Source organism: Tasmannia lanceolata, unplaced genomic scaffold (genome assembly GCF_043159265.1).
Source record: "Tasmannia lanceolata isolate RefF3 unplaced genomic scaffold, GAP_Taslan_0.1 ptg000018l, whole genome shotgun sequence".
NCBI lineage: Eukaryota > Viridiplantae > Streptophyta > Magnoliopsida > Canellales > Winteraceae > Tasmannia > Tasmannia lanceolata.
Genome location: NW_027518695.1, coordinates 31,077,630 through 31,221,808, shown reverse-complemented (window position 1 = coordinate 31,221,808; position 144,179 = coordinate 31,077,630). Strand labels below are relative to the sequence as shown.

The window sequence follows — 144,179 nt, the reverse complement described above, 5'->3', positions numbered from 1 at the left end:
CACAAACCAGATCCATATAAACCTCCTCTCAGATATACCAAAACTAGTATAAAACCAAACACTCAAAGAGATTTTTTTTATATATGCAGTGCTGCATAAACCAGCTCCTTATAAATCCAAATTCTTATGGTTCTGCAAAACCCAGATCCATATGAACCCTTCACAGATATTACAAAACTAAAAATCCAAAGATCTCTTTTTCAGAAGTGTGGTGTTGCATAAACCAGCTCCGTGTAATTTTTTTTAAAGTAAATGTGGTGCCGCATAAACCAGCTCCATGTAAACCTTTCACATGTATGCGGTGCTGCATATATGTTTAATACATAAAACCAAACACTCAAAGATTTTAATACCAGGGCGATAGCTATACAGACCATTGCTGAAAATCCATCTGTTTAACTATCAAGGTAACTCTGACTCCTCTCTTTCAAGGTAGCGAATCACCCAGGATTTATATGGTGCCGCATAAATCAGCTCCATGTAAATCCAGATTCGTATGGTTCTGCACAAACCAGCTCCATATGAACCTCTTCGCATATATGCCTGACTCCTAACTTCATTAGGCAGCGACACATTGCGGATCAGCCTTGATTTGTATGGTGCCGCATAAACCAGCTCCATACAAATACAAAACCAAACTCCCAAAGAGGTTTTTTTATCATTGTAAAAAAAACTTCACCAAAACGAGTATAAAACCAAACACTCAAAGAGTCTTATTTCAAAAACTAAAGAAAAAGACCAAACCGCGCAGTACAGACTCCGGTAATTTCCAACTTTATTGGACACTTCTCAAAACGATGAAAGAAAATCAAGACCGTGAAACACGGAGCATTCAATTTCTAATCTTTTTAGAAACTCAAAACAAAGGATAAGACATTATAAACTTTCAAATTGATGAAAGAAAAGGAGCAGGCCATGAGATACAAACCCTGGTAACTTTCTACCTTATTAAAAATCTCAAAACAAATGCAGCAAAAGATCGACTCTTATCGATTTCATTGATGGACCAATCACCTCTCACAAAGAGTGACTAAAAATGCATGATCTTGGTCAAAGACCGGACTCAAATGACTTGAAGAAATTTTAGGGTATCAACCCTTTTTCAAAGATGAAAAATATTCAACGGAGGTTTGAAGATTGCCAGAATGAATTCTAGACTCCGCTGGGGATAAAGAAATTCCAAAAAGCTTGACTCCAAAGAAGAACTGGATTGAGGAGTCTGACTCAAAAGAGCATGTTCAAACTTCTCTAGTCTCTATCTGATGAAAATATCCATCTCGAATATCATTGTTTGATTGACATCTTTTATGACGTAAGTCATAAAAGATGCCCCTAGTATGATTACTTCCATAACAAGATTCATTATAGAGCAACACAAGTAAAACAGGCCAAAGGTTTCATTGATGTAAAGTGGGTTTACAAAATTTTCACAAGTACAAGAACATTGTTCTGCTCAAAATTCTCTTCATCTCTGCCATCTGCTGATATTGCAAAGGAGTGTAAGAGTCTGTCACTTTCTGAACTCTGCTCTACTTTGCATTTGTTCACAAGAGCCACAAATTCTCTGCTTCTCTGAGGTTTTTTTTTTGCTCATCACCCCAGCTTTGGAAGAACTTTAACTAACAAGACCTCGAAACTTAAACTCAACTCGACAAAGGAAGGACTTTGACAAACGATGAACTATGACGTTTATAGACACATGACTTCAACACTCTTAGAGTCTTCTGAAATCTGCTTCTTAGTCTGATAAATATTTTAAAATGGTTAAAAAGTCCACCACTCTTAGAGTCTTTTGAATACTGTGTTTAAAGGTATTTCATTCATCTTTTCGGTATTTCTATCATGGTTATTATCCCTTCAGATTGCATAGTCTCAACCTCTCTAACTCAAAGAGTACCAAAGGAAACATTACTGGTGCTTACTCAGACATTGGAATGATGCCAAAGAAAAATAAAAGTCTAGTTGACTATTTAAAGCTTTGTCCTTTCCTGCATGAAGTCACTGCCATAACCAAATCGCCTTTTTCAGGTTTTCGATTTAGCGGACCGTATGTCTTATATTTTGCCTGGACTGTTTGCCCTTGTAGATTTTTCATCCAGCAGGCTCTGCACCCTAATTTTTGCCTAAGCCGCCCTTTCGGGTTTTCAGCTTAGCAGGTGAATGACCCTAACTTTTGCCTAGACCGCCCTTGCGGGTTTTCAGTCTAGCGGGTCTAAGACTCCATCATTTTTTTTCTTTCTGTTTCTCTATAAACCTGGGCCTAAAATACACAAAAGGACTTTAAGGTAGGCTTAGGTTCAAGAAGGGTAAACATTGGTGTGTTTGAATGTATTTAAACCGCATCTGGACCCTCTAGACTGCCTACGTATCCCTGAAGAAAATGGTAATCAGGTTTGCGTAGTTCTCCCACTTGGGTTTCAGGGTTTTTTGTTTTCAAAATGTTACGAAAGATATGACCGAACCTGAATTAATCAGGCTACCTACGTACCCTTAAAAAGAGATCAGGTCATAATGTAGTTCAGGTTCAATATCTTTTATGACGCAAGTCATAAAAGATGCCCCTGGTTTGAGTTTGTCAAAGAAAGGAAGATTTTTTTACTGGCCCAAAGAGTTTGCAAATGGTTTTAAACATGTAGGTTGTTGGCTCAAAGCTCAAATCGATCAAAGATGGCCTCCTGGCGTATCAGGCGTAATATTTCTTTAACTGATCCAGGTTTGTAGGTTCATTTAATTTTTCTCCGTTTTCATTGAGGAATCTTACGGATTTTCCAAGCAGGACTTCATCAATAATGTAAGGACCAGACCAGTTTGGCCTGAATTTTCCTCTTGGATCAAATACCGGTGCCCTGTTGGACTTTAAGACAAGATCTCCTGGTTTCAGGTCACGGACTCAGACTTTCTTATTGAAAGCTCTCTCAATCCGCCTTTGATATCCTTAAATGTGATATAAGGCTCTCAGCCTCTTCTCATCTATCATCTGCAGCTCATCATGTCTGGCTTTTGCCTACTCAAACTCTGGTAAATCAGCATCTATCATCACTCTCAAAGAGGGAATTCTCAGCTCAACCGGCAAAACTGCTTTCATTCCGTACACCAAAGAATACGGAGTCACACCTGTCGAAGACCTGATCGATGTTCCATAAGCCCACAAAGCATATGGAAGTTTGTTCGACCAGTCTTTATAAGTCTCAGTCGTCTTACTGATAATGACCTTGATATTCTTGTTCGCTGCTTCTACAGCCCCATTTGTCTGCGGTCTGTAGGGAGATGACTTGTGATGTCTTATCTTGAACTCTTCACACAGGTGTAAAACCTCATTTTTGAAATGCGACCCATTATCTGAAATCAACTCATGAGGTACTCCATATCTACAAATAATATTTGTACGGATAAACTTCGCAACTGTGTTCAAAGCTATGGAAGCATAAGATGCAACCTCGATCCACTTTGTAAAATAGTCGATAGCTACCAAAATGTACTCATGACCACTCGAGGATCTTGGATATATCTTTCCAATGATGTCTATTCCCCATACTGAGAAAGGCCATGGCGAAGACAAAGAGTGCAACTCCAAAGGAGGAATATGAATAAGATTCGCATAGACCTGGCAGTTGTGGCATTTCTTCACAAAGGCAAAGCAGTCTGCTTCCATTGTGGGCCTGTAAAAACCAAGTCTAAGAATCTTTCTGGATAACATTTTTCCATTCATATGAGGGCCACAGACCCCTTCATGAGTCTGCTTAATAAGCTCGGCAGCTTTGTCCTCATCGACACATAGGAGTTGTATGCCATCAAAAGATCGCATGTACAGCTCTTCACCACAAATGATGAAGTTGGCAGCTAATCTCTGAAGAGTCTTCCTCTCTTTACTTGAAGCTTCAAGAGGATGCCCTTTACCAGAAATGAGGTTCTTTATGTCCACAAACCACGGCTTCCCATCTGGACACCTGGCTGATATTTCAATCGCATTCACATGTGCAGGAGCCCACTGTAATCTCACAGCTAAGGGTTGGACCTCCATAGTTGCAGAGATGTCTAGCATCGAAGCCAAAGTAGCCAAAGCATCAGCAAAATGATTCCTGGTTCTCGACAGGTGAGTAAAAGTGATATTCTTAAAATTTTTAACCAGAGATTCCAAATATGTATTATAAGGGATCAATTTATCCTCTCGAGTTTTCCATTGTCCATTGATCTGACAAATAATGAGCATTGAGTCCCCAAACACGTCTATGTCTTGAACTTGAAGAGCTAAAGCTGCCTCAAGTCCTGCAATACAGGCTTCATATTCTGCCATGTTATTCGTGCACTCAAACTGCAACTTGATGGATATAGGGGTATACTCTTTCTTTGGAGATATTAAAACTGCACCTACCCCTTGACCCCAGTTATTGACTGCTCAGCTTTCAGAAAAATATTCTCCTATGTAGGAGAATCAGCTAACTGCTCTGCTATAACCCGTCCTTTGATGGATTTCTGAGTGACATAAGTGATGTCAAACTCAGATAACAGTAACAACCACCTTGCGGTTCTTCCAGTAAGGCCGGGCTTCTCAAACAAGTACTTCAACGGATCTATCCGTGAAAGTAAAAGAACCTTGTTCGATAACAGATAATGTCTAAGCCTTTGGGTAGCCCAAACTAATGCTAGACAAGTCTTTTCCAAAACCGTGTACTTTAACTCATATTCTAGCATCTTCTTACTGATGTAATATATGGGCCTTTCCCGCTTAGATTCTAAATCTTTTTGAGCAAGCATACAACCCATTGCTGTGTCTGTGACAGACAAGTACAACAACAATGGTTCGCCTGGAATAATGGGACATAAAACAGTGGGCAAAGATAAACACTGTTTAACTTTTTCAAAACCTTCCTGACACTCCTTATTCCATTTCTTAGAGGAATTCTTCTTTAAAAGCTTGAAAAGTGGTTCACATGTCATAGTTAAATGAGATATGAACATTTTCAAGTATTGAACTTTCCCGAGGAAACCTCTGATCTGCTTTTCTGTTTTAGGCGGTTCCATTTCCTGGATTGCCTTGATCTTTTGAGGATCCACCTCAATTCCTCTTTCACTGACCATAAATCCAAGGAGTTTTCCTGATGTAACTCCAAATACACACTTGTTTGGATTCAGGCGAAGCTGATATTTCCTGATTCTCTCAAAGAATTTTCTCAGGGCAAATGTATGCTCTGGTCTAGTCTTTGCTTTAACGATCATGTCATCTACATAGACTTCGACTTCTTTGTGAATCATATCATAAAGAAGAGTAGTTGCAGCCCTCTGATAAGTAGCACCAGCATTCTTTAAACCAAATGGCATTATCCTGTAGCAATATGTACCCCACTGAGTAATGAATGCTGTTTTCATCATGTCTTCAGGTGCCATCTTGATCTGGTTGTATCCTGAGAATATATCCATAAAGGATAAGAGTGCATGTCCAGCCGTATTATCCACCAGAAGATCAATGTTCGGTAGTGGAAAATTGTCTTTTGGACTTGCCTTGTTCAGGTCCCGAAAATCAACACACATTCGAACCTTCCCATCTTTCTTAGGCACAGGTACTACATTAGCGAGCCATTCAGAGTATTCGACCACTTGGATGAATTTTACCTCTAGAAGCTTCTTGATTTCTTCATAAACTTTCAACTCCCATTCAGTTTTGAGTTTTCGGAGCTTTTGCTTCTTTGGATTAATGCCAGGGATTAAGGGTAATTTGTGCTGAACAATCTCCTCACTCAATCCCGGCATGTCATCATAAGACCAAGCAAAAACCTCCTTGAACTCTTTAAGTAGAGAGATTAATTCCTTGCGCTCCTCATGAGATAAAGTTTTGCCAATCCTTATTTCCCGAATTAAAGTTTCATTACCAATATTCACGGTTTCAATTTTCTTTGCGAGTGGTTTCGCTCGACGACTCTCCTCCTGTTGAATCATATGTTTGATTTTAGGGGGAGTTTTGTTGGAATCTTCATCAGAGGGGGAGTCTTGATTGTTATTATTATTTTCAGATTTTAAAGCAGATTCAGTAGAAGAAATAGAAACAGGAATATACACAGAAAAAGAGCCCTTTATTTCATTGAAAGTAGAATTGAATACATCAAATGATGAATAGCCCACATCAGGCTTTACAATGGACTCATGACTCGTATTTACAGACTCGATTGACAAATTGACCTCAGTGCCAACTGACTCAAACAAATGGGAGGAAGAAACATCAGGCCCATCAGCAGAAACAACCTCCGACTCGACCTTACTAGGAGAAGTAATCCCATCACCGACCTCGGGAATAGACTTGACCTCTACGGTACCTGCATCAAAAGAATCATTAGAAGGAAAAGACTTTGAATTAGACTCAGAGACTGACATATACCTATGAACAACTGACTCTTTTGAGGAAAAATGACAGGACTGAAAAGTAACCTGAGGTAGGACCTGAGAGGTCCAGTTAGTCAAAGGTCCTTCAGCTGAGGTGATAAGGTGAGTGGGGTTCAGTACAAGCGGGTTCTTGCTGATCATGGCCACAGTCTGTGACCTCTCACGAAAAAGTGAGTTCAGTGTGTCAGACTCCATTGCATCTGCCCAGTCTATTTTAACATATGTTTCAGTTCTTGTGCCCTGCAGACATCATCAAGCTCTAAGTCAAAGAAAATCTCGAAGCCCAGTAGCCACTGTCCAGTCGATTCATCTTTCCATGTCTCAACAAAGCCACAGAATGGGATATCAGATCCTTCTTTACGGAATCTCCCATTCATAGTCAGATCAAATGGTCCCATCGGCAAGTCCAAACCTCTACGGCGACACTTTGCCCATTTCAACATGTATCGCTTCATCTCTATGACCTCTGCCTTAGTCAGTTCATACCCAAGCCCAAACAAACCATTAAAGGTCTTAAACACAGGCCATTCTGTAGACACCCTATTTTGACCGGACCCAAGTTCGTGTTGATTGTGCAACCCCGTCCAAAGAGTGAATGGGTGCCCCAAATTTAACCCCAGCGTAGATTATGGTCCCGTCCAGATCCTCACAAAATTTCGTCGAGATCCGAGCTCATTCACTTAGCCAGCAAACCGAAACAATTAGTGTGATGCAAATCCGGAAGGGGGATGGATTAGTCAAGTCGGGGGTTGTCCACAGAAAAAGGGAGGCAAATATATCATTTTTTGTAGAAAAGGAGGATTCATTTTCGTGAAGGAAATTTCCAGAGAGAAGGGAGAAGGAGAAGGAGATTTTGAGAGAAAATCTCAAATCTGGATCTGAGATTTTCATAAATTAAGGAGAAAACCCCCCATTTGCAGAGAGATCCGGATTTTTCCTAGTGAAGCAAAACCAGAGAGGGAGAAAGGAGTTTTGGGGATCTTCTTCTCGAGCATCATCTCCGGCCGGAACTCTAATCGACCCCTCACCATTATTGCTACCATCACCACCCTCATCTTCTCCACCCATTTCCGCCGGCCACTGACCCTAGCATCATTTTTTTTCTCTAAAAGCCCAGTACCCAAACCCTTTTGCCACCATTAAACCTTTCCCCGGTTGGATTCTCGCCGGAATCCGGCAGTACCTCTACCATCCTCACCCTCAAACCCACTTCCACGACCTTCACCTTCGGGCCACAAATTTCATTAAGAAATCAGAGGAGAAAAACCCCATTTGCAGAGGAAAATCACACAGAGAGAGAGAGACAGAGAGAGAGAGAGAGAGGGATTTGCCTTCTTCTCCGGTACTCCGGCCACATCTCCGGAAGCCCTCGGCTATCTTCCATTTCTGCCACCACATCTATCTATCATTTCCGGCAGAAAATCAGAGGAAGAGAGATCGGGAGAATCAGAGAAATTGAGAGATAGATCTAGAGATAAAGAGAGATCTGGTGTGAGAATGAATCAAGATCTGAGAGAGAGAGAAAGAAGGAGAGAGATCTAGTCGATCGTCCCTTTCCGGCAAGTTTCTTACCGGAATCCGGCTATTGTTTCAGAATCTGATCACATCTTCTTCTTCCCCATCCCCATGTTCTTCTACTTTCATTTCATCATCTTATCCGATCATCTTCTTCGACGGATTATGCGGGATTCCGGTCAAGATCCGGCTGGGCAAAATTTCAGATCTGATGGGTTTTAGTTTAAGATTTGCGTAAGAGGATTAGAAATTCCAAGGATCATAAGCAGATCTTGGGAGTGTAGACACCCCATTTTGCTCCGCTTTAATAAACAAAGAAGATAGTGTTCTTGTTACCAGTCTTTTTCAGTGTTTTCCATTCCCGTATCCGCTTCTCTTGTTTTCTCGATCTTTTCGGTTACTTCTGTCATGTTTTGCGTCGTCCTGATAATTGTTGAGAGGGGTTGTTCGCAAGAATTAAAGCAAGAGAGAATTTGGACCCGTTTGGTGGGCCCGCATTGAACATCTGTTTTGATTCGGATCAAACAGGGGGCCCGCATATTGTTTGAATGAAAAATGAGTTTCGAGCCTACTTCGATCCAGTGCATAAAAATGCCCATCAGGGGAGCAGTCAAGATCTCAGGGAGGTTATTTTAAACAACCAATTTTTGTTGTGACCATCAAGTTGAATTATTCGGATAATCCTCGGAAATGATTTTTGAAACATGACTTTATAAATTAATGGTTTGGATCACCCAATGGAAATAATTTGGTGGGCGCATCCCTAATATTGTGACCAAACAATTGGATGGTTCGGATCATCTTTCGGAAATGGTTCAGAGCGGGGGGCACGCCCAAATTGTGTTGCGACCCATTAAATGAACGGCTCAGATCAGCCCACTAAAATGATGGTTTGGATTGTTCTATAGAAAATGTTTGGTGGGCAAGGTCGATTTTATGTCACAAGTCATTAATTGGACGGATTGGATTATCCAATAAGAGAAGTATAGGGCCAGCATTGAGAGGACCCATAATCATTCGAATTTCCAACTACATACAAAAGATCATGCGTAGGTCCCGTTTGGAGTTTAAAAATTATAAAAGAGCTTTTAACTTTCTATACTTAGATGAATTAAGTTGGGAAGGGATTTCGAGATTGCTATTCAAAAACATTCACGTGGAGAGGAATTTTGGGACAACTTCAAATGAGGTTGGCAACTTCCTTGTATTCTCAATGATAAAAAAAAAAAGCTGCTATGAAGAGGAAACGATGCTAAAAAAAAAAAAAAAAAAAAAAAAAAGAAAGAAAGAAAGAAAGGAGGAATATATAGCAGTAACTCTTACATTAAAAAGAGGGAACTCTGTAAAAAAGAAAAGAAAAAGGGAGACGAACGAGGAAAAGGGAGAGGCTCTGGTTTTTCTAGTTTTGGGAGAGAGTAGCACGAGCGATCTCCCTCTCTCTCTCAATCTCTCAAAAATCCCTGTTTTCCTCTCACACAGCCTCTCCCTCAACTTCTCCGAGATTCAGCACCTCTCTCTGCACAGCCATTTCATCCCCATCTCTCACGCTCATGTTTCTCCCTCTCATCTCTCCATATCTCCCACTCTGCTTCTCTGTTTTTCAACCCTCTCACGCTCTCTATCTCTTAACTCTCTCCCTCCTCGATCCCCAAGCTCCCTTTCCCTTTCTCACTGGTTTTTTCTCTCGCTACTTCCAACACCACTCTCAGTTTTTTTTGTTTCTTCCTCCAACACCACCCTTTGTCTTCTAGTTCCTCTTCAAACAGCTCCTCTCTCTGCATCATCTCTCCAGCAGCAAGTAGTGAGTCTTTCTGTTTTTTTTTTTTTTTTTTAAAAAAGGGGGGAGAGAAAACAGAGCATCGATTTTCTCTCTCCCCCATCGTTCCCTCTGTTTTCTTTTCTCTTCGCTCCATCTCTCAACGTCCTCCCTCCTCTCAGCACTCTTGGTTTTCTCTCATCCCTCACCCATCACTCGTTTTCCTTCACTTCTCATCCCTCAACAGCAGCATCTTTTGTAAAAAAAAAATTAAAAAAAGAAGAAGAAGAAGAACGTAAAAGAAAAAAACAGAAACAGAGTATTGCATACTCTGTTCCTTTTTTCCCTCGTACTGTCTCTCTCTAACTCTCCCTCTCTCTCTCTCTCTCTCCATATAACTCTCTCTCTCTCTCTCTCCATCTAACTCTCCCTCACTTTCCTTCTCTGTTGCTTTCTCTCTCTCGGTTTTTTTTATCTCCCTCTGTCAACCTCTCTCTATATCTTTATCAACTTCTCTCCATCTATCTCAATTACTCTCTCTCGATCCACCCTACTCTATCTCTCTTAATCATTCTCACTCTCACCCTATCTCCCTCTCCCCATCCACAGTGAAGATCACAAAGAAAAAAAAAAGCAAAGAAATAAAGTGAAAGAAAGGAGCAGATCGCAGCGTCGGCGGGATTTTTCGGATTCTCCGGCTCTTGGATTCAGCGAGGGTCTCCACCATAGGTAGGTACACTGTTCTCGAATTTTTCCCGAATTATTTGCTATTTTTTTAGATTTTTGCATGATTTTTAAACATTTAATTGAATTTAATTGAATATTATATGTGTGTGCTCAAAATCATGATCTGCATGGGTGTTTCAATTCCGTTTCGTCCCGAAATTTAATACAATGATCTACTTGAATAGACTAAAATAACTATCGGATCGGACATTGGATCAAAGGTTTTTTAGAATTTGAGTGAAGAGTGGAATTTTATTTAAAATAATGGCTGAGAAATTACGAAATTCGAAAAAATAGCTATCTCAGGATGATCTATTTTTTGGAATTTTAAAATTTTCTTGTGTTCACCAGATCAGAACAAGTTTAAAGGACGTTTTCCGGAGTCGTAATTTTCTCGAAAATCATGTTTTAAAAATAGAAAACTCTTCAAAAACATATTTTTGACGAAGAAAAATAAAATATATACTAAACAGATTCCAAAATTAATGAAATTTCATGGAAAAATAATATCGTACTGATACATTCTACCATGAATTTTTAAAGATTTTTGGATTTCTTTTCGTATATTGTTTGACGCTTTATTTGAAAATTATCCAATTTTGTGGGAATTTTTACTGACATCAGATCACAGTTAAATATCTCAAATTTTTTACAGTAGTCTTATATTTCATATTTATTGCTTCTGTAAAATCTTCAATTGATTTGGATCTTGTTTCATATAGGATATAGTGTTAATTCATAATCTGGTCTGAAAATTAAAAAATCCGAAATTGGTACTAAATAGTCTCTAAAATTCATTAAATTCTCACAGAATACTATGTTTATTCATATATTACTACTGTATAAATTTCAATGAATTTTGATTTCTATTTCTAGTAGTTTCTGTGTTATTTCTACAATCTGGTCACTTAATTGTTAAATCAAAATTAAATATGAGCTTAATTTAAAAATCTGTAAAAATCTTCCAGTAAGCTACATCTCATCATATCTTGTTACTGTAGAAATTTCAATTTGTTTCGAATTCATTTACAATAATTTCACTTGTAAAATCACTCTTTAGGTATAAGACTGATAAAATTCATTGAAAATCCGAAATTAATTAAAAATCATCACAAAGTTTCTAAAGAACCTTAAAATTCTGTCACATATTAATTCCTTAATCCATTGAAACAGAAATCTTAGGATCTTTAGATTTCCCTGGAAAAATGGCCAGTGCATCCATAATCGTATCCCAATTGCAACCAATCTTTGACAATTTGAATATTTAAGCTGGCTCCGAGATTACTGTCCACAGAAATCTTGAGATATGCCAGGCAATAAGATGCTATAACCTAAGTATTAAATTGCACAAGGAAAGAGCGCACGATTCCCTTCCTTGGATGTTATTCTAGGCCGAAATTGGTGAACCCTAGAGCTATTGGTAATCCTTAAATGTCCAAAAACAGAAAATCCTTGAAATTTGAAATTAATTAACTTCAAGAACTTCAATCGTTTTGTCTCGTGTCTTTCGGAACCATTGGATTATGATTTCCGATATAAGAACCATTAGAGCCTAATTTAGAAACACTGGTGTCAGGTCGTGTCCTAGGTTTTAGGGAGTCTTAGGTTTTAGGGAGTCCTAAAGTTAGGAGTCCAGCCTCATCACGGACGTTTGCTATGTATACCAACCGTGCCATAGGTCTAGCTACACTAGTCACCTCACTTTTCCTTAGACAAGCCTAGTAACCTAGGATGTAGGTTAACCTGCATTAGTCTAAGGGACAACTTGCATTAAGATAATAATCATATAACATCTTAGATGAAATCCTAGGATAATAAAATCCTCAACTTGAATTAAATAACTCCTCTTAAAACTGTTGAAACAGTCAAATCCGTCTAGGTCGATGTCTTAGTTGAGTTAGGCATATGTAGCTTAGCTTAGGTGCACCGAACTACGTCGACTCTGATCCCAGTGAGGCTTGGGTACGTAGGCAGCTTGGATGTTTGATGGCATACCAACCGCGAGTCGGCTCCACAACAAATTGTGGGGTTTTGTACATTAATTTCCTTGTAAATTCTTAATTAAATCACTTAGGATTTTTCATGAAATTAGAATTTTAGGAGAACTTTCACTTAGATTAAATTCAAACAAATAAAGAAATCAAGATACACACTTAGGATCTACATTGAAATTAGATTTTAGGATGCATGTCACTTAGTTCGCACATTAACAGAGAGTTGAATGAGCCATTTAAAATAAATTTAAAAGAGTTAGCTTTTGGAATCGAATACCGTTATCGGGCATGAATGGTGCATGTGGTGGATAACTCCCCATACCTTCCATTCTCGTCACCAGGTAGCGAGTCTAGATTTCTGGTTAATTATGGGTCCTAGATCCCACATCTAGGTGGCGACTCTGTCAGTCTCTTTTGTGTGGAATTCGGATTGCCTTAGTGATCCCAAGTTCACATAAAAGATGAATTAAAATCAATCATAAAATGCACACGCCAATCGCGTGGGTACGAGAGACTAAGAGAAGGCATGGCGGCTCGCGCCCCACCCCTCTCGCGGGATCGGGTCGCACAGTTTGGCGACTCTGCTGGGGACCGCCTAACTTCATTACAATTCCAAAGGATAATTCATTTGAATTTAATATAACTGGCTCATAAAAATCTATACTTGTCAGATTAGTTTGTCTTGTGTTATTTTTCCATTGCATCTTACTCGAACTTAATTTAACAAAACCTGAAGGCATCATAGATTGCGCGAACTTATTGCACACACTTACATCACTTGCATCTAAACCCTTTCATCTCACATGCATACACGTCCTATTTTAGGAACCCGGAGTGTTATCTAGTATGGTTGACTGGGATTTCATTACCTGGTGCCTCTGTGCTAGAGAAGCATTCCACCCTTAGCCTAGCACCTTATGGTGCGTAAACGGATCTCTTGTTCACGTACTGATACGCCGGACACTGGTACAGTATATCGAACATGGATTCGCGCTAAGGGAACTCTTGGCCTTACCCCTAGATTAACCCACACATGCATGTAGTACACGGTCACATGTGCGTCTAGTTTAGGATATCCTATCCATTGGTGTCTAGATTAGGCCGTGGTCCATCTTCCAATGGTCACGATCGGTCCTTAGATAAACGAACAAAGTCATGAGTCGAGATTCTCTCTCCACTCCGATAGATTAGGATTAGGGTTGATGCCTTCAGGTAACACTGATAAAATATGCGAAGATTAAAAACTTTCCCTTTGGGGTTAGGATATAAATCTCATCATTTCCATAGATCTCATAGGATTAGTCATTCATGATCTATCCGTTGAAAGCAATCTTATGCTATCTCATCTAATCTTTTGATCGTGCGTCTTTCGTTCTTCTGTCATACGATTCGATCGTATCTTCATGCCATCCCCTAACTGGCAGGAGCAGAATCTCACAATCTTTCGATTATGCAATCTCATGATCTGATCATGCCTGGTCCAGATGATCCAATCTTGCTTGTACCCTTGGTCTCTTCGTCCTCTAGGGGCTACCTTTTTCAAGATTATTTTGCTAAGTCCTTCAGAGTTCACTCTCATAATCCTTGAGCTAGGGGCCTTCCCCACGTGCTATCATGTCATCATTGTTGTGTTTATTTATTTTGAGGAACCATCACTTTACTTCCCATTCCTTATCTAGTCGTATCATAATTATCATGTCAATCATAGAAAGGAAAAATTTCCTGAATGTCAAGCTTACATCTCGTGTTTATTGTTTCTATGTCAGGATTGTTCACTGCTGAAAATCCAGGAAAGCTTCTTGGGTTTGAATCTATTCGTGGCCAGTGAAGAAGCTAATTCCCCATTTTCTTTGGAAGTCTCTCTATCCACTTTTTCCTACCTATGGCAGATTCTATGGAAAATTTTCAACTCTTTCATGTCACAGAAACCCTGGCCCAGCTCATCCAACAGGTGAAGGAATTGAAGGAAGAAAATCAATTCATCAAAGCTCAACTTACTGAGAAATTTGGTCCAACCACTGTTGTTTCTAAGGGAAAAAATCCGAGCCTCTCCATGGTTATGGGTTCGGAAGAACTAATTGTGAACCTCTCTAGACAAATGGCTGCGCTAACAAAAGAAGTTCATCAGATGAAGCAACAAATGCAAACCTGGTATTGTCAGTCCCAAGGCTCTAAACATTTCGCTGACAAAAATACCAAAGCCCAAGATGTTGTTACCAGAAACTCTGTCTCTCAGCACCAGCATAATTCTGTTGGGCCCTTAATTCTTGATTATGACCAAGAGCCACCATCTGAAACTCCTAAAAGAGAATTTACTGATTTGCCTATCCCACGATCTGGTATCCTGAAAGGGTTTAAGAAAAGGGAAAAGGGGATTAACTGGTCACAGGAGCCTATGGTAATCGAATATGATCAACCAAGACCTATACCTCAGCAAAAGCCAGGTAGGCAATTCGCCCCCCTCTCGCTTCCACCATCTGTTATATTGCAGCAAGGATTGGAATCCGGCAATATCTATTTGCCTCGTCTTAAGAAACCTCCTAATCCGCTCCCCAGGACATGGAGGGTGGAAGAGCACTGCGATTTTCATCGAGGATCGGGGCATAGTACTGATCAGTGTAAAACTCTGAGGCATGTGATCCAGAAGTTGATCGATGAGCGCAAGCTACCATTTCAGCAAGTGCCAAATTTGGTTGATAATCTTATGCAAAACCATGTTGTACCGCCGCTGGATGATGTTTAGACACTTGGGGTTTGAGAAGCTCAGGTTCAGTTGCAGTGAAAGAGAAGAATCAGAAGTTGAAAGGCACTTGTTATGATGATGATTCAGTTTTCGCCGAGCCTCCGAAGCTAGACAGTTGCGGCAGTTAAGGTTTTAGCCACTTACTATTTTATGTTGAGTCAGTCATCATGGTCAGTATAATTGTTAAGTCAGGTCTTACAGTTCAAGGTCAATGCCTAGTCCAGGTAAGTTATCCTTTGCTTTTCTTCTTATATAGAATTGTGAATCCTGAGCATGTTCAGGATAGGTCCTCAGATGTAATAGCTTTATCTTTAAATAAAGTTTCAGTTCCAATAGTTCACTTGTGTCTGTTTCTTAAGTATGCTTCTAATCTTAAAGTAAGACTCCCTCCTCAAATGAGGACAAAATTGGCGAAACTCCACTTGAGTCACAACAATTACTTGAACAAGAGGAGGAGCGCCAATCCCAGCCTTTCAAAGATGAAATTGAAGTGGTAAGCACTGGCACTGAAACTTTGATTCAGTGAATGCCGATTAAAAGTACATTACCCTCTGAAGAGTGTGAAGAATTGATAAACTTATTTCAAGAATAAGAAGATTGTCTAGAAAAGCTACAACCGATACCAGGGGCAAGACAGAGATCGAAAGCTCAAGAGAATGAAGAAAGTGAGAGACATATGCTATACAAGGGGCATAGAGTGGAAACAACTTTCATATTTCCAATCAATGACCCTGGTTCTCAAATTCATAACATGAAGCCAACAAATTCAAGATAAGAAGCTCAAGAGCAAGCGTTGAAAAGAGATCATCAGATATCAAGAGTTACAAATCCATAGATGGAGGATGTCAAAGAGCAAGTTTCGCTCTATGAAAGTTGAAAGCACATATTAGAATCTTGAAAGAAGAAGATCCATTATCTCTTACCGGGAAATGCCGTCAAACTCCGTGAAAAAAAAGAGAGAGAAAAAATAATAAATAATTAGTACCAGAGGGACTCTAGTAACCTAGATCGATTCCCAATCTGAACATCGGAAGGCCTCCTTTGGCCGAATAAATCCCAAAATCAGAACCCAACGTCAAAAGAATACCGGTTTGCAAACCCTTTGAGCCTGAATGAAATTTTCTTGAAAACCCATCAAACTAGGAGCATCCGCCCCGAACTACGCGAGACCTGATCCCTACACTGGGGTACGTAGGCAGCTCGGTTAAACTGAGTTCGGTCGATTCAAAAAAGAAAAGAAATTCAATCGTTCCAAAAAAAAAAAATAATAAATAAAAGAGATGGACAAGTTCCAAAAGAAGAGGAGTCAATTATTCCAGAAAGAAAAGAAAAAAGAAAAATCAATTAACCTTCAAACAATTTATCTTCAAACTAGGGGCATTCGTCCTGAATTACACACGACCTGATTCCTACCTTGGGATACGTAGGCAACCTGTTTACAGGTTCGGTCGAAATCTCTGTTGAACCTTAAGCCATTCTTTGAAAAGCCCTATCCTACCTATAAAGTCCTTCCGGTGTTCAGAACTAATGATCTAGGTCCCGAAACAAAAAAAAATGAAAATGAAGAAAAAAAAAGAACGGAGTTTGAAGATCTACTAGAATGAAAACCTGAAAGGGCGGTCTAGGCAAAATTTAAGATCATTCCCCTGCTAAGTTGAAAACCCGAAAGGGCGGCTTGGGCAAAAGCTAAGGGGATAGCCTGCTAGATCGAAAACCTAGAAAGGCGGTTCAGGCAAAAGTTAAGGCTAGCACGGTCCGCCAAGTTAAAAACCCCGAAGAGGTGACTTGAACACGGTAAGAGAATCATTATAAGAAGGCTACAGCCGGTATCAAGACTGAAGATCAACTGAAGTTTAAACAAATTCAAGTGACATCCTCAAAACTGGGGGCATTGAAGCTAAGCAATCTTAGGGGTCGTAATTAAATCCTTGAGGCATTACTGTTTTAAGGAAAAAGTCCAGTGTTTACCAATTGAAAAAAAAAAACATTCCTTGAAAGGATAGACTTACCAAACAAAACGTTAACTAAGTCAGAAGCATTACTGTGTCTGTCAGTGTAGTTAGTCAATCTTTGTCATTCTATGTTCACTCCTTCAGAGCTGCTCAATCCTTTGAGTAGTGCCTTTTATCTAAGTTTTCTCTTTAGGAAGAGTCAATCGTCGTTCTTATGTCCAAATGATGCAACTGTCTTGGTGAAGGAGGCCCGGCCTCGGCAGCTCCTTGCGATCGTATGAAAGAGCTCGGTAATCTAGTCAAATAGCTTCATTTCAAAGAAGATCAACTCAGAAAAATTCAGAAGTAGAAGCATCAGAAAGCCCAGCTTCCGTAAAAAGATCATACCCCAAGAAGGCACCTTAAGCTTGGAAGAGCCCCAGATGCAATGGTAGTTGAGCCAATTTCTCAGAAAGATGAACCATTAAAATTTAGAATCTCCTTCCAGTTAGTTAAATGCTATCCTGGTCAAGAAATGTTTATCTAAACATCTGTCAAGAGGCAAATCCCACTTTTCCATGATTATATCCAAGAGAGCCGTTGTTCTAGATTACCAATTTCAAATATCTTGTTCAAGGTTTTAGTTATCAAAATCCCCAGAAGACAAGACCAGCAATCTCTTTGAGAAAAATCTTGTTGAAGTTTCATAAAAGTGTTCCTAATCCATTCTTGTTAGTAATGGTTCTTCGTTTCTAAGGTTTGCCGTTTCATCATTCATCAAAGTCCTAGTTTCCAATATCTTTGTCGGGAACGATCTATAATATCCCCGATTTCATTGAGTTCAAAAATCAAAAATTCATCAAATCCAATCCTACGTCAAATTCAAATTCATGAAAAATTTCTAAATTCTTCGTTGTTGAAATTCATCAATCAAAGCTATCTTGTTTCTTGGAGCCCGTTTGTGAACGGTGCCTCTTTTCTCGAGTCCATTTGTGAATGGTCTCGTCTTCTCCTTGAACCCGTTTGTGAACGGTGTCTCTTCTTCTCGAGTCCATTTGTGAATGGTCTCATGTCCTCCTTGAGCCCGTTTGTGGACGGTGCCTCATTTCTCAAAGATCAAAAATTCATCAAATCCAATCCCCGATTCAAAACAAATCCAATCCTACGTCAAATTCAAGTTCATGAAAAATCTCTAAATTCTTCGTTGTTGAATTCATCAATCAAAGCTATCTCGTTTCTTTGAGCCCGTTTGGGAACGGTCTCATTTTTCGAGTCCATTTGAAAAGAGTCTTTTCTCTTGGAACATCATATAAATGTGATGTCTCATTCCTTGGAATTCGTTAAATACGATATTCCAATGTCCTTGAGTTATCTTTGAGCATCATATGAATATGGTGTCTCATTTTCTTGAAATCCGTATAAATACGTCATTTCATTCTCCTTGAGTCCATTTGAAAATGGTCTTTTCTCTTAGGACATCATATAAATGTGATGTCTCATTCCTTGGAATTCGTATAAATACGATATTCCATTTTCCTTGAGTTATCTTTGAGCATCATATGAATATGGTGTCTCGTTTTCTTGAAATCCGTATAAATACGTCGTTTCATCCTCCCTGAGTCCATTTGAAAATGGTCTCTTCTCTTTGAACATCATATAAATGTGATGTCTCATTCCTTGGAATTCGTTAAATACGATATTCCATTGTCCTTGAGTTATCTTTGAGCATCATATGAATATGGTGTCTCATTTTCTTGAAATCCGTATAAATACGTCGTTTCATCCTCCCTGAGTCCATTTGAAAATGGTCTCTTCTCTTGGAACATCATATAAATGTGATGTCTCATTCCTTGGAATTCGTATAAATACGATATTCCATTTTCCTTGAGTTATCGTTGAGCATCATATGAATATGGTGTCTCGTTTTCTTGAAATCCGTATAAATACGTCATTTCATTCTCCTTGAGTCCATTTAAAAATGGTATTTTCTCTTGGAACATCATACAAATGTGATGTCTCATTCCTTGGAATTCGTATAAATACGATATTCCATTTTCCTTGAGTTATCTTTGAGCATCATATGAATATGGTGTATTGTTTCCTTGAAATCCGTATAAATACGTCATTTCATTCTCCCTGAGTCCATTTAAAAATGGTCTTTTCTCTTGGAACATCATACAAATGTGATGTCTCATTCCTTGGAATTCGTATAAATACGATATTCCATTGTCCTTGAGTTATCTTTGAGCATCATATGAATATGGTGTATCATCTTGAAATCCGTATAAATACGTCATTTCATTCCCCTGAGTCCATTTGAAAATTGTCTTTTCTCTTGGAACATCATATAAATGTGATGTCTCATTCCTTGGAATCCGTATAAATATGGTATTTCATCCTCTTCAGAATACATTTCGAAAATGATATCTCATTCTCTCGTTGCCCGTTTGTGAGCGGCACGCAGCGGGATTTTTTATTGCATTCCAATTCTAGGACTTCGTTTAGGGTCTTGCATTAAGTAGTAAATGTTTGCGTCTAGGTTCCGTTTTGTGTAGAGTCTTTTGTCGATTAAAGCTACGCAAAATGGTTCTGTCATTTCGACTTTGGTATTCGATGACTACGTCGTCTCTACCAAAGAGGGGCATCTGTAGACACCCCATTTTGCTCCGCTTTAATAAACAAAGAAGTTAGTGTTCTTGTTATCAGTCTTTTTCAGTGTTTTCCATTCCCGTGTCCGCTCCTCTTGTTTTCTCGATCTTTTCGGTTATTTCTGTCATGTTTTGCGTCGTCCTGATAATTGTTGAGAGGGGTTGTTCGCAAGAATTAAAGCAAGAGAGAAATTGGACCCGTTTGGTGGGCCCGCATTGAACATCTGTTTTGATTCGGATCAAACAGGGGGCCCGCATATTGTTTTAATGAAAAATGAGTTTCGAGCCTACTTCGATCCAGTGCATAAAAATGCCCATCAGGGGAGCAGTCAAGATCTCGGGGAGGTTATTTTAAACAACCAATTTTTGTTGTGACCATCAAGTTGAATTATTCGGATAATCCTCGGAAATGATTTTTGAAACATGACTTTATAAATTAATGGTTTGGATCACCCAATGGAAATAATTTGGTGGGCGCATCCCTAATATTGTGACCAAACAATTGGATGGTTCGGATCATCTTTCGGAAATGGTTCAGAGCGGGGGGCACGCCCAATTGTGTTGCGACCCATTAAATGAACGGCTCAGATCAGCCCACTAAAATGATGGTTCGGATTGTTCTATAGAAAATGTTTGGTGGGCAAGGTCGATTTTCTATCACAAGTCATTAATTGGACGGATTGGATTATCCAATAAGAGAAGTATAGGGCCAGCATTGAGAGGACCCATAATCATTCGAATTTCCAACTACATACAAAAGATCATACGTAGGTCCCGTTTGGAGTTTAAAAATTATAAAAGAGCTTTTAACTTTCTATACTTAGATGAATTAAGTTGGAAAGGGATTTTGAGAATGCTATTCAAAAAAATTCACGTGGAGAGGAATTTTGGGACAACTTCGAATGAGGTTGGCAACTTCCTTGTATTTTCAATGATAAAAAAAGAAAGCTGCTATGAAGAGGAAACGATGCTTAAAAAAAAAAAAAAAAAAAGAAAGAAAGAAAGGAGGAATATATAGCAGTAACTCTTACATTAGAAAGAGGGAACTCTGTAAATAAAAAAGGAAAAGGGAGACGAACGAGGAAAAGGGAGAGGCTCTGGTTTTTCTAGTTTTGGGAGAGAGTAGCACGAGCGATCTCCCTCTCTCTCTCAATCTCTCAAAAATCCCTGTTTTCCTCTCACACGGCCTCTCCCTCAACTTCTCCGAGATTCAGCACCTCTCTCTGCACAGCCATTTCATCCCCATCTCTCACGCTCAGGTTTCTCCCTCTCATCTCTCCATATCTCCCACTCTGCTTCTCTGTTTTTCAACCCTCTCACGCTCTCTATCTCTTAACTCTCTCCCTCCTCGATCCCCAAGCTCCCTTTCCCTTTCTCACTGGTTTTTTCTCTCGCTACTTCCAACACCACTCTCAGTTTTTTTTGTTTCTTCCTCCAACACCACCCTTTGTCTTCTAGTTCCTCTTCAAACAGCTCCTCTCTCTGCATCATCTCTCCAGCAGCAAGTAGTGAGTCTTTCTGTTTTTTTTTTTTTTAAAGGGGGAGAGAAAACAGAGCATCGGTTTTCTCTCTCCCCCATCGTTCCCTCTGTTTTCTTTTCTCTTCGCTCCATCTCTCAACATCCTCCCTCCTCTCAGCACTCTTAGTTTTCTCTCATCCCTCACCCATCACTCGTTTTCCTTCTCTTCTCATCCCTCAACAGCAGCATCTTTTCAAAAAAAAAAGAAGAAGAACGTAAAATAAAAAAATAGAAACAGAGTATTGCATACTCTGTTCCTTTTTTCCCTCGTACTGTCTCTCTCTAACTCTCCCTCTCTCTCTCTCCATATAACTCTCTCTCTCTCTCCATCTAACTCTCCCTCACTTTCCTTCTCTGTTGCTTTCTCTCTCTCGGTTTTTTTTATCTCCCTCTGTCAACCTCTCTCTATATCTTTATCAACTTCTCTCCATCTATCTCAATTACTCTCTCTCGATCCACCCAACTCTATCTCTCTTAATCATTCTCACTCTCACCCTATCACCCTCTCCCCATCCATAGTAAAGAACCTTAAAATTCTCTCACATATTAATTCCTTAATCCATTGAAACAGAAATCCTAGGATCTTTAGATTTCCCTGGAAAAATGGCCAGTGCATCCATAATCGTATCCCAATTGCAACCAATCTTTGACAATTTGAATATTTAAGCTATAGCAGGTTGTTGGCTTCGAGGTTACTGTCCACGGAAATCTTGAGATATGCCAGGCAATAAGATGCTATAACCTAAGTATTAAATTGCACAAGGAAAGAGCGCACGATTCCCTTCCTTGGATGTTATTCTAGGCCAAAATTGGTGAACCCTAGAGCTATTGATAATCCTTAAATGTCCAGAAACAGAAAATCCTTGAAATCTGAAATTAATTAACTTCAAGAACTTCAATCGTTTTGTCTTGTGTCTTTCGAAACCATTGGATTATGATTTCCGATATAAGAACCATTAGAGCCCATTTTAGTAACACTGGTGTCAGGTCGTGTCCTAGGTTTTAGGGAGTCTTAGGTTTTAGGGAGTCCTAGAGTTAGGAGTCCAGCCTCATCACGGGCGTTTGCTATGTATAGCAACCGTGCCATAGGTCTAGCTACACTAGCACCTCACTTTTCCTTAGACAAGCCTAGTAACCTAGGATGTAGGTTAACCTGCATTAGTCTAAGGGACAACTTGTATTAAGATAATAATCATATAGCATCTTAGACGAAATCCTAGGATAATAAAATCCTCAACTTGAATTAAATAACTCCTCTTAAAACTGTTGAAACAGTCAAATCCGTCTAGGTCGGTGTCTTAGTTGAGTTAGGCATATGTAGCTTAGCTTAGGTGCACCGAACTACGTCGACTCTGATCCCAGTGAGGCTTGGGTACGTAGGCAGCTTGGATGTCTGATGGCATACCAACCGCGAGTCGGCTCCACAACAAATTGTGGGGTTTTGTACATTAATTTCCTTGTAAATTCTTAATTAAATCACTTAGGATTTTCCATGAAATTAGAATTTTAGGAGAACTTTCACTTAGATTGAATTCAAACAAATAAAGAAATCAAGATACACACTTAGGATCTACATTGAAATTAGATTTTAGGATGCATGCCACTTAGTTCGCACATTAACAGAGAGTTGAATGAGCCATTTAAAATCAATTTAAAAGAGTTAGCTTTTGGAATCGAAGACCAATTATCGGGCAGGAATGGTGCATGTGGTGGATAACTCCCCATACCTTCCATTCTCGTAACCAGGTAGCGAGTCTAGATTTCTGGTTAATTATGGGTCCTAGATCCCACATCTATGTGGCGACTCTGTCAGTCTCTTTTGTGTGGAATTCAGATTGCCTAAGTGATCCCAAGTTCACATAAAAGATGAATTAAAATCAATCATAAAATGCACACGCCAATCGAGACTAAGAGAAGGCATGGCAGCTCGCGCCCCACCCTTCTCGCGGGATCGGGTCCCACAGGGAGTAATCTCTTTGAGGAAGAAGAAGAAGAGGAGTGTCAATTTCGTGGATTTTGGAGGTTTATTCAGAGTCTGGACAAGATCTAAAAAGTTTTCCTTTCTTAGTTGAAAATTTCAAGTAGCAGTTCAGACGAGTATTGGACTTTGTATCATATTTGCTATGTCAAGGTCAGTTCATTTCTTTTGTGTTATGGGCATGAATATTACGTAACATTCCTTTGAGACTAAGATTCCTATTGGCTCTATTCAGTCATCTATCATTAGTACTTGAGGAAAATCATACAGTCTATGCCATATGATTTTTATTCAAGAATCAAATTCCATTTAGCATTAGTAAAACTGTGATTGTTATATGCACTGTTTTGACTTACCTTTGCTTATTCATTTGGAAATGGTACAAGTGCAGCTGCCTTTTGGGTGGCAGTACCGATGTTGTAACATGGGAATGTTTGTTTTGGATCCTCGGTATTTGCATAAATAGTTCCAAGTACCTGTAATGTATTTGCATTGTTTACTGAATTATCCTAATGATCATTAAGGCTATGAAATATTTCATGGATTGTGTAAAAGTTGTATATATTTCTGTTTTGGGCAACTTCAGTTCAGTTGTGCTCATATTATCATATGAGTGCTCAATTTCAGTTCAACTGAGTCTATAGCATTGGACATATGATAGAGTGTTCAGTTTCATTTTTGTTATATGATTACTTGAGCTGAATGGGGATTGGATGTTCATATGGTAGAATAATTTAATTGTTTCCCTCGTTGTCTTATTGGGGTTTTTAATATTAGCAAAATTCGCTTATTTTGAAGTTGCTAGTATGATCGGTTGTGATGAGGTTTTGCCTGAATTTAGTGTTATCAATGCAAATATCTGGAGCCCTCATTTAGGAGACTATTGTGGTCTCATTAGTGAGTTCCATTTTAGGAGACATGGTTTGTCTCGTTAGGCAGCTCCCTTCTGGGGACAAGCCTCATTGTTTAGGGCCTTCCCTTTAGGGAGTTAACCTTAATTATAACAGATAGTGTACCCATAGGAGGCATGCCTTGCCTCATTTATAGAGCCCCTATTTGGAGATAAGCCTTGTCTCATTTAGAGGGTTTTCATTTTTAGAAGGCTTACCCAGCCTTATATTAGAGCAGCTCATTTTAGAGAGTCTTTGACTCATTCCTCCTTTAAGTTGTAGTATTAGAGAGCCTTTGGCTCATTTGTCTTCGTTAGTGGTTTTTATTAGAGAGTCGTTGACTCACTCGTCCTTTGGGTGGCATTGTTAGAGAGTCGTTCCCTCGTTCTTCAGGTAGTGTTGTTAGAGAGTCTTTGACTCAGTTGTCTTTAGGTGGTTATTAGAGAGTCTCTGACTCATTTGTCCTTAGTAAGGAGTCTTTGACTCAGTTATCTTGCTTAGCAGTATTATCGGAGAGTCTTTGACTCATTCATCTTTTCTTGGTATTATTAGAGAGCCTCAGTCTCAGTTGTACTCCTTCCTTGGTATTATCTGTTACGAGTTTCTCCTTAGTGTTGTCGTCATTTTTCTTTGTTAGAGACTAGCACAGTCTCATTAGAGCTTTTCTTATTTGTGATCTTAGACCATTCCCCCGTCTTTGGCGTTAGTTTACCTGGTTTAGGGGTTTCCCCTGCTAGCCCTAGAGTTCGACCCTAGGGTTTTGCTTTGATATTGCTTTAGGTCTTTGACCAAAAGGGTGAAAACTCTTTAAATTTCAAAAAATATTCGAAAAAGTTTTAAAATCCAAAAACATTGAATATTTTAAAACTCACAAACATTAGAAATTTAAAACATCAAAAATATTTGAAAAACCTTTAAAAAGTCTTAAAGTGTTGAGTGTTTCAGAAGTAGTAATTAGGAGAGTTCGTTTCGAACTACGTTGGCTTGATCCTCTTCCACGAGGTACGTAGTGCAGCTTGGGATCCATATCCCAAGTCCAGCCAAACTTTTGTAAATAGCATTTTAAATCTGTAAGCCCAAGGGTTCCCCATGGGTTCATTCAATCATCTTGTTTTGATGATTAACAAACGCAAATTGATTAGTTGTTTATGGACTGATCATTTGCCTTGAGTGTTGTGCTTTAGACAGGTCCTACACAAGTCAAATCATACTAGCAAGCACCTTGTTGGCCTATGCTTGAAGACTTACCAACACAAGAGTCAAAGGAGCTATGTGGAGCTCACATCATCTCTCAAGCAAGTATACACAAGATGGAAGATCAATTGAAGACCAAGACTAAAGAGAAGCTGAAAGCTACATAGGTATCAGTGTACATCCTTTCTCTTTAGATTTTCAAGTCAAGGCAAAGTGTTTTAAAAAATAGTTTTCAAAAACACTTAAAGAACTTAAAATGGATTAGTGAATGATTATGTAGTGGACCAACATGTTGGGACCCTCATAAACATTCCAAAATTATCAAAGGAGTTGAGTTCCAAAAGCCAAAAAATCAAATAAGCAAAAAATACAAAAACTGCTGAGTTTTTAGGCTTCTCGGAACTCCGAGATTTTTCTCGGAGCTCCGAGCTCGGAACTCCGAGAGTTCTCTCGGAACTCCGAGAAATGGTCCAGTAGCTTCTGGCCATTTTCTCGAAACTCCGAGAAATTTTCTCGGAACTCCGAAAAATGGTCCAGTAGAATATTTTGTTCTTCTGGCCGTTCTCTCGGAACTCCGAGAATATTTCTCGGAACTCCGAGAATATTTCTCGGAACTCCGAGAACCTCGCGACAGGTGAGAATATAGTCGTTGGGATTTGAATAAATTTGTGATTTTTGTTATTGCCACCCCCAAACGGTCATATTCTATAGAGAGGCTATATATACAACATCTAGAGGATTCATTTCCTCTCTCTTGATGATTTGAAAACCTCCTTAAGCATTGAAGAAAACTTGCAACCCATTTTGTGCTTAAGATTTGATTTTTCCCAAACTTGCCTTGCAGTTGCAAATTTATTGAGTTGGGATTTTTAGAGCTTTCACTTGCAACCATCATTGAAGAGCAATCAAGGGACTACAAAGTGCATCAAGCTTTCAAGAGATGCCAAGCTATTCAATCTCTATTTCTTGTAAAGGTGGCTAGGGCATCCTCCTTAATACCATAGGGAGCACCGCTTAGAACTCGGCGGAGAAGGAGAGTCTTTTGTAAAGGTTTAAGGGCATCCTTATTTAATATCCCTTGGACGTGTAATCGTCTCGGAGCCGGGCGTCGTGGAGGTCTCAATAGTGGAAATCCTCAAGTGCGACCTTGAGAAGAGTGGAGTAGGCCGTTTGCCGAACCACTATAAATCTTTGTGTCATTTGTGTGATTGGTATTTCTCTCACTCCCTCTCACTCTCTTATTTGATTATTTGTGCTTAGAATTGAGTGAGTAGTTAGCATTGATAATCAACCTAAATATCTTAACATTGCTATCTAGGCTATTCAAATTACTTAATTAAGTTTGCTAATCAACAAGGGTTTTGAACTTATATTAATTTGTAATATTGTTTAAGTTCAACTATTTCAAACTTAATTAAACAAGGGATAAGTCTTAGGTGAAATCTTAGGAAAAGTTTTTAAAAGGTAAAGATTTTATAAACATCCTATTCACCCCCCCTCTAGGTTGCCAAACCAAGTCACTACTTGGATTTCAATTGGTATCAGAGGTTGGGCTCTTGATTAAGACCCTAACCGGTTAAGAGTTAAAAGATCAAATTTTTTGGCAACTTAAAAGATGGGATCTAGACTACCTATTTTGGATGGTTCGGATTATGGATCATGGTTGATCCATATGAAGACATACTTAAAAGGTCTAGATAAAGATATGGTAAAGATAATTGAAAATGGATTTATGTTAAATGCTAAATCTAAAGGATTAAATGAAGATAATAAAAAATTATCTTTACTAAATACAAAAGCCCTAATTGCAACATGTTGTGCATTACCACCACACATTTATGAGAAAGTATCCTCTTGTAAAAATGCTAAAAATGTTTTGGACTCTATTGAAAATCTTCAAAATCAAAACATGTGCTTAATGGGATTATCTAATGTAGACCCCTTGGATAATGCCGAATTCACACTTGAAGAACTTGTTGAAAATGTCCAAGAATTACATAAGAAACTTGAGGATCAACTAGCTAAGAATTCAAACTTGAAAAACAATTTAGCTAGTATTCAGAAGGAGTTTATGTCACTAGAAATAGATCATGCACATCTTAGTGAAGAAAATAAAATTTTTAAAAAATATTTTATTGAACTAAGTAATACCATTGCTTCACTAAGAGAGGAAAATCAACTCCTTAAAGAAGAAGAAGAGAAAATCAAAATGCTTTCATCTCTTGAATTAATAAATTTTAAAACGGAAATCAATGACTTAAACATCAAGAATGAAACATTAAGGTTGGAAAATCAAAAGTTACAAGAGAATGTAAAATTCAATTACCATCATGATCACTCTTGTAATTCATCATGTTCATCCCGTCCATCTACCTACTCTTATGTATCTTGTGACTATTGTGGTAGATTTGGACATTACAAGTTTAAATGTACTTTTAAACTTGTAAAAAGTAGTAAGTTTGTTTGGGTTAAAAGGGACTTACCACCTAGGACAAACTTGCTTGGAACCAAGATGGTTTGGGTTCCAAAACCCCTAACATGATCTATATTGTGTTTATTTTAGATTAGGGGATGTGCTTTAATTGAATATCATTTGAAAATATGTTTGTTGATACAATATGCTTGTTCTTGTTTAATTTTTTTTGTATCAATACATGTTGTGCCTAACATATATCTATATATATCACCTTAAAATTCAAAGTCTATATGCTTAAATGTAATTAATTTGAGACTTTGATATGATGAGCCTAATTGAATATCATTTTGAGTTTTCTAGTATAAGTACTCACATATACTCAAAAATCATCATGTACTTAAAATATGTCATTCATCAACATGACAACCACAATAGAGCATTCAATGTGAAAATCATAAATTGATCCTTATAGAATATACAACATCTCTTGCCCATGTGTTCAAATTAAAAGCTTCAAGTACATCTTTAAAATTTGAACCCGTTTTGGTAGTTGCTAGGAGTTACGCTAATTGATCACATCATTCTAGAAAAACCAAAAGAAAAGAAACTCATAGGTTTTAAAGCTTGAACTTAAATGAAACTATTTTTGGCAATCAAATAGTATTTGAGCAAAAATTGAGAAAATGCCAAAGTACTATTCTTTGAACTTTATTTTGGACAAACATGGCACTTGCTAGACAATTGAGTATTTAATTATTTTAATATATCATTTCTAGCAAAACTAAGGTATTAGATGCTATGTCTAAGAATTCACTACAAATCCCTTCTTAGACAACTTTTTGTGCCCTAGGTGAACGAACATGCACCTAGTTGTCCTATCAAAACCCATTCTATTACATGCTTAATGATTTTCATCAAATCTAATAAGAATCATAGATGGGTTAAAAATTAGTGTATTTTCAAAGAGCTTTAATTGGATAATCTCATGACTAAGATGAACCTTAATATGTATAGATATGTTATATGTATTTTGTTCAAGTAGTCATGAAAGTTCATAAATGGAATACATGTGTTCAAGGTAGTTTGCGTCATTTGATACATATCTATTATAAAATCCTTGGATCTTTCCTTAAGTTCATAAAAGGATATATATTATATAGGAAAGTTAAATCATGAATCTAGATTCAATGTATGACTTGAAATGAAAATATCATAGAAATCTAGAATTATATTTGGGCATTTACTCACTTGAGTAAAATTAAAATTCACTAAGGTGGTTGTATACATTAGATTGTGATGGGAACATGTGCCTCCCACACATTTTTGGTTTTCAATGGGCTTATGCACTTTGTGCCTAATGCCTTGTCATTTTACATGTGGTTGTGGATGTAGATGTAATGTTTGGACCATGTACATTATGTGTTATGTCCTTTGTGTCCAAACATGGTAGATTATCCATGGAAACCTTGATGATCATATCATTCTCATAAGGTATACTCTCACCTTTATGAATCATGGATGTCTCTCTAAGACATGGTATTTTATTGACCATTCTCACTATGTCTTAGTCCTATAGAATTGAACTCAAATTGGTATATACATATTCTATAGTTATCACCCCTTGTTTGATAATATCTACACATATGAGATGTTAAACCTTAATCTTAAAAGTCACTCAATTGGTGCCCTTAGCATTCTTAGATTCTAAGAGGGAGATGGTACATTCACCTTAATTAAAATATCTAACAAATTGGCCTTGTGCCAACATCTCAAACATGAATAGGTATACATTTATATGTGATCTCCCTAGCTAGTTATGTATGTTATTAGGGAAGTAAAGCATGAATTTGAGAATATGATATCACATTTAGGGGGAGCATGAGCCAAAGATTGAAAATCTTTTGTGCTATGCTTGTTTATCATGATGAGCTAGACCATGGCTATCATTTTATCATGATAAACTGACACTTGGAGAGTAAGTGTCATTGTAGCCTAAGGGTTGAGTTTAACTTGGTATCTTTTGGAAAATAGATCCAAAAACCTTTGGAGTCTATGCAAGGACATCCCTTTGGATTCATGCATTGCATGACTCATTTTCAAAGGGGGAGCTTAGTATGATAAGATTTTGTCCTAAATGGCTTATCATATGATATTAAATGTGTATATCATTATGCATATGTTAAGTACACTCATTTGGAGCATTGTTGCTCCATATGGATTATGATCGGGCTTGTCTTGTGTTTTTCAAGTGTAGTTGAAGACAAGAAGCCCATTGCCTAGATGTTAGTGTCATATCCTTTAGGCGTCTTGAGTTATCTTGGATGGTCTAATATGATATCATCTATTCCAAGAATAAGTTTTGGTGGCCAAGTATTCCATTGTCATATCTTTGGCCTATTCTGTCACACCATGCCTTAAATCTTAGGTTTATCTAAAGCCATTGACAAATACTAAGGGGGAGAGCTAATTGTTGCTATCTTTATATTTATATGGATCATTGTAAGATGCTAACACTATCCATTCAAACATTTCCTCACTAATTATGCTAAAAATTGCATATCATTAGATTTTAAAAAAAAGAAAAAGAAAAAAGGGGGCTTATCATGCTAAACTATACACTTGCTTGTTTTTCTTTCATGATAAGTAAACTATAAGCTTTAACTTGCTAATCTATTATTATATTACGGGTCATAGGGTAGAATTATATTGGATTTATATATATACAAAGATACACCCTAAAATTTTTTTGCTAAAATTGAAATGTCTCTTTGTTTTGCCAACATAGGCTTAATTTGTTTTGTGAGTATTCATTTCCTATGTTGATTGTTTCTTATCATGCCATATATACTTTGGATTATACTTTGATTTTAATTGATAACTCATGATAAGAAGTTAGGGGGAGCATCATATTCTCATTGAATATCTTTGACGCTTTATGTAATTGTGCTTAAATGCTTAATTCTTCTTTTTTGCTAATGCCAAAAGGGGGAGAATTTGTATAATTGATTAGATCCATTATCATATGCATTCTTGTATTATAACTTGTTAAATATAACTCATGCATATGTTGAGGGGGAGTAGTAATGATTAATTTGTCTATCTTATCCTCATAAGAGGTTCCTCCGACCTATCTAATCAATTTGGTTTGTCATCATCAAAAGGGGGGAGATTGTAAGCCCAAGGGTTCCCCATGGGTTCATTCAATCATCTTGTTTTGATGATTAACAAACGCAAATTGATTAGTTGTTTATGGACTGATCATTTGCCTTGAGTGTTGTGCTTTAGACAGGTCCTACACAAGTCAAATCATACTAGCACGCACCTTGTTGGCCTATGCTTGAAGACGTACCAACACAAGAGTCAAAGGAGCTGTGTGGAGCTCACATCATCTCTCAAGCAATTATACACAAGATGGAAGATCAATTGAAGACCAAGACTAAAGAGAAGCTGAAAGCTACATAGGTATCAGTGTACATCCTTTCTCTTTAGATTTTCAAGTCAAGGCAAAGTGTTTTAAAAAATAGTTTTCAAAAACACTTAAAGAACTTAAAATGGATTAGTGAATGATTATGTAGTGGACCAACATGTTGGGACCCTCATAAACATTCCAAAATTATCAAAGGAGTTGAGTTCCAAAAGCCAAAAAATCAAATAAGCAAAAAATACAAAAACTGCTGATTTTTTAGGCTTCTCGGAACTCCGAGATTTTTCTCGGAGCTCCGAGCTCGGAACTCCGAGAGTTCTCTCGGAACTCCCAGAAATGGTCCAATAGCTTCTGGCCATTTTCTCGGAACTCCGAGAAATGGTCCAATAGAATATTTTGTTCTTCTGGCCGTTCTCTCGGAACTCCGAGAACCTCGCGACAGGTGAGAATATAATCGTTGGGATTTGAATAAATTTGTGATTTTTGTTATTGCCACCCCCAAACGGTCATATTCTATAGAGAGGCTATATATACAACATCTAGAGGATTCATTTCCTCTCTCTTGATGATTTGAAAACCTCCTTAAGCATTGAAGAAAACTTGCAACCCATTTTGTGCTTAAGATTTGATTTTTTCCAAACTTGCCTTGCACTTGCAAATTTATTGAGTTGGGATTTTTAGAGCTTTCACTTGCAACCATCATTGAAGAGCAATCAAGGGACTACAAAGTGCATCAAGCTTTCAAGAGAAGCCAAGCTATTCAATCTCTATTTCTTGTAAAGGTGGCTAGGGCATCCTCCTTAATACCCTAGGGAGCACCGCTTAGAACTCGGCGGAGAAGGAGAGTCTTTTGTAAAGGTGTAAGGGCATCCTTATTTAATATCCCTTGGAAGTGTAATCGCCTCGGAGCCGGACGTCGTGGAGGTCTCAATAGTGGAAATCCTCAAGTGCGACCTTGAGAAGAGTGGAGTAGGCCGTTTGTCGAAGCACTATAAATCTTTGTGTCACTTGTGTGATTGGTATTTCTCTCACTCTCTTATTTGATTATTTGTGCTTAGAATTGAGTGAGTAGTTAGCATTGATAATCAACTTAAATATCTTAACCTTGCTATCTAGGCTATTCAAATTACCTAATTAAGTTTGCTAATCAACAAGGGTTTTGAACTTATATTAATTTGTAATATTGTTTAAGTTCAACTATTTCAAACTTAATTAAACAAGGGATAAGTCTTGGGTGAAATCTTAGAAAAAGTTTTTAAAAGGTAAAGATTTTATAAACATCCTATTCACCCCCCTCTAGGTTGCCAAACCAAGTCTCTACTTGGATTTCAAAATCTTTTTAAATAAGCAACTTTTAAAATCCTGTTTTTAAAAGATCTTCCTCTAGAGTTAGGAGTTTCTCCTAGATAGAGAGTTTTAGAGTTAGGAGTTTCTTTTGATAGGTTGTTTGATTGTTTGTTTGTTGTGTGCTTGTTTTAGAGTTAGGGGTCTGTCTTAGAGTTATAGGAGTGCCTCCGTCCGATCAGTCGGCGATCCACATCGCCGAGTGATGACTAGAGGAGGATACGTTAGTCCACCCTTTGTTTTTCTTAGGAAATACAGCCTAGTTACACATAGGTTGTAGGAACCACTGCATTAGCTTAGGGCTAATCTGCATTTAGTTAGGGCATATAGGGTGTCCTAAAATCCACAATTCACTGGAATTTAAATTACCGTACAAGAAACTTTAATAATTGGTTCGGTCTTTTAGATCGAGTCTAGGATAGAGGTCTAGGTGTCTTAGGCATCATAGCTTAGAATAGGCGTGAAGAACTACGTTGCCTTGATTCTCGTGGAGGCGGGGATACGTAGGCTTCTTTGGATGAATATCAGACCATCCGAGGACTCGGGCTAAATGATTTAGAGTTTTAGGATTTGTTGTGTTGTTATTTTATATTTTGGTATGTTTTCTTACTTTCTTGTACTGATCCTATATCTTTAGTTGTAGCTTGTATGTGTATGTCCACTAGAACTTAGACACCAGTTAGGCATGTCACTCACAACCTAGTTGTCATTAGGTGACACATCTTTTATCTTACTTTATGTGTGCTTATTATTTCATCCCCGAGTAATGCATGATTAGGTAGACGTTCACTCGGGGATATTTGTTCCCATTTCACATGATTTTTACCCAAACTTCTTTATAGTTAATGAAAATGGCATAAGAGACCAAGTGCTTGCACTCGAACGAATCGGAGGTGCTCTTCAGACCTTCTCCATTCGTAACCAGGCACGAACCCATATATATTTCTGGTTATCCATTGCACAGAGGATTTGATTTTGGGGTTCCATGGCTTATCCATGGATGGCGACTCTGAGTTTATTTTAGGTATGTCTTGGTTTCGAGCCTTGGCTCCGGATCGAGACATATTTTTTTCTTTTTATATCGCCACTCGTGCTATGCTATGAGGGTGGCATCCGTTTCGAGAGTTCCTTGGTAAAGCTCTCTTTCACGCGTGGATGATCCAGAGGGTGTTAGGGACTCGTTCCCTGGATTAGGGTCCACAGACTAGCGACTCTGCTGGGGAGTTTTTGAAACATTGCCTAACTCTATAAAAATGCCATTTTTACTAACTTTGGAGAAATTTGAGTTGAAATCATTTTAAATGGGAACTCTATCGTTAGAATTCAGGGGCACCAGATAGGTGCGTAATTAAAACAATGGATTCACACACTGCACATCATATGTTATCATATTGTTTATTCTTTAATTTTCTCATTGTTTTTCATTATTCTTAGCTCTACGAAAATAGATACAGTGCGTGCCAGACTAGGATGTCACTACCCTGACGGGACTGCTGGATCTATTTTCAAGCTATGCGCCGGTGCTGCAGTCATAGACATTGGGCGTACTTTTATCTACAGCAGCCGATGAGCAATGAAGCATACTATGTATAACATGGGGCGTACTTGTGTTATACATGTTAAGTATGGTTCATACGCATAGTACCCAATAGATTGAGTTCGGAGCCCTACTTTGATTTATATATTATGTATATACTTACTGACTTAGTGAAACCCAACTAAGAAGTACACGTGTTTATATAAGTATATTGCATTCATATAAGGGTCGAAAATGTGTTGCTTACACATGTAAAGCTTAGAGTTAGGAGGTTTGTCCCATTTGTAGACTAGGGTAGCTAATTTTACATGGCTACAACATGGTCCTAGTACACTCATTAATCAGTCTTGAGTCGAGTCTTCCTTGACTCAGTTAGATTAGAATTAGGGCTGGTGCCCCTGGTTAGGATTTGTGTGTATGTGTATATACCTATATGTACTGATTATGTATATTAGGGTTCTCCTCTTAGTTAGAGTTCCTTATTCATTTCAATTGGTTATATCCATTCTCTGTTCAGATTTAGATCTAGTCAGTTGCTTTTGCTTGCCATTTCCTTGGCCCGGTTTTGTTCTTTGATCTGTTGATTATAGGATTTAACCCGTTGTCATATATGTTCTCACCTTTGGTCGGTCCTTTATTTGGTCACCTTTTTCTAGTAACCATATTCCGAGCTTCTCTTACCACCGTTATTCATATACCTTTGGTTGAGTTGTGGGAATCCTTTCTAGCGTCATCATGCTGCCGGATTTTGTCTAGAATATTTTGAGCATGACCGCTATCCTTTAGAGTTAGTTAAACCATGAGTTTACCTTACCTTGACTTTCTTGTCTAGCCGTTATGCTGCCGAATTTTTCGCAGAATATTTTGAGCATAACTGCTATCCTTTAGAGTTAGTTAAACCATGAGTTTACCTTACCTTGACTTTCTTGTTTAGCCGTTATGCTGCCGAATTTTTCGCAACACATGTTGAGCATGATTGCTATCCTTTGGAGTCAGTTTACCTTGTCTTGATCCCCATGTATAGCTTTGATTAGTTTAGGACCCACTTTTAGTGAGAACGTCTGATTTGATCAGTTCTATTTGTATGCTTCTAGTTCACAAGGATAGTGGCCTGTACATATCGTTCTCGTGGTCACAATTTATTTGTTACCCTGTGATTATGTATCCTTTTTTGTTGTATCATAAATTCATCTTATGTATACATTGCTCAGTAGGATTAGATCCTTACATGTTTACTCATTGTGTCTTAGATCTGGTTGATGGCTCATCAGCCACCTTTATAGCCATGGTCTATCATTTCTGATCATATTGATCGTACAGTTATTGATATCCATCATTCAGATTTTATATCTGGTCCTTGACTCTACTTTGGTCATTTTTATGGCCATGGTCTATTATTTAAGCCATTGATTTTTCATTGATCCGTGTTTACCTATCATATATCTTTTACCCTTGGATCATATCGAAATCATTGATGGAAAAGTTTGATCTTACCTGTATCCTTTGAGTGCATGATCATTGCTGAGATCAGAGCTTATTTAGATTAGGGATATTTATCGTTCCTGACTCTTTCATTCCCAAAAGAAGAACAATTATACTCAAATGAGACTTAAAGGTGTGGATTGAGAATTCATTGAGACCTTGTTGATGTAGGTCATATTATCACTGTCTATTTTTCTTTAACCTTCATAGACAGTATTTCTTTGATTTTCAGAATAAAATACTTCTTGATGTGTTCAAGATTACTCTTTTCTCTATTTGTTCAGAATCTTTTTCCCATGACTATTGATCTAGTGTGTGTGCTTCCAAGTCAAGAGTCTATGTTTAGCGAAAGACCATTCTTTCAAAAGACTGACCATTTCCAATCATACTTGATCTAGGCAGTCTATTGCTTTACCCACATTGTCAACATAAGCCTTTTGTTGCCCCATTTAACCTGAACCTTGTGGAATTATCTTTTCTGAGATTCCTACTACGGGATCGGACTCTATAGTCATTATTATCATGGAGGAAGGCATGCTACGTGTGAACTTTCAGTGCCAATCTATTACCTTCGAAGAAGTGTCCTGTGTTTCCACATTTGTCTTTTGTTGAATGTACACCAACTTTCTTCTCTCAGAGTTGGTAAGTCTTATTGTATCAATGTCAAAAAATATATATCATGTCAATCAGTCTTTCTCGTTCAGAGTCAGTGTTTAGCTTTTTGGTTAAAATTCAATGTAGAGCCCATTGAGACGTGTCAAAAATCATCAATGTACTTACAGTCTTCAATTCAATAAAATGATTGATTTCGTATCTTTGATACTCTATGATTCACTCTTAGATCTAATGTTTAAATAACTAAAGTCACCTTTCTCGGATGAGAATGCAGACGAAATCCCCCTCGAGATCCGAAAATGGTCAAACGAGAGGAAAGGCGTCTAGCATAGCCACTTGAAGAGGAAATTGAAGCTATTGATAGTGGTATCGAAATCTAAACTTGGGAAAGATGGATTGGCAAAACTTTATCTCCCGATGAGCGCAAAGAATTGATAAACCTGCTTATAGGGGTTTAAGGTAGTCTTGCTTGATCCTATAAGGATAAACCAGAGGAATGCCCTGTCGTTGAGCAAAGCAAGACTTCATCGGCTTTAGACATCCAGTTGAAGAGTAAAATTTTAAAGAGTTGAGTATCAGACATCCTGTGGAGCTGATGAGATAATGAGGGAAGGCTTTCATCCAAGGAAGTCGTATTATAAATTTGAGCCTTAAAAAGAGATTTGGGCTGTGTATTTTCATTATGATTTCGAGGTGGAATATTCCATGAATGAGGACATTCTCAATGTTCAAAAGAAAGAGACCATTAAAAAAAAAGACAAGGAGTTGTGGAACCTTGAGCATAAATTTAAGATCTTCGAGGTGAGAGTGGAGCAAAGTGGTTGAAGTTTTGCCTGGCATGCCGTCAGACTCCTCGAAAAAAAAAATCTTTGAACCTTAAGCAAAAGAGCTTGTACATCAAATACCTCAAGAGGCCATCCTTGGACGTTTGAACTTTTATAGCCAAAATCCTAACGTTTAAAAATCCTTCTATAAACCCTTTGGGCCAAAAGCAAAATTAAACAATTTCTTTTCAAACACATTATAAACCCGGGGCATTTATGCACCCGAACTACGTCGGACCTGATCCCTAACTCTTCAGGGGTATGTAGGCAACCTGATTAATTCAGGTTCGGTCAAACCTTGGGATAAAATTCCCTCTCAATATTTTGAAGCTAAAAGCTAAACCATCATTTGAAAAACTCCAAAGTGAACTACGCGGACCTGATCCTCCATTTCTAGGGTACGTAGGAAGTCTGGCAAGACCAGATTCGGTCCAAATCCCTAGAACCTTAGGTATTGAACCCCTTTGAACCCAAGCCCACCTAGAAAGTCCTTCTGGTGAAACAAGCAGAGGTTCAAGGCAAATGAAAGCAAAAACAGAAAAAAGAACGAGAATCTGAAGACCCACTAGGTTGAAAACCCGAAAGGGCGGCCTAGATAAAGTCATTTTCTTGCTAAGTCAATAACCAAAGAAATTGGCTTATGTAAAGTAAGGGTAGCGGTCTGCTGGATTGAAAACTTGAAGATGCAATCTAGTCAGAGGCAAATACTTCCCATGAAAAGTTGAGTTGAATAGAAGCAGAAGGAGTTCCTCAGTTACGTAGAATTCCCAAGTTTGAGTACAAGCAAAATTTGAGACAAGTGGTCTTTTAGACCGAAAATTGGAAGGCATTAGTTTTGACTTCTTTCGAAAAGAGAAATCAAAGAGACGGAGAAGCAACCACTACACAGGGCAGGATCCTGGAATCCGAGTGGTGTCGATAAGACCTGCTTTGATACTCTTCTAAACTAGGGGCATTAAAACCGAGCAACCTAAAGGGGGTAATAACCATGACGGAAATCCCGATGGAGGAAACTAGAGCCTCTTTACATGATTTTCGAGAGTACTCTAAGTGATCCCAAGTTCACGTAAACGGATCTCTTGTTCACGTACTGATACGCCGGACACTGGTACTGTATATCGAACATAGATTCGCGCTAAGGGAACTCTTGGCCTTACCCCTAGATTAACCCACACATGCATGTAGAATACGAACACATGTGCATCACGTGTGTGAGCATAGCTTAGGATATCTTACCCATTTGTGTTTAGATTAGGCTGTAGTCCATCTTCCAATGGCTACGATCGGTCCATAGGTACACAAACAAAGTCATGAGTCGAGATCCTCTCTCCACTCCGCTAGATTAGGATTAGGGTTGATGCCTTCATGTAACACTGATAACATGTCCGAAGATTAAAAATTTTCCCTTTGGGGTTAGGATATAAATCCCATCATTTCCAAAGATCTCAAATGATTAGTCATTAATGATCTATCCGTTGAAAGCAATCTTATGCTATCTCATCTAATCTTTTGATCGTGTGTCTTTCGTTCTTCTGTCATACGATTCGATCGTATCTTCATGCCATCCCCTAACTGGCAGGAGCAGAATCTCACAATCTTTCGATTATGCAATCTCATGATCTGATCATGCCTGGTCCAGATGATCCAATCTTGCTTGTACCCTTGGTCTCTTCCTCCTCTAAGGGCTACCTTTTTCAAGATTATTTTGCTAAGTCCTTCAGAGTTCACTCTTATAATCCTTGAGCTAGGGGCATTCCCCACGTGCTATCATGTCATCATTGTTATGTTTATTTGTTTTGAGGAACCATCACTTTACTTCCCATTCCTTATCTAGTCGTATCATAATTATCATGTCAATCATAGAAAGGAAAAATTTCCTGAATGTCAAGCTTACATCTCGTGCTTATTGTTTCTATGTCAGGATTGTTCACTGCTGAAAATCCAGGAAAGCTTCTGGGGTTTGAATCTATTCGTGGTCAGTGAATAAGCTAATTCCCCATTTTCTTTGGAAGCGTCTCCAATCCACTTTTTCCTACCTATGGCAGATTCTATGGGAAATTTTCAACTCTTTCATGTCACAGAAACCCTGGCCCAGCTCGTCCAACAGGTGAAGGAATTGAAGGAAGAAAATCAATTCATCAAAGCTCAACCTACTGAGAAATTTGGTCCAACCACTGTTGTTTCTAAGGGCAAAAATTCGAGCCTCTCCATGGTTATGGGTTCGGAAGAACTAATTGTGAACCTCTCTAGACAAATGGTTGCGCTAACAGAAGAAGTTCATCAGATGAAGCAACAAATGCAAACCTGGTATCGTCAGTCCCAAGGTTCTGAACATTTCGCTGACAAAAATACCAAAGTCCAAGATGTTGTTACCAGAAACTCTGTCTCTCAGCACCAGCAAGATTCTTTTGGGCCCTTAATTCTTGATTACGACCAAGAGCAACCATCTGAAACTCTTAAAAGAGAATTAACTGATTTGCCTATCCCACGATCTGGTATCCTGAAAGGGTTTAGGGAACGGGAAAAGAGTATTAACCATTACAAGAATGGAAGGTATGGGGAGTTATCCACCACATGCACCATTCCTGCCCGATAATCGGTCTTCGATTCCATAAGCTAACTCTTTCGAATTTCTTTTAAATGGCTCATTCAACTCTATGTTAATGTGCGACCTATGATCTAATTTCAATGTAGATCCTAAGTGTGTATCTTGATTACTTTATTTGTTTGAATTCCATCTAAGTGAAAGTTCTCCTAAAATTCTAATTTCATGGAAAATCCTAAGTGATTTAATTAAGCATTTACAAGAAAATTAATATACAAAACACCACAATTTATTGTAGTGCCGACTCGCGGTTGGTATGCCATCAGACATCCAAGCTGCCTACGTACCCAAGCCTCACTGGGATCAGAGTCGACGTAGTTCGGTGCACCTAAGCTAAGCTACTTATGCCTAACTCAACTAAGACACCGACCTAGACGGGATTGACTGTTTCAACAGTTTTAAGAGAAGTTATTTAATTCAAGTTGAGGATTTTATTATCTTAGGATTTCATCTAGGATGCTATATGATCCTATCTAAATGCAAATTGTTCCTTAGACTAATGCAGGTTAGCCTACATCCTAGTTTACTAGGCTTGTCCTAGGGAAAGATTGGGTGACTAGTGTAACTAGACCTATGGCACGGTTGCTATACATAGCAAACGTACGTGATGAGGCTGGACTCCTAACTCTAGGACTCCCTAAAACCTAGGACACGACCTGACACCAGTGTTCCTAAATTGGGCTCTAATGGTTCTTATGACGGAAACCGTGATCCAACGGTTCCTAAAGACACGAGATGAATCGATTTCAGTTCTTGAAGTTAATGAATTTCAGATTTTAAGGATTTTCAGTTTATGGACAATTAAGGAATACCAATGGTTCTAAGGTTCACCAATTTCGGCCCAGAATGACATCCAAGGAAGGGAATCGTGCACTCTTTCGTTGTGCAATTTAATACTTAGGTTATAGCATCTTATTGCCTGGCATATCTCAGAATTTTCGTGGACAGTGAACCTCGGAGCCAACAACATGCTATAGCTTAAATATTCAAATGGTCAAAGATCGAGTGCAATTGGGATACGATTATGGATGCACTGGCCATTTTTCCAGGGAGATCTAAAGATCCTAAAATTTCTGTTTCAATAGATTAAGGAGTGAACGTGTGACAGAGTTTTAAGGTTCTTTAGAAGCTTTAAGATGATTTTTAATTAATTTCCGTTTTTCAGTGGATTTTATCAATTTTAAACCGTATGAGTGATTTTACAAGTGAAATTATTGCAAATGAATTCGAAATGAATTGAAACTTCTACAGCAGTAAGACATGATGGGATGTAGCTTACTGGAAGATTTTTATAGATTTTTACATTAAGCTCATATTTAATTTTGATTTAACAATAACGAGACCAGATTGCAAAAATAACACAGAAACTACTAGAAATAGAAATATAAATTCATTGAAATTTCTACAGTAGTGGGATATAAGTAAAAATGGCATGCTCTAAGATTTTCATGAATTTTAGAAACTATTTACTATCAATTTTGGATTTTTCAATTTTCAGACCAGATTATGAATTAACACTACATCCCATAGGAAACAAGACCCAAATGAATTGAAAAGTTTACAACATCAAGAAATATGAAATATAAGACTACTGTAAAAATTTTGTAAATTTTAATGGTGATCTGATGTCAGTAACAATTCTCACAAAATCTGATAATTTTCAAAGAAAGCATAAAATATTATACCAAACAAAATTCAAAAATTCTGAATATTTAAGGTGGAATGTATCAGCTTCATATTATTTTCCCACGAAATCTCATTATTTTTGGAATCTGTTTAGTATATATTTTATTTTTCTTCGTCGAAAAGATATTTTTGAAGAGTTTTCCATTTTTAAAACACGATTTTCGAGAAAATTACGACTTCGGAAAATGTCCTTTAATCTTGTTCTGATATTATGAACACAAGAAAATTTTAAAATTCCAAAAAATAGATCATCCTGAGATGGCTATTTTTTCGAATTTCGTAATTTCTCAGCCATTATTTTAAATAAAATTCCACTCTTCACTCAAATTCTAAAAAACCTTTGATCCAATGTCCGATCCGATCCGATAGTTATTTTAGTCTATTTAAGTAGATCATTATATTAAATTTCGGGACGAAACGGAATTGAAACACTCATGTAGATCGTGATTTTGAGCACAAACATATAATATTGAATTAAATTCAATTAAATGCTAAAAATCGTGCAAAAATACATAAAAAATATCAAATAATCCTGGAAAAATCTGAGAATAGTGCACCTACCTGTGATGGAGATTTTGGGTATCCTTTGAATAGGACAAGATTTGAATGCGGGGATATGGAGGATTTCTCTAGTAGTTTTCTTTGAGTCTTCTTCCTCTCTTTTTTTCTCTTTTTTGAAAGAAGAGAGCATGGGTATTTATAGGTGAGGGATGAGCCAAGTTGCCATCTTTAGGGCCTAGAGGTGTAGGGTGGAGATTGAGTGATGGAAAAATGAAGGAGAAAGAATGGCCAAGATCGGATTTTTCTAGAATATTCTCCCTCTTCTTTGGCATCTTCCATTTAAGCCATGGCTATGTTAAAAATGGCAGGCACTTATGCGGCCAGGATCAAGTCCTAAAGATTTAGGAACAATTCAAGGTCCAAGATGATGTCATTTGTCCTTGGAATCTTTGTAGATTTTGGAAGCAAATTTCAAGGTAAGGGAAATGTCCAATTTGGTTGCCTTTGTAGAGAATGACAACGATTTGATTGGTTGCGATTAACTGCAATCTCCATGTGATCGAAAGAACGGGCGAGATCGGGTCTCCAAAAATCCTGAAATCTTTGCAATGATATGGAATAAGATTGGGTGGTTGAGATCAATTTCGATCGAAAGAATGGACGAGATGATGCCTCCAAATCTTCTAGAATCTTGTAAAAGATTTTTCAAATATTTTGAATGTAAAAATCGAAAAACGCGGTTTTCAGGAGATTTTGAAGTCCGATTTCGATAATTCTTTCGCCATTAAAATCATTGATTTTTCCTCTTTCATTTAAGCCCAATGTTGCCAAAGAAATATTATTTTCAGAATTTTTTACCAATGTGAGCCGTCGGTTTTTAACAGCGAATCGTTTTTCCAACTGTTGATCAAATTGACGATTCGATTGATCCAACCAACTTAATCAATTTTCGATGAATGATCCTAACCTTTGAAATATGAATTTTGACAACAATTAAAGTACTGAAAGCACTGTTGTTGATAATTTGGTTAAATTATTTCGACGGCTCTCGTTCACCCACATTGATCCGTGATTTTTCACTGGGTTTTTGCTCAATTAAGTGGCACAATGTTTAATCTGAATTTGAGATTAACCTTGATCGATCCTATTTTGACTAAATGATCACAAATTCTTAGTAAGGAAAGACACCCAGGTTAAGATCTGCCCTTGATCTAACGATTTACGGAAATCGGGTCTCGGAATGGAATCAGGTCTCGAGCTGTGAAGTGACCCTAGCTTATTTTGTCCCGATTGATGATCCGTAAAGTCAGATTGAGATATTAATAACGTAAAACATATAAATCCATGATAGAGGAGCTCTCACATGGATTTAACACACTAAATTCACCAATCAGGGTATTTTTCAATTTTTCGGATCTAATCATCTCACCAGGTACATCTCTTTATCATTTCGGTTTTCAGAAAATTTGAGGATGCATACTTTACCAATGAAATTCCACGGATCAATATATTAGGTTATTGTTGGTTAAAGTGTAGCAAAATGAGGGTGTCTACAGGTAATAACCATGACGGAAATCCCGATGGAGGAAACTAGAGCCTCTTTACATGATTTTCGAGAGTACTCTAAGAGTGGCTAGCCTTACCATAACAAAATAACGCACTTTATCTAAGGGTGAATCAAAAGTGAGTCAGGTCCCTTGAATAATTTGTGTCTTCTTTGTTGAGTCCTTAGAAGTCTGTTTTTCATTGATATTCATTTTCTTCTAAAGTCCAAGTGTCTAGCACTAGAAGAGCGGGTGTATACCTTCTGAAATGCGAAGAAAATTCAAAGTGGATCCTGGTCTGGAAATCAAGGAAGGGGCAAGAAACATTTGGTTCAAACTTACCAGAGGCATCAAGCCTCAAGTAATATTCAACAATAAAAGGAAGAATCTTAGATCTAGCCTTTGTGGAGATGGTTTTACCACTATACCAAAGAAAGAACCCAAGCAAACTCAATTTTTTCCTACTTACCTTGGTTCTGCTTTCGACCTTGTCATGGAAGCACATCATACTAGGGGCATCTTTTATCTTTGATACTCTATGATTCACTCTTAGATCTAATGTTTAAATAACTAAAGACACCTTTCTCGGATGAGAATGCAGACGAAATCCCCCTCGAGATCCGAAAAATGGTCAAACGAGAGGAAAGGCGTCTAGCATAGCCACTTGAAGAGGAAATTGAAGCTATTGATAGTGGTATCGAAATCTGAAACTTGGGAAAGATGGATTGGCAAAACTTTATCTTACGATGAGCGCAAAGAATTGATAAACCTGTTTATAGGGGTTTAAGGTAATCTTGCTTGATCCTATAAGGATAAACCAGGGGAATGCCCTGTCGTTGAGCAAAGCAAGACTTCATCGGCTTTAGACATCCAGTTGAAGAGTAAAATTTTAAAGAGTTGAGTATCAGACATCCTGTGGAGCTGATGAGATAATGAGGGAAGGCTTTCATCCAAGGAAGTCGTATTATAAATTTGAGCCTTAAAAAGAGATTTGGGCAGTGTATTTTCATTATGATTTCGAGGTAGAATATTCCATGAATGAGGACATTCTCAATGTCCAAAAGAAAGAGACCATTAAAGAAAAAAGAGACAAGGAGTTGTGGAACCTTGAGCATAAATTTAAGATCTTCGAGGTGAGAGTGGAGCAAAGTGGTTGAAGTTTTGCCTGGCATGCCGTCAGACTCCTCGAAAAAAAAAATCTTTGAACCTTAAGCAAAAGAGCTTGTACATCAAATACATCAAGAGGCCATCCTTGGACGTTTGAACTTTTATAGCCAAAATCCTAACGTTTAAAAATCCTTCTATAAACCCTTTGGGCCAAAAGCAAAATTAAACAATTTCTTTTCAAACACATTATAAACCCGGGGCATTTATGCACCCGAACTACGTCGGACCTGATCCCTAACTCTTCAGGGGTATGTACGCAACCTGATTAATTCAGGTTCGGTCAAACCTTGGGATAAAATTCCCTCTCAATATTTTGAAGCTAAAAGCTAAACCATCATTTGAAAAACTCCAAAGTGAACTACGCGGACCTGATCCTCCATTTCTAGGGTACGTAGGAAGTCTGGCAAGACCAGATTCGGTCCAAATCCCTAGAACCTTAGGTATTGAACCCCTTTGAACCCAAGCCCACCTAGAAAGTCCTTCTGGTGAAACAAGCAGAGGTTCAAGGCAAATGAAAGCAAAAACAGAAAAAAAGAACGAGAATCTGAAGACCCACTAGGTTGAAAACCCGAAAGGGCGGCCTAGATAAAGTCATTTTCTTGCTAAGTCAATAACCAAAGAAATTGGCTTATGTAAAGTAAGGGTAGCGGTCTGCTGGATTGAAAACTTGAAGATGCAATCTAGTCAGAGGCAAATACTTCCCATGAAAAGTTGAGTTGAATAGAAGCAGAAGGAGTTCCTCAGTTACGTAGAATTCCCAAGTTTGAGTACAAGCAAAAGTTGAGACAAGTGGTCTTTTAGACCGAAAATTGGAAGGCATTAGTTTTGACTTCTTTCGAAAAGAGAAATCAAAGAGACGGAGAAGCAACCACTACACAGGGCAGGATCCTGGAATCCGAGTGGTGTCGATAAGACTTGCTTTGATACTCTTCTAAACTAGGGGCATTAAAACCGAGCAACCTAAAGGGGGTAATAACCATGACGGAAATCCCGATGGAGGAAATTAGAGCCTCTTGACATGATTTTCGAGAGTACTCTAAGAGTGGCTAGCCTTACCATAACAAAATAACGCACTTTATCTAAGGGTGAATCAAAAGTGAGTGAGGTCCCTTGAATAATTTGCGTCTTCTTTGTCGAGTCCTTAGAAGTCTGTTTTTCATTGATATTCATTTTCTTCTAAAGTCCAAGTGTCTAGCACTAGAAGAGCGGGTGTATACCTTCTGAAATGCGAAGAAAATTCAAAGTGGATCCTGGTCTGGAAATCAAGGAAGGGGCAAGAAACATTTGGTTCAAACTTACCAGAGGCATCAAGCCTCAAGTAATATTCAACAATAAAAGGAAGAATCTTAGATCTAGCCTTTGTGGAGATGGTTTTACCACTATACCAAAGAAAGAACCCAAGCAAACTCTTTTTTTTCCTACTTGCCTTGGTTCTGCTTTCGACCTTGTCATGGAAGCACATCATACTAGAGGCATCTTTTATCTTTGATACTCTATGATTCACTCTTAGATCTAATGTTTAAATAACTAAAGACACCTTTCTCGGATGAGAATGCAGACGAAATCCCCCTCGAGATCCGAAAAATGGTCAAACGAGAGGAAAGACGTCTAGCATAGCCACTTGAAGAGGAAATTGAAGCTATTGATAGTAGTATCGAAATCTGAAACTTGGGAAAGATGGATTGGCAAAACTTTATCTTACGATGAGCGCAAAGAATTGATAAACCTGTTTATAGGGGTTTAAGGTAGTCTTGCTTGATCCTATAAGGATAAACCAGGGGAATGCCCTGTCGTTGAGCAAAGCAAGACTTCATCGGCTTTAGACATCCAGTTGAAGAGTAAAATTTTAAAGAGTTGAGCATCAGACATCCTGTGGAGCTGATGAGATAATGAGGGAAGGCTTTCATCCAAGGAAGTCGTATTATAAATTTGAGCCTTAAAAAGAGATTTGGGCAGTGTATTTTCATTATGATTTCGAGGTGGTATTCCATGAATGAGGACATTCTCAGTGTCCAAAAGAAAGAGACCATTAAAGAAAAAAGAGACAAGGAGTTGTGGAAACTTGAGCATAAATTTAAGATCTTCGAGGTGAGAGTGGAGCAAAGTGGTTGAAGTTTTGCCTGGCATGCCGTCAGACTCCTCGAAAAAAAAAATCTTTGAACCTTAAGCAAAAGAGCTTGTACTTCAAATACATCAAGAGGCCATCCTTGGACGTTTGAACTTTTATAGCCAAAATCCTAACGTTTAAAAATCCTTCTATAAACCCTTTGGGCCAAAAGCAAAATTAAACAATTTCTTTTCAAACACATTATAAACCCGGGGCATTTATGCACCCGAACTACGTCGGACCTGATCCATAACTCTTCAGGGGTATGTAGGCAACCTGATTAATTCAGGTTCGGTCAAACCTTGGGATAAAATTCCCTCTCAATATTTTGAAGCTAAAAGCTAAACCATCATTTGAAAAACTCCAAAGTGAACTACGCCGACCTGATCCTCCATTTTTGGGGTACGTAGGAAGTCTGGCAAGACCAGATTCGGTCCAAATCCCTAGAACCTTAGGTATTGAACCCCTTTGAACCCAAGCCCACCTAGAAAGTCCTTCTGGTGAAACAAGCAGAGGTTCAAGGCAAATGAAAGCAAAAACAGAAAAAAGAACGAGAATCTGAAGACCCACTAGGTTGAAAACCCGAAAGGGCGGCCTAGATAAAGTCATTTTCTTGCTAAGTCAATAACCAAAGAAATTGGCTTATGTAAAGTAAGGGTAGCGGTCTGCTGGATTGAAAACTTGAAGATGCAATCTAGTCAGAGGCAAATATTTCCCATGAAAAGTTGAGTTGAATAGAAGCAGAAGGAGTTCCTCAGTTACGTAGAATTCCCAAGTTTGAGTACAAGCAAAAGTTGAGACAAGTGGTCTTTTAGACCAAAAATTGGAAGGCATTAGTTTTGACTTCTTTCGAAAAGTGAAATCAAAGAGACGGAGAAGCAACCACTACACAGGGCAGGATCCTGGAATCCGAGTGGTGTCGATAAGACTTGCTTTGATACTCTTCTAAACTAGGGGCATTAAAACCGAGCAACCTAAAGGGGGTAATAACCATGACGGAAATCTCAATGGAGGAAATTAGAGCCTCTTGACATGATTTTCGAGAGTACTCTAAGAATGGCTAGCCTTATCATAACAAAATAACGCACTTTATCTAAGGGTGAATCAAAAGTGAGTCAGGTCCCTTGAATAATTTGCGTCTTCTTTGTCGAGTCCTTAGAAGTCTGTTTTTCATTGATATTCATTTTCTTCTAAAGTCCAAGTGTCTAGCACTAGAAGAGCGGGTGTATACCTTCTGAAATGCGAAGAAAATTCAAAGTGGATCCTGGTCTGGAAATCACGGAAGGGGCAAGAAACATTTGGTTCAAACTTACCAGATGCATCAAGCCTCAAGTAATATTCAACAATAAAAGGAAGAATCTTAGATCTAGCCTTTGTGGAGATGGTTTTACCACAATACCAAAGAAAGAACCCAAGCAAACTCAATTTTTTCCTACTTACCTTGGTTCTGCTTTCGACCTTGTCATGGAAGCACATCATACTAGGGGCATCTTTTATCTTTGATACACTATGATTCACTCTTAGATCTAATGTTTAAATAACTAAAGACACCTTTCTCGGATGAGAATGCAGACGAAATCCCCCTCGAGATCCGAAAAATGGTCAAACGTGAGGAAAGGCGTCTAGCATAGCCACTTGAAGAGGAAATTGAAGCTATTGATAGTGGTATCGAAATCTGAAACTTGGGAAAGATGGATTGGCAAAACTTTATCTCCCGATGAGCGCAAAGAATTGATAAACCTGTTTATAGGGGTTTAAGGTAGTCTTGCTTGATCCTATAAGGATAAACCAGGGGAATGCCCTGTCGTTGAGCAAAGCAAGACTTCATCGGCTTTAGACATCCAGTTGAAGAGTAAAATTTTAAAGAGTTGAGTATCAGACATCCTGTGGAGCTGATGAGATAATGAGGGAAGGCTTTCATCCAAGGAAGTCGTATTATAAATTTGAGCCTTAAAAGGAGATTTGGGCTGTGTATTTTCATTATGATTTCGAGGTGGAATATTCCATGAATGAGGACATTCTCAATGTCCAAAAGAAAGAGACCATTAAAAAAAAAGAGACAAGGAGTTGTGGAACCTTGAGCATAAATTTAAGATCTTCGAGGTGAGAGTGGATCATGTGGAACCAATGTGAATCACAATCCTTGGAATTTTGTACGTACCTTTGGACTTTGTGTATATGTGGACACCTTTTGTGAGGCTTAGGTATATATGTGAACTATAAGGGCCTGCACCAATGGGGTTATACGTTGGCTTTTGGTCCCGTCAGTGGGTGCTATTCGCTGACCCTATCGACAGGTATATGAACATAGAAACTAGTTTTGAACCGCAAGCAGTCGGATAAAATAACTTGCTTTTCGGGCTAAGCCGATGACCTTAGGGTGGTTTTGTACCTTTTGATTACTTTCAGTAATCTTTTGAGACTTTGTGACTTCCCTCTATTGTGACTCTATTTGATATGACCCTTTGAAATATGATTGTTTCTCAGTTATTATTTTTGTACCGGTCATCTTATGTGTAGCTCTTGCTATCTTCGTTTGCCTATTGACCCTCTCTATATGTCATGCTTTTGACCCCACTTTTGTAGTGCATTATTATGTACCGGGCTTCGGCTGACTGTGGTTTAACATTTTCAACTTTTGAATCCTCATCGAAATCTCAAGGGAGTGCAGTTGCATCATCAGCTATTGGAGTATGTTAAATTTAGCATAGTGAGTATTGAGTAATAGTAAGACTTTGTTCTAAATTCATGTAAGATAGTATTGTTTGGTTTACATTATGAGTGGTTCTGATATTGTTTTGCCAGCCTTGTATACTTGTAGAGCTTGCTTTGCAGGTATACGACGATGTCGTGCCCCTAGGTCTTGGGTGTGTGGCTTGGGGGCGTGACATAAACCTAATGCCTAAGATTGAAGAAATAAGCAATCATTTTTTTTATAACAAAAATAATAGGGTATGTGATTATCTTTAATTTTGACTTAGTTTATACTATCCAATTTCTAAGAAAACACCAGTAAGTGCTTGTGAACTTGACTCAATATACACCATCCAACAACGATTCTCAAATTTCGAGAAAGCTTTGCTGCAAATATCAGAGTAAACAAAATAAATCATTAAACATAATCACCATAGCATCAATAAACAAAGTAAAAAAGGGGGGAAAAGCCTAATAGATAGAGAAAATCACCACAGTTTCTTCAAGGCATCTTGAGAGAGAGAGAGAGAGAGAGAGAGATGGAGTGGGAGAAAAGAAAGGGGAAGAGAAGATTATAAATAGGAAACAATCCCCTAAGTTTAGTTTTTATGCCTCTTTTAGCTAGATAAATTAGGAAGAGAAAAAATAGAAAAAAATCCCTCTTTAGACCTTTTTAGAGAGAAAATAGAAAACAATTCCCAAATTTTAATTTTTATGCGTTTTTGAATAATGATGCCACATAAATCTAGAGCAAGATGGGGAGGCTTTCCATGTCAGCGTGAACAGTGAAACCCCCATCATGCTATATTATAATAGATTATATGATGGGAAAACGGTTTCTACACACTAGTGTAGATATGTTATCTACACACTAGCTTAAAATACAGTGGGGCCCACATTGTTTGGGTGATCCAAAGCATTCATTTGATGGGCCCTCACATAGATAGGGTGTGCCCAAAAAATCAGCTTCATAGGATCATCCTAACCCTTAGAACCGTGGAGGCAAAAAATGGACAAATTTGTGAAGGTTTATACACATCCATTTTACATCCACAAATCGTAGGGTTGAGATGATCCTATGGAGCTGATTTTTTGTGGACACCCTATCTATGTGAGGGCCAATCAAATGAATGGTTTGGATCACCCAAACAATATGGCCTCTACTGTATTTTAAGCTAGTGTGTAGATAACTTATCTACACTTGTGTGTAGAACTGTTTTCTCTTATATGATATTACTAGTTGCAGTCCCATGCGATGCATGGGGCGAAGAAAAAATTATGATCTTACGGATTTGTACAAATCAATTTAGAAAAGTTCCTATTTTTATGGGATTCTTTATTGGGAAACTTTATTGCGTTAAATGCGTATTTTGCAATTTAGATGAAATCAATTTAGAAAAGTTCCTTTTTTTGGGACTCTTTATTGTAAAACTTTATTGCGTTAAATGTTTATTGGAAAAAGATACTTTATTAAGGTTACGTTTGATAGAGGAATACGTGGTGATAGAGGAATACGTGCGAAACGGTGTGCAACATCCCCTTAAAGCGTTTTTAAATTTCGGAATGCAACGGGAGTGCCACGTGGCGCCACCCCAGCTTACCACATTCAGCTTATATATATATATATATATATATATATATATATATATATATATATATATGATATCAAAAGGGAAATGTTATCAGCACTACTGTATTTTGATGAGAGCACTCCTCACTTTATTATAAGTACGGTATGGCCCACATCCTAAATAGGTTGTGCCCCAAAAATTATTTACATAGGTTGATCCTAACCCTCCGATCTATAGAGGGTTAGGATCAACCTATGAAAATGAATTTTGGGGCACAACCTATTTAGGTTGTGGCCCATCTAATGGACGGTTTGGATCATCCTATGGTGCGGGCCATACCGTACTTTTAATAAAGTGAGGAGTGCCCTCATCAAAATAGGATGAAGTTGTAAATTGTAATCCAGCTGTTAATTTGGGTGGCAATAATAACCCAAACTTGGAATTAATGTCATTTTTTAAATTAACAAGATGTTCATACACATCCATCCAACTGGCTGAGTCTTTATATGGTATGATTGGTGTCCCTGTTATCTTCAATCATAAAAACAAAGAAAAAAAAACCCATGTGGTTAATCATTACTGGCTAATCCTCCTCTGCCATGACATCATCATGATTATCACCATGCACAGGTCAACTACAGAAAAGAAAACAAAAAAGGAAAGGAAAATCCCCTTCTATATAGGGAAGTAATACAAAAAACTAGAGCCCTTTTGCCTTCAACTAAATTTCAGACAGTCAAATCTCGAGATGTCCCAATGGATATCAACTCTCCTCAAAATCCTTACAATCTTTTTCTCAATCTCCCAACCAATCACAACACATGCACAACCCAAATTCCCATGCAAACCCCCACACAACACCTACCCATTCTGCAACACCTCCCTCTCAATCCCAAATAGAGCCCAATCTCTCATCTCCCTTCTCACTCTCCAAGAAAAAATACAACAACTCTCCAATGGTGTAAATCCCATACCAAGACTCAGCTTACCAGCCTACCAATGGTGGTCTGAATCACTTCATGGAATTGCCACAAATGGCCCTGGTGTCCTCTTCAATGGCACCATCAAATCTGCAACAAGTTTCCCCCAAGTCCTCCTCACCGCGGCGTCTTTTAACAGAACTCTTTGGTTTTCTATTGCCAAGGCAATTGGAATTGAAGCAAGGGCTATGTACAATGTGGGTCAGGCTGGCCTGACCTTTTGGGCACCTAATATCAATATTTTTAGGGACCCCAGATGGGGAAGGGGCCAAGAAACACCTGGCGAAGATCCCATGGTTACCGCAGCTTATGCGGTTGAGTATGTAAAGGGTTTTCAGGGGCAGTTTGGGAGTGAAGGTGATGGAGGGTTTAGTGAAAAGAGGGTTTTGGAGGGGTCAGAGAATGGAGAGGGATTAATGCTCTCTGCTTGTTGCAAGCATTTCACTGCTTATGATTTGGAGAAATGGGGTAATTTCAGTAGATATACTTTTAATGCTAAGGTAAGCTTTTTGTTTCTCAGTTCCTTTTTTCTTTTCTTTTTTTTGTATATTGGGATGTTTCAGACCTTAATTTTAGGCTACTGATATTGGAACTCTAATAACCGTTAACAGCTGTTTAAATAATAAAAAGCAAGCTGAGTTAGTGCAATTATAAAAACATTTTTAGGCTACTGATATTGGCACACCCATGTTTTGATAATTGCACTAACTAAGCTTGCTTTTTATTATTTAAACAGCTGTTAAAGGTTATTAGAGTTCCCAAAAAGCTTTCAAAATTCAATTAAAAAGAAAAGAGTAGCTGAGTTTATGCAATTATTAAAACATGGTAGTGCCAATATCAGTAGGCTAATTTTATTACTGCTATTTTAATAGGATGACTGTGGTGGAACAGTTAGGTATTGAGGTTTCTGATTATTTTTATATTCAGAATGGACTGATTAAGGTTGATTTTTTATGAGATACTCTATGAGGTTGATACTAATTGATCAAACTCATTCATGTGCTGACTTGAGGAGACCCCATCGGTTGTTTTAAGGAATGAGATTCTTGGGTTACTGGTTTTTTTTATCACTGTCCAACATCTATTTGATTGCAAGTTAATTTTGTGGTATTTTTGAGTTTATATGTTTATATATGTTGATGTTAATCATAAACTGTTAATTCAACCGACCTGAAACAGAACTCACTGAGATGTAGAAAGTGCTCCTGTATTGGTTGATAGAATCGGAAATTCTAATTTATTCATTCAATCTGCCAATAACTAAAAGCTCATCTCCCTGTCTCGTTGTAGCTTCTATGTAGCTTTGTAAATTTTTATATCTTATTATTATCTATTAAATAATCACCTGGTTCTATCAGACACATTCTGTATATAACCAGATTTTTCTCAACTCCTATAGGCTCACATCTTATACAAATCCCTAGAACAGTAGGTGAAACAAACTTTGAGTTATGCTATCTGGGCTACTCTTATGATGTGTATCACTGTTACAGGTATCAAAGCAAGATTTCGAGGACACTTATCAGCCACCATTTCAAAGTTGTATTGAAGAAGGTAAGGCTAGCTGTTTGATGTGCTCCTACAATCAGGTGAATGGGGTTCCAGCATGTGCACGACATGATCTTTTACAGAAAGTTCGAGATGAGTGGGGATTCAAAGGGTAAGTTATGGGCTGTTATGGAGTTAACCAGAGTTCGTCTTTTGACAGTAAGCAAAATGTTTATATGTTGCTTTATATTGGATGCCAAGATCATGGTAGAATTGTATGTGATTTCTTGAAGGCTAATGCAGATACATTACCTCTGATTGCGATGCCGTTGCTATAATATATGACTATCAAAATTATGCTCTAACTCCTGAAGATGCAGTTGCAGATGTGCTGAAAGCAGGTTGACATCATCACAAATATCTCCAATATTTTCAAAATGTAGTGATTTTATCATGATATTTTGATAAAACGACAAAATCCCAAGAATTTAAGAAGGGAAATGATTTCAGCACAACCATGTCTTGATACATGCGTGCTCTAGCTTGTCGTCTAGTATTTAATTGGCTTGTAAGTGCTTTTTGGGAATTATAATAACCTTTTTACGGCTCTTTAAATACTAAAAGACAAGCTATGTGTGCGCATGTATCAAAACATGTTTGTGTTAAAATCATTCCATTTTTTTATGGAAACAACCAATTGCTCAAAAAAGCTTAAGCTCTTAGAGTTGGTGTATACTTCAACACTCCACCTCTCGTGGGGCCCTTATTTTTTGGGCTGGCCGTACATGTGGCACATGTGGCCTGCTCTTTTGGGTTGGCTGTACACGTGGATTATTAATATCAAGGAGTTGTTGGGTTTTGAACGCAGGACCTTTCGTGAGGCAATAGCTCTGATACCATGTGAAACAACCAATTGCTCCAAAAGCTTAAGCTGTTAGAGTTGGTGTTATTTAACCATTTATACTTCAACATGACTGTCCCAATTAATGCCCATAATGTTTTTCTGAAATTCGAATTATATATCATCCTTATGAGCAGGAATGGATATCAACTGTGGAACATATTTGCTTCTACACACCGAGTCAGCTGTTAAACAAGGAAAGGTCCAGCAAAAGGACATTGATCTAGCACTTTTCAATCTATTTTCAGTTCAACTACGACTTGGGCTTTTTGATGGAGACCCAGAAAAGCAACAGTTTGGAAAATTGGGACCTCGGGATGTATGTACTAATGAACACAGGAATCTGGCACTCGAAGCAGCGAGGCAGGGTATTGTACTTTTGAAGAATGAAAACAAGTTTTTGCCACTTAATAAGAAAAGGGTTGCCTCATTAGCCATCATCGGACCAGCCGCAAATGATACAAGCAAATTGGGTGGTGGCTACACAGGTTTGCTAAGCATATAACGTGTTCCCGTCGAATCTATCGTGACTTTTTCTTTCATGCTTATGTGATCTGGTTTCGAATTATGTAGGTATTCCTTGCAATCCGAAGAGTCTTTTGGAGGGACATCGGGATTACATAAGAGACACTTCATTTGCTACTGGTTGCCTTAATGTATCATGTGATTCTAAAGATGGGTTTAAAGAGGCTATTCATGTTGCCAAAGAGGCCGATGTGATTGTGGTAGTTATGGGGCTAGATCTTTCACAAGAAACTGAAGACCACGACCGGGTGAGCCTAATGTTGCCTGGTAAACAGATGGATCTTGTAAATGCTATTGCCCATGAAAGTAAGCTACCATTGATATTGATAATTATGGGTGGTGGGCCTCTCGATGTTTCTTTCGCTAAAGAAGACCCACGAATTGCTAGCATTCTCTGGGTTGGGTATCCAGGGGAAGCTGGTGGACAAGCAGTTGCAGATGTCATCTTTGGAAAATTCAATCCAGGTTAGTAATCTGCATCATTTTTAAAGATTGTATACCTCTGAAACAACCAATTACTCCAAAAGCTTAAGCTGTTAGAGTTGGTGTTATTTAATCAATTTATACTTCAACACTCCCCCTCACGTGTGGCCCCTCTTTTTCTTGGTTAGCCGTGTGAAACAACCAATTCTCCAAATGTTTAAGCTGCTCAAGAGGGCGTTATTTAATCTTTTACACTTTAACACTCCCCCTCACGTGTGGCCCCTCTTTTTTAGGGTTGGCCTACACGCGGCACATGTGGCCCCTCTTTTGGGTTGGCCATTACATGTGGATTTTTAATATCAAGGAGTTTTGAACCCAGAGCAATTACCATGTGAAACAACCAATTACTCGAGTTTTGAACCCAGAGCAATTACCATGTGAAACAACCAATTACTCCAAAAGCTTAAGCTGTTGGAGAAAGCGTTATTTAATCTTTTATACTCAGTCCGTACATGTTGTCCCTCTTTTGGGTCGGTCATAATATCAAGTAGTTTTTGGGTTTGGAACCGAGGACCTGCTGTGAGGCAATAGCTCTGACACCATGTGAAACAAGTCACACAACCAATTACTCCAAAAGCTTCAGCTATTAGAGTAGGTATTATTTAATCAATTTATAGTTTAACAAAACCTGTGTTGAAAGACATTTGATGTTAATCTTGAAGTGAAACAGGTGGGCGGCTTCCTGTGACTTGGTATCCTGAGTCCTTCACTAGTGTCCCCATGAATGATATGAACATGCGGGCTGACCCTTCACGCAATTACCCAGGAAGAACATACCGATTCTATACAGGAGAAGTGGTTTACGAATTCGGACATGGCTTGAGCTATTCAAGCTATGCTTACAAATTCTTTGCAGTTCCTGACAGAATTAGTTTATCTGGGTCTTTCATTAAGACTGATCTTTATAAGAAATCTTTATATGAAAGAAAATATGGCCTCAACTATGTTTACATTAACGAGGTGGCATCCTGCGACGCATTGAGGTTTTATGTACATATCTCTGTGCTCAACAATGGTGACATGGATGGGAGCCATATTGTTATGTTGTACTCAAGAGAAGAGAATAAGTTCAGAGGCGTGCCACAGAAAAAGTTGGTTGGATTCACGCGCGTGCATACAGAGTCTTATAAAGCTACTGAAGCTAGCATTTTAATAGATCCATGCAAGCATCTTAGCACTGTGAATGAACGCGGGATAAGGATACTGTCTCTGGGATATCATGTTCTAATGTTGGAAGGTGTAGAGCATCCCATTCTTGTCAAAACTTGAGAGGTTAATTTATAATTTTTTGTCCCATTCATTGCTGTCAAATGAAATGTGGCATTAAATTTTTATTGAGACAGACTTTGGTTGGAATTTTTTCAGTGTTTCAAAAGTAGAATAATCATGTGGGGTGCAATTTATAAAATTCATTTAAGTCGTCGACCATGCTTGAAGCTCATTTTACTCTTCCTCAACAGGAAAGATCATATTTGTTTTCCATTTGTGCTTTTTTTAGGCTGACCCAGAACAAAAATGTGAAAATATCTGCAATTCATGACGATCATATGCATATAAACAGAATTATGTGATTTATATGTTTCTATTTTTCATTCGTCACTGGGCAACATGAAATTTCTTTTTTACGCGGAAGATGCTAATGTTTTCCTCAATTTAAGGTTGTTAACTGCGCACCAAAATCTCATTGGGTCTGTTCTCCATGGGGAAAGCAAGTTGGGCAATTTTTTAGCCTCTGATGGGCTTGATATTCTCGGATTACCTTGAGAAAGGTCCCAATGAGTATGCTACACAATAAAAGGCAGCCAATCCCACAGCTTTATTCGAGAGCACAGGAGCAACCTATGTAAGGATTTCTATTCCCATGGAGCACACTCCATTAAGAAAAGTGGAGCTGAGAGAACAGGTCCTGTTTTTTTAATTGATTTTAAAATGTATAATGATGAACCTTTTAATTGATTTTAAAATATATAATGATGAACCGAATGGTGTCCTTGCAAAAACACATCTACAAGGGCGGCCCCAATTGACAAATCTCTTATTAGTTTTTATTTTTCTGCACCATTATAATACTTCTATGTGCCCTTAAAAATGCACATTATTTAGCTGGTTTTTGCAAGGGCGCCCTTCAGTTTACCATTCCTCTCATTTTAAAATATAATATTGAATGTTTAAAAAGCACTCCAACTTGAAATTGTTGTTACTGTTAGAGTATGCTTATAGTGTAGGGGCATTTAAGTCCACATTTTTGTAAATAAATACCAAAATGTGAGCGAGCATGGGTGATCTCTCTTCATACAGTTCTCTCCTCTCTTTCTTCCTACCTTTTCCTGTTTCTTTTGCTTTGTTTAGTCTCCTAATACACAACCATTAACATTGTATCAACAATTCTCTCCTCTCTTTTACCTCCTTTTTTCCTATTTATCTTTCCTTTGTTTAGAGTGCTAATACACAACCATTAACACTGTATCAGAGCAATGGATTTTTTTTGCCTCTCTCTCTCTCTCTCTCTCTCTCTCTCTCTCTCTGATTGCTTGAACAAAACTTAGTATTTAATCACTTCTTTGTGCTGATCGCCGCTTAAGTCCTGCCGCTTAAGTCATGGTTCAAGTCCTTGTGCTCCAAGTACAAGTATTTCATTCAAATCACAATTTGTGGTGTGTAGAGTCTTCGAAATGGATCAAATACCTTCTCTTGTCGTTGAAATATAAGGAAGCCTTGTACTTCGAAATGGACAGTTGTTATCGCATTCTTCAAAGGAGGTACGTTGTCTAGACCTTATTTGCTTGATTCCAAATGTGCAGAATCCTAAAACCCTCATATTCCCATCCTACTAGCTTAATAGTAAATCGGCTTGCCACTATTCTTCCAAAAAATCATATTCTTGTAATAAGGGTTCCTTTGTTAAAGGAAGACAAATTATTTAAAATATATCTATATCCCAGAAAATTATTCAAGCACTTTACAAAAAAGGTTCGAGGTGGAAATGTGATACTTAAGCTGGATATGGCCAATTCATATGATAGAATTAATTGGGATTTCACCATGAAATTGTTGGTAAAATTTTGTTTTAATAATACCTGGAATAACATGACAAAGAGAATGATAGATAATTGTTGGTTCTTTGTGTTGATTAATGGGAAGCCTACGGGGTTCTTTAAAACAACTAGAGGCATCGAGCGTGGCGAATGAGGCTTCCGATTTGCCCATACTTTTTCATTATGGCAGAAGAAGTATTGAGGAGCGACCTTAAACTTGCTTTAATTTTAATTTTTATTTTTATTTTTATGGTGGAAAAGCTTGCTATTACTACTTACAGAGAGACTTCAAAACTCTATCCCATTTTCTAATTGCAAATGACACTATAATCTTTTCTAAGGAAACTAGAAGATGCTTTATTAATATAATACAGTTCTTTAAAGAAGTATGAAAGGGCTTCTGGTAAGCTTATCAATAAGAATAAGTGCGGATTTGCCTGTGGGTTTAACTTATCCATGGTATGGAAGAACATCATTAAATCAGTTATTGGTTTGAATTGGCTCCAACTTTCTATCCAAATCCATTCTAATAATTTTCGATCAGATCCTCAAATAATCTGTTCCTTGAATTATAAGGAGTTGCGTGATTTGATGATGAAGAGTTTTAGGGGCTGTTTGGGTACCTGGATTTTAGAATCCAGGTTTTAGTTTGAAAGCCATGGCAGTCCTCCACTCTCCTAGTTTTGCTTCTCGTCGGACTAACACAAATATTTGTGATTTTACGGATATTTTCATTTTTTTCGTTTCAACGCAGAGTATTGCAAAAATATGCTCATAATATATTTTTAAATAAAACATTTTTCCAGTTTCTTCCTGATATGAACCAAAAAATAAAAAAATAAAATCATCTGAGATGGAGCCTTCCATGGAGAAACTCCTGAGACAAATATTTGTGGCTGCCTGAGAGAAACAGAGCAGGCAATTCCCTTCCATGCTTTTGTATTACATAGAGAAAGTTTGTCCTCGTTCACTTTGAAAGAATTTATCCCACATATCAACCAATGGTTAGGATCACTTGGTACGTGTGCGACCAGTATTCCCTATGGTCTCATCATGATCTGCCAAATCATGCACATAGTTCAGTTTGGAAAAGATGGTGTTCGACCATTTAAAACAGTTTTCAAGTAGGGATGCAACTTGGGTCGATTTTTGGGAATTCGGGTTGAGATTTTACCTTAAATCATGTCAGTTTTCGGTTGATTCCAATTCATTTTTTACCAAAAACTCAACCCGACCCGACCCAAGTTGCACCCCTATTTTCAAGTATTTAGAAAGATTCATCACAAGCCATGTTAGTATCAGAATGGAAATGGAAGGTGTGCCTAATGAGCTATGCTTACAGGGCCGAGAAAAATTACCACTAAGCCAATCAGGATTGATAGTAAGAGGATGGCAAGAGCAGTAACAATGTTGAGATTGCTGTACTTGGATTTTGCGGCGCCTACTCTTGTTGAACCTTTGTCGCTCTTCCTTGCGGAGTGATGAGATTCGGGTGCTGAATTACCACGAATGGCATCCCAGAATGATTTTGCTGTCAATGGGGAGGCTCCTGTTTCTACTTCTAAGATTGCTGACACATCTTGTGGAACCACCATGGACATCATCTCTTTACAATGATCTTTAACTTCCTGGAAAGCAAGAAAATATTGTCAAAAATAAATATGAATGCGCTTGTAGAAGGAAAACCAGATAGGATTACAATGATTTAGTTGAAAGACCTACAAACCTCAAATGTCTCTGATGGCTGTAGATAATCACAAATGAAGACATCGGCCAACCAAGGAACAAGAACTCTTCTTGGAAAGGAAAGACTGCATCTTTTTCTGTTATCAGAAGCATGAAAAAATACAAGAGTTTGGAAGTCACCCGGGGCATACATTATTACTATACATTATTACTATGTATCAGTAATAGCAGTCAGTAATATGCACCTATGCATTATGCCATGAAAAATGTATGGCAATCGATAAAAATAGTTTTTGAAACTCAAAAAATTCAGTTCATAACTAAAACATTTCAGTGTAGGGTACTGTAATGAATGGAGTTCCCAGTCAAAGATGGTAATTAACAATATAACATGCTTGACTATAAGTGCACCTTCTTTGGTGCATTTAAGTTCACAACGCAGCTCCAAGCTATGGTACATAGCATGCATATGCTACCTCCACACATCCAATGTATATTATAAAACCACAAGTCGAGTATAAGGAAATATCCTTGGAAGGCAAAACATAAGTAATTACGTTCCATATTAGATACATAGAAACAATGATCATCTGAAAATAAATATTGTGCATCCAAAAGCAATGCTTTCAGAATATTGCCAAACAATAATATTACAGGACTCTAACATAGTACTCATATTAACTGCATCTACAAGCCGCCAACTATCTTATTGCTTGAATCAAGCTTGGCCGTTAGGCGCTCGTACCTAGAGGTAGAGACAGACGGAGGTAGATGACAGGGCTAGAGTGCACAGGGATCTGGTGCACAACTTCTCATAGCGGGGACGCGGTGTCCGCACTGTAATGCTATCCGTGATAAAAACAGTTTTAACCTAGAGTTGGAAAGCTTACAAGCATACAAAACTACGATACTTCACAGAATTGAAGCCATACAGCAACAGCTTTAGCCTAGATAGAATATCTCCTCATCCTTATGATAACATACTGTGCTATCAATAATAAAAACAAAACATTACCCTTTGTTTGGATGCCAATTGAAAGGGAGCCTTGAGCAATCCCCAAGCAAAAAAAATGCACTTTTTGGTGTTTGTTTGCCAATTTAACATCACACTCCATGGAGACTACCAGACAAGAATGATAGCTAATTATTGCTTTTCTGTTGACGTGACACCCATGAGCTCTCCTTTTACCCTCCATGCCTCATTCCTCCAAAATGGTGGAATTCTTCAAGTAGAATTTTGCTTTTTCTCCTTTTCTCTCTTTCTCTCTCTTCCCTCTCTCTCTTCTCTTTCTATATATTGGTAATGACACCCCCTACCATTACTTATACTAGATTGGCAACCAAACACTACTTATCACTATTCTACCAGGTAAATCCTAGGTAGACCAAACATTACAAAAGTTTCTCTCCTCCCTATTGACTACTTCTACCACTAATCTGCACGGTAACCATCTGCATCCAAACAGAGCCAAAGGGTTGAAAGTTTAAACCTCTCTTAAAGAATTTTGGTGGCCTCAATTTCAGTGGAAATCCTGTAAAATTATGGAAATGTATGGGACCTCAGACTTACGACAATCCCTGATTTAAAAGAACGTCAGATTTTGGATTGACTTCTTCGGCAGAAACAACCCTGAAAATTGAGAGTTACGATAAATGTTGAGAAAATTGAAGCTCGAGTGTCCGAAAAGAAGTCTCATGCAATGCATGCCTCAGCTAATGAACAGGAAGTCCCAGCAAGCAGTCTAAAATTTCAAGGATGAAAATTTTTCAGATCCCTCTGAAAATTTCCAGCAAACAAAGTTCCAGCCCATGAAAATCGCAGCTCGTAAATATTATCGGGCGCCAGCATATGAAGAAGGTGGGTAACAAGTGCAATAACTGGAGGAATAACACCAAATCTGAACATAAAGCATCAAAATTAGCCAAAGAGTGTGCCCTTTCATTTCCTTCACGGTGAATACGAGAGAAAAGGCACTCGAACTGCACCAATATGCCTTTTCTCTCCCTGAAGTAACATTCAAATCTCCACAGATGCGTGGATTTTAGCCATCTAATAGTGACGAGGGAGTCACCTTAAACCCAGATATAGGTCGAGCATAACAGGGGCAAGCTTAACCCTACTCCACATTGCCTTATCTTTTGCCTCAGCTGTATAAAATCACCATAGCCACTCGAAGCACCTCCGTCAAAAACTTCTAAATTAGACAAGCACGCTTTATTCGAACTTATATACAACATAATTAGCTTCAAAAATCACAGCTCGTAGAAATCCACGGGCACCAACAGATGAAGGCGGCGGAGAAAAACTGCATAAACCAGAGAGGAATACCAGTATGGATATTAAAATTAAGTTCTGCAAAAGTCAGGAAAGTAACAAAACACACAAACTGAAAAATCCGTGGCACGGATATTTCAAATGACCCTTATTTATATACATACCCAGCCCCCCTTATCCCACCACAAAAACAACACTCAAAAGAAACAAAGAGGAATACAAATTGCGCATCTTGTGCCACACCATCAAATTTGAACACGAAACACCGAAATTGGCTAAAGAATGAGTGCTTTCATTTCCTTCCCGATAAATATGAGAGCAAAGGCATTTGAACTGCCACCAATATGCAAGAGTTCCTTACAGAAGGGAAATAAAAAGATTACAGAGAAACCAGGACAGCAAAGCAAGCACACTCAAAAGAATACTGCAATCCCAATAAATTTCAAAAGAAACAAAAAGGAATACGAATATCATCTTGTACCAGACCACCAAATCTGAAAATGAAAACCCAACATTGGAAAAAGAGTGAGCTCTTTCATTCCCTTGACGATGAATATGACATAAGAGGCACTCGAATTGCACCAATATGCTTTCTAGAAGTAAAATTTGAATCTCCTCAAAGGTGTGGATTCATCTTTTAGTAATCCAATAGTGTGGATAGAATCGCCTTCAACCCAAATTTTGGTCAACCATAACTATAGGTCAGCTACATCACTATCATTATTGGGGCCCGCATAAACTAAAATAATTTTCATTAGACTTAGAGAAGCATCCTCAAAACTCATTGAATGGAAAATAAAATTGTCAATGTTGGAAACTTTGCTGCGATCATCAAAGTTGAGTTTCAGCCACCTAGGGGCAAGAGCTGACCACTCATTGGGAGATCTAACATGAGAGACTCATAAGAATAGATATCCAGTCTATTTTCTATTTTCAGTTTTAACTTTTTAATACTTAATGTTTTCAACAAATTTAATTAGTTTTTAAGTAATAGTTGTTGATGATACTATTTTCACAATGCCATTCGGAAAAAAAAAGATCATATTTTTTTGACAAAAGGATTTTAGTTTTGCTATTTTAATGGTAAGTCAGAAATTTATCAAACTAAAAGACACAAACTCAAATATTGAGGTCGTGATCATTTTTTTCAAAATCTTACGATTTACGATTCGATTTTACGATTCAAATCAAATCATATGCATAGCGATTTGAATCCAATGATTGAATCTTAATTTGCATAAATCTTACGATTTTCTATTGAATCTTACGATTCAATCCTAAATCGTACGATTATGCAATTTATCCAAATTAAGTTTTGTATAAAATAAAATAGGATCTTCTTTCGAAAGACCTCATTTCGTTTTTACGTAATCGTACTTACATCCATGGTTTAAAACTTCGTCCGAAATCCGAAATTTCAGACCAAATTCCAGATTTCGGTTTGGACCGAAACCAAAATTTGGTGAAATCACAAATATCGCAAAATTCCAAATTTTGGCTGAAATTCCAGTAATTTCAGCTGAAATTTCGGTTCAAAATTTCGATAAATTGGGTTTTTTAAATAAAAAAATTAATATGATTCCAAAATTTCGGTAATTTCGGCCAAAATTTCGGAATCAATAAAATAAGCCTTTTTTAAATTTCGGCGAAATCCCAAAATTTCGGTGTCGGTGAGTGCCAAAATGCATACTGAAACCGAAATTTAAAACCATGCTTACATCGAGGTGGGAGACGACTATAACGAGGACAACACCAACGACTTCAGTCTTTTATGATTGATATTTGTCATTTGATGCTTGAGGCTTTGAGAATTAATATGATCTTGTGTCCTTTTTATTTTTAAGATTATTATCCAATATGCATTGTTTTGGATGAGAAATAGATGATTAATATGTGTCACGTTTGTTAGCAAACAATTCGTATTACGATAATGAATGGCTAATCATGGTAGTTTCTATTTGAATTAATGGGTTTAGATGAAAATGAATATTTGGCTATTTTTTATTTTTTTATTTTTTATAATTTTTAATCATATATATATATATATGAGAAAACGGTTCCTACACATATGTGTAGATAAGTTATCTACACACTAGCTTAAAATACAGTGGGGGCCACATTATTTGGGTGATCCAAACCATTCATTTTTAAGGCCCTCACATAGATAGGGTGTCCATAAAAAATCAGATCCATACGATCATCCTAACCATTCTAATTGTGGAAGCAAAAAATGGACTAATTTGTGAAGGTTTAAAGACATCCATTTTACCTCCACAAATCATAGGGTTGGGATGATCCTATGGATCTGATTTTTTGTAGACACCCTATCTATGTGAGGGCCTTTAAAATGGATGGCTTGGATCACCCAAACAATGTGGGCCCCCACTGTATTTTAAGCTAGTGTGTAGAGAACTCTCTACACATATGTGTAGGAACCGTTTTCTCTCTCTCTCTCTCTCTCTCTCTCTCTCTCTCTCTCTCTATATATATATATATATATATATATATATATATATATATATATATATATATTATCTGAATAAATCTTACGATTTACGATACGATTCAACCCCTACTAAGATTTACGATTCGATCCCGATTTTCAAAACCTTGCTTGTGACAACCCAAGACTTCTGGGTTGTGTGTGACCACCAATGAAGCACGGATACGGGTACGGGGTGCGGGTACGACACGATACGGGTACGTGGATACGTGATTTTAAAAAAAAAAGGATACGGGTACGTTGGGGGTACGCTGAATATAATATATTTTTATATTTTATTATATATTTATAAAAATAAAAAAATTAAATATTTTGTTAAAGAATTGAAACAATTTAATTGGAGAACAATCAAATAACAATAGCATCATCAAAATCTAATATTACTTCTAAGTTGTTAGGTTTTTAGTTACGGGATATATATATTATAGATATTTTGATATATTCAACCCCCCTTTTGTTAATTGGGACAGCCCCTCTATTATATAACTGTAATTTTTTATTTAATTTGAACCGGGTGCGCACCCAATATGTACACAAATCCGAGTGCGTACCCGGTACGCACCCAAAGAGTACCCAAGAGCACCCGCACCCGATACGCACCCGACACGGGTACGTGGGCCTCCGGAGAGTACCCGTGCTTCTTAGGTGACCACTCTAGATTTCTTTAAAGGTTGGAAAGAAATCATAGAAGCAAGAAGTTTGAAAGAGAGGAAAAAGATTCGTTAACTATGATGGGAGCTCTTTGTGAATGTGGGCCCGACGAGCATTGCGGAGCATATAGAGATGAAGGGGTGATATTCTATGGCTTACTTAAGTCTGATAAGCAAGACTGACTCCCGAAACGAGATTAGAGCCTTACTAAAGGGGATCGGACTTTTCAAGTAGCTAGGTGGAAAGAGATTGTAGGAAGGCACTCGGTTGAGATTGTAGGAAGGCACTCGGTTGGGCCACAAGACAATTTTCTCCTTGAATGAACATTCTTTTTCATGTTCCTAGGATAGCTAATGATTAGTTTTGATTGTGGGACAAGCTTTGTCATTGTGTATCCTTTTTGTTTATTAAATAATGCTATTTTTTCATAAAACAATGAAAAAAAATGTGTGCAATTTCATTGGCACCCCTTTGAATACGTCTGAAGGGAGGAGAAACATCTTTTAAAGTTCGACAAGCCAACAAATTCTAGATGCCAACAAAGTCACATTCGACAAGCCACCCTCCTCTCGCAAAAGACCTAGACAACTGCACATTAAAATAAAAAGGCAAGTTTTTTTAGCACAAAATTCCAGTTCTTTGGGGCCATTAATGTAGATAGGTCCATAGAAAACCTTACCAATCTCGAAAAAACGTGTGAAAATGTTGATATCAACCAGATCCTGTATACAAAATTCCATTCAAGTGTAACTTAAAAAAGCTAGGAGTAGGTGGAATCACACATTTCTCTGTTATAAATAAAAAGAAAGAGTAAAAGTAAGTCCTCTAGCAATATGGAATAAGATACTGCATATGGTAAAAATGTTGATATTGACCAGAGTCTATTAGAGATTCCATCTAAGTGTAACTTAAGAAAGTTAGGTGGAGGTGGGATCACATGTTTCTCTCATTAAAAAAAGAAAGAATAAAAGTCCCACTGTAATATGCAATAAGATACCACATATTCATTCACTTGCATTCATGGTTTTAAATTTCCACCGAAACCAACATGAAACAATCGAAATGTTTCCATTTCCATCCCCACCGAAACTGAAACTGAAACAACCGATATGCATAAACCCAAATCGTAAGGGTCATAGTGGTATAATTCATCAATATGCATTACATAATTATATTTATATGAATTGCATGCAAAATGGGGTGCACGTATTATGTATGTTAGAAATGGAGATTAGGGTTAGGGAGAGGAAGAAGAAGATGGGAAGCCTCCACTAGGGAGCTCCTCATGAATATGATGTATATATAGGCCTAAACAAGGGCACCAATGTACAATGACTACAATACCCCTAGCTACTACAAGCATAGTTGTAAATTTCGTTTCGGTGGCTATTTCGTTTTGGCCACTGAAACGAAATTTCGGAAAATTTCGGACAATTTTCGTTCGAAACTTTTTGGTAAATTTCGTCAAATTTCAGTCAATTAATTCCGGTCAATTTCGGTCCAATTTCGGCAGAAATGACGTTCCGGTTTTCGGCCGAAACCGAAACGTTTCGTCCATTTCGGACGAAACGAAACGAAATTTACAATTGTGACTACACGTAATGTCGAAACTACCCTAATACATTATTCAACACTCCCCCCTCAAGTTGGAGTGTATATGCTATGGAACTCCAGCTTGATAAAAAGAAAACTACAACAAACTAACTAAAATAACAAAAAGTACATAATCTCATATGCACATCCAGCTTGGTAGAACACTCCTCAAGCTGGTGTGGTGAATACATAAGGAAAGAATAACGAAAGAAAACGGCCACCGTGAAAGTATGGTCGTCGAGATCAGCTCCCCCTAAAGTAGCACTACGGCCAGAGTAGTCACAATCGGGGTTCACCTGAATAAGAACCCGGAAAATAAGTCTCGAACCACGAAGGATCGAACCGTGCACCTCGGCAAGGGAATAGCAATGATCCGTTGAGCAAAAATAGCACACCAACGGTGCGCACGTGAGCAACGACGAAGCACTACGAGCAGGAACACAAGCTAAGCAGCACCACGCCAATAGAAGATAACCACCGATGGGGAAACCATCGGAGACAAGGTCGAAGGGGGAAACCGTCGGCTGGAGAGAAGAAGAGATAGAAAAGAAAACCAACCAACGATGGAGAAGCCATCATCTGGTGACAAGGTCGACCACATGAACAACGTCGCCTGAAGATAAGAAGAAAATGAGGGAAAAGATAAACCAAAACCAACCAACGATGGGGACACCATCGTCTGGAGACTAGGTCGACGGCATAAACATCGTCGCCTGAAAAAAGCCGACCAACAATGGGGAAACCATCGCCCGAAAAAGAGAGGTCGACGGAAAAATACCGTCGCTTGTAAGAGAGCCGACCAACGATGGATATGTAAGCCATCGTCCAAAAAGGATAGAGAATATAACAAACCAACGATGGGGAAACCATCATTTGGAGACAAGGTCGATGGCATAAACATCATCGCCTAAAAAGGAGCCGACCAACGATGAGGACACCATCTCCCGGAAAAGAGAGGTCGACGGGGGAAAGGCTGTCGCCTGCAAGAGAGCCGACCAACGATGGATATGGAAGTCATCGCTCGGAAAAGAAGGGATAAGGCATAAAGTCGAGAAGACAAAGGTTGACTAGGGAGCACAACAACACTCCCCCTCGGCAAAAACTATATGAGCCCAGAGATGACAAGACAAGGAGGGCAATATCAAGACAAACTAAGAGAAAAGGCATAAAGACGAAAACAAGACATGAAAAACAAGAAAGACGATAATAATCACCAAGATGACGAACAAATAACATAAAGAGAAGACGATAACACTCTCCCACAAGAAAAGGTAACATAACAACATAGCAACACTCCCTCAAGAAGAAAGCATAACAACACTCCACCAAGAAAAAACACAAAGAAGTACATGAGAACATGAGAACAACATGACAACACTTACCCTCAAGCTGAAGGTCAAATACCTCCAACTTGCAACGAAAAGAAGACAATCAAGGCACCACACCTCTCTCGGACATTTCATCGAGCACTTGGTGTGCGCCTTGAAGAAGAACCCAAAGGCCATGAAAGCCAAGAAAGACAAAGAGAAAAACAAAGAGATGACAACAAGACAAGAACAGGGGAACCACAAGAAAACAATACAAGACAACATTTTTTGGTAAGTAGATCTACACATACAAAGGAATTGAAGTCAAACAATAGAGAGAAAAGAGAAAAAAAAAAAGATTTGGAGATGAGATTGGGTATATTGGGAGCCATTTTGCTTCCTCAAATGGGATGGTGGTGAAAAAGTAAAGTCCAGATGGGGATTTAGGATTGTGAGTTGAGAGAGTTTTGAGTGGAGAGCCAAAAGGGATTTTGGAAGAAGATTTCTTCCCAAATGAATTCAAAAGAGAAAGAAAGGAAAGATTTGGGGAGAACTCAAAAACAGAGAGAATGAGGGTTCATGGTAAAGGATTTTGGGGATTGGGAGTTGCGGAAAATTCTGAAGGAGAGGTTTGAGGGTTCACGGCAATGGAGTTTTTTTTTTTCTTTTTTTTTTTGTTGTGTTTATGGCAAATGGGAACCCAAAAATAGGGTACTGATTCTGCATATTAGAGAGAGAGAGAGAGAGAGAGAGAGAGAGAGAGAGAGTTGCGAGAAAGAAAATCTGACTGATTGTTTTTTCCATTTTTTCGAGCAAAGGTTTTGCACAAAGAGGGCAGGTATGAGAGAGAGAGAGAGAGGGGGGGGGAGAGATTTTAGGGATCTTGGGGAGAGAAAATAGGGAGAGTGAGAATAAGAGAGAGAAGGAAATACGGCAAACTCCATTCTGAGTTTGCGCAAAACACAAAAAAAGGAGAAAGAATAGAAGAAAATTTAGGGTTTTCACGAGGACAACAAAACTGTAAGGGAGAGAGAATCTAGGAGAGATTCTCAAGAGAGAGGGGCCGCATGAGAAGAGAAAAAAGGCGTGAGGTTAGGGTGAGGATGCGAAAGAGATAAAGAGAGAATAGCATGGAGGTGGATAGACTCTTCTTCTTTCTTTTTTCCCATGAATCTTTGCTCTGATACCACGTTAGAAATGGAGATTAAGGTTAGAGAGAGGAAGAAGAAGAGGAGTGAACAAGATGAGAAGTCTCCACTAGGGAGCTCCTCACGAATATGATGTATATATAAGCCCACACTAGGGCAGCAATGTACAATGGCTACAATACCCCTTAACTACTAATACATTATTCAACAATGTATAATTACTTATATGAATTACATGTGAAATTTGGTATATACTGCGTGATAGTGCATGTGAATAGGTGTTCGGTGTTTTTAAACGATTATGGATGATTGTCTTGCTTATGCGATGGTTTCTAAGTGTTAATTTGTGCTTGTTCTAGCATTTCCTGAAGTTTCATCTTTAAATTCTATCATTTGCATATGTTTCCATGATTTTATAGGATTTCAACCAAAATTTCCAATCGAAACCGAAACGTCTCCATTTCCGTGATTATCGAAATTGGAACCAAAACCGAAATTTAAACACTTTATTGCATTCCTGCTAGCACTACAAAAAGCTCTGGTGCCCATACGACTCAAATTTAAAAATAAAGCTTCAACATCTATCTTGTTAGAGAAAAATCTATGACCAACATTATGTTGCCAGAAAAGACTAATCAAAGATTAGGTGACAGAAGTTTGACCTTCAAAACGTTCTCAATTATTAAAGCATAAGCTCATGATATATCAATACCATATGATCAACCTACCTCGATTCATGTAAGATGAGTTGGGCAGGCTTTTCACTTTGTATTTCATTGCTGGCATCCTCACTATCAACAGTTGAGTCCACATCTCCTTCTGCCCCATCACATATGATATCTAACCTACTTCGTAAACTGGAGATGATATCCCCCTAAAAAAAATAAAGCGGAATAGGAATGCGTATTATGCCTAAAGCAATCAACATAAGCAATGATGGCATCTAGTAGAAAGCGGAAATGACAGGCATAGAAGATGGAACAATTTGCATAACATTACAAAAAGGAGACTTCAATATTGGAAACGAAAAACATTCTTCCTTGAAAATTTAGCTAGCATATATAACAGCAAAAAGGCATTGACGGCAATAAGATAAAAAATGTACTTACATTTATGCAATGCGAAAAACCCATGAAAAATATTCTTCCTTGAGAATTAAGCTAGCAGATATAAGAGCAAAAAGGCATTGAAGACAATAAGATAAAAAATTGTACTTACATTTATGCTATGCAAAAAACAAAATGAAAAGACTAAAAGAAGAGAAAAGCTGAATATAAATCTAATGGCCCAAGATGTCTCAATTTATTACTCGTTACATTGTTTTATGAAGCTCTGGGAACCATGCTCAGTGGAACTTGGGCTGATATTGTATGGGTTAGGAGAATGGTCGCGTGGTATGTTACTTCTCCAATACACAGTACAATGGGCAGTAGGCTTACTATGTCACTCTCATATATCTACTACTATGCATGTAGTAGTAGATATATTGATGCAAAAAAAATGTACTTACATTTATGCGATGCAAAAAAGAAATGAGAAGAATAAAAGAACACTAAAAGCTGAACATAAACCTAGCAGTCCAAGCTGTCTGAATTCATTAGTCTCGACACATAGTTTTATGCAGAAGCTTTGGGAACCATGTTATGTGGAATTTTGGCAGATATTGTAGGGGTTAGGAGAATGGTCGCACGATATGTTACTTCCCGATAAGCAGTACCGATGGGGCGTAGGCTTATTGAGTCACAATGATATATCTACTAGTATGCATGTAGGATTATGCAATTTTATCACATGCAAGTTGCAGTGGTAAGTTTGGCATCTTGCGGTAGTAAGTTTGGCATATTTTTCTTTTCAATTACAAAAAATAAGAATTAAAATTACTTCTTAATTTTTTTGACACAAGATTTTTAAGGAATTGTGGTACTGTGAATCCCAAGCATCCAAAGGTATCTGTGTGGAATTCTAATCTTATTGTTTCAGATCACAAATGACAGATGATTTGTACCATAGAAGCACGATGCGGGTGCGGGTGGGGGCGGGGAAGAGTGGGGGTCTAGAAGAGTAAGGTTAGGAGCGTCGAGGGAGCGTTAATGTAATATTTTCATCATGTCTTTCAAAACTCAAGTACATCAAAAAACTAGTAATTTCTCACTATCTTCTTATAAATCTTTCAAAATTTAAGTACATCAAAAGGTAATAATTTCTAACCGTCTTCATTTTCATGCCCTCTTTCCTCATGCCTTCTAATAATTTGCCTGTGTGCTTGCTTGAATAAAGTACTTTGAACATTTGGAGGAGTTTGATGCAGGTAAGTAGGTGATAAGGTACTAATGGAGTAATAGGAGCAGGTTGGGAGCGTCATGTGAGCGGTTTCCATCTCTTCAGGATAGAGGTCCTGTAAGCTCCTTCTTAAGGAGCGCCAAATCGCAGTTCCGAGTCGGGAGCGGCACCCTGAGGGAAGATTCCTGCTTCTAAGATTTGAACTTGTAAGCCCAATGGTTCCCACCTTGGCATTACCTTCTTGTTTTGATGATTCCAAACACAAGTTGAGTTGTGTTGTTTATCTAATATGTTTGATGTTTTAAATTGCATGTGATTGTCTTGTATTAGAATTGCATGATTGAAAATCAAGGAATCAAACACCAAAGTCAAGCAAGCATGGATCGTGGCATGAACCAATTGAAGACATCTCATTGGCAGCCAAAGGAATTCGAAGGCTTGGATAAATCAAGGAGACATCTTGAAGAGCCAAAGAATCAAGAGAAGATACAGAAGTGACCAAGACATGAAGAGCTTCAAAGTTGAAGATTTGCATGTAATTGCTTGTGTTAGAATGTAAGTCTAATCCCACTTAGACATCCCTTTTAGAGGCACAAGTAATTGAGTTTCAAAGGCCTTAAAAACTATTTGAAATGAACTTGAAAATGTATTTGAAAATATATTTGAAAGCATAGGGAAAAGCCTAAAGACCTTGGCCCAAAAGCCCCTGAAGTTTTAAAGTTAAAATGGAATTTTTACCAAGGCCGGTCGACCGGGGTTTGCCGGGCGACCGCGGAAGCAACTCTGGAAATCCATACTTGGCTTTCAATAGCGGGTCGGTCAACCGGGGGTGTTTCGGTCGACCACGGATGTGTTTCTGGAAATCCAGAAAGAATCCAGTAAGGTCGGGCCAGTCGACCGCCAATGGCCGGACGACCGCGGATAGAAATTTGGACAAAAATAAATATGTCCAATGGCTCGGTCGACCACCAATGGCTCGGTCGACCGCTGCGGTTTGAAATTTGAAATTAAAAAGATGAACCCGATAAGGGCGGGCGACCGCCACAGCCCGGTCGACCACCGCAGCCTGGCAATGTAGCTGTTGGAGCCTGCGGGGCTTGACTTTTTCAACCAAGTTTTTTACCCTTTTGCCCTCAAATGATCATATTTTCAAATGAGCTATATATACCTCATTTAACACCTCTTAGGAGATATATCTCTCCCATTCCAAAACATGTTTTAATCTTGTGAAAAGTAATTAAACACCCTTGTGCCTCATTTGGGATATATCTAAATGGATTAGATCTAGAGCTTCAATTTGTACATCTTTTGAAGAGAGAAAACTTGTAAAAGCTTGAGAGCTTCATTCACCCTTGAAGAGGGTTTGTATTTTCATTTTCTTTTTACATTCATTTGTATTTCGGCGAGTGCGAAGGGACGCGGAGCCATCCCAAGAGCAAGTGTTGGAGACGCGGAGCTTTCTCCGATTCGTGGCGAGTCTTGCGAGGCATAGCCAAACCAAGTTGTAATTGGGTTGATTCCTCGCCATTAAAGGAATCTGTAGTGAAGCCATCAACGGTTTTGTTGGTGGAGTGGAGTAGGTTCGAGGTTGCGACCGAACCACTTAAAAATCTCGGTGCACTCTCTTTACTCTTGTTCTTTAATTTGTATTGTGCATTGGATTTTTACTTTGTGGGCTTGATTGTTTATTTGCCATTTGATTTCGCTTCCGCATTTGTTTTTGGCAAGAATTTTTAAATACTGAATTCACCCCCCCTCTTGGGTTGCCATCTACCCTGGAATTTCAGGACTGATCAACCTAGATCATGGAATTTAGGGGGGGGGGGGGGGGTGTTTCGATAAGCCTATTTTAGAATTAGCAAATTCTATTAGCAGAAAAAGAAGTAATAGACCGAAATAAATACACTGGAATGTTAAGAGTGCTTATAAAATTTGTTGTGTATAAGATAGTTCCTAAAGTTATAACTACAAGACAGAGGAGCAATGGATCCTATCGTTTTTCGATCCCAAGGTGCCTTTATCAATGGAAGACAAGCTTTAGTTGGTGCCTGACAGCAATGAATGTATTGATATCATAACGGAAAAGAAGAGATAATATGTAAAATAGACATGGAGAGGGCTTCTGATGGGATGAAGTAGGATTTCCTAGAATACACATTATGGAGGCTCAACTTTGGTGACCGATAGAGGAAATGGATTCAGGCACATCAGCTTGGTTTTCAGTTTTAGTTAACAGTACACCAAAAGGATTCTTCAGAACCTCAAGAGCCTCAAGGTAACATGTTATCACCTTTCCTATTTACCGTTGGGGTAGCGCTTTTAAGCAAAATGGTGGAGAACACCACAAAAGGTAGCCTAGTTCATGGATTTAAAGTCGATAATCCTGAGTGTTCGCAACAAATTTCATATGCATGAAAAAAGAGAATCACACATAAAATAAATTGGGATCAAATTTCCCTATTACGAGAAAAAGTTTTATTAATTTTGGTAGAGATCATACACTTCCGGCTCTATTGGCCGTTAATTACATTTCTTGAAGAAGAAAACACCTCTGATTATCCATCAAGAGGTTCCCTATCTAAATACAACTTTTGATTATCATCCCCAAAAAGGTCCTGAAGAGAGAGAATTTGACTCTCTGATGATTTTTGCTTTTTCAGTTATATTACTCTTTTGTAAAAGATTCTCCCGGAAGAGAAAAACCTTTTGAGTCATCTCAAATGATTTTATTTAGACTCTTTTGTAAGAGTCCTCTAGAAGAGGAACTCTCTTGAGTCATTTCATCTTTCTCCCAGATCCCGAAAGAGAGGAAAATTTTTATTTAGACTCTTTTGTAAGAGAGTCCTCCTGGAGAAAGAACTCCCTTAAGTCATTTCATCTTTCTCCCGGATCTCAGAAGAGAAAGGTCTTCTGTCATCTTTTTAGCCTTCTGGAAGAGATTTAAACGATTTTCTTTCTTTTCATCTTTCTCCCCGGACCTCGGTAGAGAAATGTCTTCTTTGCCTTTTTAGCTTCCTGGATGAGACTAGTTTTTTATCGCCTTTCTCCCCGGACCCCGGTAGAGGAAGGTCTTCGAGTTTCTATATCATCTTCCACCCCGGACCCCGGTAGAGAAAAGGTCTTTGAGTTTCTTTATCATCTTTCTCCCCGGACCCGGTAGAGAAAGGTCTTCGAGTTTCTTTATCATCTTTCTCCCCGGACCGCGGTAGAGAAAGGTCTTCTTCGCCTTTTGAGTCTCCTGGAGGAGACTTAAAAGGACTTCTCTCCTTTTTAGATGAAGTCTGCAAAAAAATGGAAAGAGAATTGTTAGTTCTGGAAATCTTTACCTTTCCTTTCATTCTTTTGCTCTTCCTTTGCGTAACCTCTTTCCTCTAAGGATGTGTTCCCTTTTCTCAAAGATCAGATATCTATTTATAGAACTTTCTTGAAGTAATTGGCAACTGCCACCTCACCCCTTATCCCTCAACTTCACGATCTCCACTTCCCCTTTTGTGGGGAGTTACGTAACTTCTTCTTTTCTTTTCTTTTTCAAAAGAGAACGACTCACTTCTTCCTTCGCGAAAGTTACTTTATTCTCTAAAGTTTAGGGATTTCTCTTCCCTTAGCCGTAGGCTTCCCTTTTCCCTCTTTATTAAAGTAATTTGACTTTATACTTATCCTTTTTCACTTTAGGGAATAAATTAACATGTAGTCACCCCTTTTCTCTCTTCTTGATTTACTAAGGGATTTTATTATATTCCCTAATTTATAAAATTTCAAGTCCAACAGAAAGTAAGTCAACTACAATTTGTAGACGATACTTTGCTGTTTTGTGATGCTTCTTTGGAGCAACCGAAGAACCTTAAAAGCCATTGTAAGGGGCTATGAGGCAGTTTTGAGTCAGTGGGTAAAGTTTCCAAATCTGTAGTTATGGCAGTAAAATTGGAGAACCAGATGATGGAAGATAGAGCATCTATCCATGGATGTAGCAGATCTGATCTCAATCCGATGGAATTCGAAAGTAAGCTTGCTTCACGGGAAATAATTTAAATGATTGGTGCCTAAGTCAGATCACTTAAGGTATAACTTAAATGATTTGTAACTAAAAAATAACACCCCCCCCCCCAAAAAAAAAAAAAAAAACATAAAGTAAGTCAACTAACAAAGATGTGGGACCCTATTTTGTTTTGGAAAAAAAACAAAGATGTGGACCCTACGGCCCTACTACATGAATCTAATAATATAGAGGACAAATACTACTCAAACAAAATAATAAAAAACTAGGAAGACAGAGATAGAGAGTATCTGTCTGAGTTCCTTTAAAGATCTAGAATAAACAAAAAGTAACAGCTATTAAATACCTTTATATCAGATATAACTTGTGAAATAGGTTCCTTTGGACACAAATATGCAGAAGAATATATAGCTCCACTAAAGATAACAAGGCCAACAATCTCCTCCATGCTGCACACTTTATGCAACACTCCATAGTGTAAGCATTTTCTGAGTTAATAATTTCACCAAGATAGGTAGAAGAATAAATGAAAAAATAAAGGAAAATGACAAATAGTTTCATTAAAAATATCCAACACACCTTCAGAAGGTCCATCTTTCATGAATGGTAAGAGCAGTTCAACTTCATGTTCACTATTGGAAGTGCTTTGCTGATCTTTAAACACCTACAAAGAAAAATATATAAAATATAGAAAGAAATCAACCAAATAAGAAAGGATAATTTATGAAGTATAGGGCCAATGTTTTCAAGCAACAATTTTTTTTTGTTGAATGGTGACACTTAAAGTTTTATTGTACCAGCATAACTGTTTAATTGTTTTTCGATTTTTGCAAGTTTGTTTAATTGTCTTTCGAGTTATGCAGGTTTGTCTTCCACCAATCATAATTTCTTCTATAACCATATTTATATAAAAGATCTTATGTCTCTGTCTAGATTATCCCATCTAGTTGAAATATTGGGCCTAGTGGAGGATAGATTGAATGCAATACTAAGGAATTTCTAATGAGGATGGAGAGTAACGGAAAAAAAGCTCCATCTAATCAAACGGGTTAACATACATTAGTTAAAAAAAAAACAAAAAAACAAAACCCGACTCTTATAGGTGTACTGTAGCCTTTTTTAAATCTCTCTCTAATCACATGACATATTATTTTCCAAAATATTGATAGAATTGTTTCATTGAGGTGATCATCTATGTGATGTGTAAAAATAGTTTCCTTCTTAGATTTATGCACTTGCGGACATAAATTTAGAGATTTTTGGTGTGAAGATTGGTTGTTTTCTACAAACTTTGAAATGAGTCGTGCTAAACAATAAAAACCTGACCCGAGCTGACCTGAAAAACTATCTCCGGTAGGGTCGTGAATCTCGGGTTTTTCCATGAAAAATTAGACCCGACCCAACCCGACCTGGGATAATTTCTCGGGTAGGGTAGGTCCCGACCCGCTCAACCCTAGTTGCAATCCTAGTTACAAGTGATGGATCAGCTGCTTGGAGGTTGATTTGTTTTTTTTTTCCATTTTTTTGAAATGTTAGTTAAACAGTCTGGTCTCGGGTTGGTCCCTAAATAGTGAGCTTCTAGGAGGATAGATGGTGTGGACATATTTGGTTTGGGCATGTTTAGTCGAACTTATAGAGGATAGTTAGGTATATGTATTAATTTATTGGAAGTTGGAGTGGGTTAGTTTGAATTTACATTTTAGGAGGGAATCTAAATCAAGACGAGAATGTAAGCCTAAAAGAGTTCTAAGAGATGTTGGAGTTTCTATTCCAATGCACTGGGTTGGTGGGAGAGTAAAATCATGTGATTACCTAGCAACTTTCCGGTCGAGTCATAATTTAAAGCCTTAACTTCTACTAAAGATAGCCTTTTTCCCTTGGCAAGGGTCAGGAGCACCCAAGACCACCAATGTGGAGGTCATTTGTTTGGTTGTGGCTGCGAAAAAAGATTTTCAGTAGAGATTTGTTAAGCATGTGCCATTATGCGTGCTAGAAACACTTCTCCAATTGGCCGACGTCATGACAGCATGAGTGGCCCCGCACATGTACTTTCACAGTTTGGAACTGGTTTCAAATGATGAGAACCTCTCTCTCCAGCAAGTGAACTCAACTCAACTCAACAAAGCCTTTGTCCCAAACTAGTTCGGATCGGCTAAATTAATCCTTTAGAAAAATTTCATGAAGCTACCTGGCTCTAATCCCGGCTCTAGTTGGGTTCTTCTACGTGGATCATTTTCTTCCATTCTATCCTATCCAAGGTCATGTTCTCTGCTATGTTCCTAGCTATCAAGTCTTTCCTCACTGTTTCTACCCAAGTTGTCCTCTTTGTACTCCATCAATGTGGCAAGAGTCGCCTCTTCTCACAGGAGCATCCAAAGGCCTACGTTGGATATGTCCAAACCATCTTAAGCGGTGCTCTCTCATCTTCTCCTGAATTGGTGCCATCCCCACATTTTTAGGAATATCTTCATTTTTAATTCTATCTAAACCTTGTGTGGCCGCACATCCATCTAAGCATTCGCATCTTCGCTACACTCATCTTATGCACATGCTGCTTCTTGGTAGCCCAACATTTTGAGCTGTACAACATGGCTGGCCTTACAGCTGTCTTATAAGACTTTCCCTTCAACTTGGTAGGGATTTTACGGTAGCACAGAACTCCTGAGGCAAACTTCCACTTCAACCAACCTGCTCTTATTCTATGGTTAACATCCTCTTCAATCTCTCCTTCCTCATGTAGAATTGAACCAAGCTAACGAAAGATATCCCTCTTAAGTACCTTGATGTGATCCTCACTGTTGGATCATTTGGACCACTATTTTATTATTATTATTTTTTTGTGGTTATTGCATTTATTTTCGTTATTTATATTTCCTAGATGTGAAGGGATGTTCACATCACCTAGGGCCCACCCTTTGCATGCACTTTAGCCTTTTATTTTATTAGTTTCATTAGGATTGACCTTTTTACCTTTAGTGCATATTTTCTTATGTGTTGTAGGAGGGGTAGATTGGTATTTTTGCATGACTTAAGTAACTTAAGTTATGATTTGTTATTATTGGTTGAGATTGGGCCCACACAACATGATATACAAGAGAGTGGTGGAGGACAGCAACCTTAATTTATTGACGTATTGTGAAAACCCAAAAAAAGGAGCCATCAGCCCTCCTCTCCTTCCACGCCCTAGGGCGTCCCACTTCTCTCCCTCAAACTCACAGCAAGGTGAGTTCTTGCCCTCTTTTCTATCTTCTTCTCCTCTCAACCCCCTTTTATTCTCTTTCTCTCACCCCATCCCCTCACAATCGATCTTACTTCTTCATCTTTATCTCTCCCTTTTCAAATCTTATTTCTTCATCTTTATCTCTCCCTTTTCCATTCCATCTATTACAACCTACCATATGACCCAACAATCTTTGTTTCTTCTTCCCATCTTCTTTTCTCTAACCTTTTCACTTCTCTTCTTGCCCTTTCTTGATCTATCAATTGATGGTAGCTGCTGCTCTACTTGAAGAATACGCCGACGGGCTTCTCCACCGCTCTCTTTTGGCCTCTTTCAAGCTTTTGGGTTGAGGTATTGCTGCGTATGTCGGGTAAGATCGTGTTAGCACCCTTAAAACCCTCTTTCTTGACTAGATAGACCCTTATTCCATGGTAGGTTTATGTCTTTACGCCTTAGTAGTGATTTAGGTTATTTTTCATCCTAAAATAAGACCCGTGGGCCCTAATTTTAATGATTTATATTTCTGGACAGCAAGCATTAATAAATCTGATTTTCAGTTTTGTGGACCTTTACATGCCTTATGAATGCTATGGAACTTTTATATTCGATTACTATTTGATTTAGCATCTGTTCGCATTGATTTCTATCTCAACGGCTAACGTTACATGGGTTTTCTAAGCAGAAATTAGTTTGCTCTTACTTAATTATTTGGGCATAATATGGCTATGAAAACTTGAAGTATTATTCCCCACGAGCTCCATTTAGGTCTTGGCGGTTGTCGCGAGCCTCCGGGTCTGCACCATACCTCCTGTCCGGTCATATTTACAATATCCTCATCCCGCCTCCTTACATTACTAAAGTTGCACTCCATATACTCTGTCTTAGTCCTACTTAGTCTAAAAACTTTGGATTCCAAAGTAGTTCTCCATAAACTTAGCATTTACTTCTACTTTGCTTTCGTCGATTAATACTATGTCATCTGCAATCTCTCCAACAAGTGAAATGACGAAAAAAACAACAGGGCCCAATGGTGATGATCAACTACTGTGATGACCTCCAATCAACAACCAACATGAAAAGATGACTGTGGTGTTCATGCTAAATGCCCCTATGGTCGGGGAGAAGGGCCATTCGGATCGGTTGGAACAAAAACGCCACCAATGGTGGTGGTCTCATGAGAAGAACACGAGAGGTAGTAGCCGATATATGTTACCTAAATCTAGGTGCAAGTATCATATAATAAGAGGATCTGGTACGTAGAGCCTCCAAGTTCCAAAATCTTAGGATACGAATGAGGCAAAGATCTGATATGTGACTGGGGTATGAGTACGAATCCTTTAAAATGAGGAATATCAAAAGAATAAAGATGATCTAGGCTCAACAGTTCATCTGAACATAGACCATCTTTATTTTGTCTATATGTATTTTGCATTGATGGTAATGGCAATATCAAAACCGTAATAAAAACCGAAACCAAAATCGTATGTGCATTGATCGTATACCATATCAGTATGTGTTACATAAATATATTTACATGAACTGCATGTGAAATGTGGTGTTTACTATGTGTGTCCGAGTATGAATTACATGTGAAATGTGGTATGTATTGAATTATCATATATGTGACATGTCACTAGGTATTTGATGTTATTAAACAATTACAGATGGATTTCTTGCTAATGTGATGGTTTCTAAGTGTCTATTTGTGTTTATTCTAGCATCTACTGAAGTATCATCTTAAAATTCTATCATTTGCATATGTTTTCATACCCTTCTGTGATCTCACAGGATTTCCACTGAAATTTCCAACGAAAACCGAAATATTTCCTCTTTTGTGGCAACGAAAACCGAAATTTAAAAGCTTGATTTTGATACAGATCCCCTCTCAACTTGAATGAAGAGTTATTGACATCTCAATGCATTATATTATGCACACTGTTCCCAAAAAAAAAAACTGTTCTGTTGATAAAAACAATTTACGACAAACTGTCTCGGAAAATATATTGTGAAGAAACCAGTATTTTATAATTTATATACTTTCTCTGATATCAAATTCTGTAACTTTATGGATGAGATATGCTAGAAATTATCAATGTCACTCTTTTTTAGCAAGAAAATGGTAACCGCAACACACGAATGCCACAGAAAAATAGACGTAAATGATACCAAGAGTATTTTACCAAATTTCCATCAACTATGGCCTTTGCACCTTTAAGCTCTTTGGCATGACAAGAAATTCCATTGCAGATAATGTCTCTCAAGGTACTAGCATTTGAGGCATCCTTAAGAAATATGGGCAATCTGATAAAGGCAACCACCATTATTAAATTGCAAACCTACTAAAAGTCAATCCATAAAAAGATGTAATGCAAATTTGAAACAGTGGGAATCTGAAAAAAAATCTCCAAGAGAATACAAGAAGAATATTTTAGCCTTCACACATACATTTTAGCTGAAGAAGCATTAAAAAATTTATGTTGTCGCCAAATGAAAAAAATATTTGTCCATGAAACAATGACAAAAACGGAAAAATATATTTGTCATTGAAATAATGACAAAAAATGTCCAAGATGGGACTAAATTGCTAGAAGCTATGAGAATTGCTTAGTGACTTTGAAAAGAAGATTCTTTCGTACGAAGGATTACTCAAATTAAAACCAATTTATCAACTAGGGTTCTTTATTTTTTGCTTTTTGAAGAGTTCTTTTCTCACTTGCAGGAAGATGGTAAATGATTTACAGAAAAAAAAAAAAGATATTAAAAAATTCATGGATAAAAAGAAAAACAGTTACAGGAGGACCAGAGCTTGCCCACAACATAAATCCAGTCCAAAGGCTCCTTTAGCAAGACAATCAGGTATCTTATTAGCCCACAAAAAAATAACAAGAAACCTCTAGCCTAACCGTCCAAAATATCGTGAATAATACATTCTATTCTCCATGGACCTGGACTCCTCAATGCCCATCAGATCAAATTCAGTGAGCTACTCTCAAGAAAGAAATTTAGAAAATATTAACAAAAGATCCTTCAAAGCCCAAGAGATGGCCTTCAACAAAAAATTGTAACAAGCATATATAACGGATTATTAATCCTTTCAAGAGCACTCGGACCTTGAGTTTATTTGAACATTTGAACCCTGAGAGGCTCGAAGGTTTATTTGACTTTAACGTTATAATTTTTTTTTTTTTTTGAAATATGACATATCACATATATATATATATATTGTAAATCATACGAAGATTACATAAGATAGGGACCAGGAGTCCCTCTATGTTTTACAACGTATGGGATCTAGGAGATCATCCCCCTGCCAAAAGAAAAAAACCAAAACTTCCTTAAGTCACTTCATAATCATCCCATCCATTCGAGTTAGATCCTTCTGAAGCTATCACTGACCAAAAATCAAAATGCCTCTATTTCAAGAGCCCTGAAAAGCTTTACAAACCCTGATATATACTTATCAAAAACCTGTACAATCTTCTAGTAAAGGTCTTGAATGAACTCCCCTTAAGATGAGCATTTTTGTAATTCCGCAGAAGTCGCTCAATCTCGGATGCAAAAACCTCCTCATCTAGACTGATAGCCGAGAGCTCCTCATCGTTTAGATCCTTTTCTTCGGATGCTCTTTTCCATGTGATCATAGCCTCCAACGTCTGAGTCCCCGTCGCCTTGTCTGCATCCCATCGAAGAAGCCTCAGATTCTTTTCATCCGCCAAGAACTTGGTGAAAAAGGGGTGCATGTGCATGGGCGAGTGAGCAGCTTTAACATTGTGCGACCCGGTTACGCTAAAGAAGACTTCCTGCCTCCTATTGGCTGCCTCTTTAAAGCGTTTCCATTGTCTTTTCAGGAACTCCCTAATGACTTCTCTCGGCGTTAGTGATGTTTGGAGGCCAACTCTTCATTATGAACCATAGCTTTTATCCTGCACAGAGTTTCCTCAATCTCGATTAAGTCCACGGTCCGCTTCCTCTTCCGCCCAACACCAAAGTACTCGAGGCAGGGGAACGAGCTGAGGGAGTGTCGTTCAAGTTTTCCATCTGGTCTTCTTCTAATTTTTCTTTTCCTCTACTCTTAGTATTTACAAAGGAAGTGAAGGGACGAGAAAGGTGGCTATTCCTACCTTTGTGAATTTGGGTAATCGCCTCAGTATGGCCGCTGACCAAGGACCAGGTGTCCAACCTCACACTCATTATAGCGTACAAATATCTCATCCTGCAAGAAATGGGCATTTATGACGCCGTAGTACTTATTGCCATCCGACCCAAATCGAGGAGATCTCTTCGACTTCCCATGATACAGAAGACAACAAAAAATTGAATACTTTAATAAAAAAGTTTTAAATTGCCTTAGGTCCTTGTCCCAAAACAGATATCTCAATTCTTCCTTTCTTTAAATGAAGGTAATCATTTCTCCGGGTAGCATCCTCTCTACAATACCACTGTCATAGTCATTAAATAGTAGATGCAAACTTTCTCGATACTATCCCCAATCCTACGCATCATCTTATTTCTCCCGAACCAGAGGCTTGGGAGACCCCAGATAACCTTCATCCGAAAGCAGCACCTGCCTTGGGTAGCTGGGAGAGCCAACCATAACTCATAGGGGTCTTGGCAATATTTTTTCTTTTATCCTTCAGGCCTTCTAAAGAAAACTTTTTGGAAGTATCCGGCTTTTTCTTGAGAAATTTTCCACGACGGTACCCCCCATGACGGTCGGACAGGTCTGCTTCAGATCTTTGTTCCCATGCTAAGCCAAGATTAAGCTTTCGACATCTAGGCTTTAACCCTGAAAAAGATCTAGAAAAATAAGGGCCAGGAGTCACAGGTTTAGTGACACCCAACACTTTCCTTGGCCTCACAAACCTACCCTTCTGGGTCAAGATACGTGCAGATGTAACACGCCTAGGTGATTGTTTGGAGTAGAGACCCTCCAGCCTGAAACCTTCTTTAGTGGGACCAGATCCAGTAGGTAAAGGGCATTCTTGTCCAGATTGTTTGTTTGATGATCCCAAGGCGCGTCCATCAGTCAGAAAGGGAAACAGAGAGAGAGAAGGAAGATCACCCTGCAATTTGCCAGCCGTTTCAGCTAAACAATGAAATTTGAAATTTGAATTCAAAGAAGCAGGCCCCAAAGGATCAACGGGCCTCTAGACTTGGATTTCCAAAATCGGATTATGATCCCTCACAGGTTCTTCCTCCAGGGAGAGCAGCAACCCTGAACAGTGGGAGGGCTCACAATGAGCAACGTCGGAGCCCAGTTGAGGCCCAATATCCTGGACTTCGATTCCGACTGTGTAACAATGACCTGAGATTCGAATATGAACAAAGGAGGGGGATAACTTCCACTGAGGAACAAGGATTTGAGCGGACACAAAGTCCATACACTGGATATGGCTCCCTTCCATTTTCACCTCCAGAACCAGGCCAAATACATTTCCTAAGGCTTCAACCATTGAAGTAGCCCATACATGTAGTGGGATGCCATAGAAGTTAACCCAAAGTACTTATGTACCTCGAACATATTCTTGACTCCAGGTAGACAGAATTCAAATGATTACCCCATACCTCATTTCCCTTAGCCAAGATGTCGGCAGTTTCCTCCGATTCAAACATAAACAGGACTTTGTCCTTTGACAGGGTACATGGGTAAGGAAGGGAAGGGATATCCCAAGTTCTTTTAACCCACATCCAAAGTTCTTTTAGGGTTCCAAATGTGTCCTTCCTCCTGCCTATCAAGCAAGGTTTTAGGGTATCCAACCTCATTTCCACCTCCTTACCCGAAATTGATAAAGCCGGGATCCCTCCCTCGAATGATGAGGAGATCACCCCTAAGTCAGGCCACCGGTCAACCTTCTTACTAAAATTAGCCGATGGGGCTTCCGGATTGATGAGATTCACATCAAAAGATGAAACACCTTCCTTATTGTCCAAATGACACCACCGGCATCTGCCCCGCCATTTAAAATTAAGGTAGTCGCAAGATGGGCAAAGCTAGTCCCCAGGCCTCCGGTTCGATTCCTCCTTCCTTTCCACTTACCCCCCCCCCACACACACACACACATACACACACCAGGAGGTGCGGTTATGACTCCAGTTGGGTGATCCCATTTCTTCTACTTACACCATCGACACCGACTTTGCCATTTGAAATTACAATAAGCACAAGCTAAACAAAACCAATCCCCTACCCGTCTTAGCATCTCTCTCCTTTCCGTCTTCGATTTTTGCTTTGTTTCTTTCACCGGGTAATAAAGGTTTGAGTTTCAGTTCTTGGATTTTATTTTCTAGTCTGGGGAAGTAAAATTTGGAGATATTCCACTTTCTTACGGAGTAGATACTCAGTTTGAAATCACACTATCAACTATGCCTGTTTATTTTATGCTTTTAGAAGATTATTTTTTTCGTTGCAGGCAGATGGTAAAAAGAAGGATAATGACATTCATAGATAAAGAAAAAGACAATTACATGAGGACCAGAACTTGCCCACCACATAAATCCGGTCTGTGTTCCTTTCTTTGGGAAGAACATCAGGTACATTAATTACCTCACAAAACACGAATTTATAAAGGATTATTAATCCTTCCAAGAGCACTCAAGCTAGAGTTTCTTCGAATATTTTAACCTTGAGGGACTCGAAAAGGTTTATTTTACTTCAGAAGTTTTCTGTAGGGGACTGAAGATGGTTTTGACATTTTGGACTTTTTTCTTAAATTTGATCTACTTGGTTCCATGTTTCACCGTTTGATTGTCAATTGTGATCGTCCTTGCTTTGATTTAATTTTCATGGTTGAATAGCTTGTCATTCACATCACATTTATAACTTTCTATGGTTGTACCACTCGACGATGCAGACAACCATGGTTTTAAATTTCGGCCAGGACCGAAATTTAAAACCGAAACAGAAATTTAAAAATTTCGGCCTCAACGATGCAGACAACCATGGTTTTGAATTTTTGCAGGACCGAAATTGTAAGATTTACACCGAAATTTCCACCAATTGAAAACGAAATTTCGTTTTCAGCTGAGGCCGAAACCAAAACTGAAATTTCAAACCCTGCTTGTAACCATGGATGTTGAAGTAATGCAAAGTGCATAAAATCAAATTGAATGAGATTTCATCAATATATCAGAAGGCCAAGTATCATAAATCATCATACGAACCTGCAAAATGTTAAAAAACCTACATAGATACAGCAAAATAGGCACTGCTGCACAAAATAAATGCAGATACCACAAATATATGACATATTTATCAACATGTCATAAATCATTCTTGATTCTAATTCAATTTACCATAACGTCCATTACTTGTCCCTATTATTTCAGAACATGGGGGGGTTGCCTGAAAAGAAAAACACGTCTTTGCCATTCAAAAATAAAACATGTCACATAGGACAGTACTTATCAATACCACCAAAATGTGTTGATTTTTTGAGGCGCCTTATATGTCACTTGTTAACAGGATAATAACACTCTACTCTAGGTGGTCTGCATTTTGTAGATTATGTTTATCAATAATAATATGATGTTATCCAGAAAAATTGAATAAAAAATTGGCGCATATATGAATAAGAGAGGCTTCTCCCACAACAAAGAGAATTCGAAATGTTTTGACATCCAATTTTGTATTCAATAACAAAAGGAAAAAAAAAAAACGCCATTCAAAAAAAAAGGAAAAAAGAACACAAAGATACCACAAACGATTCTGCAACAGAAAAACCAGTGTTATGAAATTTCAGTTGGATATGAATATTACCTCATTTCAAAGTTGTATTTGCACCTAAAAGTTGGAAGCGAAGCGAGTAGTTTCCCCATTTTAAAGTCACAAGGCCGCAGACTGGTTGATGTCATACTTGAACCCATAATGCAATTTCGGCAGGTCCACCTATACAAGAAGCTCTAATTTAGTGTATGTGAAACAATAACATGTTATTTGATAATAACCAGCTAAGACTAAAAAGGATATTCCATACAATATCTTCTCTAAGATCTTAACATGCTATATCTTCTAGCAGAGATAACATATCTAAAAGAAAATATAGAATAACATATGATTAAGAATAAATCAATTATTTATTTTTTTTAAATTGACATTTATTATTCCAAAGAGTGCCAAATAAGGGACAAGTTGTCCCCGAACAGGCTACAACAGTACCATCCTCTAGATACAGTAGAAATATCTGTTGTATGCTACCCATTACATTCCCCAATAGCATAACTTGTTTCGAATCCAACAAAAGTCCCATATTTGTGGGGGGCCACCAAGTCAAGATGCGTGTCCGCCATGCCACACAAACGTCTCCATCACAGAATTCGGTTTTCGAAAATCCCGCTCGAGGACCTAGAGCTATTGTGAGCCCCTAACCGTGCACGATAGCCATATTGTACGCCAGACCATCATTTTCAGGTGCAGTATCAAGAGAAAGATTGGGCCGGTGGACTTCTCCGGCAAGCCTCCCCGCCAATGACCACCTCCTTCTCCACGGTCACCACCTCTAGTCCCTCCTACATCTCCTCCACAAAAACAATCACCACTGGAGGAATCTCAGCCACCACCACTGTCTTCAAGAATCCGACAACCTCTATTGCCACAAGCCACCAAGCCCATCCTCAAGCCACCACCCACGATCTTGATTCCAAAGACCACGGTCTCCTATAACCACACCCGGCAACCCCATTGTTAACCAGCAACCCACAGCCTCCCACGTCGTCCACATCCGACAACCCACGGCCTCGCACCGCCTATAGCCGGCCTTCCTTGGCTCCAGATCCGGCAACCCACGGCCTTCCACGGCCTCCGACAACCTCCATGGTTTTCCACGACTCCATATCCGGCTCCACAGCCTCCATGGCCCCGGATCTGGCTTCCACAGAAGAGCCACAGTCTAGAGAGCCACAGTCTAGATCTGGCCTCCACGGCTCAACTTTTTCCAGCAAAGGGGCGAGACAAGAGAGAGGGTGAGACTCAAGAAATAGACAGAGCGAGAGAGAGAGAGAGAGAGAGAGAAAGAGAGAGAGAGAGAGAGAGAGAGAGAAAGAGAGAGGAACCCGCCTCCCTCCCTAGGGCTTCCATCGACCTAGGGAGGGAGCGCCCTCAAAATCACCTTTTTCTCTCAGTGACCTAGGGAGGGAGCGTCGAGAATACATCATTTATTAAGCCAACAAAATCATGTTATATTATAATCGTGGTTTTAAATTTCGACCAACGCACCAAAATTTATGACGTCGGTCCGGACCGACGTCATAAAGTACCAATTTCGGTCGGTCCAGATTTCAGCCAAAATTTCAAAATTTTCGAAAAAATGTAACTTTTATTTTTTTATTTTTTTATTTTTTTTTAAATTTACTGTAATTCCGAAATTTCAGCTTTGGCCAAAACAAATTTAATACTGAATTTCGGCCGAACTGAAGCCGAAACCGAAATTTTAAACCTTGGTTATAATTATAAGACAAGACCACCGAAATTTATGACATCGGTCCGGACCGACACCGAAAGTACCAATTTCGGTGTCAGTCCAGATTTCAGCCGAAATTTCAAAAATTTAGAAAAAAAAATGTAATTTTTTATTTTATTTTTATTTTTTTTGAAATTTACTGTAATTCTGAAATTTCAGCTTTGGACGAATTTTTTTTTAATATTGAATTTCGGCCGAACTGAAGCCGAAACCGAAATTTTAAACCTTGGTTATAATTATCATACAAGACCACCATGCATAAATATGGACAGCAAACCTCTCAATGAATTAACAGATGACGATTCAACGCATTTTCCGTTATAAAAGAAAATGATCCCAAGCATGTTATTGGATTTCCTTGAAAACAATAAGAAATCAAGAAAGTACAACAAAAAGTAACCTTGTTGGGCTATAAGAAATGTGGATTAGAAGCCGCTCGTCCATACCACTTTCATAAAATGGTGCTGCTTCTGCGACTCCTTTGACTGTCTGCAATAGAAAATCCATTTAATTAATAATATAATATTTATCAATGTATCTACTAAATACATAGAAAGGTTGGCCCAGTTCAAGATTTCCATAAAAAGAAAAAGCATAATTTACAAACTTGGATGAAAATCATAATTAAAACAATCAGAACAGCTGAATAGAAGAGTATCATTTGCTTTCTCAAATTACAAGACAAATAGAGTATTGGGTTGAATAGAAGAGTATCATTTGCTTTCCCAAATTACAAGACAGAGTATTGGTTGGAATCCACAGCCAAAAACTCATACTTGACTCAGAAATTGGTCATTCAATTTCCAAGTTCAAGTAGGCTGGTCAATTATAAACTTTGCTGATTTTATGAAAAATCAACCAACTCCGGCACAAAAATTTTTATACAACAGTTTTTTTTAAATAGTTAACAAGTTCAGCCAAGAAATAAGACCACAGATCAGGTGTTTGGGGCCTGGTGAAAAACAAGTTAAATTGGCCAAGCTTCAAGTCAGCCAACGAGTTTTTGAAAATTGGTTGGAATCTATGATTTGTGGAGATGGACACAAGTGTCGCATGTCGACACGGACACAGAGTGTCGGACACGGCAAACCCCCAAACTTTAGAAGCGGGGACATGGCTAGAAAGTGTATGTAATAATGATTTGTGGATATGGATTCGTGTGTCCAGTTTCGACATGGATACGAGTTGTCTAAATGAGGTAAACACAATATTCAATAAAAAAACAGAATGTCAGACTTGACACGGTACAAACGCATGTCCACACACCCACATTAAGTCTAACACTTCCAACAATAGAAGTAAAAGTGTCCAAAGGAATGTAGACACGTGTGGACACACGTGTCGTGTCAGACATAGCAGAACACCTGAGTCGGCAATAAATTCGAAGTGTCGGCCAAATCATAGGTTGGAATCTTTGTGCTTCATCCCTTCATTATATGTCTTTCAAACAGATGTTGGTCTTGTAACACCTAATAGCTTCATGACGAATGCACATAATGGTTTGAAATTTCCCCGAAATGACTGAAATTTTAACATTTCTTTCCTACCAAAACAAAATCTACATGATTCCCTTTCACGTCACTATTTCCCCAAAATTTTGATCGAAATTCTTAAAATTCGACTGAAATTCCAGAAATTGGTAAAATTCAACTGAAATTCCAGAAATTCGGCCGAGATGGTCGTGATGACAAAAAAATGAAAAAATTTATTATTTGCATTTGCATTTCATTTCATTAATGTAAAGAACGATATTTTGTAGGCAACATCATTAAAATGCACAACAAAGTAATCATATATTATGCATGGAATTTCAGATTGGCATGAAACCAATAATACCTCGTAACTCTATGTGGTATTGAGATAGAGCTGGGGTCCTTAGAGGGGAGACCAGTTATTATACTTACTTATACTTCATTACATTGTATTTCTTTATTGACTTTATTATTTTAGATATGCGCGACCATGCATGTCGATAGGTGTTCGATGTGATTAAGCCATTATAGATGGTTTTGTTGCTTATGTGATGGTACTAAGTATGTATTTCTTCTTATTCAAGCATTTCCCAAAGTTTTCATCATTTGCATATGTTTTTCTTAAATGATTAAAAAATGACATCATTTGCATATGTTTCCATGCGTTTCTGTGGTCTGCGTGAGATATTTGCGATTGGAAAGATTGGGTAGGGGAAGGATCTTCGAAGTTTTCCATCGAAATTCCCAACGAAATCGAAATATTTCCGTTTCCGTTCCAACTGGAACTGAAACCAAAATTTAAAACCTCGACTAAACCTATAGTGGTAACAGAAAAAAAAAAAAACAAATAAAACAATGTGCAGTTAACCTATGCTATTCCGGCGGATGTGATTGATTAATCAAAAGCACAGGCACTTCAATGCGGTCAGCCTTGTTCCTCTACAATTCCAACTTAGCTCATAGTGACACGATTGCATAGCAGTCAATCATATCTTTCTTTAAGAATTAGTACCAATTCTGCTTCTTTAATGTTCATGACCTGAGCATGGTTCATGTGTAATCTGAAACGTAAACTATAAAAGCAAAAAGGACGAGGCATCCATCATGAACTTTGCCATGGTATTCATCTATGATTGACTTGGTGAGTTTTCTATTTGACTATAGCAAGTCAAAGGAGTTTTTGAATGACTCAGTCGAGCCAAAATCACTAGGAGAGTTATAGTGAGATTGGAGCTCGACAAAAAAATGGAATTGAAGAGAAGAAGAGAAGAGTTTGGGCGAGAATATCGTGTGCGGGTATTGTGTGTAGAAAACCCTGTATAGGATGCATATGTTAAGAAGTGAAAAATAAAAAAAATAAAAGGTATGCCCTTGATAAATACAAGAGTTGGAGTTGTTGGAGGTTAAAATAGTTGAGGGTCCTCTCCTTCCAGGTGTACAACTTTTCAAAGAGAGATTATTTGTGAGGCAATAGTAGACTAATCCTTGACCCTGATACCATCCACTACCAGAGAATGAATTTGGTTATTATGTCTCCTAGCACTAGCGATGTTATAGAAGAAGGCAGCATTGTTATCTCCCTCTTTAAACAACCATGACCAAGATATCTATGACCACTTAAGCCCTTACTCAACTCAACTCAACTCAACTCAACAAAGCTTTTGTCCCAAACTAGTTGGGGTCGGCTAAATGAATCTTTTAGTCCCAAACTTCAGCCCTTCCTAAATAATAATTCGAATATAGTCTTCCTGAAGATTGAGCCTTTCTAAGGTCTCATCCGAGGTTAGTTGTCTATCTTCATTAATGCCATTAACCCTGTTGAGATTCTCTAGGATGAAATATTTCCACAGGTCCACTTCTCCAAATACTTCCCCAACCCAAGTTGAGTTTGGATTTCGTGAATCTAATCTTTTGTCCCAGTCTCACATTAACAAGCCCAGAACCCTAGCCCAACAAAGCCTAAGCTTCTCAATCAAAGAGGGTTCCTCTAGCCATACCAATTCAAAGCTGAAGCAGGGGCGACCCCCTGATCCCAGTTTAGAATCGAGAGGGAGGGGTAAGTGATCCAAAACCGGTTTGGGAAGAGCAATTTGGATAGCACCAAGAAACGTTGTATCCATGAACATTGACTATCTGATGATGTAGATAGTAGTCAAATAAGTAGCATATTTGCCCATTATGATTTATTTACATGTTATTTAGTTTCTAGGATTTTATTTTCCATGTTATTTAGATTTAGGATTTTTATTTACTTTCCATGAAATTTTATTTCAGTTGCCTACAAATACGCCTCATGTATTAGAGATTTTAAGTTTTGATGATTGATTGATTGATTGGCTCCTCCCCTCTACAGGATTTTCTTCTCCTCTTCCTCCTCTAAATCTTCCCTCTTCTCTTCTTCCCTTATTCTTCTTCTTTTTTTCTCCTCCTAATCTTCTCTTCTCTTCTTCTTCCCGCTTACTCCAATTTCTCTTCCCGGGCCTACATCACTATCACCCCCTGGAAATCGGTTGAAGGACTCATAGAAAGGCCTCACTAACCTAAAACGGTAGGACAAGAGGGTGAGAGGTGCAAACCAACTAAGGGGCAATTTGGGCCGCATACAACATGCACCCCATCAGGGCAAGCCCACAAAAGACAAGGTCTAGGCCCATTCAAAGGACTGACACGAAGTGGGCTCCTCCCTGCCTATAACGTCCCTGAATCCGAAGAAGCCTAGTTCCCACCTATAACCGACCTTCCGCTAGGTCCCTGATGCAGGAGCACCCCTTGGAAAGGCATTGGCCATACTTGACTCCTTAGGGTAGTATCCTTTTCACGCATTGGTAGTTGCATTAGTGGTTACTAAACCATTTTTCAAGAATAAGTGTCTTTACATGTTACTTTACAACTTCCAATTGTCATTAGTAGTTTTTTGTCCTTCCAGGTGTAGTTTAGGAAACACGAATTTGTAATGGCTACTATAAAAGCCCATTGGCTCTCATTTCATTGGAGAGACTTTGATATTGTAATGTTTGAAATTTAGGGGAAAATAAAAGTTTTCGTTTGGGAGGGAAAACTCTTGCAAAAGAGGGTTTCTTTGCAAGATACATTGAAGGAAGGAGATCCTTGGAGATTGAGCTTCAAGATCCTTCCACTCCACCATCGATACTTGCGTTTGCAAGGGAATTTCATTTCAATTTGTCAATTTAGCATATCCGTGCTGGATCGAAATTTCACCGTTGAAGAAAACCATCAAGAACACCAAAAGAGGAATCGAAGTGCTTGGATCGCCCGGAAATTGCAAGGCTTCAGAAATACGTCCAACTCTCATGATTTTGAACTGGTTCTCCTCTATCCAAGAAGGTAATTTCTTTCCGGAATCATTCTCAATTGGGAGCTGCATGAAAACCTAAAAGATACGAGCCGAATAATGCAAAAGTTCAATTAATGCTGCGCATGCTGTTTACCTAATTGAAAATAGCTCAACAATGCTTCAGATATGAATATTTTGAGTAAATCATACTCCGATCTGGAACTTTATGGTTGGAATAACAAAAGATTTCATTAAAAAATTTGTGAGCTTAATGGTGGTTTGTCTTCCTCAAAGCAATCTCTCCGATGAAAGCTTGATGTTGCATGTGTGATTTGGAAATTATGGCAATTTCGTGGATTTTCCATTAGAGTTCCGTCATTTTCTTTTGCATGTTAATAAATTCGGTGGCTTCTGATTATACACGGATAGTTAGAGGATTTATGCTGATAATTTGATCGAGAACAAGCTTCATTAGACCTAGTTCTTTGATTGTTTGTTCCTCTGCTTTTATCTTGAAATTTCCAAGCGCCAGATGTGTGAACTGTAGGTTTTGAGGTATTACTCAAAAGCTTGATCATCTTGACCTATTGTGTCCACATTTGCTGCTCATTGACACGATCTTTGTCATAATAGAAGAACCAAGTGATGGTATGCAAATAACAGAGTTACTTTGTTTGTGATGCTTGTGATGTTGATCGAGGACATCAAAGGTGTTTGAATTAAGCCCTCAAAGAGCAGATTCTCACAGTACTTTGTTTGTGATGCTTGTGATGTTGATCGAGGACATCAAAGGTGTTTGAATTAAGCCCTCAAAGAGCAGATTCTCACAGTTTGTTTGCATTTAGTCTTGTAAACAAGGTTAAACTCTTCTTGTATAATTCTTGCTAGTCATCAGTGCTCAAATTATCGTTCCACCTTATTGGATTGGCATTTAAACCAGAAACTTTAAGTGGAATGACCAACAGTTAATTGCATATGAACCTTGCATTTTGTGTGTTAATTCTTTTATCTCACATCTAGCATCTTTCCGCTAATTTACCCTGCATCAAAAGTGGTATCAGAGCTGGCCAGTGAAGCTTCTCAGCTTTGCTCATCCTGGAAACAGATTTTTGCAGGGTTATTTTGACAAAAACTCATTGTGTAGCTTGCTAGTGGCGGACATATTTTGTGTAGGCTGTTACACTTGTTTTGGACTGCTGTAGTTCAGATTTTGGTGATTGTTGGCTGTTATATTTGGCTTCAGACAGAGATTTCTACTTGTGGTTGGTTGTGTCTTTGAGCAGAGTTATTTTTGTGTGGACTGTTGGCATTGGTGATCGGCACACATCTCAGCTTGTTTGGGTTGTGCTGGACTCTTTGGGCTATTATATTTGTTTGGAGCTGTTTCGGATCAGATTCTTGGTCATTGTTGGCTACTATTGTGAGTGGACTTGCATTGATTGATATTGCTTTGGTATTTGCTTGTATGTGTCAGGGCATCTAGAAAAGGAAAAGAATCACAATTCATGGATTTCAAGATAGAGTCAAACGTTGCAAGTTTTTCAAGAGATGTTAAAGACATTTCAACGCATGAATCAGAATTTTGATAACTTATTTTTACAAGCAAACCAATCCCCTACCAAGAGCAAGCCAAAGTTTCAAGAAGGGGAGAGAAACAAACACAAACATGACAACCAAGGCCCAAGAGGTCATCTAAGTTGAAATCAAGGCCAAGAGTGGCTCAACCTTCTCCTCCACTATCATGGCCAAACAAGGTGACTTCTAAGCCTCATTCTAGAGTGGATTTTGATTCTACTTGCTTTGCAAACCATGAGTACAGCCAACACTTCAAGAAGACCATGCATGTGCAAAACAAAGAGGCCCAAGAGGATGAACATAAAGTGATTGATGAAGAGAACAGTCATAATCAAGTTAAATGCCAAGAACATGTCATTATTTTAGAGGTGGATACCAATGGCATTGAACTTGAGGACATTAGAGCTGATCATGTTGGACTAGACGTGGATTTCACTCCTAAAAAAATGGCAATTGGGCAACATGACAGCTCAGGGCAGCAAGTTCACTTGGAACTAGATAATGTCCAAGTTGTCTCCATGGTTGATTTTAGAGATAGAGATACCAAGCATGAAGAGCATGAAGAAGAGTTTGATGAGGAAAGTGGAAATGAAATTGAGAATGTTACATATTGAAGATGATAGTCATGTAGATGATGAGCCTGACATCCTAGTGCATGAGAAATTCCAAGAAGAGGCCACAAACTTTGACGTTTTGGAAGTGGCTGCAGAAAATGTTGAGCCTGATGATGCTATTGACTTGGAGATGAATCCTAGTCATGACAAAGATGTATTGAACAATTTGGGGCAGCAGGTGCATTTAGTACTTGAAGATGTCATTGAGGAAGTAGACTATTAAGACTGAGCAGATGAGCTTAGTGATTATGGCAGCGCAGTTGATGTACTTCCATTAGAAGACTACCATATAAATGAGGGTGACAATGAAGAGTTGGGAATGTTTCCAAGGCATGACATGGTTGATGAACAAGAAACTCCTATACTTGACATTTCCCAAACTAGTAGTGAGCTTGAAGAATTTGAGGATGCTTATGCTTATGAATACGTAGATGAAATTGAAAGAGAAGAACTTCAAGAAGAGGAAATCGGTCATGAAATGTGTGTAAGGGAGATCAAGGCAGCTGCAATTCCAAGCCTCGTGGTGTTTCAAAAGGAAGAAGAGACACTTTATAGCGAGTTCTATGAGGTGTACCCGGCGAAGCTGTTTCATAGGCAGGTTTATGAACATTTGCTTCTTTTGGGGGCAACATTCCATTAACACTATTGCAAGAGAAATTTTCAAAAGCAAAATAGATTGAAGACGTATGCTTACAGAGGAAGGAGTGCCAAGAATCAGGAATGGATCATCTTCATTTTTTATCCGGGCAGAACCACTCCCTTGGTGGGCCGATGGGAACTCGAGGACGAGTTCTTCAAAGAAAGGGAGTTCGATGCAGGAGCACCCCTTGGAAAGGCATTGGCCCTACTTGACTCCTGAGGGTAGTATCCTTTCCATGCATTGGTAGTTGCATTAGTGTTTACTAAACCATTTTTCTAGAATAAGTGTCTTTACATGTTACTTTACAATTTCTAATTGTCATGAATTTGAAATGGGTCCGTTTTGGTGGTTGAAATTTTCGATGTTTGGGGTATAGACTTCATGGGTCCGTTTCCTTCATCGTTTGGCTTTGAGTATATTCTTGTGGTGGTAGACTATGTGTCTAAAGGGATTGAGGCAGTGGCCACTAGAACCAATAATCACAAGGTGGTGATTAAGTTTGTGCAGAGCAATATTTTCAGTTGATTTGGAATTCCACGGGCCATCATCAGTGATGGTGGTTCTCATTTTAAGAACTGGAAATTTGAGATGTTACTGCAGAAATATTCAATTACTCATAAGGTGCCACCTTATCATCCGCAAACTAGTGGTCAACTTGAGGTGTCCAATAGGGAAATAAGGCGCATTTTGGAGAAAACAGTTAGGCTTGACAGGAATGATTGGTATTTGAGACTTGATGCATTGTGGGCCTATCGTACTGCCTATAAAACTCCTATTACCGATTGGTTTTTGGGAAAGCTTGCCATTTACCGGTTGAGTTAGAGCATCGTGCTCATTGGGCCATTAAAAAAATTAACTTTGACATGGCACAAGCGGGTTTCAATCACCGTCTCCAAATCACAGAGTTGGAAGAGATGCGCAATGAAGCGTATGAAAGCGCACGAATCTATAAGGCTAGGACCAAATCTTTTCATGACAAACACATTGTCCGCAAGTCTTTTGAGCCAAATCAGAAAGTGTTGCTTTTCAATTCTAAATTGCGTCTTTTTCCCGGTCACCTTCATTCTAGATGGGATGGACCGTTTGTGGTCACTCAAGTGTCTCCTCATGGTGCTATTGAGATTCAAGATCCTAAAACGAGGCACACTCTAAAGGTGAATGGGCAACGCTTGAAACCTTATGTGGATGGTCTCACGGATGGGCAAATAATTGAGTCGATTGATTTGATAGATCCAGTGTCTTGAGTGATTTGAGTTTTACTCCGTCTGGCTGAAGACAGTAAACTTAGCGCTTGTGGGAGGCAACCCACCATCTTACATTGTTCTTTTTCTTTGTAGTTTTTTTAGTTTTATTTCCAGGTGGGCGGTGCGCGTGGCGGCGGATTGCACATGAGGATAGTGCTCTGACTCACAAGGTTGTATTGTTCTTTCATATGGCTTTTATTTCTTCCTTCTATTTGTATTGTCATATAACGTTGTATTGGGGATAATGACATTTAGGTTGGGGGGGAGAATACTAAGAACGACTCTGAATTTTTGGCTGATCATGCTTAACTTTTTCACTTTTTAAGTTTATAACGTTGTCTTCAATAGTTGTAGCATGAGATTTAGAAGTGTATTGGTTCTGTTAACAGTTAGTTAAACCTGAAACACATTTATTCTTCTATTGTTTGTTAAGCGGTTTGCTTTATGCTTAAAATTCCCAGCTCTTGTGTATGTTAACGATGATTCAAATCTAGCTATGCAAGCCTTCTGTGAAAAAAAAAAAAAACTGAAACATGCAAGCACACAAGTTGCTATTTCCTTCTTAGTAACTGGGGCTCTTTGTCACCAACATTGAGTTTCGCGTAAAACGGATGGTTTTAGTTAGTAAAAAAATGTGAAAAAAAAAAATCTTTGATCCAGCTTTCGGTTGTAGCCTTTTTTGCTTGAGTAAGTAAGCCCGAGGGGTGCTTTACACTTAGTTCCTTAAAACCATCTAGTTTGAGAGTAATTGGCCTAAAGCTCGTTACAAGGGCCATCTAGAAAGCTTAAGAGGTCAAGGCATTGCACAGATTAAAGTAAAATAAAGAGAGAGAAAAGTGTGTCTTAGCTGCATGAGTTAAAATGAATGGGCGGTATAGTACTTGGGTATTATGGCATGCGCTTGAGATGAGTTGGATTGGAAGCATAAGTGGAGGTTGGCAGGCTGTAGGAGAATTTATTGTTCTTTGTTTAGCTTTTCGTTAATTTAGATCAACATTCTAAAGAATCTATGCTATAGATTGATTGATAGAATTTTATATACTTTTGAGTGTTTGAGTTGGGCTGATTGTTTGAGAGGAAGAGTAGTTCTTTTTGTGTTCTCTTTCACTCGAGGACGAGCAAAAGTGCAAGTTGGGGAGTGTTTGGGCCATAATTATTCATGAAAAGTGTTATTTAATTTACGATTTTAATTTAATATTTATGATTAAACTGATATCACTTTGTGAATTTTTATGATTGTAGTTGATCTTAAAAAAAGGAACTATCGTCCAAATCAAAAGCTTGCGATTTTAGTCGAATATCTTAGAAGCTGGGCAATGTAAATAAGGAACGGTTACTATTCCACATGTGAGAGGGGTGAAAGCAATGTTGCCATCTGGAGAACATGGCTGCATGTGGGGAGATCTTTTTCTAATTCTAGCTTGCTAATTCAAGGATGTTTTCCTTTTGTATTTGGTCTTTATTTATATATAGAATAAGAACTTTCTCTCTGCCAATATAAGAAAGAACGGACCAACCTTCTAGGGCTCTCTCATGCAACTTTGGATTGCTTCGCAAGCCACAGCTATTCTACCATTGTCCGTTCATTGCTCACTGACTACCACTGTCATTTGTCTCTGTCCACCATCCGTCGGCGCACCGCACTTCATGGGAGATCGTCGTCTCTACTGCGTCGCGTTGATTAACACCACAAGTGGCTAAGTTCTTATTGTCTTTAGGTGTCGATGAAACATTGATCCTTTAATTAAATTTCTGGTTTGTTACACTTGATTGCCTGATGTTTAGACTTCATTTTGTTGAATGAAATTTTATTGTTAAATTTAGTTTAGAGAATTTGTTTCTGTGATTCAGATCCTGTATTCAAGCAATGATTTATATGGTAGTTGTGATTGAACTGGTAATAATATATAACTGACCGAACTAAGCATGCTAAGTGTAGCGAAAAACAATAGTGATCGGCATGATAGATTATACTTAGGATAAATTACGATTATTTTTCTGTGGTGTCATTAGGCTAGTAGCTGCAATGAACCGAAGTGTGCGTGCCATAAATTAATTACTAGATCACTGTGGATTCAAAACCTGAAGAGAATTCTTTGCCACAACTTTTATTCCGTAATTATTTTCCATATTTTTCAATTACTTGCTTTCTGTTAATTTAATTTTTGGAACTCTAAATAGCATTGCATCTTAGCCTTCTAGTTCCCTGTGGATACAATCATGTTTTTACAGCTGTTCTAGTAGTAATAATTAGGTTTATAAATTTTATTTTTGATCTGATAACGACTCGATCAAATTTTGGCGCCGTTGCCGGGGAACTGAAGCACGGTTGCTTTGTTTGATTTAGTAGTTTCTTTCCTTTCTGTTCCATTGTGTTAGTTTTTTTTATGTTTTTTTATTCTAGTTTTAGTTGTAATTTTAAGTTCAATCTAATTTTTCTTTTTGTTGGTTTTTGCAGGCAACCAAGTGGGCGAAGCAAAAGAGATTTCAATGCATTGATCCGAGTAGCCGCACCATTGGTTGTAAGCTTTTCCTTTTTTTTTCTTTTTTCTTTTTTTAGCTTCGAGTTAGTAGATGCATGGTCATCGTTCGTGTCAATCTGAGTTAATTTATTTAGATCCTGAAATTGAAAGAACCTTAACTCTAATTCAGCAAAATAAAAAGATGGCAGAGGACAACCCGATAAGACGTCCTTTGAGTGAGCATTTTACTCCTTCGGCTTATACGTCGACCTCATGCATTGGGGTTCCTACTGTTCAGGCAGTCCAATATGAAATTAAGTCCAGTGTCATTCAGATGCTTCCATCTTTTTATGGACGTAATAATGAGGAACCATATAAGCACCTTGATGAATTCCTGGAGATATGCTCCACTGTAAAAATCAAGAATTTTTCGGATGATGCCCTGAAGTTGATTTTGTTCCCATTCTCTCTCAGGGATAAAGCCAAACAATGGCTCAGTTCCTTGGATGCGGTGGTTATCTCCACATGGGAAGAAATGCAACAGGAATTCCTTAAAAAATATATTCCCATAGATGGAACCAATCAGATTAGACGCGCCATCACTAGTCGCAAATTGATGGTGAGCAATTTCATGAGCTGGGAAAGACTCAAAGACCTTATCCGTATATGCCCCCATCACGCTGTGCCTAAATGGCAGTTAGTCCAATGTTTCTATGATGGACTGATTGACAGACATAGGCAGATGGTAGATGCCTCTTGTGGTGGGACGTTCATGCATAAAACCGAGGACAAGGCATGGAAATTATTTGAGACCCTTAGAGAAAATTCCTTACATCATGTCTCGGCCTCTAGAACTAAAAATTCCCTCACAGACCCCCAAAAGAAAGGCGGCATTTATGAGATAGGCCAATCGGTGGACATAAACACCAAGGTGGATATGCTATCTCAGAAGTTGGACCGATTACTGGCTGTAGGACAGAATTCCAGGCAACCAGCCTCATCTCAAAATTGCCAAGAGGTGTGTGCTCTTTGCGCCAGCCCTGCTCATTATATGAGCGATTGTCCTTCAGCTGTACAATTCCCTGAATTTGTTCAAGAGCACGTGCAAGCTGCACAAGGTTTCTCCAAACCGAGCAATGATCCATTTTCAAATACCTATAATCCGGGTTGGAGAAATCACCCAAACTTTGCATGGAAACAACCCAATGTCTCAAAATTTACCTTATATGCAAAAAATTTCCAATCAACAGAATGCCTATAGAGACACGCAGCAACCAATTCCTCCACCTCAACAAAATTCAGCATTTGAGGAAAAAGTGGTGCGCTCTTTGAATGGGTTGGAACTTAATATTCAGATCCTCCACTCACATACCCAATCCATCGCCAAGCTAGAAACCCAATTGGGCCAACTAGCGGATGCCATTGGTAGAAGAGAGGAAGGCAAACTACCGAGTCAAGCGGTAGGTAATCCGAATAGCCAGCCTAGCAACAAAGTGTTCCATGCGCAAGCCAAGGCAATCATGACTTTAAGGAATGACCGAGTGGTAGAAAACTCTGAAGAGAGTACTGAGAAAGAGTCTAGTGCAGTCACCAAGACTCAAGTTATCTAAGACTAGGAGAACAAACAAGTTGGTGAGAGCGAACCTGATTCCTACATGCCAAAAGCCCCTTTCCCCTAATGTTTGGAGTCTCCTTCATCTTCCTTGTTTGGGAAGAAGGGTGCCAAGATGGAAGAGATGTTAGAATTGTTGAAACAAGTTCAAATTAATTTGCCCCTTCTTGATGCAATCAAGCAAGTTCCAGCTTATGCTAAATTTTTGAAAGATTTATGCACACAAAAGCATAAGCTGAAAACCCAGGTTCAGAAAACAGTCCGAGCAAGTGAGTGTGGTACTATCAAATAAACTCCCCCCTAAACTTAAGGACCCTGGAGCTCCTCTTATATCATGTGTCATTGGAAACCTTTCCATTGAACGAGCACTCCTTGATCTAGGGCGAGCGTCAATCTGTTACCTAGCTCAGTTTGTGAACAATTTGGGTTTGGAGAGTTGAAGACCACAGAAGTTATTCTCCAACTTGCCGATCGGTCCATAAAGATACCAAGAGGTCTAATTGAGGATGTTTTGGTGAAAGTGGATGAGGTTTATTTTCCTGTTGATTTCCTAGTACTTGACATGGAAATGGCAAATAATGGGAAACAACGGCCGATTATCTTAGGACGTCCATTCCTGGCCACAGCCAATGCTTGCATAAATTGTAGGTCAGGTGCAATGAATATTTCCTTTGGAAATAAGAAGCTACGATTGAACATCTTCAATGCTTCCTTAGGACCTCAGCGTGAGGAGGAATGTTTTGCAGTGGATCTTATCGATGAAGTGGTGTCAGATCACACTTCCCAATTTTTAGCAGATGATCCATTGGGTGGAAGATTTCGATATTGAGGCATATACAGAGGAGGTGAACACATTGTTAGATTTCCCAACTCCCACATATAGGCCTCCATGCACTATCAAGTATGAGCCCCTGCCTACGCTGGCTGAAAATCCAAAACCTTGTTCTACTGAGTCACCGCCGGTTTTGGATTTGAAACCACTGCCAAATTCATTGAAGTATGCTTTCTTGGGGTCAAATGATACTTCACCTATCATCATTGCTTCTAGTTTGACATCTGACCAAGAAACCCAATTGTTGGGTGTTCTCAAGGATCATAAGGCCGCCATTGGGTGGTCGGTTGCGGATTTAAAAGGAATCAGCCCATCTATCTGCATGCATCGCATTTATTGTGAAGATGGTGCGAAGCCTTTCCGCGATACGCAAAGAAGATTGAATCCCAACATGCACGAGGTTGTTAAGAATGAGGTGGTGAAATGGTTAGATGCTTGTATTATTTATCCATCTCAGACAGTAAGTGGGTGAGTCCTACTCAAGTGGTGCCAAAGAAAGCTGGCATCACTGTGGTGGAGAATGATCAAAGTGACATGGTTCCTACTCGCACAACGACAGGTTGGCGAGTGTGCATTGATTATCGTAAGTTGAACACAGTCACCCGTAAGGATCACTTCCCTCTGCCCTTCATTGACCAAATTCTTGAGAAATTAGCAGGCCAAAGCCATTTTTGTTTCCTAGAGGGTTATTCCGGGTATAATCAAGTGCCTGTGTGCCCAGAAGACCAAGAGAAAACCACCTTCACATGCCCCTATGGTACATTCGCATTCCGACGGATGCCATTTGGACTATGTAATGCACCAGCTACTTTCCAAAGGTGCATGATGGCTACCTTTTCTGACATGGTGGGGCAATTTTTTGAAGTCTTCATCGATGATTTCTCAGTCTTTGCGTCGTACTTTGATGATTGTCTCCAAAAATTGTCTAAGGTTATGAAACGTTGCATGGACACTAATCTTATATTAAGTTGGGAGAAGAGCCATTTTATGGTTCAACAGGGGATTGTTCTTGGCCACATTGTGTCTCAACGGGGGATAGAGGTTGACAAAGCCAAGGTTGATCAGATTTCAAAACTCCCACCTATTTCAGTCCGTCAAGTCCGTTCTTTTTTAGGTCATGCGGGCTTCTGTAGGCGTTTCATCAAAGACTTCAGCACTATTTAGACCCTTGTGCAATTTGCTTGCCAAGGATGCACCCTTTGTCTTTAATGATGCATGCCTTAAAGCCTTCAATACTCTCAGAACCTCTTTGACTGAAGCACCCATGATGCAACCACCTGAATGGTCTCTTCCATTTGAGATTATATGTGACACCTCCGACTATGCAGTTGGAACAGTGTTGGGACAAAGAGTGAACAATAATCCCATTGTCATTTATTATGCTAGCAAAACATACTCAGAAGCTCAACTTAATTACACTACCACTGAGAAAGAATTGTTAGCTGTGGTGTTCGCTCGTGATAAATTCCAGTCATATCTTTTAGGATCCAAGGTTGTGGCATATTACTAATCATGCCGCTCTTAGGCATTTGCTTGCCAAGAAAGATACCGAACCTAGATTGATTAGTTGGATTCTCTTGCTACAGGAATTTGAACTGGAAATTCGGGATAAAAAAATGTTCTGAAAATGTGGTAGCAGATCATCTATCTAGGATCCTAATTGAGCCCCCTACCGCCACCGAGTCGATTAGAGAGTCTTTCCTTTGTAAACAGTGATTCATTGTTTCTCATAACCATACTCCTTGGTTTGCGTATGTTGTGAACTATTTGGCCATTGGAAAGATTCCTGTTCGTTTGTCTAAGCAAGAAAAATACCGTTTCTTTTCACAGCTTAAGTTCTATTTTTGGGAGGACCCGGAATTATTCAAGTATTGTCCGACCAAGTCATACGTCATTGTGTCCCAGAGAGTGAATTTGGTAGTATCCTTACTTTTTGTCACACTTGCTTGTGGGGGACATTTCAGTGGCAAGAAAATCGCCGCTAAAGTGTTGCAAAGCGGTTTCTATTGGCCAACTCTTTTTAAGGATGCACATGAGTTTTGTCACAACTGTGTCCAATGTCAAAAAGTAGGAAACATGTCTCAAAGGGATATGATGCCTCTATATCCCGTTTTGGTGGTTGAAATTTTCAATGTTTGGGGTATTGACTTCATGGATCTGTTTCCTTCAACGTTTGGCTTTGAGTATATTCTTGTGGCTGTAGACTATGTGTCTAAATGGGTTGAGGCAGTGGCCACTAGAACCAATGATCACAAGGTGGTGATTAAGTTTGTGCAGAGCAATATTTTCAGTCGATTTGGAATTCCATGGGCCATCATCAGTAATGGTGGTTCTCATTTTAAGAACTGGAAATTTGAGATGTTACTGCGGAAATATTCAATTACTCATAAGGTGGCAACACCTTATCATCCGCAAACTAGTGGTCAACTTGAGGTGTCCAATAGCGAAATAAAGCGCATTTTGGAGAAAACAGTTAGGCTTGACAGGAAAGATTGGTCTTTGAGACTTGATGCATTGTGGGCCTATCGTACTGCCTATAAAACTCCTATTGTCATGTCTCCTTACCGATTGGTTTTTGGGAAAGCTTGACATTTACCGATTGAGTTAGAGCATCGTGCTTATTGGGCTACTAAAAAATTTAACTTTGACATGGCACAAGCGGGTTCCAATCGCCGTCTCCAAATCACAGAGTTGGAAGAGATGTGCAACGAGCGTATGAAAGTGCACGAATCTATAAGGCTAGGACCAAAGCTTTTCATGACAAAAACATTGTCCACAAGTCTTTTGAGCCAAATCAGAAAGTGTGGCTTTTCAATTCTAAATTGCGTCTTTTTCCCGTTAAACTTCGTTCTAGATGAGATGGACCGTTTGTGGTCACTCAGGTGTCTCCTCATGGTGCTATTGAGATTCAAGATCCTAAAACAGGGCACACTCTAAAGGTGAATGGGCAACGCTTGAAACCTGGCCTTATGGAAATAAATGGTGGGATCAATTCTTTAAGACGAGAGTTTGTTTAATAACATACTGTTATGCCTATTAATTTTAAGATTAAAGTCATGCTTTTAAAACAAACTTTTATGGGTATTAAGTTTGTTGAAGATGATAAACGTGACTTGAAAAAAAAGAAGGGTAATTAAGAGATAGGGATGGAGAGAGACGCAATGTGGAGTCTCTCACCCCTCTCCCAGACTCTATAAATAGAGCCTATGTGGATGGTCTCACGGATGGGCAAATAATTGAGTCGATTGATTTGATAGATTCAGTGTCTTAAGTGCTTTGAGTTTTACTCCGTCTGGCTGAAGACAGTAAACTTAGCGCTTGTGGGAGGCAACCCACCATCTTACATTGTTCTTTTTCTTTGTAGTCTTTTTAGTTTTATTTCCAGGTGGGCGGTGCGTGTGGCGGCGGATTGCACATGAGGATAGCGCTCTGACTCACAAGGTTGTATTGTTCTTTCATATGGCTTTTATTTCTTCCTTCTGTTTGTATTGTCATATTCTTTTGCATTCCATTGGGGATAATGACATTTAGGTTGGGGGGGAGAATACTAAGAACGACTCTGAATTTTTGGCTAATCATGCTTAACTTTTTCACTTTTAAAGTTTATAACGTTGTCTTCAATCGTTGTAGCATGAGATTTAGAAGTCTATTGGTTCTGTTAAGAACACATTTATTCTTCTATTGTTTGTTAAGCGGTCTGCTTTATGCTTAAAATTCCCAGCTCGTGTATGTTAATGATGATTCAAGTCTAGCTATGCAAGCCTTGTGTGAAAAAAAAAAAAAAAAACAGAAGCATGCAAGCACACAAGTTGCTATTTCCTTCTTAGTAACTAGGGCTCTTTGTCACCAACATTGAGTTTCGCGTAAAACGGATGATTTTAGTTAGTAAAAAAATGTGAAAAAAAAAAATCTTTGATCCAGTTTTCGGCTGTAGCCTTTTTTGCTCGAGTAAGCAAGCCCAAGGGGTGTTTTCATCTGGTTTGAGAGTAATTGGCCTAAAGCTCGTTACAAGGGCCATCTAAAAAGCTTAAGAGGTCAAGGCATTGCACGGATTAAAGTAAAAAAAAGAGAGATAAAAGTGTCTTAGCTACATGAGTTAAAATGAATGGGCGGTATAGTACTTGGGTATTCTCACATGCGCTTGAGATGAGTTGGATTGGAAGAATAGGTGGAGGTTGGCAGGCTGTAGGAGAATTTATTGTTCTTTGTTTAGCTCTTAGTTAATTTAGATCAGCAATCTAAAGAATCTATGCTATGGATTGATTGATATAATTTTATATACTTTTGAGTGTTTGAGTTGGGCTGATTGTTTGAGAGGAAGAGTAGTTCTTTTTGTGTTCTCTTTCACTCGAGGACGAGCAAAAGTGCAAGTTGGGGAGTGTTTGGGACATAATTATTATGAAAAGTGTTATTTAATTTACGATTTTAATTTAATATTTATGTTTAAACTGATAGCACTTTATGAATTTTTATGATTGTAGTTGATCTTCAAAAAAGGAACAACTATCGTCCAAATCGAAAGCTGGCCGATTTTAGTTGAATATCTTGGAAGCTGGGCAATGTAAATAAGGAAAGGTTACTATTCCACGAGGGGTGAAGGCAATGTTGCCATTTGGAGAACATGGCCGATTTTAGTCGAATATCTTGGAAGCTGGGCAATGTAAATAAGGAAAGGTTACTATTCCACGAGGGGTGAAGGCAATGTTGCCATTTGGAGAACATGACTGCATGTGGGGAGATCTTTTTCTAATTCTAGCTTGCTAATTCAAGGATGTTTTCCTTTTGTATTTGGTCTTTACATATAGAATAAGTACTCTCTCTGCCAATATAAGAATGGACCAACCTTCTAGGGCTCTCTCATTCAACTTTGGAATGCTTCACAACCCACAGCCATTCCACCATTGCCCGTCCATTGCTCGTTGATTACCGCTGCCATCTGTCTTTGTCCACCATACGCCGGCGCACCGCACTTCATGGGAGATCGTCGTCTCTGCTGCGTCACGTTGATTAACACCATGAGTGGCTAAGTTCTTATTGTCTTTAAGTGTAGATGAAACATTGATCCTTTAATTAAATTTCTGGTTTGTTACACTTGATTGCTGGATGTTTAGACTTCATTTTGTTGAATGAATTTTTATTGTTAAATTTAGTTTAGAGAATTTGTTTCTGTGATTCAGATCCTGTATTCAAGCAATGATTTATATGGTGACTGTGATTGAACAGGTAATATTCTATAACTGACCGAACTAAGCGTGCTAAGTGTAGCAAAAGACGATAGTGATCGGCAAGATAGATTATACTTAGGATAAATTACGATTATTTTTCTGTGGTGTCATTAGGCTTGTAGCTGTAATGAACCGAAGTGTGCGCGCCATAAATTAATTACTAGATCAATGTGGGTTTGAAACCTGAAGACAATTCTTTTCCGCAAATTAATTATTTTCCATATTTTCCAATTACTTGCTTTCTGTTAATTTAATTTTTGAAACTCTAAATAGCATTGCATCTTAGCCTTCTAGTTCCCTGTGGATACGAACATGTTCTTACTGCTGTTCTAGTAGTAATAATTAGGTTTATAAATTTTATTTTTGATCCGATAACGACTCGATCACAGACACGTCTCGGATTCATCTTAGCACCCTGCATTAGCGGTGGTCTCTCAATTGCCCCACCTCGCGATTCGAATTCAAAAATGCCCATCTAGAGCAGTCATTACCCCTTGATTGATTGATGCATCGAAGGAGTTAAGATAGACAACCTGCTAGGTTCGGCCCATGCTATGTTACATGGATTCTTCTAAATGGGTGAAGAATCCGTGTCAGACATGTCTCGGATTCCAGTACTTCAGGATTCTCCAAGAAAATTCTAAATCTCTTGATACTACGACCACAATTTTACAATTACCATATGTTTTGAGTTTTACCCATCCTAATATTAAGATTCTTAAATGGAAATAAAATATCATATCTACTTAGACTGCGAAAATATTCAATATATTACTTGTTATAACATATTATGTAAAAAATAAATTTGAGAATTGATTAACAAATTTTGGAGAATTTATGAATTGTTATTTTTGAGGTTTGTTGAATCCGACACTCGATACCCGTGTAGTATTCCGAGATTCGTATTCGTACCTTCAACTTGGACTCCAGCTACGATACCCATCGAGGCTATAGTTTATGAGGGGCCTTTTGACTTAGCCGATCTTGATGCGAGCATCGCCGAGCTCGATTTGACAGTTACTAAAATCTGGGGGGATCAATTACTGCACGTCTTAGCTTCTCGTCCAATCTCCCAGCTCCATCAAATGAAAGACCATGCTCAAATGATCCTAGATCGAATCTCGTCATATAAGATCAATGAGGCGCATTTCTTGAATTTTAAAGCATATATATCGGACATCATTAGCATGGGAGATAGATATGCACAAGAAGACGCCTATCTTAGCAGAGACATGCAATCAATGAATTATTATTGTATCACAGAAGCCAAGCGCTGAATTTCTGAATTATCCACGAAGCACGACCAAAGTAAGCATGACGCCGAATCACTTAATGCCGAGGGATCTGTTTTAGACACCCGCATTAAAGATTTAGAGGAGCTACCAATAACACAAGCGAAGGCGAATGATTTGAAGCCGAGGATTGCAGCCGCAGAAAGCAGGTCGAAAGAGTATGAGGAAGCTTTAATGAAGGCGACCGAGGATCCTTGATCTAGGAGAAATATGAAATGACTCAAGGGAGTTCCTCTTCCGGAGGACTCTCTTACAAAAGAGTCTAAATGAAATCATATAAGATCACTCAAAGGTGCCTCTCTTCCGAGAGAATCCTTTAAAGAAGAGTCGAAAATAACTTAGAAAACAAAACGAAATCTTTAGAGTCCAATTTAGTATTTCTCCAGGAGGACCAGGACTAAAAGAAATGACAGACCCGACAGAATCTATTTACAAAAAGAACAGAATAACTTCGGGCTAAGGGAAATGGAAAATTACTAAAATACCCTAATATCAAAATCAAGTCTTGCAAGCCTCAGAACCCTTCCACTTACAAGACCTGAGGGGGCATTTGTTGGACTCGAAATTTTATTAAAATCTCTTAGTAAAATAAGAAGAGAGAGAAAAGGAGTGTTTACGCATCACGTTAGTCCCCAAAGTAAAGAAAAGATAAACATAAAGTTAAAGTACTCTAATTAAAAAAAAAACAAAAAATGGAGCCCACGACTAAAGGAAAAGAGATCCCTAAATTTTAGGGAACAAAATAACTCTTGCAAAAGAAGAAGTGAGTCATCCACTTTTCAAAAAGCGGACGTAACGTAACTCCCCACAAAAGGGGAAGTAAAGATCGTGAAGCGGAGAGATAAGGGATGAGGTGGCAGTTGCCAACCACTTCAAGAGAATTCTATAAACAGAAGGAAGATCCTTTAGAAAAAGGATTGGATCCTTTAAAAAGGAAAGGTTACGCAAAGGAAGAGAAGATCAAAAGAATCAAGGAAAGAAAGGAACGGGAATTTTTTCTAGAACTAGCAGTTCTCTTTCTATTTTTGCAGACTTCATCTAAACAGAAGGGATGTACTTTTAATTATCTTCCGGGAGACTCAAAATGAAGAAGACCTTTCTCTGTCAGGATCCAGGAGAAAGATGATAAAGATCTCTTTTGAGTCTCTTCCAGGAGACTCCAAAGAAAGAAGACATTTCCCTACCGGGATCCAGGAAAAAGATGATAAAAACTGCTTTTGAGTCCCTTCCAGAAGACTAAAAAGGCAAAGAAGATTTTCTCTTCCGGGATTCGGGAGAAATATGACAGAGGATCTTTCTCTTCCGGGATCCGAGAGAAAGATGACAGGCAGCAGACCTTTCTCTTCTGGGATCAGGGAGAAAGATGATAAAAACCTCTTTTGAGTCCCTTCTAGAAGACTAAAAAGGCAAAGAAGATCTTTCTCTTCCAGGATCCAAGAGAAAGATGACAGAAGATCTTTCTCTTCCGGGATCCGGGAGAAAGATGACAGGCAGCAGACCTTCCTCTTCTGGGATCCAGGAGAAAGATGGCAGAAGATCTTTCTTTTCCGGGATCCAGGAGAAAGATGATAGAAGATCTTTCTCTTCTGGGATCCGGGAGAAAGATGAAATGGCTCAAGGGAGTTCCTCTTTCGAAGGACTCTCTTACAAAAGAGTCTAAATAAAATTAAACATTTCTCGAACCCGAGAGAATATGTTTACAAAAATCATCAAAAGTAGTACTTAGATAGGGAACCTCTTGATGGATAATCAGAGGTGTTTTCTTTTTTCAAGAAATGTAATTAATGGCCGATAGAGCGGAATTGTAGGATCCCTACCAAAATTAATAAAACCTCTTCTAGCAAGAGGGAAATTTGATCTTAATGCATTTTATGTGTGTGATTCTCTTTCTCATGCATGTGAAATTTATTGCGGACAGATTTTTGGCACACCCGGTGGGATACTTATCCTCTCATCTTGAAGTAAGATAGGTTCCCTAAAAATAATAATAAATAAATAAAATGTTCCCTTTGGGTTTTCTTTTTTGGTGTGCAGAGAGAAAGGAAAACAATGGCCCCTACACGTACACCTTTTTCAACACCAAAATCAACTTGTGTTTTTCCAAAGTCGGAGACCAAAATAATGCTTTCAATACATGTGGAAACTTTACCTCCCTTGGACATCAACTTTGGAACAATCTTCGTCATGGAACAATCTTCGCTTGTGGACTTCTTAAAGGAATGCATCTCTGTCTCAAATACTACAACTTCCACTACTACATTAGAGGCAGATCTGATTTCAACGGCAACCTCGGCAAAAACACCTAAGATATCCAAGAAGCAAAGGGTTGGAAGGAACAAAGCCAAGAAAGAGGTTGTGATGGAAGTTCCTAACTTAGGCCAATATGCAGGCCCGATTACTCGCAATATGGCTAAAAATATTATTTTAAGGACTTCATCGAAAGATAATTTAGTAGTGGCAGTGGAATCTCCTGAGTAAAAAAATACAACATCTACACCATCGGTAATGAGGGAAAATCCACTGTACAGAGACATGGAAGCAATCTTCACTGAAAGCGGTTTTCCGGAATCGCCGAAGTTATCAACTCCTCAAACCCCAACTCCTATCCATTCTCCGTTGAGGTCCCCATCACCAAGGTCATCAATGCCTCAGACCCCGCTAGGATTTGATAATGAACACGTAGTTGCTGTAATGATTACCGGCACTACGGAACAATCTGCACTGACCGCGGAGATTGACGAATTAAGAGATTGGAAGAAAAAGAGGTAGAAAATACACCTTTGAAAGGACAACCCTCAATCACAACACTCTCAACTTCAAAAGCCAGTACCAATGTTGATATGGGGATATTAAAGGATATGGTGATATAAATGGTCCAAGAAGTTATTGCTGCAACATATAGAACCCCACTCAACTATCAAAAACCATATCCTAGATACATTGACGATATCCCATTTCCTCCAGGATACCAACATCCAAAATTTGACAAGTTCGATGGAAATGGATGCCCAAATGTACATATCGCCCATTTCATTTATGTGGCTAGGGATTCGGCTAAAAGTGGCCCTCTTTTGGTGAGGAAGTCTGTACAAACCTTCAAAGACGCAGCTTTCACATGGTATACCAAGCTGGAGCCGAATTCCATCACTAGCTGGGAGCAAATGCAGTATGAATTTCTAAGGCACTTTTACAGCACTTGACGAGATGCAGTGATGTAGTGTTAGTGAACTCACTGAAACCAGGTAAAGGCCAAGTGACTCAACTGACGATTATATAACGCGTCGGAGAAAGTTGAGCCTTAGGTGTACTGCTAATTTGAAAGACTCAGAACTCATTCAATTGTGTCGGAAAGGGATGCATTTTGCTATTTTGCACCCGTTGTCCGCCACTGAAATCAGAAGCTTCGAAGAATTGAGCACTAGAGCTCATAATCTAGAAGCTACCCTCAAGCGAAAACAGACGGAGCAACCCTCCTTACCCAAGAAGAAAAGGAATGAAATTTCGCTTCCTGAAGTTAATGAAGTGGCCTTCATAGAAGTCGAGAAAGATCGAAAAATGAAAGGAAAAGAAAAAGTTGGAGAAAAGAAATAGAAAACGAAAAGAATAGAAGCGAAGACCAAAATCCGTTAAGGAAAGGCAAGAGAAAGTCTATTCTTTCCCAAACGACGAGGTCGAAGATTTGTTCGAGCAACTTTTGGAGGAAAAATTCATAGAACTGCCTCCGCCAAAACGTCTAGAAGACATGAAAAAAGACCAATCATCCGAGGTATTGCAAATACCACCAGTTGCTCAGCCACAATCTGCAGGAGTGCTTTGTTCTCAAAGAAATAGTTGGAGAAAAGAAGTAAAAAACGAAAAGAATAGAAGCGAAGACCAAAATCCGTTAAGGAAAGGTAAGAGAAAGTCTATTCTTTCCCAAACGACGAGGTCAAAGATTTGTTCTAGCAACTTTTGGAGGAAGAATTCATTGAACTGCCTCCGCCAAAACGTCCAGAAGACGTGAAAAAAGATTTCGTTCATGATTCATTCATCTAGCACTGGGGTCTTCAAGATTTCGTCTTTCTCCTCTGCCTAATACCAAGTACTCTACTTGAAATCCATGTATGAAACAAAAAAGCAATAGATAGTTTTTATTGGATAATACATGGGAGAGAGAGAGAGGGAGGGAGAGAGAAAGATGAAATGGGAATTGAAATTGAGAAGATGAAATGGGCATTAAAGTTGAGAGATGAGAAAGAAATGTGAAAGAGAAGGGGGAATGGTGAGGAAGATGATATGGAAGAAAGAAATAAAAGGAGTGAGAGTTATAAATTTGAGAAAAGAAGATAGAAAAAGATTGGTAGACGGGACAACGACGAAGGGTAGTGTACACAGAGGACAAAGTTATAGCAATCTGACCAGCAATCTGAGCCAAGTGAGAGAACAGCTCCTGGCACTACGATGTTGTCAGTTGCTCCCCATGCTATTTGCTAGCTTCTCAACGTATGCATACTCACCTGAGAGATGAACAGTTGGCTCGATTGAGGAGACGAGGTCATGGATGAAGAAGGGAAGCAAAAAATTTGTCTCCAACAACAGCAATTTCCTCTTAGGGAAGGCCTTTATTGAGATTATATTCTCTTATTTGGTAGAGGGAAAAGTTCATCAAATTGCAAAAAAAAAGTTCATCAAATATTTCCACACTATTTAATGAAGTTTTTATTTTTTTACTAGTTTCTCTTATTTATTAAATGCTTTTTTAGGAAAAACTTGACTCGCCCAAGTCACCACATTGACTCTACCTTGTTTATTCTATTCCTAACCAAGCTGAGTCTAAGTCTCGAGTTCTCCAACCTTGTTTGCATGGATAAAACTTTTATATACCAACTACCAAATACATATTGCATCACAAGACATTTTAATCAATACAACAAAGATAACACATAAATCTTTAGTTAATATGTCAAAGTCAGAGAAAAGAATTTGTATGGTAATTTTTCAAAAAAATGAAGAGTTGTGATATCTATGGATTCTAGTAAATTAAAAGAATAGAACAAACTAGTGTTACAAGTAGGAACTCAACGTTCATTACTTAGAAAAGGTAAACCTTGTTGACATTTGCAAAAACATATTTGCCAAATTAGTAACATGGACAAATAATATTAAGATCCAGTTCCCTAGAAATGACTGATAAAAGTACCTGCCAAAGTATTGTGCTTGAAGCCTTGAACGAGCTCTCAACTGCCCATACATAGATCCCAACCACATTCATGCCACCTAAGAGCATTCTGGAGACCTGGAAGGACCAAATAAACTTAGAAAAGCAGTCTTACAAAGCATGTAAATTTTGCACACGTTTAAGAAGTACTAGATTAAATCCCAGAGCTTCAAGTCTATGCTATAGAAATTCCGAATAGTGAATGATCAAAACATGTCTCTAACAAGTTTTATTACTAAGGGAAGGAGATAACAGCTTTATTAAATGATGAAGAAAACAAGATAATTACTAAGGGGGCAGAGGTAGCCCTATATAAAAGAGTTCCCTACGCACTAGGGGTGGACATGGTTCCGGTTCAACCCGAAGAACCGAACCGAACCGGCCTATTTGGTTCAGTTCGGTTCGGTTCCATATTTATATGGTTCGGTTCCGGTTCAAACTATTGGGAACCGATTGTACATGGTTCGGTCTGGGTTTGGGTTCCTGGAACCGAGAACCGACCCCCAACTGATAAATCACCCCCCGTTTCCGTGAGAAAATTCACCCCCCTTTAATGTTTTGCTTTGCCTTTTAAATTTTAATTCACCCCCCTTTAACATTTTGCTTTGCCTTTTAATCTTAGTATACATTGTTGTATGACTGTGTGTGCGCGTCTTAAGTTTCACTGGATATACATTGGATTGCATTTGTCTTAAGTTTTTTATGACACATTACAATGATCTAGACTAATGATTGCATAATCTATCTTAAGAAAGTGTGAAAGAATATACATTGGATTGTATGGCTCAGAAACTGGATAATGGATATACATTGCATAACTCTGGGTATACATTTCACCTGGGTAAACGCAGAACCAAACCGATCAAGTTCGGTTCTGGTTCGATTCGGTTCCAGAGATAAATGGTTCGGTTCTGGTTCCAAATTCTGGGAACCGATTGCATATGGTTTGGTTATGGGTATACCCCAAAACCGAACCGAACTGAACCAAACCATGTCCACCCCTACTACGCACTCTAGATTTAGCCAACATATCGGCTAAATCATTTGTGCTCCTAGGGACGAGAGAAAAAATAGAATTGTCTATACATAAATCCACAACTTCATCAATGTATTAGTTAATATCCACGACCCCATGCTGCTCCCTTCGGCCCACGATATCGCACTGGATGAGTCCCCCCTTCGGCCCAAGATACCAACATGTCCAAGGCTATCTTTTTGTGTTCCTCGTAGGGAAACCCCGGGAAAGCCACCATCTTTTCAGCTTTATACCCTGCATGGAAAGTGAATTCTCGAAAGGAGAGACAATCTGTATCGATTCCTTGTGGCCCATGTATCTGGAAACCCTGTTTTGATAATGGTACGCCCTTCTAAACCCCTGCTTTGATATGACATCCCTATTGAAACATTATTTTGATAATGACATCCACTTCACTTTCTTTTGAAAGACAACCAAACACCTGTTTGGTCAATCCACTCCACTTCACCCCACCTCCACTTCACACCTAGAGATGAAAAATAGATAGAGCCTAATAGAGTTTAAATGTTGTACAAATTAAAGAAATGAAAATGAAGTGATAATCAGGTTAGTTTTCTAGTTAGGTCAAATAACAGCATCTTCTAAAGGTTTCATTGCACAAATGACAATGATATAACATTCTTTCTAGAGTTCTTGCCATTTATATCGAATACAACAAATACATCATTGGTACTATATGTGGCCACATACAATATTTTGAGGAAAAATAGCAGCAACAAAAGAATAGGTAAGGCCAAGTGGTTTAGTGATACATAGCATTTGTTTGCTAGCCTTGGAATGGATAGACTACAAACCGAAAATGTCCTGATTTGTGGAGATTTTTGCACCATTGACTTTTTAGTGACCAAATCATCAATTAAAAACCAGAAATTCAAGATCTTGGATCTTTTTATGTGGAAGATTTGTGGGGCATGGCCTATTCATCTTGGTGAAGCACAAATGCATGAGTTAGATAATTGAATGAGTCGTTTCATCTGTACTTTTGTGCAGACATATTTTCTTCGGAAAAATAGGGCTGGAGACAATATAATTTCTTTACAAATTTTTGGCCCTCATTGGAATTCTTTCCAAAGAGACTTATAAGTTGTTGAGTTTTCTTAAAATCAACCAACAACCAAGAGCAAAAGCAGTAGCGACGCAAATGGATGAGGATTCCAAAATGAAAAGTCACAAATAATGAATCCAGAGTCAAAGAAAAACAAGAGGCAACTCATTTAATGATGGCACATTATTCAATCGGATCTTTGTTACTCATTTTAATTTTTTCTCTTTTGTTTTGCATTTTCTTGTTGTTGCATTCTTTTGGTAAAAGACCTCAGTTTCTTTGTTCCTTTCATTTTGCCTTGATTTAATGCAATTATCATTAAAAATACAAAAATGGATTTTTCAGCAATAGATGACACATACAATACAATCAATTGGAAAAATCCATCAAAATTGCAGCCTACATATCTATAGTGTTCAATAATAAAATTTTAAAGAAAAGAGAGAATCATTTTGTGCATGTTTGGCTACCATGAATTTTTTTTTCCTGGAATATTAGCTTACCTAATGGTGAGGGATGGTGGAAAAGAGGGACTGAGTGAGGGCAGGGTAAGAAAAGCATGAGAAACAAGGAAAAAAAACACTCCAGCCAAAACCATTAAAAAAACACTCCAGCCAAAATATGACTGACTTTTTCCTTGTTTTTTATCCACTTCTCACACTTTACTCATTCGTGCCCTCTCAAGTTTCTACTTCTCCCACCTGCCCTACCCTCTCTCACCACTTGGAGAAACTAATTTATCATGAAAAAAATTCACGGCTGCCAGACATGGACTTAACTTCCCACTCCCACCCAACAGACCAAATAACCATGCCATATCCAAAGTAAAAGGAAAAAATTCAGATCAATTGAATGAAGACAGTTAGACATCATAGAAAACTATCAACGCTTCTAAATATATCATCATATCAAGGATTTCAAATATCATTAAAAAGAAAAACCTGGAACTTTAAGGTCAGAAAAACCTGGATTCGTGTGTCGGATTTCGACACGGATACAAGTTGTCAGACATGGCAACATCTAAAAATCTAAAAATAGTGACACGCACATACATATTAAATTACTGATTACTATCATAATTTGTAACAATATAAATATGGTATTCATTTAACAAACTAAAAGTGTCCAAAGGAGTGTCGACACGTGTGGACACGCGTGTCGTGTCGGACACGGCAGGACACGTGTGTCGGCAATAAATTCAAATTGTCGGCTAAATCATAGTTTTTTCGTATCAATGTTTTTTTGGTTAAGCACGTATCAATGTTACTTAACACGCGATTCAAGACAAGTATCTACAGTTGTCTTATTTCATCTTAGTGCATCATTTGTATTGTTTGCATTACCAGCAACTTTCACATAATGACAAGATTGAGACAACAAGTGCTACCTTTATTTTCATTCGTATTTTGCATTTTATAGGCCCTTTAAATTCTCAATTTTTTCTTTCAAGCTAAATAATGTTTTTTGGTAGGTAAGCTGGGATCGAACCTGGGACCTCAAGATTGAGATACACAGCCTCAACCATTGAGCTACAAGCCCGGCCCCAAAGCTAAATATAATATAATGCGAAAACTGGGCTTGCCATCTTCTCCTTAGCGTCTTTAAAACTAATAATTTATGGTAGACACCAAAAATCTAAGTAGTTATTGAATATTCCCCCCACAACATAATCGACCCATCCAATTGGGGCCAATAAGTGGTATCAGAGCCTAGGATGTGTTGTGTTGAAAATTCAGTATAAGATTTTTGCATGTTTTATTCTGTTTTTCCGAAAATGTTATTTTAATCAAAACGTGTCATATTATATACCAATGAAAAGTAGATTCTAGTTTCTAACAAAAAAAGGATTGTCAATCGGAATTTTCTACAAAAAGTTATTGTCAAAAGAGTTGAGGTCTATCAAAGTGGACTGTTTTTCTGTAATACTGAATTTTCAAGTAAAATTTCCTTCAAGTGTTTGGTTTAGACTTTAGAAGGATGATTATGGTCCAAATTTTAAAAGTTTGACAGAGAGGATTTGTTTAAGAATTTATTTTAAGAATACAGAACGAAACTCTTCTCTACATCTATTTGTCGGTTTCCATTTGATGAGGAACAATTTTTTAGCATTTGAGAAAGAGAATAATTTTCTTCTCTTATTTCTCGAGATTTGTTGGACAGACAAGTGTCCTCTTTTATGTCCCAGGAAAAATAACAAATTTCTTTTCTATCCCGATGGTGTTGCAAGAAGGCAACGATTATGACTTTTGTTTATGCAAAAGTACCATGGAACCAATTTTGTCAAAGCTTCGTTCAAAGCATTTCTAAAGGACGCTACAGAAAAATTGAATTTCAAGCCTCCCATTTACGGCATTTGGAAAGGATAAACAATTGACAACTTTTTAAAACCTTGGTCGAAGTTAGAAACCATGGTATTTTAAATGAATTTTTTGGGGAAGCATATACAAAGAAAGAAGTTGAAGAAAACGTGGCACATGACGTCGTTCATTTCTTACCAGAATGCTACCCTATCGTCTTCGTCAATGCTAATCATGCAATCTAATGGAAGAAAGATAACAAGTGAAAGATTTGAAGAAACACAGAGAGTTCCTTGAAGGCGAAATTGTAAAGTTGGAGATGAAGATTTCATCAAGTGCAGAAGTGAATTAACATGATGAAGATTAGAAGTTTCTAATTGTTTTTTTGGGATTTCATTTAAGGAACGATATTGGAAATTGTAAATCAAAATCAATGTTTATGGTTTTGTGAGAAGTCCTTGCAGTCTTCTAGGATGGTTATTATGTGTGGAAAATGTAAAAGTCATTGTATGTTTTCTCTAGGCCTTAATGTCTAGGCTAGATTATCAAACAGTAAATGGGGAGTTCCTATGATGTTGCTTAGGATACTTAAAGGACTCATGTGGCCTACAATAAGGTGTTTAATGTATTTAACTATTTTAAGAGTGTCTTGGGTCTATAAGTATGAAGTGATTTGTATAGAGATTGTAAGCTTAGAGATTCAAGGGTAAGCTTCAAGGGCAAAAGTTCAAGGGACAAGTTAAGGGAAAAGAGAAGAACACCAAGTCTATTTTAAGTTTTTTTGTGATATATAATAAGTCATTTTTATTTTGGTGTTACATTTGGATTTTGGTGGAGCTCTACAAGGGCCCTTTGGCTGTGTATCTCCCAAGCTCCCTTACCTTGCTCTCATGATCACAACACTACATATTCGATCCATCCAAATGGGGCCAACAAATATCACATCTCTTTATAAACTCTAACCTGTCTACTTTGATACTTTCGTAATGCATAAATAGTCTACTAAAGGTAGGACCCTGGAACACTCATATCATGCTCACCATGTCCTAACTCCTCTGCAGAGTTTCGATATCATCTCTCTAATCATAGCTCACCATCTCCTAACTCCTCTGCAGAGTTTCGATATCTTCTCTCTAATCATAGCCCAGTATATCCAAAGCGTTTCCAGTCCTTGTTTAGAAGGTTTGAGTCAATGTATCCAATTCACATCCTTCTACACCATTGCCCTCAGAAAAATCAAAAGAATGCCAAATCCGATCAACCTTTCTCTCAGGCCTTCACCCTCCTCCTTTGTCGGTAAGCGAGCTTGAAGGGACACCCCCACTCGTGGACATGAGGAATAAAAAAATCAGAGGTTTTTCATTATTTCCTTACTTTATTTCTTCATTTTCCTATGCTTTTCTCTATTCCAGACATTTAACCTAGTAAGCAATCTATGAAAAAGGTCATAAGTCTCATAATACTTAATCATTAGAGCTAGAGATTCACCCTAACAATTACATAGATCACATCGATTAGTTTCATACCATTTTGCACTATGCACAAGTATCAACTACAGCAACTTTTCATATAGAGAAAATTCCTTGTATCATATTGAAAACAAAGATTATTTTTAACTTGACGAATCAACCAAACTATGACTTTTAGAACGACTTACATTCAACAGGTAGCTTCGGTATGTTCTTTGTAATCACCATCCAGTATATCCAAAGACTTTTCAGCCCTTGTTTAGTAGCTTTGAGTCAATATATCCAATTCACATCATCTACACCTTTCATACCATTTAGCACAACTTTTCGTATGAAGAAAATGCATTGCATCAGTCAATATCATAAGTGCAAGGTTTTAAATTTCAGTTTCGATTACGGTCATCAACAAAATAGAAACATTTTGGTTTGGGTACGAAATTTCGGCTGAAATCTTGTAAAATCATGGAAACATTCCACTACAAAATCAGGACTGAAGTCCAAGTAAGATTCTTCACCACTAGTTTTTCTTTTTATCATTAGTCGTTTATAGAAATAACTTAAAGAATCTTATTCTTCTTCTGTTTTCTACGAGTGGGGTTTATTTTTGTTAGGATTTCTATTGACATGTCAACGTTTCGATAGGGTTTATTTTTGTTAGGATTTCTATTGACATGTCAACGTTTCGATAGACACTATGCTTTTTTTCTCTGAAAAGTTGCATGCTTCGAACGAAATCCTGAAATTTCGGGCAAAATCTTTTATTTTTCCTAAGGGAGATGATAAATTCGCAACCCCTATAGGACAATCCGCACCCCTTTAGTGAATTGACATAAAAAAGCGTTAAAGTCTGCCATATACCCTCCTTTTTTTACGCTTTTTGACGTCAATTCACAGTAAAGGGGTGCGAATTATCCTACAGGGGGTGCGAATTTATCATCTCCGTTTTTCCAAAACAGAGTAAATTTCTTTTCAGTAGTAGTCAAAATCGAAATATTTCTACTGAAACAAAATATTTTGGCCGAAATTTAAAACTGTGATACAAGAACAACAAATCCAATTCAGGAATATTTTTTTCCACTAGACGAATCAACCAAACCAGGACTTCTAAAACCCAACACATTCTACAATTAGTTGCATGTTTGAGTAGAACTTTTGAGAACCCAATACTTCATTCATGTAAACTAAAACCCCAAATAAATAAATAGAAAATTAGACCGAAAGAACACATGGGTAATTCCAATTTTACCTGACGAGCATGCTCCGCAACCCAATCCCTATCAATCACCAACAATGACATTTCCATCTGTGATTTTCCCTTTAACCCCTTCTTTTTTTCATCTCTAACACTCTCAGAGATCGAACAAGCAGGTTCTCCAGCATCGTTAGGTGGGGTCGGAACCAAATCAAATACGAATCCTCGGTCTAAATCGGAATTTATCTTGCCAATAATGAGACCCACCTATATAAAACCCAAACCCTTAATAGAATCTACATAAAAAAGAGTAAAGAAAATAAGGGATTTGTAGAAGTGGAGAGAGAGATAGTAGTTACCTGTGTAGGGATCCCTGAGTTGAACAGTCTGTCCTCGGCAAGGTTCAACTGGGTATCATCTCCTAGAACGGCTTTCACCATGACGGAGCTCGATTTGGGGAAATAACGACGTAATAATACACGGGGGTCGAGAGAAGACGTTATATGGCAAAAACGATGGCAAACGAGAGATTTTATATGGTGTAAGCCCATACAGTCCCTTATTCTTAACAAAAATACTGTACGGACCACGGTGATCCTAACCGTCCATCGATGGCCATAAGGTAAGTAGTTGTGCCCAAAAAATCATTTCCATAGCCCTTCGATCTATACCCTTCCATCTATAGAGATTTCCATAATATGCAGTTCATCTATAGATCGGAGGGCTAGGATCATCCTACAGAAATGATGTTTTGGGCGCAACCTATTTACATTATGGCCCATCACTTGGACAGTTTGGATCATCCTACAATACTTGGCTTACACCGTATACAATCACGGTAAGTGAACATGTGTAATAAGGATATGACTGTCCTATTTCCTAGACTAGTCAACAGTTAGATGGCTATGAAATGTCACGAGGTCTTATCCTTCCGACTTAACCTCGTTTATTAACTTAATATTATTAAGAGGGTTTTTTAACATGAGTAATAATTATCATTGTGTATGTTTGATTAGGCAACCATTACATAAAAGTAAAACCTACAGAGCAAACCAAACCACGACATCCATCACATGAAAAGCAAACAAAGAAACCATGAAAATACATACCATCCATGAAACCCAATTTGACATTTTAAATCATAGGGATTCTCCCACTAACCTTATTTTAGTAAGAAATCCCTACAACACCATCTTGCTAAATTGATGGTGAATTATGGGCAATTTTGTGCAACAGCACAAGGGGAACTTCGCTTGCCTCAAAGGGAATTCCCAAAGAAGTGTAATCAGATTTGCCTCATTTAATGAAGCATAATAAAATCAGCAACATCAGCAAGTGCGTCCCTCTTTGGTTGGATCGAATCTGCCTTTATCTGCTAGTCAATCTGGAGCATTCCTATGCTGCCGTATCCACGATCCATTGATTGAGTTCCAAGATAATGATATCATCCTCAATTGCACTTGGACAAATAAATATAAACTGGGTAGTGTCCTACATTAATCCAGATAATCTATACGTCATCATCAATCTCCATGGGAAACCAGTCGTCCGCCCAACTGCCCAGATGGAGTACTTTAAAACAAAAATTATTAAATTACATTGCGGACTTTAATATAAAAACCATAATATAAAAAATCGGAACATATCATCCGTCGAAATACCATGCTTCTCATGCATGAAGTGAGGTCTAATCTCCCTTTTGCCCATCTTTCACCAATATCAATCAATTTACACAAGTACGGGTTAATTCAATTTTGATTAACACACAACCATCCTGATTTTAATTAGAAACATCATAAAACACTTTTATATGGTTTAATAAATCAGCGTACAAAATTTTACACGAAAACAAAATCGTTTGATTATCGAAAAATAAAATTGTTCCATACCGGAAACACAATCCGGATAACATGACCTTTCGAGTAACTTTGAGTGGGATATAGTTATTCGAATGCTTTCTCAATGATCTGATAATGCTGCATATACCCCAAGACATTATTTGATAAGTCTATGCCTGGGTTATAGGCTTTACAAATCGTTTCGGGGTGGAGAAACAAAAATCAAAATCAAATTTCGAAATTAATTTCCTAAATTCCAACAACTTGTACCAAACTTTGAAAAATCATCTCTTAAACCGCTCATCGGATTTCGATGATTCTTGATTCGTTGGATTCGTATTCGAGTTTACTTTCCAACCATGTAAAGAGATCAGTCCAGAAATCCACCATGCGATTAAGTTTTACTCTTTTCCGACAAACAGTCATATGTCTATTAAAACTGAAATCCCAAAGGGCAACACACAAGAGGGGGATGAATTAGTGTTTTTAAAAAATTTCTTCTAAAACTACAAGAGCATGTGAAATAACCTAATTAGTTCTAACCCTTGTTCAAGTTATAATCAAGTAAAGGAAAGAAGTTACCGCAACACCACAAGCAAGAGAAGAGAGAAAGAGTGAGGAGACCACACTGCGATGTATAGTGGTTCGGTCACAACTTTACCTACTCCACTACCCAAGTACTTAGTCTTTCTTTGGAATTTTCTCCACTATGGTGAGACTCCATTACGCCGTCTCACTAAGCGTTACAAACAGTCCACCTCCACAAAGGGAACTTGTATACAATCCGCCTCCGAGGAGGTTCTCCTTCGTTGCACACCGCCTTGAAAGAAGAAACTCCTCTTTGCAACACTCCAAATATAAGGAAGAAAAGATGAAAACTCTCAAGCCTCTTTAAGGCAAATACAACTCTCAAAGCTCACAACTCTCCCAATGATTGAAACTAAATGCTTGGGGAGATCCTCTTGACAAGTAATGAATGCAAGTTTAAATGCACAAGGGGAAGAAGAAGATTCCTTTTGATTTTTGAAAGATAAAGCTCTAGGGTTTCAAGAGTAATAGTTCAAAAGGTTGGAATGAAAGTCTTTAATGGGGTTTATATAGCACTAACACATTTATGACCGTTTGGGGGCAATTTGGTAAATACTGGGTCAAGAGAAAGTAACCTGCGCAGGCCCCAAGGGCTCTTTTGCCAGACCGGGGCGGTCGACCGAGCTAGTGAGCTACGGTGATCACCCGCCCTTATCGTGGGCGCTCATTTTTATTTTTGAATTTTAAACCGTCGCGGTCGACCGGGGTTGCCGCTGTCGCCCGCCGAGGGCAGTCTGTTTGATAAAAAATTTGGGATCAAAACATGGCGTGGTCAACCAGACTAGCAAGGTCGCCCTCCAAGAGCTATCTGTTGATTTGAAAATTTCGGGTCAAAAACTTTCCGCAGTCGACCGTGGGATTGTGGTTGCCCGCCAAGACCTTCCTGGTTCTTGTATTTCCAAAACTCCATCCGCGGTCGACCATGTGACCTCGGTCGACCGGCCCGCCTAAGTTCAGGAGATGCTCGATTTCCAGCCATCATCCCACGGTCGACTGGCGCTATGTTAAAAAACTTGATTTGAAAGTTTGGTTCAAGGGACTTTGGGCCATGGTCCTTTAGCTTTAGATATGTGTTTTCAAATACCTTTTATGAGTTGTAAAGATAAGTTTCAATGAGTTTTGAAAACACTAAATCATGCAAACACTAAATGCCAAGAGGACTCCAATGCATTCTAAAGTAAATAAACTTTGAGTCTTATCTTGCTTTCAATCTTCTTGATCGTGTCTTGAGATAGTCTTCAAACTTGTTCTTGCTCTTGTGGTTCTCTTGATTCTTCGATAGACCATACGGCTTGAAGGATGACCACCAAGACTTGACTTTCTCCAAGACTCGCCCTTGATCTTCTAGCTTCAAGTGTTGACATGAATGAAACCTGTCTAAATCACAACAATAGAGAAGTCATTAGCTAACCACCATCAATTTGGGTTTGTTGATAATCAAAACATGTGTGTGATGTACTCTTAGGCTTACATTCTCCCCATATTTGATGATGACAAACCTAAATTGATTATGGGGGTGGAGGCTTCCCCTTAATAAAACAATTATGTAAATTGTGCCTCCCCTTCAATATATGCTTATTATAATATTTATGTTTGAAGAATGTATGCATGATAAATTTAAGATTATACAATGAGCACAAGATAAGCAAAGGTAGAGTTAAACATGGTGACTAGAGGAATTATATGCATGAAGAATAAAATGTTAAGTACACATGCATAAACATAATCAATTTACCATTCTTCTCCCCCTTTAGTCACATAAAAAATAATGGGGAAAGATAAAAACATGTGAAAATCCCCCCTTTTTTTTGTAAAAATATTTTCTCCCCCTAGATAACTAAATACATGCCTAAGTAAATATAGTACTAAGAAGCAAATAGACATGTTCTTACTTTAGCATACATTCACTAACCCTTGTTAAGTTAAAACATAAACACAAATATGGTTAGAGATTACCAATCACCAATGTGCAAAAGAAGAAGAAGAAGAGAAGCAACCACAAGGAATACATGATTTATAGTGGTTCGGTTTATCACAAGACCTACTCCACTCTTCCAAGTTTACCTCCTTGGGATTTCCACTAAAATGTAAGATTATTCAACGGGCGAATCTCAAAGCGTACACAAACTTTTCCTTCAAAGGGATCACACCCTTTCTGCATGAAGCCTTGTGAGGGCACACTCCCTCTTACTATGATTCACCTTTTTTAGCGGGCCGAATTGGAGACCCTCGAATACAAATGAAGAATTAAAAGATAAGAACTCTCAATGCCTCTAGGATAGGCGGATTACAACTTTGAAAGCTCACAAACTCTCCAAGGAATGGATACAAATGTATAGCCTGTGGAGATCCTCTTGAAAGAATATAAAAATACAAGTTCAAAGAGGTTTAACCTTTCATGTAAAAGTTTAAGTTCAAGAAGATAGGGTTTGATCTTGCAAAAGGTTCAAAAGGTTATTTAGAAAGGTTTTGATAGTGTATATATAGCCCACAAGGAAATATGACCGTTTGGGGGTAAAACTATAAATTACAGGGTTAAAAAAGTTAACCTGCGCAAGCTCCAACGGCTCTATTTTCAGGTCGCGGGGTCGACCGAGGCACGGAGGTCGCCCGCCCTTATCGGGCTCTCCTTTTGAATTCCAAATTTCATACCGGCGTGGTCGACCGGCCCTATGGCGGTCGCCCGGTGAGGGCAATCTGTTTGAATAAAAATTCGGCTCAAAAACACTATCGCGGTCGACCGGACCCGTCGCAGTCGACCTCCAAGCCCAACCTGGATGTTTTCTCGATTTCAAGAAAACGAATCTGCGGTCGCCCAGATCACCCCTGTCGACCAGCCCGATAAATTTCGAGATGCCCTGGAATTCCATGTATCATCGCGCGGTCGCCCGGTATAGCCTGGTTGACCGGCCCTGAGTAAAATTTTATTTTTAACTTTAAAATCCAGGGGCTTTGGGCTTAAGTCCTAGGTTTTCAAACACATATTTGGGTGTGTATATGGTTTTCAAAGATGTAAAGAGTTGAGTATGAAAACCATTTGAAAACCTTTTGAAAGTGCATTTAAACATAAAATCAAGAGGACTCCAAACTATATTCTAAAGTGTATACCATTGAGTCTTATTGGAATGTCTTTGCTCTTTGCACTTCCTTGGACTTCTTTAGCTTGAATGAACATCTTGAACTTTGTCTTGGCTCTTATGATTTCTTCCAATCTTCACTGCATGTTGAGGGTGCATGAGGAGACACCAATGGCTTGTTCAACTCCAAGCTTCTTCTTGACACATGTTGGGAACTTGTATGATCTTCATGTTGAGCTTCTTGACTTGAACATCTTCAAATAAGGATGCCTCCAATGTAGGTACAAGCTCTTGGTTCCATGCTTTCTTGATCCACAAGCTATGTGTTGAGAAGAGTTATGTAATGACGATTATGATATGAAAATCCTGTATAAAACACAACACCTCAAAGCAACACATTAATCCATAAAAGCTAATCAATTTAATTTGCTAGCATCAAAACAAGAAGGTAACGTGAATGATTAACCCATGGGAACCCTTGGGCTTGCAGATCTTGGTCGAAAATGGCTTGAGAGCAAAGAGGAGTGAAAAACCTAGGAGAAGTGAGTACCCGCGGAAGTTATAAAATGAACGGCGGAAGGGGTTTAAAACCCAGTTTTCGACATTCGCGGTCGACCGGGATATCGCGCTTGTCCACCGCGACCCTTCTGTCCATTTTGTTTTTTGCCTTTGCGACCATCTGCAGTCCCCCGCCGAAGGTCGGTCGCCCGCCGCAACTAACTTGTTTCTTTTTATTTTCTCCTGTTTGCCTACTGCGGTCGCACGCCGAGGCTTGGTCGACTGGTATACCCTTGTTTCCAATTTTTAAGAATTTTTCAAGGGATTTTGTAGTCAATCTAGTTTTCTCCTATTTTTCTCTCTTCTATGGGATCATGATGGACATGCAAACTTGATCCATATGACATGTGAGGACACCTAAAAATTTATTTATATTTTTCTTCTATGTTAAGCTCATGTGAATGTTTCACTTGGATGTTTCATGTGGATGTGAGTTTGATGGATTTTGCTAGATATGGATAATGACACATGTTTAATCTATGTCTAGCAAAGTTTGACATGTTAAGCTTTCTAATTGTGGATGCTAAGTGCACAAGTGATGTGATTTTGCACTTAGATGGATTTTTCTAAAGGATATTCAATAAAGCACAAAATATAGTCTAAGATAAATATAACATTGTTTTACTTATAGACTATAGTATGAATATGATGTGATCATTAAGCTCTATTGGCAAATATACATTCTATTAAATCATGTATAATGATGTGTATCTAAGCTCAACTATGAAATGATATATCATTTAAGCACATGCAATCTAGATACATGAAATCCAACATTGAAATATAGTATCTAGAGAGAAAATATATGATATAATAACTAAGCTCAATCCAATACACTAACATATTCAATGAATAGTTTGAATGGGCAAATTTGAAACCCAAATCACTTTGGTTTCAATCAAGTTTATTTGTGGGAGTATATATTTTCTTATCCAAACAAACTTGTTTGATTTCACAAATCTAAGCTTACGCCTAGATTTGTGATGCCCTAATCTACTACAATAATTACAAGAATGCTATTTGGTAGATGAAGAATCAATAGAGCTACAAGAGTGAGAATATGAACATGTATGTTTGTCTTTGTCTTCTTGTAGTATTTTATTTTTTATAGAGAGTTCTTCATTAACTAATTTAATCTCATTCAATTAATTTTTAAGACAATTTATTTGTTGAGATGAATTAGTTTTTAATTGTTCTTCATTTTCACAAACAAGTTTATATTTTCATTTAATTCTATGTTTGTGTCTTCAAGGCTTTTGTTTTATTTCTCAAAGGCATTACATCTATGAATTAAAAACTTGCATCTGTGAAAACAAACTTGTTTGATTTCACAAATCTAAGCTTACGCGTAGATTTGTGATGCCCTAATCTACCACAATAATTACAAGAATGATAATTGGTAGATGAAGAATCAATAGAGCTACAAGAGTGAGAATATGAACATGTATGTTTGTCTCTGTCTTCTTGTAGTCTTTTATTTTTTATAGAGAGTTCTTCATTAACTAATTTAATCTCATTCAATTGATTTTTAAGACAATTTATTTGTTGAGATGAATTAGTTTTTAATTGTTCTTCATTTTCACAAACAAGTTTATATTTTCATTTAATTCTATGTTTGTGTCTTCAAGGCTTTTGTTTTATTTCTCAAAGGCATTGCATCTATGAATTAAAAACTTGCATCTGTGAAAACAAACTTGTTTGATTTCACAAATCTAAGCTTACGCGTAGATTTGTGATGCCCTAATCTACCACAATAATTACAAGAATGATAATTGGTAGATGAAGAATCAATAGAGCTACAAGAGTGAGAATATGAACATGTATGTTTGTCTTTGTCTTCTTGTAGTCTTTTATTTTTTATAGAGAGTTCTTCATTAACTAATTTAATCCCATTGAATTGATTTTTAAGACAATTTATTTGTTGAGATGAATTAGTTTTTAATTGTTCTTCATTTTCACAAACAAGTTTATATTTTCATTTAATTCTATGTTTGTGTCTTCAAGGCTTTTGTTTTATTTCTCAAAGGCATTGCATTTATGAATTAAAAACTTGCATCTGTGAAAACAAACTTGTTTGATTTCACAAATCTAAAATTACGCGTAGATTTGTGATGCCCTAATCTACCATAATAATTACAAGAATGATATTTGGTAGATGAAGAATCAATAGAGCTACAGGAGTGAGAATATGAACATGTATGTTTGTCTTTGTCTTCTTGTAGTCTTTTATTTTTTATAGAGAGTTCTCCATTAACTAATTTAATCTCATTCAATTGATTTTTAAGACAATTTATTTGTTGAGATGAATTAGTTTTTAGTTGTTCTTCATTTTCACAAACAAGTTTATATTTTTATTTAATTCTATGTTTGTGTCTTCAAGGCTTTTGTTTTATTTCTCAAAGGGATTGCATCTATGAATTAAAAACTTGCATCTGTGAAAATAAACTTGTTTGATTTCACAAATCTAAGCTTACGCGTAGATTTGTGATGCCCTAATCTACCACAATAATTACAAGAATGATATTTGGTAGATGAAGAATCAATAGAGCTACAAGAGTGAGAATATGAACATGTATGTTTGTCTTTGTCTTCTTGTAGTCTTTTATTTTTTATAGAGAGTTTTTCATTAACTAATTTAATCTCATTCAATTGATTTTTAAGACAATTTATTTGTTGAGATGAATTAGTTTTTAATTGTTCTTCATTTTCACAAACAAGTTTATATTTTCATTTAATTCTATGTTTGTGTCTTCAAGGCTTTTATTTTCTTTCTCAAAGGCATTGCATCTATGAATTAAGTCATCATTTTTATTTATCAAAAATTTACTTAATTGACTTAATTTTTCATTTTTTTTCAAACTTTCATTTACTTCCGATTTCAAATTATCTATTTGACTTTCCAAATCGGAAATTGAATGTTTGAAAGACTTTTCATTTGCAAAAGATTTTTGTGAAGTCTCTTTTTGTCCAACAATTTTATCATTTGAAAAGAGACAAACATTTTTCTCAAAGATATCTTCAAGTTTGGTGCAAATATCTTTTGCATTTAAACATGTTGAAATTTTCTCAAAGATTTTTGACGTTAAACCACAACATAATAAAACCATTGCCTTTGAATTCAAGAAAACTAATTTTAAATCATTTTTAGTACATTTCCTTGGTAAAAAAAACCCATTTTCAATGACATCCAACATGTCATAATCTATGAACTTGAGATAGAATAGCATTTGCACTTTCCAAGCTCCATAATTCGTTCCATCAAAGATGGAGGAATTAAAGCGGAACGACCTTTCTCAAAATCCATTTGGATTGTCGTGGATCTTTTCTCTTGTAGATTTTAAAATTAAAAATCTCTTTAAGAGCATAAGCTCTAATACCAAATGAAATGCAAGTGTAACAACCCAAGAGGGGGGGTGAATTGGCTATTTAAAAAATCTTGGCTTAATTAGGTGAATTATTAAAGTTGATTTACTAATTAAGCAATTATTAGTCTAACCCTTGTTCAAATAAGCATAATAGAAAGCTAGGGTTTGGACATTTTTTTATCATGCATTCACTAACCCTTGTTCAATTAAAACATAAATACGAGTTAGGGTTAGAGTTTACCAATCACCAACATGTGTAAATGAAAGGAGAAGAGACAAGCCACGCCATAAGGAACACACAATTTTATAGTGGTTCGGTCTATCACAAAACCTACTCCACTCTTCCAAGTTTCCCTCCTTGAGTGCTCTACTAAAGGTGATATTCTTCAATGGCGAATCTCCAAGCCATACACTACCTTCTCCAATCTCCAAAGAGAACAAACCATTTCTGCATGAAGCCTTGCGAGGGGACACTCCCTCTTACAATAGATTTTCCTTTCTTACCGGGCCGAATCAGAGACCCTCAAATATAAATGAAAAAATAAAAAATAGAACTCTCTCTTTGCCTCTTGATAGGAGGATTACAACAAGAAATAGCTCACAAACACTCCAAGGAATAGATAAAATATAAAAGCCCTACGGAGTTCCTCTTGATAAACGTAGAATCACAAGTTCAAAGCATAGAAGAGGATACAACCTTGGATTTGAAAGTTTTGGTTCAAATAGATGTAAAAATATTTGCTAGAAGGTTGATTAGATAGTCTTTGACGGTGTATATATAGCCCATTTGAAAATATGACCATTTGGGGGCAAAACAGTAACTAATTGTGTTAAAAAAGTCAAGCCACAGAAGCTCCATCGGCTACTTTGCTAGACCGACGCGGTCGACCGAGGTACGGCGGTCGCCCACCCTAATCTGGCTCTCATATATATTTTCAAATTTCAAACCGTAGCGGTCGACAAGCCAATGGCGGTTGCCCGGCGAGGTCTCCCTGATTGAATAAAAATTCGGCTCAAAAGATTATTAGTGGTCGACCGACCCTGTGGCGGTCGCCCGCCCAAACCATGTTGGATTTTTTTGTTTCGACAGAAACATATCCGTCGTCGCTCGACTTACCCGGTCGACCTGCCCGCTCTTGGAATGTAAGTGCTGGATTTCCAGCACTGCTTCCGCGATCGCCCTGGACACCTCGGTCGATCTACCCTGTGTAAAATTTCATTTTAACTTTTGAAAGTTCAGGGTCTTGGGCTATGGTCTTTGGGCTTTAGTCCTAGGTTTTTGGGTGTGTTGATAGTTTCCAAAGATGTAAAAACTTATTTTATGAAAACCATTTGAAAACCTTTGAAAGAACAATTTACATGAAATCAAGAGAACTCTAAATACATTCTAAAAAGTATACCATTGAGTCGTCTTGGAATGTCTTCGCTCCTTGGCACTTTCTTGGACTTCTTTGACTTGCGAGTGAACATCTTGAACTTGATTTGACTCTTGTGACTCCCTCCAATCTTCAAGACATGTTGATAGGTACGTGAGGTGTCACCATGTTGGTTCATCTCCAAGCTTCTTCTTGACACTTCCTAAGGAACTTGTGGGATCTTCATCTCGAGCTTCTTGACTTGAACATCTCCAAATGGTGATGTCTTTACTGTGAGTGCAAGCTCCTTGATTATTGTGTGTGTCGATCCGCAAGCCATGTGTTGAGATGAATTGTGTAATGTCGATTGACATGTGAAATTCCTGTATAGAACACAACACATCAAAGCAACACATTACTCCATAAATGCTAATCAATTTGGGTTTGCTAGCATCAAAACGAGAAGGTAAGGTGAATGATTGAATCCATGGGAACCATTGGGCTTACACAAGTGTAGTCTTGCTTAGAAATGCCGCCAGACTCCTCAAAAAAATGAGAAACAAAAGATTCAAAGATGTTGAACCTCAATCACTAATTAAGCTTTTGCGCTAGAACACCAAAAGGCCATCCTTGGCCGTTTGAACCGTCAAGGCCAGAAAACCCAAAGTTTGGAAAACTCTTTCGCAAACTCCGTTGAGCCTTAACAAATCAACATTTCTTTCACACACCCAACAAACCAGGGGCATTTTTTTGATCTGAACTACGCAGACCTGATCCCCAGCTCTTCAGGGGTACGTAGGCAACCTGGCTTGCCAGGTTCGGTCAACCTTTAGAATAAAAGCTGAATTATGTCCTTACAACTTTTGAGCTAAAAGCTAAACCATTCTTTGCCAAACCTCAAAGCGAACTACGTGGACTTGATCCTACATTTTTGGGGTACGTGGGCAATTTGGCTAGACCAGATTTGGTCGAAATCCTAAGAACCAAAGAAATATCCATCCATTTTCAACACAAGCCTACCTAGAAAGTCCTTCTGGTTCAACAAGCAGAGGTTCAAGGCGAACAAAAGGAAAATAAAAATAAAAAAAATAATAGAGTCTGAAGACCTGATAGGCTGAAAACCCGAAAGGGCGGTCTAGGCAAAAGTTATGGTCATTAACCCGCGAAGTCGACAACCAAATGGTTGGCTTAGGCAAAAGTTAGAGTGTCAAGCTCGTTGGATCGAAAACACGAAAGGGCGATCCAGGCAAAAGTTAGGGCAAGCGGGTCCGCCAGATTGAAAACCTGGAAAGGTAATCTAATCAATGGCAATGACTTCCCTCAAGGAGCAAGTCAAATCCTCAATGGTCGATAACAATGACTTCCTATAAGAAACAAATCAGTGAGATGGAGAAACAGTCTTCAATCAGTGCAAAATCTTGGATTCCAAGTAATGCCAGCAAGCTTACTTTGATACTCCTCTAAACTAGGGGCATTGAAAACGAGCAATCCGAAATGAGATAACAACCATCACGGAAATACCGAAGGAGGAGATTAGTGCCTCTTAACACGGTATTCGAAATACTCTGAAAGTGGCTAGGCCATACCCTTAAGAAATAACACATAAGATCCAATGGTGAGTCAAAAGTGAGTGGAGTCCCTAGAGCAATAAGGGTTTTCTTTAGTTAAGTCCTTTAAAATCTGTTCCTCCTTTTTGTTCGTCTTCCCTTTCCTTCGCAATCAAAGTCACTGGCGTTGGAAGAATGGCAACACGCCCTCCAAAGAAAAACAAATTCGGAGCAAATCCTGGTTTAGGTATCAGAAGGGGCAAGATACATCCTGTTCAGACCTGCCAGAGACCTCAAGCCTCCAAAAGTGAGCACTGCAAAAGAAAGGATTCTCTGACTCAGCCAGTAGGGCCATTGTCCTTCTCTCTCCATACCAAAGAAAAAAACTTGTGCAAAATCAGGCTTTTATAGAACAAAGCATCTTTTCTTCAACCATCATTGTTCTGTCTCCTTAAGACTCTTGTCCTGGAAGCACGAAGCACACTAGGGGCATCTTTTATGACCTGGCCAGGTCATAAAAGATATCAGACACACAAAGGCAATCAAAGCAAATATTCCTAGCAAGTTGAGATAAGAGAGTCATGAGCACATCATGAGTTAAACCTCCAAATTTATCAATCGAGTCCACTCTCCAACAGAGTCCTCTCCAGAAAAAGCCAGTTCTCCAGTGGAGTCTAAAGTCTACTTGGCGGAGAGTCCGCTGTCAACTGCTCAAAGCATTCAATTCCCAGCAAAATCCAAATTCTTTAAAAAAAAGGTCAATACCCAAAATCCCAACAAATCACCTGAGTCTGGTGCTCAGGAAGGAATTCGCACTCTCAATTTTCTCAGCAAGTAACAGAGCAATTTCCAAAGGAATCAATCTGAATCAATCAATCAATGAATCAAACTCAAGAGATTATCAATCTTTTCAAAAGAATTTCACTCAATCAAGCTTTCCTGTATTTAGCGTGTGAAGGTTCCACCTAACAATTCTTCTCGTTTGATTAGTGCGTGAAGATTCCGCCTAATTAAATTCCCTGGTTTGTTATTGTGTGAAGGTTCCACATACCCTGCTTGTTACTGCATGAAGGTTCCGCATAACAAAGCTTCTCTGTTGGATTAGTGCGTGAAGGTTCCGCCTAATTAAATCTCCCTGCTTATTACTGCGTGAAGGTTCCGCATAACGAAGCTTCCCTGTTAGTTAGCGTGTGAAGGTTCCACCTAACTAAATCTCCTTTTTGATTAGTATGTGAAGGTTTCCTCTACCAAATTCTCTGTTTGTTATTGTGTGAAGGTTCCACATAATAAATTTTCCCTGCTTGTTACTGCGTGAAGGTTCCGCATAACAAGGCTTCCCCGGTAGTTAGCGTGTGAAGGTTCCACCTAACTATTCTTCCCGTTTAATTAGTGCGTGAAGGTTCCGCCTAATTAAACTTCCCTGTTTGTTATTGTGTGAAGGTTCCACATAACAAATTTTCCGTGTTGTTACTGCGTGAAGGTTCCGCATAACAAGGCTTTCCTGTAGTTAGCGTGTGAAGGTTCCACCTAACTATTCTTCCTATTTGATTAGCGCGTGAAGGTTCTCCCTAATTAAACTTTCCTGTTTGTTATTGTGTGAAGGCTCAACATAACAAATTTTTCCTACTTGTTATTACGTGAAGGTTCCGCATAACAAAGCTTTCCTGTAGTTAGCGTGTGAAGGTTCTACCTAACTATTCTTCCCGATTGATTAACACGTGAAAGTTTCGCCTAATTAAGCTTTCTCTGTTTGTTATTGTGTGAAGGTTCCACATAACAAATTTTTTCTGCTTGTTACTGCGTGAAGGTTTCGCATAACAAGGCTTCCCCGGTAGTTAGCGTGCTTGGTTCCACCTAACTACTCTTCCCGTTTGATTAGTGCGTGAAGGTTCCTCCTAATTAAACTTCCATATTTGTTATTGTGTGAAGGCTCAACATTACAAATTTTTCCTGTTTGTTACTGCGTGAAGGTTCCGCATAACAGGGCTTTCCTGTAGTTAGCGTCTGAAGGTTCCACCTAACTATTCTTCCTGTTTGATTAGCGTGTGAATGTTCTGCCTAATTAAACTGTCCTGTTTGTTATTGTGTGAAGGTTCCACATAACAAATTTTTCCTACTTGTTGTTGCGTGAAGAATCCGCATAAAAAAGCTTTCTTGTAGTTAGGTGTGAAGGTTCCACCTAACTATTCTTCACAATTGATTAGCGCGTGAAGGTTCCGCCTAATTAAGCTTCCCTGTTTGTTATTGTGTGAAGGTTCCACATAACAAATTTTCCGTGCAAGGCTTTCCTATAGTTAGCGTGTGAAGGTTCCACCTAACTATTCTTCCTGTTTGATTAGCGCATGAAGGTTTCGCCTAATTAAACTTCCCTGTTTGTTATTGTGTGAAGGTTCCACATAACAAATTTTGCCTGCTTTTTATTGCGTGAAGGTTCCGCATAACAAAGCTTTCTTGTAGTTAGCGTGTGAAGGTTCCACCTAACTATTCTTCCCGATTGATTAGCGCGTGAAGGTTTCACCTAATTAAGCTTCCCTGTTTGTTATTGTGTGAAGGTTCCACATAACAAATTTTCCCTGCTTGTTACTGCATGAAGGTTCCGCATAACAAGGCTTTCCTGTTAGTTACCGTGTGAAGGTTCCACCTAACTAAATCTCCCGTTTGGTTAGTGTGTGAAGGTTCCGCCTAATTAAATTTCCCAGTTGTTATTGCGTGAAGGTTCTGCATAACAAAGTGCTCATGTTTGTTAGTACGTGAATGTTCCGTCGAACAAATCCATTTTTCAGTGCGTGTAGGTTCTGCCTGATTATTCAAAGCTTCATTTTCAATGCGTGTAGGTTCCGCCTGATTGTTTAAAATCCCAATCGTTACTGAATTGTCATTCAATCAAAACTCAATCCCTTTTGTATCTTTTCATTTGAAATCTCGGGCCGATCGAAATGTGTTGTCTCTTCAGCTTTGGCATTCGTGCGACAAGCACCCTCTGCCAAAGAGGGGCATCTGTAGACACCCCATTTTAACCAGGCCCTAAAACTTCCAAAATCGAATAAAATCCCAAAATCGAATAAATTCCTGAAGTGTCCCGAAAACTGAGTCCCGAAATTTCCAAATATTGAGATCCAATTGCAAAAGAACCTGAAAAATCCGAAAATGCCCGTTTGAAAACCATTTTTCGAAATATTCTGAAAGCCTGAATGGTTCCCGAACCACATTGATATTCTCTATTCAATTGCCCTGGCCTTCTCTTTTTTTTGTGCAAAAAATTAGAAAATCGCAAAATACTTCTGAATTTTGGTATTGGCATTCCGCTATGTGAATTATTGAGTCATGATATTTACTTGCACACTATGTTTTAATAGGTACACCCGCTGGCTTTACTTTTGGGTATTTTATACCCCTACAAGGTAGAATTGAAGAAAAGACAAGCGGGGTTTGTGCCCATATAAAAAAGTAGTGGTGTCAATATCATTACCCTTCTAATAAGAGGAATTAAACTAGGGGTGTGCATTAATCGGTTTAAACCGAAATAAACGACCGAACCGAATTTGTTCGGTTATTTCGGTTCGGTTAAAAAATGGTTCGGTTGTTTCGGTTTCGTAACATCCTAAATTTTGGTTATCAGTTTCGGTTTCGGTTATCATCGATTTTTTTTTGCGGTTAACCGAATAACCAAACAACCCCATTCGATACCAAATAATCGGTTTTTAAATTCGGTTTTCGGTTTTATTATTCAAAAACCGAATAACGAAAACAAATGATAAATTCGTACTTGTGAAGGGACAAAAACGAAAGGGGTTGTCCTGAGTAATAAAAAGGGGGGTAATAACTTAGAACTAAAGGTAAAACTTAGGGTTTTCATTTCATCTAAAATGTAAAAAGTAAAAGAAAGAGAGCTAGGGTTTTTTTTTCTTTTCGTCTCTCATCTCTGCCGCCTGCCGTGCCGTCTCTCTCTCTCTCTCTCTCGCCTCTGCGGCGGCTTCACCTCTCTTCGCCTCCGCGGCTTCTCTCAACGGTAAGAGTCGGATCCTCTCCCTTCTTTCTGTCTTCTTTTTTTTTCTTGATCTTTTTCATTTAGGATTTTTATTTCTCTCCCCTCTTTCAGACTTTCTTTTGGGAATTTGTTTGGGAGTTCTTTTCCTTTTTTCTGGTCCAAGAAAGGTTCGAGAGCACGGCCCCAGCCTCCATCACAAATACTCTACTTTGCTGTAAGGTATGGGTTCGTTTCCTTTTTTCTTTTTTTGCCTTACTTTTTTTCTTCTTACAGAGATTTGAAGAGTTTTTCATTACCTGATTGCTTCCTTTTCTGTAATACATAGTTTAATTTTATCTCATTTTGGCTTTTTAACCCAAGTAGCCAAGTAGGGCTTCTTCTCTGAAATTATATTTGTTTCTACTTTCTATCATTCTTTTGCAGCTTTGCTCTTTTCCTTTAATGTGAAAATTTTCTATTATAGAATGCTAGTTTTTTTTTTGTTTCCCTTTTTTTTCTTTTGGTCATTTTCTCATAGAAAGTCATATATATTTTTTACTTAATTACTTAATTAGGGTTTCTTCTTTGATTTTTTGTTAGTGTCTATCATCATATAATGCTATTTGTTGTTTCCCTGTTTATTCCTTTGCTTCCTTTGCTCCCTTTCCCTGTTTCCCTGTTTTTTTTTTTTTTTGAAAGTTAATTTTTTTTCTTAATTCACATGTACCAGTTAAAAGGGCCTGAAAAATCAGTAGTTCAAATTCAGGCGAGTGAAACTAGAATCTCTGTCGCGAAAAAATTTCGATGGTTTACAATCTTATATTGTTTTTTTATTTACTAAATTAATGGTTTTCCTTGTTCATAATTAATGGTTTGGGTTTATAATTAATGCTTCTGCTTGTTCTTTTGTTAGAACAATCCGATTGAGATTATGGGTTTCTTTTACTTTTTATTTTATTATCAATTTCTTCTTACAAAATGTTCTTTTTTTAAGTTTTCTTCTTTCTGATGATGATGAATTCATGATGATATTCTATCTGTTTGGAGATTTGATCCATTGATGGCTATGCAATGATGCAATCCATTGAGAAGTAATTTCATGGTTCATAACTTCATGTTCTCTAAATATGTCTTACTAGAGAAATTATATGGTGTAAGGCCTTACAACAATAAGGCCTTTGTACGGTGGAAGTACCACCCCTGACATTTGATCCAACAGCAACTCCTCAAAAAGTGAGCTATTGTTGGATCAAATGTCAAGGGCAGTACCCCTACTGTATTGTTGTAAGGCCTTACACAATATAAAATCTTGCCTTATTAAATGATATGCCTCTTAAGATTCAATGTGGTAGGATAATAATTCCTACTTACTGGATTGAATAGTTTGGACTTTGGAGTACTTGGTTGTATTGAGATTTGAGGGGTCTGATGGAATGATAACTTTTGGATATCTTGTGTTGCTATCTTTTATTGTTATTGATTGTGTACTTTTCTTTTTATGTTAAGATGTCGCAAGAAGGAGCTTCTACTCCTAATGTTAGCGATCATTCTTCAAACCCCATAGACTCAAGCGAAACAATTGCAACCTCACGTAAGAGAAAGACCATGAAATCAAGGTCAGATGTGTGGGATCACTATACCAAATTTGTTGATGAAAACGGTGAACATAAGTCTAGGTGTAGGTACTGTGAGAAGGAGTTTTATAGTGATCCATGAAGAAATGGAACTTCCGCACTTAAGACTCACATTTCTTCATGCAAGTTCCCCCCCAATATAAACACAAAGCAGACACAATTGAATTACCAACCGATCAAGGGTCAAGAGGGGGACGGTAGCGGCACCCTGTGGACCCCGATCAGAGAGAGGCGGGGGGACGTGCCCCCACTCGAGTCTCTGGATCATCCACGTGAAGGAGAGCTCCACCAAGGTACTCTCGAAAGAGTGCCCCTCACAGCATGAGCGGCGATGTAAAGTGAGATACCTCTCGATTCGGGGACCAGCCCGGATTCGAGACGCACCTTAAACAAAGAAAGAGTCGCCATCCAAGGAAGTGGGCCCTGGATCCCATGCTGTGCTCTGTCGCAACAGATAACCAGAGATACAAAAGGTCCGTGCCTGATGACGAATGGGGAAGGGGTTAGGCGCCCCCAATTCGCCCAAGTGCAAGCACCTGGTCTCTTATGCCATTTATTATTAACTTTGAAGAGTTTTGGGCAAAAATCATGTGAAATGGGAACAATCATCCCCGAGAAAACGTCTATCTAAGCATGCATGACCCGGGGATGGGCAAAGAAAATGAACATCCAAATCCTAACTCATCGCATCTAATCCTAACTCATCACATCTAAGAAAGCAATAAACAATCGCATGCATAGCTACAGCTAAGCAGATAATGATAGATATAATGAGATAAGGAAAGTAAATATCTAAGTTTAGACAGAAAATCAAGCTAAGATGAATGGATAAACGCTATAGCTAAGCAATCAAAGCAGTAAAGTAAACACACTAGATGCGAGCCTATGCAAGAGATAAGACTAAGAAAATGGCAATCGATCGCATGCTAGAAGAACAAACAAACTAGAATGCATGAGAAATCTAAGATAAGCACACAGTAAGCTAAAAGGTGTAAGAAAAGAAAGAAATCGGAAAATCAACGGCATGGTGAGAACAAAAAATGCCAGGGGAAAGAAGATGGAACACACGATAGGCTCAGAGGGCGATTCAAAAGGAATCAAGCCCAGCGATCCTAATCTGCTGAAGATCGGACAAGTCTCGCGATCGTCATGACCTATCGTTGGGCTCAGCGAGTACAATCCCTGTAAAGGGGCCACGCTACGTCATCCCCCGTCCCAAAACCCGATAAAACGTCAGAAAACTGATGGAAACCGGAAAATCACGATGAAAACCGGAAATGGAATGAAAAGAGGGCTCCGAGTGACCTGGCAATCACCATCCTTGCCCATTTTTGCTTTTGTTTTGAAATGTTCGAAAATATTTATTAAAAAGGTTTGACTGAACTTGGGTGGACCCAAGCTACCTACGTACCCTGCGAAGAGGGATCAAGCCAACGTAGTTCGGACGAAGAGGTGAGAAATATTTGTAAAATGGTGTAAAAAAAAGGTGATGACTGGACTCAGGATGCCAGCTGCACGCCTGAGCTGCCTACGTACCCCTCAGCTAAGGATCAAGCCCGGAGTTCGGACTGGATTTTCCTAACTACTCCTAATGACCCTTGATTTTTGAGATTTTTAGTTTTTCAGATGTTTTTGATCTTTTTGACACAAGAGGACGGAATCCTATCATCACAAGGGGAGGACAGACTCCTGATATCCCACAAAGGTTGGACAGCATCCTATACTTTGCGGGGGGAAATGAACAGAATCACGACTCTGCAAGGGTTGGACAGCATCCTATACCTTGCAGGAGCGGATAAAATCACGTGACTTAATGAGAGGATGGACAGAATCCTAACCCCTATGATGATAGGAGAGACTCCTGAAAGACTGAATGACTGACTCCTATGCTGAAGACTGACTCTGAAAGATGGAAGGACGGAATCCTAAACTCTCTATGACAGATTCTAAAGAGGAAGAAATCCCTTAACCTGCGGAAACTCTAAGGCAGGAAGGGAAGGGGTTGGCTCAAGATACATTCCGTCATAGCCCGAACCTGGCAAAGGCGCTTCCAAAATCGATGGAATCTTAAAACACACGAAGAGTTCTAAGGAACGGTGAAGAGAATAAACCTGATAAAGGGAGGAACTCTAAACACTATAGGAAAGGATAACCTTGAAAAGAAAGGGTCACCTAGCCCCGTATGTAACGACGATCCACAAAAGGGAAAGGACTCTTAAGCCTTGAGGGAAATATAAAGATGGGGGAAAGGACATGACAAACCAAAGGTTTTATAACTATGAAATCTTGGTCAAGTTAAGGGCACTGCCTATGGAATAAAAAAGAAAGCTGTTTAAGAGGACAGATTTTATGATAGATGAGTCAAGCCACCTAAAACTTTGGACGAAATCCTTTAAAACATTCTAGAAAGTATCACTCTCTCTCTACCCGACATATTACGCTTGCATAACAGATCTCATGCACACAACATCAGAGTCTCTTGTCATTCTTTTTATTCACCTCTTCTCTTCTTTTCCTTTTTTATATAACACATCCAACTTGGGCAGTCAAAGTTTGCAACGTATTTAAAGAAATCCACACAAAGAAACTGCGATAAAGAAACCAAATCATTCCAAAATCGAGACAATGAACTCATATTTTTCAAGAGAAACAATGAAGACTGATGAGTAACCTCCAAAGAAGATAATCAATAGATATATGGAAACACCAATTTTGAGAAAACTACAGGTACTTTGGAAATATTCAAAGGAAATGAGATCAAGCAATTCACACGATCAAACCCTCGTCATGGGGTCTCATGTGAAATCAGATGATATTCGTGCCCACGACATGGAGCAGAGTAATCATCTGATTTCCTACATCAGTTAAACATATACAACTCCACCATCCATTCGTCACTGAAAATTCGATCGCCACCTTGCACTCGAGGATCGAATTAAAAATCCAAAACCCACGAATCAATTCTATAATCAGAAAGCTAGGCAAATAATCATATGAATTTCAGCAAGATAAGAGGGGTAAGAGATGTTACCCGGGTGAAGAGCAGATGGTGGAGATGGGGTGTCAATGAAATGGGGGAGATGGGGCCTCGTTGGATGAAACGGGGTTGATCGGAGAGCGTCCGGAAAGTGGAGCTCGGGCTCCCCTTCTGATTTTTTCCTATATAAAAACAATTAGAAGCCCCTCATCTGCTCATAGAAATGGGGCTCCTCCTCTCTCTCTCTCTCTGTTTCTTTCTTTTTTTTAAAATTTTTTCTGAATACCCCAAAATCTGAGAAGGTACGGTGGTGGATTGGAAAAGGGGGTTGGTGGAAAATGAAGATGGAGGTTGGGGTATGAAGGTGGAGGTTGGAATCGAGTAGGGTTGGTGGCGTAGAGGCCGGTGGGAACGGAGTTGGGTTTTTGAAAATGGGTTTGGGGAAATGGCAGAGGATGGCCGGTGAAGGAGGCTTGGCCGGAGGAGTGGCCGGAGGTGGAAGAAGGTGGAGGTAGGTGGTTGCAGTGAGGGAGGCTTGGCCGGAATCCGGCAAGCTTGCCGGAGAAGATGGAGACAAAGGGAGTTCGGTGAGGTGGGTTTTGGTTTGGCAGAAATGGGTTTCGACGTTGAAAATGGTGGAAAGGATGTTAGAGAGGGGTTTGGTGGTGGTGGTGGTGGAGTAGTCGAAGTGGTGCTAATGGATGGTGATGGTGGCCGTGGATGGTGGGAAGTTGCAGAGGTTGGGGTCGGAGAGGATGGCCGGCCGAATCCGCCGGAGAAGAAGGTGGGGTTTGGGAGATTTGGGGGAAAACGAAAATGGGTTTTGAGAGGGATGTAATGGAGGTTAGGGGTTAGAGAAGAAGAAGAAGGTGGTGGCGAGTGGATATGGTTTGATGTAGATGGGTTTGGTGGTGGTTCGGAAGAGGCCGGAGGAGATGAAGATGGTCGGCGGCTCCTTCTCTTCTTCTCTCCCTCGTAATGAAGAAAATGAGCCCCTTTCTAAAGCCCTAATTCGATGCATAAATAAAGGGGAATAAAATTCCCCCCATCCTCCATGGACAGCCCCTTAGTTTGATTTATGACCGCTCTTTTTCCGCTGGGACAACCCCTTCAAGTGTTATTCACTCCCCCTTTTACATTGGCCAAATTACAATAATAGCACAAACTTGGCTCGCCCTATTCGCCATTTCTTATCCGATTCCTGCGAGATTTTGCAGGGGCACTCTTAGGAATATTAACAACTTCTCAGGGAATTTGTACTTATAAATGTACACAATAAGCTGGTAAAATTTGGGTTCTCTCCTCGCTTGGACCCACTTTCTCAAAATTTTATTCAACTTCACGAGTTTTATTCGACTTTGGGGATTTTAGGGCCTTGTCAAAATGGGGTGTCTACAGATGCCCCTCTTTGGCAGAGTGTGCTTGTCGCACGGAAGCCAAAGCTGAACAGACAACACATTTTGACTGGCCCAAGGTTTCAAACGGAAGGGATGCAAGTGGGCGACGGGATGGATCGACGAGACAGATTCTCATCGAGAAGGAATGATAAGATGAATTGACGAGACATATTCTCGAAAAGAAAACTAAGATGGACTCTCAAGCGATAGTGAGACAGACTCTCACATATTGCAGAATGGGATGATTAGACAGCCTCTAATTAAGCCACTCAGGAATTTGGAGATTATAAAGCGGAATGATTTGACAATCATCATGATCAAACCTAATTTAGGATATGAGAAGACAGCATCTTAACAAATCAACAAAACGGAATGATTAGACAGTTATCATGATCAAACCTAATTTATGATCTGAGAAGACAGCATCTTGACAGATCGACAAAGCGGAATGATTAGATAGTTATCATGATCAAACCTAAATTAGGATATGAGAAGACAGCATCTTGACAGATCAACAAAACAGAATGATTAGACAGCTATCATGATCATTCCTAAATTAGGATCTGAGAAGACAGCATCTTGATAGATCAACAAAACGGAATGATTAGACAGTTATCATGATCAAACCTAAATTAGGATCTGAGAAGACAGCATCTTGACAGATCAACAAAACAGAATGATTAGACAGCTATCATGATCATTCCTAAATTAGGATCTGAGAAGACAGCATCTTGACAGATCGACAAAGCGGAATGATTAGATAATCATCATGATCAAACCTAAATTAGGATCTGAGAAGACAGCATCTTGACAGATCGACAAAGCGGAATGATTAGACAATCATCATGATCAAACCATTCCAGGATCTGAGAAGACAACATCTTGACAGATAAACAAAGCGGAATGATTAGACAATCATCATGATCAAACCTAAATTAGGATCTGAGAAGACAGCATCTTGACAGATCAACAAAGTGGAATGATTAGACAGTTATCATGATCAAACCTAAATTAGGATCTGAGAATATAGCATCTTGACAGATCAACAAAACGGAATGATTAGACAG

The 144,179-nt window shown here is 38.4% G+C and overlaps 2 protein-coding genes across 2 annotated transcripts; one reads left to right on the top strand and one right to left on the bottom strand.

Moving 5' to 3' along the window:
* Positions 1–51,448: 51,448 nt before the first annotated feature.
* Positions 51,449–56,599, top strand: LOC143849314 (putative beta-D-xylosidase 6). The gene is made up of 6 exons (XM_077358300.1): positions 51,449–52,266; positions 53,260–53,426; positions 53,558–53,655; positions 54,293–54,643; positions 54,729–55,145; positions 55,834–56,599. The coding sequence occupies exons 1-6, from the start codon at positions 51,535–51,537 to the stop codon at positions 56,430–56,432; spliced, it is 2,364 nt and encodes a 787-aa protein (XP_077214415.1). The 5' UTR covers positions 51,449–51,534; the 3' UTR covers positions 56,433–56,599.
* Positions 56,600–58,956: 2,357 nt separating this feature from the next.
* Positions 58,957–121,320, bottom strand: LOC143849315 (oxidoreductase, zinc-binding dehydrogenase family protein). The gene is made up of 12 exons (XM_077358301.1): positions 121,169–121,320; positions 120,864–121,076; positions 113,753–113,848; positions 88,711–88,799; positions 86,612–86,740; positions 81,036–81,156; positions 76,215–76,299; positions 75,982–76,091; positions 70,090–70,235; positions 59,925–60,021; positions 59,557–59,826; positions 58,957–59,256 (listed from the first exon to the last, which is right to left on the bottom strand). Exons 1-12 carry the CDS (start codon positions 121,247–121,249, stop codon positions 59,239–59,241), a joined length of 1,455 nt encoding a protein of 484 aa, XP_077214416.1. The 5' UTR covers positions 121,250–121,320; the 3' UTR covers positions 58,957–59,238.
* Between the last annotated feature and the right edge of the window lie 22,859 nt (positions 121,321–144,179).

Excerpts from the sequence above, each read along its gene's own strand:
- LOC143849314 (XM_077358300.1), top strand. The coding sequence starts at position 51,535 with ATGTCCCAATGGATATCAACTCTCCTCAAAATCCTTACAATCTTTTTC. Across the intron at positions 52,267-53,259 it reads GATATACTTTTAATGCTAAG|GTATCAAAGCAAGATTTCGA; the intron begins GTAAGCTTTTTG and ends TCACTGTTACAG. Across the intron at positions 53,656-54,292 it reads TGCAGATGTGCTGAAAGCAG|GAATGGATATCAACTGTGGA; the intron begins GTTGACATCATC and ends CCTTATGAGCAG.
- LOC143849315 (XM_077358301.1), bottom strand. The coding sequence starts at position 121,249 with ATGGTGAAAGCCGTTCTAGGAGATGATACCCAGTTGAACCTTGCCGAG. Across the intron at positions 121,077-121,168 it reads ACTCAGGGATCCCTACACAG|GTGGGTCTCATTATTGGCAA; the intron begins GTAACTACTATC and ends GGTTTTATATAG. Across the intron at positions 113,849-120,863 it reads TTGCGGAGCATGCTCGTCAG|GTCTCCAGAATGCTCTTAGG; the intron begins GTAAAATTGGAA and ends TGGTCCTTCCAG.